Here is a 121484-nt window from a genome sequence, read left to right as displayed (position 1 = left end):
GGTCAAGCCAACATATTCATGTTTCAACCAATGTCCACCTATAGGACTTTTGTTTTAACATAGATTTGGGCAGAACTTAACTGTAGGGCTACTCCCGAGAAATCTTTTGGAGGGACTTGTGTGCAGCGGAGATAACAGGAAACTGTTAGTATATAAGAAGGGAAGAGGATGTATCAGCATGTAACATGTTCCTGTATGAAAGTTAAGCCCATGTTTTATTTTTGGTACTTTTTTGGAAAGATTTATTTATTAATTTGAAAGGTAAAGTTACAGAGAGGAAGAGGCAGAGAGAGAGAGAGAGAGAGAGAGAGAGAGAGAACCTTCCATCCACTGATTCACTTCCCAGGTGGTCGCAAAGGCCAGAGCTGAGCCGATCTGAAGCCAGGAGCCAGGAGCTTCTTCCAGGTCTCCCACACAGGTGCAAGGGCCCAAGAACTTGGGCCATCTTCTACTGCTTCCCAGGCCATAGCAGAGAGCTGGATCAGAAGTGGAGCAGCCGGGACTCTAACCAGCACCTATATGGAATGCTGGCACTGCAGGCGGCAGCTTTACCCACTATGCCTCAGTGCCGGGCCTTTTTGGTACATTTTGCTCTTTGGTTTCATATCTTTTAATATCTGAAGTAATCTAACAACAATCTAAACCAATTGTTACAGTTTCAATATGTCCTCCAAACAGCTTGTGTTGGAAAATTAATACCTAATACAACAATGTTGGGTGGTGGGGCTTAACAGACAGTATTTTGGCCCTGAAGCCTCCATTCTGATGCCTGGATGAATGCCAGTTGTGAAAGGGCTGGAGGCTTCAAGTTTCGTCTTTGTCTTGTGCCCTCTCTCACCTTCACACTTTCCTGCATGGGATGAAGGTGATGAAGAGGTGATGGCCTGATGATGTTGGACTCCTCAACTTTGAGAACTGTGAGAGATGAATTTCTTTTCTTGATAAATGACCTAACCAGCATCAGTCTATTATAGAAAAAGAAAACTGGCTAAGATCCCAATTTCCTGTTGATTCTTAATAGAGAAGAACACGGTTGGTTTATGTCTTTTATAAAATTGAAAATAATTAAACTGGGCAAGTGCTGTGGCGTAGAAGGTTGAGCTGCCTCCTGCAGTGCCAGCATCCCATATGGGCGCTGGTTCAAGTCCTGGCTGCTCCACTTCCCATCCAGTTCCTTGCTAATGCTCCTGGCATAGCTGTGGAGGATGGCCCAAGTCCTTGGGCCCCTGCCACCCATGTGGGAGACCCGGAAGAAGTTTGTGGCTCCTGTGTTTGGCTTAACTCAGCCCAGGCCATTGAGGCCATTTGGGGAGTGAACTAGCAGATGGAAGATCTCTCTCTCTCCTTTCTCTGTGTATGTCTGCCTTTCAAATAAATAAATAAATCTTAAAGAAAAAGAAAAAGAGGGGCAGGCACTGCGGCATAGTGGGTAAAACCTCTGCCTGCAGTGCAACATCCCTTATGGGCACCAGTTCGAGTTGTGGCTGCTCCACTTTTTTTTTTTTTTTTTTTTTTTTTAAGATTTATTTGAAAGTCAGAGTTATACAGACATAGACTGAAAGGCAGAGAGAGGTTCTTCATCTGCTGGTTAACTCCCCAGTTGGCCACAACGGCCGGAGCTGTGCCAATCCGAAGCCAGGAGCCAGGAGTTTCTGCCAGGTCTCCCACACAGGTTTCTCTTCTTCAAACAAATTTGACTTCCTTCCAGTTTCCAAGTGCTATTCCATTCTATTGAGATACAGCTCATCTTCCGTTGATGGTGCTTTCTTTTGGGCCTTAAGTTTACTACATTTTCTTCCCTACTAAATCATAATTGTTTGAATTGAAATACAGTAATTTCATCCTATACTTTTGTGCATTTATTTCTTTCACTAGTAAGAGTAAAGCCCAGTGGTTGGTGTTTTTTCAGCTTCTCTTTTGTTCTCCTGTTTTTAATCAACAGGATGGGTATTTTCTACTTACTCTTTATTTTTAAAGAATAGTCACTTGAATCACAAACACTGCTAGTAAAAATAATAAAACACATAGGACAGCTGGGAAAACATATACAAAAAAGTAGATAAATGAAGGATGTGTAGAACTTGAGGCTATTGCATAGAGTCCTTAGGGTATAATATAGTGACTGACATGATCTCATCCAAAAGCAGGCTTTGGCAGGAGAATGGCTTTAAAGGTTGGAAGGAAATTCTTCATTTTTCAGGCAAAGACACCAAGGCCCCAGGAAGTAAATGGCTTTCCCAAGGGTTTCAACCCTGGCATCCCGGCATGCAGCTAGTTTGAGTAATTCTATTTGGATCATGCCAACTTTTGTCTGGAAAAGTGCTATGTTAAAAAGTCAACTATGAAATAATATGTACACTATTGCTATTTTAGGAGGAAAATGTATATAATATAAATATATAAAATACTGGAAGGAATGACACTATTAATATGTCAACACTAGTTATTTTTACATGGCAAGATTAAGAGTTTTTTTCCTCTTTTGTGCATTTCTGGGTTTCCCAAGCTCTCTCTATTAAAATTATATTATTTATATTATTAGAAAAAGCATTTAAAATATGCACAGTTGCACATTACCATACCACAAATGGAAGAGGTGGAGAAGAGTTGGGTTTTGGCTGTTCTGAAGGATGGCAATGAATGCATTCCAATATCAAACCATTGATAGGTCTGTCTGGGACAGTACGAGGCTGAGGGGATGAAGGACACAGTGGAGAGTGCATAGGACCTCCGTTTCCCAAGATCTTTTCCTGAGCTGTTTCATGAGAAGACCCCTTCCTGGATTAGTTTTTAGAAAAGTGTGGGATTCTGACTTTATTACCCAGTAAGCTGCACTGGGCTCTAGACAGCTTTATAACCAACTCCAAGGTCACGTGAGTTCAGATATGAAGGGACTGGCTATTGGCTCCCATATGAGACAGGTTCAACCCCAACTGGCAGCAAATTCAAATCCTTATTTTATATTTTATGATTTAATTATTTGGACTACAAGTTTAGTGCTGTGGTGGGAATTCTTGAAAGAGGCTTTACCTTTTTTTTTTTTTTAAAGATTTATTTATTTATTTGAAAGTCAGAATTACACAGAGAGAGAAGGAGAGGCAGAGAGAGAGAGAAAGAGGTCTTGCATCCGCTGGTTCACTCTCCAATTGGCTGCAATGGCCAGAGCTGTGCCAATCCAAAGCCAGGAGCTTCCTCCGGTTCTCTCAGGTGGGTACAGGGTCCCAAGAACACGGGCCATCGTCTACTGCTTTCCCAGGCCCTAGCAGAGAGCTGGATTGGAAGTGGAGCAGCCGGGTCTCGAACTGGCGCCCATATGGGATGCTGGCACTACAGGCGGCAGCTTTACCCACTATGCCACAGCGCTGGCCCCAAGGCTTTACTTGTTTTAAAGATTAGGGCTGGGCAGGCCTGTGGTACAGTGGTTTGAGCCACTGCTTGGATACCCACATTCCTTTCATAGTGGAGGCCTGGGGTAGGTCCTGCTAACGTGTCTGGGAGGCAGCACATGGTGGCCCATGTACTTGGAGCCCTGCCATGTAGGTGGGAGACCTGGATGCAATTCCTGGCTCCTAGCTTTGGCCAGGTCCAGACCCACTGTTGAGGGCATTTGGAGAGTGAATCAGTAGATGGAAGATGCCTCTGTCTCTGTGTCTTGTCTTGTCTTTTCATTTCTTTTCTTTTTTTGACAGTCAGCGTTAGACAGTGAGAGAGAGAGAGACAGACAGAGAGAAAGGTCTTCCTTCCATTGGTTCACCCCACAAATGGCCACTATGGCCGGTGCTGCACTGATCTGAAGCCAGGAGCCAGGTGCTTCCTCCTGGTCTCCCATGTGGGTGCAGGGCCCAAGCACTTGGGCCATCCTCCACTGCACTCCGTGTGTCTTTCAAATAAATAAATATAATATATATAGTTTATATATATAGTTTAGAAATTAGGGCCAACAAATTATACACTAGAGGGAAAATATTTGCAAAAGACAAATCTGATGAAGGACTATTATCTAAAATAGAGAACTCTTAAAACTTAACAATAAGGTAACAATCTGATTACAAAAATAGGCACAAGGAACAAGTGTTGTGGTGCAGTGAGTTAAGCTGCTGCTAGTATCTAATATCAGAGCTCAAGTTCAAGTCCCAGCTGCTCCGCTTCCCATCCAGCCTCCTGCTGATGCACCTGAGAAGGCAGCAGAGGATGGCCCATGGACTTGGGCGCCTGCCACACATGTGAGAGACCAGAACGGAGTTCCTGGCTCCTGGGTTTGGCCTCGTCCAGCCCAAGCTGTCACAGCCATTTGGAAAGTGAACCAGTGAATGGAAGATCTCTCTGCCTTTTAAAAAAATAAATAATTTTTTTAAATGGGCAAAGACCTAAACAGACACCTCACCAAAGAAGATACAGTGATGGCAAGTGAGCAGGTAGAAAGCTGGTGAATGTCCTGTCATTAGGGAATTGCAAATTTAGACTACAATGAGATGCCACTGCACATGTACTAGAACAACCAAAACCCAGGCCTCCAACACCAAGTGCTAGGGAAGAGGTAGAGCCCCAGGGACTCTCGTTCATTCCTGGTGAGAATACAAAATGGCACAGCCACTTTGGAAGACAGTTTGGCAGTGTCTTACAAAACTAAATATACACTTCCCATATGATCCAGTAGTCGCACTCTTTGGTATTTACCCAAATGAGTTGAAAACTTATGTCTGCACAAAAACCTGCACATGGATGTTTATAGTCGCGTTGCTCATAATTACCGAAACTTTAAAGCAACCAAGATGTCCGGGTAGGTAAGTGGATAAATAAACTGAGGTACCTGCAGACAATGGAATCATTCAACACTTCAATGTGTATCACCAAAAGAAAGAAGCCGACCTGGAAAGGCTTCATACTATGTGACTGTGCCTCTGTGACCTTCGACAAAGGCAGAATGATCAGTAGTCACAGAGGTTGTGTGCGGGCTGTGGCATGAGCAGGCAGAGCACAGGTTGGAGGGCAGTGCGAACACCGTGCGGTGCTGTAACGGAGGATAGCTGTCGTTACACATTTGTGAGAACCCACACAATGCATAACACCTGGAGTGAGCCCCAACGTGCACTACGGACTCGGGTGATCAGGATGTGCCGGCGCAGGCTCACTGATTGCAGCAAAGGTTCCGCTGTGCTGAGGGATGTGCAAGGTGCGGGAGGAAGTGCTCCTGTGTGACTCAGGCTGTATGGGAAGTCTCTGTGCCTTCCTCTCAGTTCTGCTTCGAACCTGAAACTTGTCTTTAAAAAGATCAGGGACAGGGGAAGACGTGGAACGGTGGGTTAAGCCACCACGTGGGATGGTCGGGTCCCTTATCCTAGTGCTGGTTTGTTTCCTGGCTACTCTGCTTTTGATCCTGCTGATGAACCTGGGAAGCAGCTTGTGACAGTTGAAGTATTTCAGTCTCTGCCACCCACATAGGAGACCTGGATGGAGTTCCTGGCTCTTGGTTTCAGCCTAGCCCAGCTTTGGCTGTTGTGGGCATTTGGGGAATAAACCAGTAGATTTAAGATCTCTCTCTTCCTCTCACTCTCTCTGTTACTCTGCCTTTCAAATAAATAAGCAAAGAAACCTTAATATATATTAATATATAATATATATTAAATCTTAATGTATATAATATATATTATATATATCATATATATTAACCTACTACACCACAGTGCCAGCCCCCTGCACTATATATATATAGGTTTTATATATATATAGGTTTTATATATATATATAGGTTAAATCTCCACCTGCCACACGGGCATGCCATGGGGGCGCCGGTTCGTGTCCTGGCTACTCCTCTGGAAAAGGAGTCTGGAAAAGTAGTGGAAGATGGCCCCTGCACCCACGTGGGAGACCTGGAACAACCTCCTGGCTCCTGGCTTTGGATCAGCCCAGCTCTGGCTGTTGAGGCCATTTGAGGAATAACAAGCAGGTGGAAGAACTTTCTCTCTGCATCTCCCCCCGCCCCTCTGTAACTCTACCTCTCAAATAAATAAATAAACCTTTTAAAAATTTAGATTTTCAGATACAAAACTGTCAGATATTTTAAAAATGTGTGTAGAGTCTAGATTTTGGAAATGTAGATGAGCGTTGTTACTTGTTTTTCTTCCTTTTTTAAAAAAAGACATTTATTTATTTGAAACTCAGAGCTGTTACACAGAGGGAGAGACAGACCTTACATCTGCTGGATCACTCCCTAGATGGCCGCAATAGCCAGAGCTGGGCCAGGCTGAAGTCAGGAGCTTCTTCCAGGTCTCCCATGTGGTTGGCCTGGACCCAAACTCTTGGACCACCTTCTGGTGCTTTTCCCAGGCACTGTAGCAGAGAGCTGGATTAGAAGTGGAACAGCTGGGACACAAACCTGTGCCCATATTGTATGCCGGCACCACAGGCGGTGGCCTAACCCACTATGCCACAATACTGGCCTCTACTTGTCTTTTCAAAGCACAAGAATTAAATATTTCAGAAGTCTTTAAAAATAATGTAAACTATCTTTTTCTATTTTATTAAATATTTCTTCTCAGATCTTGTGAGTGTAACACTAAAGTCAATTATTTAAGCGAATTCTGTGCTAGTAGATTTGGCAGTTCAGTCACTGCCAAATGCTAGACAAATGAAAAACACTCCCATGTGGGAAAAACAGCTGGACAATTAATTTCCAGATGGTCAAAGTTCAGGCTTGATTCAATTGGAATATTTTACAAATTGAAAACATTGAAACTTGGAAAACTCAGAAAACTATAATTCTTATTAATGGACTGAAATTACTAAGTAAACAAGCCACATTGTCAAAGGGACTAACCCCTCACGGAACAGAACTCATTTCCAAGCAGAAATGTGTGCTGTAATTATTCCAGCAGGTGGCAGCAGAGGGCTGTATAAGATTTAATGTGTTTTCTCAAATGGGGAAATCCTGAAGGTAGAAAACTCAAGCGTTTTAGCTTTTCACAAAACACCCCCAGTTGGGTCAGGTGTTGGGTACAGTGACTAAGATGCTGCTTGGGACGCCGGCATCCCATATCCCTGCTGGTGTATAACCTGGGAGGCAGCAGATGATCACCCAAGTGCTTGGGTCCCTGCCAGGAACTCCATCCAGGTCTCCCACACAGGTGGCAGGCAGACCCGGGTTGAGTTCCAGGCCCCTGGCTCACAGCATACCCGCCACTGTGGGCATTACGAAAGTGAACCAGTGGATGGAAGATCTCTATCTTTCTACCTTTCAGGAAATGTAGTAACAAAACACCCCAAACACCCCCAATTTACAGATGAGGGAACCGGAGAGCTCTGAAGAGATTACCGGACTTTCCTAAGACAGAACTCTTTGTTAAAAATAACTTCCTTGAAACATATCAGGCTGTTATGTTGTGTTATGAAAGAAAAGTATGTGGAGTGTTACCAGAACTATTAGAGAGCCAGACACAGAGATCTTCCATCTGCTCGTTCACTCCCAGGATGGGCCAGGCTGAAGCCAGGAGCCCCAGACTCCATCCAGCTCTCCCATTTGGGTAGCAGAGACCCAAGCACTTGAGCCGTCACTGCTGTCTTCCCTTTTGGATTAACAAAATCTTTAAAAACCCATCTGAGTGCTTTCTACTGGGAAGTACACAGGGAACGAGTACAGATTTGGAAAGCAAATTTGAATTTGACTCCTCATTCATCTGATGCCTGTTGTCTTGACTTGAATAATTATTCAAGCTTTATGTTGACTTAGAGTAGGGCAATAACACAAGCACGTACCCCAGAGTTGTTGCAAGGTTTAAATGAGATCACACTTGAAGCCGGTGCTGCAGCTCAACAGGCTAATCCTCCTCCTGCGGCATCGGCACCCTGGGTTCTAGTCTTGGTCGGGGCGCCGGATTCTGTCCCGGTTGCCCCTCTTCCAAGTCAGCTCTCTGCTGTGGCCAGGGAGTGCAGTGGAGGATGGCGCAAGTGCTTGGCCCTGCACCCCATGGGAGACCAGGAGAAGCACCTGGCTCCTGGCTTCGGATCAGCGCGGTGCGCCAGCCACAGCACACTGGTCGCGGCGGCCATTGGAGGGTGAACCAATGGCAAAGGAAGACCTTTCTGTCTCTCTCTCTCTCTCACTGTCTACTCTGCCTGTAAAAAAAAAAAAAAAAAAAAAAAAAAAGAGATCACACTTGAAGTACACTTGGCTCATGCACAGCAGACGATCAACACTACTTCCTTTCTCCTCCTACTCCAGGAGGTGCAGAAGCCGGGTGCTTCCATTTCTAACAGAACATTTCAATCCAGTTCTCTTCTTGGGTGACAGGGACCTGACTACTTGAGCCATTATCGCTGCCTCTTGGGGTGCCCATTAGCAGGAAACTGGAGTTGGGAATCAGGAATTGAATTGGGGCACTCTGGTGTGGGCCCCAGGCATCTGAACCAGCATCTTAGCCAATGTCTTAATTGCTAAGCCAAACACCCTCCCTGATCCTGTGTTTTTGTTTGCTAAATCTAGCAAACCTAATATTTTTTAAAGAATTTTTATTTATTTATTTGACAGGTAGAGTTACAGTGAGAGAGAGAGACAGAGAGAAAGGCCTTCCATTTGATGGTTCACCCCCTAAATGGCTGCAACAGCCGGAGCTACACTGATCCGAAGCCAGGAGCCAGGTGCTTCCTCCTGGTCTCCCATGCAGGTGCAGGGCCCAAGCACTTGGGCCATCCTCCACTGCCCTCCTGGGCCACAGCAGAGAGCTGGACTGGAAGAGGAGCAGCCGGGACTAGAACCTGGCGCCCATATGGGATGCCGGCACAGTAGGCAGAGGATTAACCAAGTGAGCCACGGCGCTGGCCCCGCAAACCTAATTTTTAAAACTTCCTGATTAATAGGAAATGTAGAAACACCAAAGTAGTATTATAAAATCTTGGTAATGGTTAAATATTTGCATTTGATAAGTTAGAGTTCCAAACCAAGAAATGCATTTGCAATGTCTGCTGATGCCAAGATAGGGACCTACAACAAATGTTAATTCACAGAAGTGTGTGGTCTGGTATTGAGGCAGAGACTCGATGCTGTAGAACAAATGTCTTCATTTAATCTTGGCCATGTGGGCGTCTTTGTGACTGTGCTATAATCTCACTTGAAGACGAGGTCACAGATCTGAATTTGAGGTCCTTGGTGACCAAGAGGGCCCTGCACTCCAGGTGACAAGCCCCCTCCTTTTCTGTGAGAGTAGATATACTGGATACTTTATCACAGAAAAAAAATGTTTTAACCAAATATATATATTAAAGATTTTATTTATTTATTTGAGAGATAGAGTTACAGACAGAGAGAGGGAGAGACACACACAGAGAGAAAGAGAGGTCTTCCTTCCACTGGTTCACTCCGCAAATGGCCACAACACCCGGAGCTGCGCCGATCTGAAGCCAGGAGCCAGGAGCTTCTTCCAGGTCTCCCACACAGGTGCAGGGGCCCAAGTGCTTGTGCCCTATTCTGCTTTCCAGGCCATAGCAGAGAGCTGGATTGGAAGAGGAGTGGCCTGGGCTAGAACTGGCATCCATATGGGATGCCGTTGCCACAGATGGAGGATTAATCTACTGCGCCTCAGCACAGGCCCCTAGAAAAATGTTTTCCTTGTCAGATGTGACAGGATGTTTCATGTAGCTGTATTTTATGTGCCGTGCCTTTGTTCAAGCTGGAAAAGAGGCAGACGAAGGGAATGGGCTGAAATCAGCCAAAGGACCGAGTGGCCGGGTTTCTACCCTTCCAGGTACTCAAGGAGCCCCTGAAGGAGGAGGGCATTTTCTCCTTTTAACCACCTGTGCGAGGCAGAATTTCAGTTTGTGAGGCACTGAAGTTGTCCATGTTTTCACAAGAACCTTTCCGGGCTCGCACGATCGCAGGCACTGCAAGGGACGGGGAAGCCAGGGTAAGTGCAGTTAGGTATGTGGCCTCAGTGCATTGTGCTGTTTTGTAAAGAAGGCCAGAATTGTAAAAATCTGTGTGGTTAGGATTTTTGAAAGCTGTGTTTATTAGATATTGAGTATGTAAAAAGGATATTTGCAAAATCCACATGAGAAGGAAAAGTCATAAGGTAATGGACCCTGTGTGTCCCCTGCTACTTGATTTAAGAAACAGAAAATCAAGGCCAGCGCTGTGACGTAGCAAGTAAAGCCACCACCTGCAATACTAGCATCGCATGTGGGTGCCGATTCAAGTCCTGGCTGCTCCACTTCCGATCCAGCTCTCTGCTGTGGCCTGGGAAAGCAATGGAAGATGGCCCAAGTACTTGGGTCTCTGCACTCGCGTGGGGGACCCAGAGGAAGCTCCTGGCTCCTGGCTTCAGATTGGTGCAGCTCTGGCCTTTGCGGCCATCTGAGGAGTGAACCAGAAAATGGAAGACATCTCTCTCTCTCTCTCTCTTTCTGCCTCTGCCTCTCCGCAACTCTGCCTTTCAAATAAATAAATAAATAAATAAATCTTAAAAAAAAAAGAAAGAAAGAAAGAAACAGAAAAATCACCAGGACCTCTGACGGCCCCCGGAGGCCCTCTCATGTCCCCTCCTGATGATTTCCTTTCCCCAAGAGGACACTGCTATTCTGAAATTTGTGTTTATAAATTCCCTTGTTTGTCATTGTTTTTTGTTTTTTTTTTTTTTTTTTTTTTTTTTTGCCGTGTATTTTTGTATTTTTTTTTTTTTCTGACAGGCAGAGTGGACAGTGAGAGAGAGAGACAGAGAGAAAGGTCTTCCTTTTGTTGTTGGTTCACCCTCCAATGGCCGCCGCGGCCGGTGCGCAGCGGTTGGCGCACCACGCTGATCCGATGGCAGGAGCCAGGTACTTCTCCTGGTCTCCCATGGGGTGCAGGGCCCAAGCACTTGGGCCATCCTCCACTGCACTCCCTGGCCACAGCAGAGAGCTGACCTGGAAGAGGGGCAACCGGGACAGAATCCGGCGCCCCGACCGGGACTAGAACCCAGGGTGCCGGCGCCACAAGGCGGAGGATTAGCCTAGTGAGCCGCGGCGCTGGCGTATTTTTGTAATTTTTAAAGATTTATTTATTTGGATAATCCTCTGCTGCTTTCCCAGTGGTGTTAGCAGAGAGCTGGATCAGAAGTGGAGCAACTGAGACTCAAACTGACTCTCCAATATTGGGTGCTGGCATTGCAAGTGGTGGTTTAACCCACTGTGCCACAACACTAGCTCCTGGATTTCATTTTAAAAAAAGATTTATTTATTTATTTGAAAAGGTGGCAGAGAGGGAGAGAGGGTGAGATCTTCCATCTGCTGGTTCACTCCCTGGATGTCTCCAATGGCTATTTTATTTAGGGGCTGGCATGGTGGCATAGAAGGTAAAGCTCCTGCCAATGATGCCGGCATCCCATATGGATACCAGTTTGAGTCTCGGCTGCCCCAGTTCCTATCCAGATCCCTGCTGATGTGCCTGGGAATGCAGTGGAGGATGGCTCAAGCCCTTGGGCCCTGCACCCATGTGGGAGACCCAGAAGAAGCTCCTGTCTTCAGACCTGCCCAGTTCTGGCCATTGTGGCCATTTGGAGAGTGAACCAGCAGATGGAAGTCTTCTCTCTCTCTCTCTCTCTCTCTCTGACTTTCAAATAAATAAATAAATCTTTAAACATTTATTTAGTCATTTTATTTTGAATGACAGAAAGACAGAGATCCCCCATCTGCTAGTTTAGTCCCCAAAAGCCTGCAACAGCTGGGGTTGTACCAGGCCAAAGCTAGAAGCCAGGAACTAAATCTGGGTTTCCCACATGGGTGGCAGAGACCAAAGTACTTGAGCCGTCACCTGCTGCCTTCCCAGGTGCACATTAGCAGGAACCTGGAATCAGCTCAGTCAGGGTGTGGACCCAGGCACTTCAGTCTGGGATGTGGGTGTCTTCTTGCCACCCCAAAAGCCTGCCCCTGTGGACTTCACTTCTAGAAGGAACACCTGGAGTCTTGAACTTGAGTATCCTTTCATTTCCCATTCCTTTTCTCACTGTGCTGTCACCTGAGTCACTTCTTCAGCTTTGTCTCCTTGATTCAGTTGTGGCTAATCTACTGTTAAACCTATCCAGTGAGTTTTACATTTTAATTATTATACTTTTCGCTTTCAGAATTCTATTTCTTTTAAGCATGTTCATTTTTGTAGTCTGTGTTGTCTACTGCATTGTTAATTCCTCTTTTCCTTCGAAGCTTTAAAACAGTTATTTTATGTCATGTCTGATAATTCCTACATCTGAGGCCTGTGTGGGCTGGATTTTGCTGTCGATGTTTCGCTTCTCTTGCTCGCGGTGCCTAGCTTCCTCGGGTTTGCTGAGTTTTGACTGTGAGCTTTTATTTCTCAAAACTTGAACTGTGGCAATGTTTTTGAGGTCTGAGATAAAGGTGGGTTCCTGCAGAGAGGATTGCATTTGGTTCTCCCAGCCCTTCAGGCACTTAGGGCCACTTTAAATTAAACTCTCTGCTGGAGGCTTCCCGGATCATGCCACCAATACTGATCTGCGCTGCAGCCTCCTGTGGGATCTGCCTCTCATCACACAGTTTCAGGAGTTTCTTTGTCCCCACTTTCATGCAGTGCAAAGAATCAAGGCAGTTCATTTTGGTTGCTACGCCTCCAGGTGGAGGTATTAGATTAATTCTAGTTTAGCTTGATATTCAGGCTCTGGCTTAAGGTTCTAACTTGTGTTGGAGGTTATCCATCAGAACTTGTCTTGGACAAACACTGGCTTCCAGCCCCGTCCCTGGAGCTCCATAAGTTCTGGAACACTGAGAACTGATTTGTCACTTGCTCTGCTTATCACTCAGAGTTTCCACCATCACTTAGCTTTGACTGAATATTTCTTACTTTGGTTCATATGTTCAGAACAAGACATTTTCGGTATTTTATGCAGGATTTTTAGTTGTTCTTAACAGGAAGGTAAGCATTAAGGTACCTGCGTTAATTATACCATTGGAACCAGAAGCAGGCTTCCAGATTCCTGCTAATGCACACTCTGGGAGGTGGCAGAAGATGGCCCATGTACTTGAGTCCCTACCACTCATAAGGGAGCCCTGGATGGAGTTCTCAGCTTCTGGCTTCAGTGTGGTCCAGACCACACTGTTGTGGGCATTTGGGGGAGTACTGAACCAGCGAATGGAAGAGCTCTCTGTCTTTCAAATGAAATGAAAATAAGGATTTAATTATAAAAATGTAATTGAAGGGGCCAGCTCTTTGGCGTAGAAGGCTAAGCGTCCGCCTGCAGCACTGGCATCTCATAAGGGCACCTGTTCTAGTCCCAGCTGCACCTCTTCTGATCCAGCTCCCTGCTATGGCCTGGGAAAGCAGCAGAGGATGGCCCAAGCCCTTGGGCTCCTGCACACCCATGGGAGACCCAGAAGAAGCTCCTGACTCCTGGCTCCTGTCTTCAGATGGGCTCAGCTCTGGCCCTTGCGGCCTTGTGGGGAGTGAACCAGCAGACGGAAGACCTTTCCCTCTGTCTCTCCCACTCTCTGTCCATAACTCTACTTCTCAGATAAATAAATAGAATCTAAAAAAAAATGTAAGTAGGCATCAGTTATTTTTCAATAATATCCTGGAGATTCTCTAGAAAGTTCTCAGGACTATATGTTCATTGATTCCGAAGCCTTTAAAAAAATCATTTGAGAGGCAGAGAGACAGACAGAGGTTCACTTCCTTCCCAGATACCCATAACAGTGGAGGCTGGGCCAGACCAAAGCCAAGGGTCAGAAACACAATCTGGGTCTCCCATATGGGTGGAAGAGAGCCAAGCCATGACCTGTAACCTCCCAGGGTGCACATTAGGGAGAAACTGGAATCAGAAGCAGAGCTGGGAGTTGACCCAAGCACTCAGATATGGGATATGCGTGTCCCAAGTGGTGTCTTACCTGCTGCACCAAACGCCTGCCCCCCACCTCTTTGTATCTCTTGATGCGTACCTGCTTCTTTAAGCGTGAAACATGCACAGCCTGTGAGACTGCTACCTTTGGCTGGTGAAGAACTATGTCATGCTTGGCAGAGAAAAAGAAGTCAAGGGCAGCTGGGGTCTGCAGTGTCCATGCAGTTCTGAATTGTGTGTTTTGCCTCTTGCTTTCTCATATGGCTTCAACTTCAATTTTGAAATACTCCTAAATAGCCCTGTTGTTTATTTTCCTCGCCAACATTTCTGGTAAACAGAACAGTTTAATGTTTATCAAAGGAACATTTTTAAGGACAGCATAATCCCACTGGCTGCTCTCCATTTTCAGCATGTCTGGTTCCGAAGCACATAATAGAAACATTTGGAACGTCTGATTCTGCACATTGCATGCAATACCACGCTTTATTTTCTGTGAATGCAGCATTATTGCAGCAAGCCTCAAGAAAACACGATGAAGAGGAGAGCAAGGGGACTCGAACCTTTGTCCTCTGTCTCTAGCTTGTAGGGCCTTTCTTTCTCTCTCCCCGCCTGGGGGTGGGAGCCATTTCCTAGGCCCCTGAAGGCAACAGAGGCAGAGCGTGTCTCTTCTCACACTCACTAGCACCCTCCCACGGGACCCCCTTAGTCTCTAAAGCACCCCCTTTTCCTTGATTTCTTTCCTGTATCTCCAGCCTCTCCTTCTCAGGGCTGCTGGGTGTCAGAGCCCCTCATGGCTGGGTGGGGAGCCCACACTGTCATCCACTGGGGGCCCCAGCCATGACGTTGTCGGCAGATCTCCTGGCTCCTCCGCCCCTCCCCCACCACTCTGTCCAGCTGCCTCCCAGACACCTCCACCTGGGTGCCCAACAGGCCTCTCAGTCCAGTATGTCTCAATTCCTTTTCTACCCAGCTCCCCCACCCCAGTGTCTGCTTCTCTTCCTGCCTGCGATCCAGTGGGAACCTGGGAGTCATCCCCCACCCTCTGTTTCCTTCTGTCCTCAGTTTCCTATCTTCTGCCCCTGGGGCTGGCCAATTCTTTCTCTGGCCCCTTACTGATGCCACCGCCCAGCTGCAGGCTCTCATCCTTTCCTGTCCAGGCCACTATATTTGTATCAGAACCTGTCACTCAGCATTCTCCTCTGCTCCATCCCCTGCTGCCTCCCCGGTACCTCCAGGGTGAGTGTTCCAGAATGTAACTCTGATGCTATCTCTCCCTTGTATCAGGGTTTGAAAACCTTTCTCTGGATTAAGGAGAGAAAACTAGAATTCCTCCAGGTGCTATGTTCCCCCTCGCCCTCTTGGCCTGCCCTGTCCTGGGCCTAGCCACACACACACACACACACACACACACACACACACACCATGTCCCTGCACAATGAGTTGCTCTGTCGCAGAGTTCCAGGACTCTCGCACACCAAGCTCCTTTGCTGGGACTCTTGTCTTCCACCTCTTAGCCAGTTCTTCCTGTTTGTACTTCCTGACCCAGCCCAAACACGGCCGCCTCCTGCTAGCCTGCTCGAATCCTCTCCTGTCTTGGCCTGAATCTTGTCCTCAGAGCGCATGAGTGCCTGGGGGCGCGTTTGTCAGTGGGAGCTCCTGGAGGTCAGGCGCATTTCCAGTTCCCTTCGCAGGGCTGGCGCCTAACACAGCGCTGTCATGGCAGATGCTTCATCTTGACTGCCTTTGTGACCCCAAGTTCTACCGCTAAGCTGTGTGATCTTAAGTAAGTCCTTGAACCTCTCTGCATCTTAGTAGCGGTAATGTGCCCCTCACAGGAGTCAGGGAGGTAAAGGACATAAGGACAGGGGCAAATTGCACCGGTTTTTAGATGTGAGGACTTACTGTTTTCACCATTTAGCTGCTGCTCTGATTTGTATGCGTATTTTGATTATTTATTTCATAGACACATAGAGAGACCTCTCATCTGCTGGTTCCCTCCCCAAATTCTTACAATGTTTGGTGCTGATCCAGGGCCAAAGCCAGGAGCTGGGACCCCAATCCAGGTCTCTCATGTGGATGGCAGGGACCCAATTATTTAAGCCATCTCTGCTGCCTCCCAGGGTCTACCTTAGCAGGAGGCAAGAGTCAGGGGCTGGAGCTGAGTCCAGAGGCCAGGCATTCTGATGTGAGATGTGGGTACCTCAGCCACCAGGATAAATGTCTGCCCCCTATGCTTTAAAAAAAAATATTTACTTGAAAGGCAGAGAGAGAGAGAGAGAGAGAGAGTCTCTATCCACTGATTCACTCCCCAAGATGGCCACATTTCGCTGATCCGAAAACAGGAGCCAGGAGATTCTTCCAGGTCTCCCACGCGGATGCAGGGGCCCAAGGACTTGGGCCATCTTCTACTGCTTTCCCAGGCCATAGCAGCGAGCTGGATCGGAAGAGGAGCAGCCAGGACACAAACTGGCACCCATATGGGATGCCGGCGCTGCAGGCGGTGGCTTTACCCACGACAACACAGCACTTTTGATTGTTGTGATTTCCCCTCCTTCTCTGAGACCTTCTCAGCGCCACCGAGCGTCCTGTCTCCTCCCTGTTCTACTTCGCTGTTTCCGTCTCTGGCACACTGCCTACAAATTTGTTCTTATTTCAGCCCTTTAAAGACATCTCTTCCTCCCCCTGGAGCCACGGGTCCTGTCTTCTCCGTCACTGCCAGAGCCCTTCCAAGAGTGCTTTAGTTGATGTCTTAGCTCTCACCACCCACTTCCTTTGTGATCGGCACGATGGGGCCCCGCCCTCCACAGTCCCAGGGCTGGTGGTGGACCTGCTGCTGTGGGACTGCCGGCTCTTTGCGAGGTGCTGCCCACTGGCCCAGGCTCCCTGCTCCAGACGCCCACCCTGGGCTGTCGGGACTCGGCGCTGGGCTCATCTTCCCTTCCTCACTGCTCGCTGGCTCTCTTCTCTTGCTGGTTCAGTGTTGCCAGTCCTCCAAGCTCTGCCCTGGGGCCTCTTGTTTGCCTTCTTCCCCGCGTGGTGGGTGTATCACTCCCACAACTGGCACCAGAACCAGCTGACACCGGCAAATGCCTCCCTGGTCGGAGCCTCCCTGAGCTTCAGGTGGCCAGCTGCTGGCTGGACCGCTCCCTTTATTGGCCCTGTCCCGGGTGAGAAGCATCCTCCTCTGCTTTTCCCACAGACCCACTTCCACTCCCATTTGTCTTATTTCCTCTCGGCGGCCCCACTGCCTTCCAGTGTCCAGATTCCAGGCTCTGCTTTCCTCCCCTTCTGGTGCCTTGCCAAGCCCTGTGGATCCTCTCACTGAAGTGCCCGTGGCTCCCCACCTTGGTGTGTCCACGGCCCTCCACAGAGGCCTTCGATGCCTCACCCCTAAACCTTCTGTGCTTCAGAACCGAGCCAGAGTCCTGAGACCAAGAACCGAAGGAAGCACCGTGTAAGAAGAATGAGAGGCTTTATTAAGCCAACTGACGGACGCGGATGGGACTGCAGCCTGGGGCAGCAGGGGGCAGAAGAGGCGAGGGTTTATACGCGTTCGCAGGAGCAGGAGCTGACAACATTCCTGTACTGTTTTTAGCGGGTAGCCCCCCAGGAGTCGTGCTGAGCTGTCCTCCCCGATCAGACACTGTGACAGCACTTAAACTTCACGGCTTGAGAGTGACAGCAGTAAGGCTGACAGGTGGTCAGCATCCTTCTGAGAGAGAGAGAGAGAGGGAGGGAGGGGGAGAGATGGGGGGCAGGGCTGAGGGTGGCATTACTGTAGTTTGCTGTCATACACCATCTCCACAGCTCTCACAGGTTTGCCTGGCTTTATTTTTTTGCTCCTTCCATGTCTTTCACTCTTCTTTCCCCCCTCTCCTTCTTCGCTCTTTCTTCAATGAGTATTTATTGAGCACCTACTAGGTACCAGGTACTGGAAAAATAAAAAGGGAATGCAGGCAGGCCATTTCCACATGCTGAGGGCCAACAGGGGCTTTATTTCAGGAGGCTCGGGTTGCACTGTGGGGCCCGGAGCAGGAAGCGCTAATTAGCAGTGTGCCCGTGCCGGGCCTTCCAGCAGGACCCTGGCCTCCGTGGGCTCCTCCACTCCAATCTGCGGGATTTGCTGAGCCAGATGAGCATTCCTCAGGCCCAGCGATGATTCTGCCAGGCTCCGCCCAGGCTGCGCGTGGCTGGCTAAGTCCACGTGTGCCTCTGGAGGTTCTCACAAGTCCCCTCCAAGGCGCTGCCCTGCTGCCCCAGCCCCGGCCCATCCTCCACTTGGAGTTTTCCAGAAATACCGTGTCCCTGGCCGTGTGCCTTTCTGAAAGTTCCCTCTCTCATCTCCCCTGCCCGTGGCTGTTCCAGCCTTGACTCCTGCAGGGCTGCCAACCCCTTTGTCGTCCTCAGAGCAGTGGACAGCTGACGAGTCCGCGAGCAGAGCACCTGCGGGAGGTGCAGAGCGCAGCGGCAGCTTTCCAGGTGCGAGGCAGCAACAAGCGTCCCACCCTCGGGGGCACACGGCTCAGAGCAGCCAGAGAACACCTTGAACCCATCGAGGAACAGAGGAAGGATGCCTAGGAAGGCTGTCACCAGCGTCTCTGTGAGCAGGAACCGAGGGCAGAGCCCAGCGAGTGGCCCTGAGTCCACCGTGCACGGCTGGCTGGAGAGAGTCTGAAGGCCGCGTCCCCACCTCCCGCTCCGCTGCACGCCCGTGCCTCCCCTGCCGGGCTGCTTTTGCATCTGCTGTGAAATGTGGCGGGCTCTGCCTTGCAGTTACTTCTTGGTGAACGGTCGTCATCCTTCTGTATCTGTGAGTTCTCATCCTAGGTTTGACCAACAGTGGGTTGGAAATAGTTTTTTTTTTTTTTTAAGATTTATTTATTTATTTGAAAGTCAGAGTTACACAGAGAGAGGAGAGGCAGAAAGTGAGAGAGGTCTTCTGTCTGATGGTTCACTCTCCAAATGGCCACAATGGCTGGAGCTGTGCCAATCTGAAGTCAGGAGCCAGGAGCTTCTTCCGGGTCTCCCGTGCGGGTGTGGGGCCCAAGGACTTGGGCCATCTTCTGCTTTCCTGGATCGGAAGTGGAGCAGCCTGGACTAGAACCGGCGCCCATATGGGATGCCGGCACTTCAGACCAGGACGTTAACTCGCTGCGCCATAGCACAGGCAGAGTGGACAGTGAGAGAGAGCGACAGAGAGAAAGGTCTTCCTTTTCTGTTGGTTCACCCCCCAGTGGCCGCTGGGGCCAGCGTGCTGCAGCCGGCGCACCACGCTGATCCAAAGCCAGGAGCCAGGTGCTTATCCTGATCTCCCATGGGGTGCAGGGCCCAAGCACTTGGGCCATCCTCCACTGCACTCCCTGGCCACAGCAGAGAGCTGGACAGGAAGAGGAGTGACCTGGACAGAATCTGGCACCCTGACTGGGACTAGAACCCTGTGTGCCGGTGCCACAGGCGGAAGATTAGCCTATTGAGCCACAGCACCGGCCATGGAAATAGTTTTTTAAAATGGCATCTGTACTGAACTTATATAGACTTTTTTGGTCATTCCCATATTGAACTACCTGGATTGCAGTCCCAGCTCTGCTCCTGATCCAGCTTCCTGCTAATGTGCGCCCTAGGAGGCAGCAGGTGAGGGCTCAGGTACTTGGGTCCTGCCTCTCGCATAGGAGACCCTGTTGGAGTCTCTAACTCTTGACTTCAGCTTGGCCCAGCCAAGCCATTGTAGGTATTTGAGAAGTGAACCAGAAGGTAGGGGAGTTCTCTCTCTCTCTCTCTCTCTCTCTCTCTCTCTCTCTCTCTCTCCCTGCTTCTCAAATAATAATAATAATAATAAACCCAATGAGGGAGAATGGGTGGGGGTAGAGGTGCAGCATGAGTGAACTGATGTTGATGGTTTTTGTCACTTGATGATGGATATCTGGTGATTTATGGCATTGTCTGTGGTGCTTTTGTGATGTTAGAAATTTTCCATAATAAAATTTCTATTTTGTTTTGTTTTTGAAAGCCCAGATGTTACAGCAGGACAGAATTAGGTTCAAATTCCCTGTCTGTTGCTTCTTGTCTGGGTGACAAAGTTGTTTACATTTTTGAACTCACTTTCCACATTTGTAAACTATTCATAATTCCTGCCCCACAGATGGGCTCCCCAGACGCAAAGCACTCAGGGCAAGGCCTGGGCCGAGGCAGGCTGTCCCACGTCTCCTGTGGCTTTCCCGGGGCCTGACCATGCTGCATGTACACACCGCCCGCGGCGAGCCTCAACTTGACGTCCAGGCCTCAGTCTTGAGCAAGGGAAGGGCCTGCCACGGCTTTGGTAGACGAAATGGAGCAGGGGAACAATAGACTCCAGACCCTTTCCTAAGACTCCTCGAGGCCACTTTCTTTATCATTTGACGTGGAAATGAAAGGGAAGAAGGTGGGGCTGGCGCTGGACATAGTGAGCCACAGTGCCTCGGCCTGTGACACCCACATCCCCAGTGGGCGCTGGTTTGTGTCCCGGCTGCTCCACTTCTCCAGCTCCCTGCTAACAGCTTGGGAAAAGATGGCCCAAGTGTTTGGGCCCCTGCCACCCATGGGAGGGACCTGATGAAGCTCTGGCTCCTAGCTTCAGCCTGGCCCAGTCCTGTTACGGTCATCTGGGGAGTGAACTAGTGGATGGAAGACCTCTTTCTCTCTCTGTAACTTTGACTTTCAAATAAATAAATAAATCTTAAAAAAAAAAAGGTGGGGGTGGGGAGAGCAGGGCTTGCCTGTGCCCCATGTTCTCTGGGCTGTAGGCGTTCCTGGGTTCATGACTGCTGTCCCTGTGAAGGAGTGGAGCCTCCAAGTACAGCATCAAGGGGTGGTCTCTGCTGTGCCCCAAACACTCACTCACTGGCAGCTGGCATTTCTTTTTCTTTCTGTGTTTTTGAAAATTTATTTATTTATTTGAAAGGTAGAATTCCAGAGAGAAGGGAAAAGAGAGAGAGAAAGGTCTTCCATCCTCTGGTTCACTCCCCAAATGGCTGCAATGGCTGAAGCTGAGCCGATTTGAAGCCAGGAGCCAGGTGCTTCTTCCAGGTCTCCCATGCAGGTGCAGGGGCCCAAGGACTTGGGCCATCTTCCAGTGCTTTCCCAAGCACAGTAGCAGGGAGCTGGATCAGAAGTGGAGCAGCCAGGAATTGAACCGGTGCCCGGATAGGATGCCGGCACTGCAGTCAGTGGCTTGACCTGCTATGCCATGGTGCTGGCCGGCAGCTGGCATTCCACAGGCAGTCCTAGTACTTGGGCTTCTGTCCACTTGAACATATTTTGAGGCTCCCGCTGGCAGCCCCACTGTCTCTGCAGAGGAGCGTGTGCTGCTGGAATAAGGGCGTGAGATCACAAAGGGCTCATTAGCATCCCAGGTTCATCCTCTACTTCCCAGGCTTTCTCTCCTCCACACCCGACACCCACATCAGCATCTCCCTGCTTTAGAGTAACTGAGGGAATGGTCCTAGGCAGGCTGAGACCTGCCTCTTGGGGTGTCTTCTGAAGACACAGCATTCAGCCCCCACCCATGGGAGCTGTCAGCCCAGCAGGGGGGTCATGAGCGTGCAGCTGCAGGAGGCCTCGCTGTTGCTGCTGCCGTGGCCCCAAAACCACATCATGGCATCCGTGCACGCCAAGCAGGCAAGATTCACCTGGTCCAGTCCATGGGGGTGCGGGGTGGATTAGGGCTTCCTTTCCCACAGAGCTCCCTTTCCCATCAAACCTCTGGACGTGCACCCCACGTCTCTCCCTCCTGCCTGACAGCTGAGCCACCTCTGGAATGCAGAGCCCTTCTTGGCATGGACAGACGTCTCACTCAGTGGGGCAGGCAGCCCACAGTGGGGCACGGCACCTCCCAAGGTCATGAACTCCCCACTACTGGGATTATTCAAGCAGAGGCTAGCTGTCTGCCTCCTAGGGAAACTGCAGAAAAGACCTGACATGGGGAGGCTGGTGTCAGGGTACTGGTTCAAGTCCCAGCTGCTCCGCGTCCGATCCAGCTTCCTGCTAATGCACCTGGGAAGGCAGTGGAGGATGGGCCGAGTGCTTGAGCTTCTGCCACCCATTGAGAGACCCAGATGGAGTTCCTGACTGCTGGCTTTGGCCTGGCTCAGCCCTGGCTGTTGCAGATGTTTGGGGAGTGAACCAGTAAATGGAAGTTCTCTTTCTCTCTCTCTCTCTCCCTCTCTCTCTCTCTCTCTCTCTGTCATTCTGCCTTTCAAATAAATATTTTTTTTTAAAAAATGAAAGACTTGATGTGGGTAAGTTTGCCTCCCATGTCTTCCAAGGCCTCTTTACCTCTGTGGGTTTTCGTCGTAGACCAGGGTTCAAGTTCTGGCTCCACAGCAAGCTGGCAAGATGGTCTTGGGCAAGTCATTTAATGCTTTTATTTAAAATAAGTTATGAATTTCATTTTCCCCAATAATGAGGGGTCGTTGCCAAAAAAGAAAACGCCACAAATGATTGTGGAACTTTCTATGCCAATATGTGGTATTTTCATGTCTCCTCTAATAGCTACATCCATTCCTTTAAACCATGGCTTCCTCATCTGTAAAAGAGAACAAGGTGATAGTTTGGAGACGGTGCAAGGATGAAATAAGAGACTGTATATGAAGCATGTGATCAGTGTTCAAAACCAGCACTGCCCCATAGAAACTGAATGCAAATCTCGTGCGTAATTTATAACTTTCAGTAGCCTCATGAAAAAGGTAACAGTGAACAAAATGAATCTTTTAAAATTTTATTTATTTGACAGAGTGGCACAGAGAGGCGGGGAGGGAGGGAGAGAGAGAGACAGAGAGGGAGAGAGAGAGAGAGCACGCGCTTCCACCTACTGGTTTACTCCTCAAACGGCTGTAGTGGCTGAGGTTGGGCCAGGCTGCATAATGGAACTCCTCCCACGTGGGTAGCAGGTGCATGAGCACTTGGGTCATCAGCCACTGCCTCCCCAGGCACATTATCAGGGAGCTGAATTGGAAGTGGAGCAGCCGGGACTTGAACTGGAGCTCTGATGTGGAATGCTGGTATCACAAGCAGCAGCTTCACCTGTTTTGCCACAATACCAGCCCCCCAAATTAATTTTAATTATTTAATCCAACACATTCAAAACATTAGTTTCAACATGTAATCAATATAAAAGCTATAATCATTTTTGTACTAGACTCTTTTTTTGAAAGATTTATTTTATTTATTTGAAAGAGTTTACAGAGATTAGTAGAGTGCAGGTTCACTCCCCAAATGGACACAATGGCCAGAGCTAAGCTGATCTGAAGCCAGGAGCCAGGAGCTTCTTCGGGGTCTCTCATGTGGGTGCAGGGTCCAAAGGACTTGGGCTGTCCTCCACTGCTTCCCCAGGTGCATTATTAGGGAGCTGGATTGGAAGTGGAGCAGCCAGGACTTTAACCAGTGCCCATATGGGATGCTGGTGCTGCAGGCCGAGGCTTTAACCCGCCACTCCACAGCACCGGCCCAAAGGCTTTTTTTTTTTTTTTTTTTTTTTTTTTTTTTTTTTTTTTTTAGATTTTACTTATTTGAGAGATAGAATTACAGAGAGAGGGGAAGACAGAGAGAAAGTTCTTTCATCTGCTGGTTCATTGCCCAAATGCCCACAATGGCCAGAGCTGGGCTGATTTGAAGCCAGGAGCCAGGAACATTTTCCGGATCCCCCACATAGGTGCAGAGGCCCAGGACTTGGGCCATCTTCCACTGCTTTTCCAGGGCATAGCAGAGAGCTGGATTGGAAGAGGAGCAGTCAGGACATGAATTGGCACCCATATGGGATGCCAGCACCCCAGGTGGAGGGTTAGCTTACTATGCCACAGTGCCAGCCCCTGTACTAGGCGTTCCACTGGGTTCCTGTAACTGCTGGTTGTCAAACCCACACACTTGCTTGGAAAGAAGAAACTGTGGGGAAATTAGGCACAGGTGGCAATTCAAAGATGGCGCCCAAAGGAAGTAAGGTGGGCCGTACCCAAAGTCGTTTACCACCAAAGCTGATTGGCCATGCAGCATCAGGGGAGGTGACGACAACTGATGACGAGTGTACAGACATATGGCTGGTCCTGTAAAAAGTTGCCCGTAAAATGACCTTTTAAGTAATTGGTTGGTCCTTATGCCCTGCCCCAGTAACCCTGCGGTCTTGTGCTTTAAAAGGCTTTGCTACGCATGCAATAAAGGAGTTCTTGCTTACTTGTCTTGACTCCCCGCTGTGTCTGACTGTCCCCGGGATGGGGGAGGGGGCTGGGGAACGGGTGAGCGGCCCACTTACCTTTCTTCGGACCCAGTCCATCCTCGTTCAGGTGGACTAACACCCTGCAGAAACTGGTGGCAGAAACGAGCCACCGGCGTGCTGTGCCGGCCATTTCTGTCACCGTCAGACCCAGGTGGGAAAACTGGGAGGATCTCTGGAGGAGGGCCTGCGGGAACTTTCCACGGCCTCAAGGCATGGTGACTTCCTCAGAGGGTCTTCTTGGAAAATATTCATCAACAGAGGAAAGGAGAAATCCCCGATCGCTTTGGTGCTGGGCCACAGTCCTCGCCCCCACACTCCTGGGTGTTCACATCACAGCAAGTGATGTTCCCTGGAAACTGAGACTCTGGATTGCAAAGACCTGGCCAGGGAGGGATCTGTCGCGGAAACACTCGCAGCGCCTCCGGCACTTGGCACCCTCTGTCCAGCGGGGCCGCCTATGAGCCATTGGATGTTTGGGTGCTGAGGACTGAGAGTTCGTTGTGGTTTTTTTTTTTTTTTTTTTTTTTCCCCAAATAACTGGAAATCCAGAAGCTGCAGCCCTGGGCCCCTGTGTGCAGGCCGCGCATCGCGTCCAAGCTCCTGTGCCCCAGTTCTGGGGACGGCAGGGACATCGTCGCTCCCTTCCCATGCAGGAGAGGAAGTGGGCTCGGGGAGAACTGCGGATTCTAACTCTGGGTTTCTGGTGATGGTAGTTTTAGGGGCCAGCAGCTCCTTCCTCAGTCCGGCGCCAAGGCCTTCTCTGGCCCTCACGCAGGGCTGCCCAGCCCGTCCAGCTGCACAGCCCGTGAGAAGGCCAAGTCCAGGCTGGCCTTGGTCTTCCATGCCTTTAAAAGAACATGAATGCTTTTTACCTTGTTTCTTCCCATTAAATTATCCACGGGAGGGATTGCTCAGGCCAGGAAAAGAGATTCTGGATGGGCTCAGCTGCAGGCCTCTTGTCCTCTCATCCTTCCTGTAAACCTGCATTGCGCACCTGCTACACACCAGAGCTCCCTCTAGGGGCTGTCGGTGGTGTAACCTGTTTTGAAAATGCAACAACTAGTATTAACTGAAGTTTCAAAGGAAGTGGAAAGAATAAGCCCAGAGCCTTATCTGGTCTACCTGCCAATCAGCCTGGGTTCTGAGATCCTCCTCCAGGACGGGAAGTTCCCAGGATTTGCCTTCTTAAAGATGAACTCGGTAGTATCCCTTTCTCAGATCTTTTTTTTTTCCTCCTTAGAATGTAAGAATGAGGGGCTGGCACCGTGGCACACTGGGTTAATCTTCTGCCTGCGGCGCCAGCATCCCATATGGGTGTCGGTTTTAGTCCCAGTTGCTCCTCTTCCAGGCCAGCTCTCTGCTGTGGCCTGGGAGTGCAGTAGAAGATGGCTCAAGTCCTTGGGCCCCTGCACCCACGTGGGAGACTCGGAAGAAGCTCCTGACTCCTGGCTTCGGATCGGCACAGCTCCAGCCATTGCAGCATCACAGTGCACCCCCTCCCACGCGCTCTGAGAACCAGCAGCCAGGGCTCCCCTAATTTCCACATGGTCCTGGACAAGTCATCCTTGGCCTTCAAGGGACTTGGATTCCCTCTGTAAAGCTGCAGGACTGAAGGAGTGGACAAGGGAGCCATCCCTGTAGACTGGGCTCATATAGACTGGAAAACAGCAGGTGCCAGACTCAAGGAGCACCCAGGCAAGTTTATGCCTAGAGGCTAAAGCCTACGGAACTGGGGGCCAGGCTGGCTGGGGGGCTTTGGAGAGTCAAGACTTCTCGAGGGGCGGGTGTTTGGTGCAGTGGTTAAGATGCTATTTGGGATCCCTGAGTTCCATACTGGAGTGCCTGATTCCAGCTTCCTACTTGTCGCTCCCCCTCTTCGTGGAGGAACGACACTAAGCCCTGCCTAGGCTTCATATCCGAGTCACGGCACCATTATGTCGCTCCCCCTCTTCGTGGAGGAACGACACAGGACCCTGTGCTGTTCTTTTGTCTGCTCGGCCATCCCCGGGTTTGTTGCTGGTTCTTCCCGGGTTGGCTGTCGTCCCTTCCACCTCCGTGGAAGGGCGGTTCCCCCTGGCCACTTTCCCCACTTCCGCGGGGGAGCGGCACACCGCCGGCCGGCTCTCTCGGGGGCTGCACAGGTGTTCCTTCAGATAGATGTTCCTGGTGCATGTTGTCTCTCTCCTCCTTTATAGTCCTCTTCCACCAATCCCAACTCTGCTACCCACACGCCGAGTATGCTGCTCTCCTCCAATCAGGAGCAAGATCAGCTCCTGCAGCTCAGTCAGTCAAATTGGCGAGAGGCAGCTGCGTAGAAGTTGTTACTCCCTTCTCAGCGCCATATTGTGGGAGAGCAGATGCATAGAATAAGTCTTAATTCCAGTAACTTAGTCTAGTCCGAGTTGCTCCCCACACTACTAATGCACACCCTCAAGTAGTTTGGTCCCTGCCACTCATGTGGGAGACCTGGGTTGAGTTCCTGACTCCTGGCCTGTGGCCCAGCTATTGCGGGCATTTGAGGGTGACCCAGCCGATATCTGTCTCTCTGCCTTTCAAGCAAATTAAATAAAAATTAAAAACAAAACATTCCCCTTGAACCTGAGGCAGTGGCGCCTCTTCCCACCCAGTTCGTGTCCTGCCTGGGCAGTGCAACTCCTGCAGAGGGGGGAACAAAGCTAAGGCCAGAGGTCAACTGACTTGTGGCTGCCATTGGCTTGCCTGAGTGATGACGTAGCCAGGGACTGAGCAAGTTCCCACGTACTCTGCATCTCCCTTCATGGAGCAGTGCCCGGTCCACAGTCAGCACTCTGTGAACGTGGCCACCGCCGCCGCCACTGCTGCCAAGGGACAGTCAATGGTAACAGGGCCTTGGGCAACAGGACAGCTTCACTGCTGCCCACGAAATCCTTCCACAATGAAAGACAATTCAAAATGGGACCGACACTGCGGGGAGTGTAGCCTAAGTCAGTGGAGGGGAAATGGGATTGAATTTTTTTGGGGGGGGGCAGGATTTTCTGGCTTTGCTGAGCTTCACTGGCGGCAATGAGTCCTCCTATGCCTTTTGGACTCTCCATTGGACTGCATAGTGATTACAGCCAATTTCTAAGTTAAAGACCTTCAAAGACTGACCTGGAAGGGAAGGTTCTAACCTGAGAATCTGGGAACATGTGGTGATATGTGTGCGATGTTTCTTTTTCAGAGCTTTTAACTTTGTGGAAAACAGTGGGTACGATCTAGCTCTCTCTAGGGACTGGATGTAAATGAAAAAAAAATTAGTTATTTATTTGAAAGGCAGAGTCGTTGAGAGAGAGAGAGAGAGAGAGAGAGAGAGAGGGAGAGAGATCTTCCATCAGCTGGTTTACTCCCCCAAATGGCTGCAACAGCTGGAGCTGGGCCAATCTGAAGCCAGGATCCAGGAGCTTCCTCTGGTCTCCCACATGGGTGCAGGGGCCCAAGCACTCAGGCCATGCCCCACTGCTTTCCCAGGTGCACCCGCAGGGAGCTGGATTGGAAGCAGAGCAGCTGGGACTCAAACTGGCACCCACATGGGATGCTGGCATCACAGGCAGCAACTTTACCTGCTGTACCCCAGCACTGGCCCCCTGAAAATGTTTTATAAACATCAGAAAAATCACCCCCTGTCCCCCAGTTTCTCTTTGGTGTCAGCAGTTCAAGTGGAAATTCGCCCTTCTCTTCCCACCTGTGCATCTCAGCTCCTCATGGAATGAAGTCAGCCACCTGTCCAGCATCCCAGAAGACACACAGGATGGGAGCATCGGCCTGGAGTCGGCTAAAGCGTGCCGAGGGCACGGATGGCCTCTCCCTCTCCTTCTGCCTGCGGGAGGACTGCTGGAGCCGAGCAGGGGATGGGAGGAGGCAGTGCAGTTAGGGCATCGTCAAGCTCCCGGGCTGCGTGAATCAGTCCACAAGCAGCTCACAGTTCCATGAGCCAAGAGGGAGGATCTGAAGTCATTGCTGTGCACCTTCCAAGGGTCTTCATAGGTCTGGAAGATGCTATCATAACCCACCTAACAAGCAGGTAATAATCTGCTTCCATATTAAACTGTGGCAGTGCGGTTGTGACACCACCCTGAGGTACACAGTGGGTAACCTAAGATGGGAAAGACCTGGGCTTGGGGACAGTCTTTGCTATTCAGTCTTTGCTATTTAGTAGCTGTGTGACCTTCAGCACGCCTCTTAAATTGGCACTTAATGAATGAGGATCAAATAAGCAAATAAACAAGCACACAAGTAAACAAGCCACCTGCCTGGATCTCTGTTTCTTCACCTGGGCAATACTAGCTCCCAGGGGCTGGCATTGTGGCCCAGCAGCCTGTTGTCTGTGACCCTGGCATCCCATATGGGTGCCAGTTCAACTCCCGGCTGCTCCACTTTTTTTTTTTTTTTTTTTGATAGGCAGAGTGGACAGTGAGAGAGAGACAGAGAGAAAGGTCTTCCTTTTGCCGTTGGTTCACCCTCCAATGGCTACCGCGGCTGGCGTGCTGCAGCCGGTGCACCACGCTGATCCGAAGGCAGGAGCCAGGTGCCCCTCCTGGTCTCCCATGAGGTGCAGGGCCCAAGCACTTGGGCCATCCTCCATGCCATCCTCTACTGCACTCCCTGGCCGCAGCAGAGAGCTGGCCTGGAAGAGGGGCAACCGGGACAGAATCCGGCGCCCCGACCGGGACTAGAACCTGGTGTGCTGGCGCCCGCTAGGTGGAGGATTAGCCTATTGAGCCGCGGTGCCGGCCAAAATATATCTTCTTAAAAAAAGAAATAATGCCTCCCAACAGGCTATGCTCCTGTAGGTAGGGCAGTTTCCTGGACACTGCTTCCTCTAGCTGGGCTCAGAGCTGCCCTGATGCAGAGTCTCGGGTGGGCGGGTCTGAGGTCTAACTCCACCCAGCTAACCCCAGAGGGAGTGGCCACTGCTTTCTGCCTGGAGCTCTGGACTCCAGAGTGTCAGCCAGTGCAGTGGGAGGAGCTCCCTGGCTGGAGTGACTGACTGATCGCCCCAGGGTGCCTGGGATAGAGGAGCTTCCTGGGTTGAAGGACTCTCAGCCTCTCAGCCTTAGAAGCAAAAAGGTCCCGGACAAACTAGAACTGTTTGTTCACCCCATCAGGAAAATGGAGGAGACAGGGATGCTTCGATCTGAATTGCTGTGTGAACTGAAAGAAGAAGAAGAAGAAGAAGAAGAAGAAGAAGGAGGAGGAGGAGGAGGAGGAGGAGGAGGAGGAGGAGGAGGAGGAGGAGGAGGAGGAGGAGGAGGAGGAGGAGGAGAAGGAGAAGGAGAATGTCGGGGACCACGCAGCATGTGACCTCTTAGTTGAGAGACAGGGCTGGACAGGCCAGACCTGATAGTACTGATAACGCAATCTTGTGTGACCTTGTGCCTTAAGGCCTTGTAACCTTTCCCCTACTTGCATTAGCATTGCAGCTACAAGATAAGCCCCTCCTCCTTCCCCCTCCCGATACCCTGCCTCGATGATATATAAGTGTGTGGTTGAAAAATAAAGTCGCAGCTTGATCGGCACCTGTCTTGCTGCCATCCTTGTGTCTCCTGTCCCTTTCATTTCTCCTTCTAGGTGTTCGGCCCCAGTTGCTGTCCCGCGGGACGGGACAACTGGCGCCCAACGTGGGGCTCGAGTGCGGCCCTTGGGGTTCGAGTGCCTGTAAGATTGGAGGAACGCCGCCTTCCAGGAGGAAAACTTGGATCCAAGTGATTGTGCGACCGGCTCGGAACTGCCCACCCGAGATCATTAGCATCGGTCGACGCTGCGGAGTGAAGACGGCGCAAGGTAAGTGACAGCCATGGGACAGGCATTATCGTCACGGGAAATGTTCATTTCGGGTCTCAGGGAGGCCCTCAAGACACGAGGAGTTCGGGTTAAAAATAAGGATCTAAAGGCATTTTTTGAGTACCAGGGTCACTCTCAGAAGGTAATGCCCAGGCAGATGCTGCTACAAGGCTTACCTTCCCCACAACTGTGGGATCAGTGCAGGAAGCTCAGAACTCAGAAGGTAATGCCCAGAGAGATGCTGCTACAAGGCTTACCTTCCCCACAACTGTGGGATCAGTGCAGAAAGCTCAGAACTCAGAAGGTAATGCCCAGACAGATGCTGCTACAAGGCTTACCTTCCCCATAATTGTGGGATCAGTACAGGAAGCTCAAAACTTGCATAGGTTGCATCACTTAAATGCTCAATCTCTCCGTTTGTTTTGTAAAATTTCACGAGAACAGGCTCGTGAAATAGTCAAAAAATGCCCCTCATGTGTTACAAGCCAACCTGTACCGCATTTGGGAGTCAATCCGCGTGGTCTTCTCCCTAATCAACTGTGGCAAATGGATGTCACACACTTCCCAAAATTTGGCAAACTAAAGTATCTCCATGTCTCTATAGACACCTATAGTGGCTTTGTCTTTGCCTCCCCCCACACAGGAGAAGCTGCTAAGGATGTTATCTCGCACCTTATCACAGCTCTTTCTGTACTGGGAAAACCTGTCGCTCCCCCTCTTCGTGGAGGAACGACACTAAGCCCTGCCTAGGCTTCATATCCGAGTCACGGCACCATTAGGTCGCTCCCCCTCTTCGTGGGGGAACGACACTGAACCCTGCGCTGTTCTTTTCGTCTGCTCGGCCCTCCCCGGGTTTGCTGCTGGTTCTTCCCGGGTTGGCTACTATCCCTTCCACCTCCGTGGAAGGGCAGTTCCCCCTGGCCGCATTCCCCACTTCCGCAGGGGAGCGGCACACCGCCGGCCGGCTTTCTCGGGGGCTGCACGGGTTCCCTTAGATGTTCCCCATAGATGTTCCCGGTGCATGCCGTCTCTCTCCTCCTTTATAGTCCTCCTCCGCCAATCCCAACTCGGCTGCCCACACGCCGAGTACGCTGCTCTCCTCCAATCAGGAGCAAGTCCTACAGTTTATTAGTTGAACTGGAGGCAGCTGTGCGGAAGCTGTTTACTTCTCTCCCAGGGCCATATTGTGGGAGAGCAGATGCATAGAATAAGTCCTAATTCGAGTAACTTAGTCTAGTCCGGATTGCTCCCCACAAAACCTGTTAAGATTAAGACAGACAATGGTCCTGCTTATGTCAGCACTAAGTTTAAACAATTTTGTGAGGCGCTCCATATTAACCACATTACAGGAATTCCCTACAATCCACAGGGACAGGGAATCGTTGAAAGAGCCCATCAAACACTAAAAACTTGGCTCACTCGGCTTGAAGCCACTTCCTTGTCTTTTGCCTCTCCCCGCGACCGATTGAATCATGCGCTCTTTGTGCTAAACTTCCTGACCTTGGATAATAATAATCATTCAGCTGCGGACCGTCATTGGCACCCTTCCCCTGATACGGCTCCGCCTATGGTAATGTGGCGAGACCCCCTCACCAATAGCTGGCACGGCCCAGATCCAGTACTCATTTGGGGACGTGGCTCAGCCTGCATCCTGGACCAAAAACAATCGGCACCAAGATGGCTACCTGAAAGATTAATTAAACAAGTTAATCCACCAATTCCTACAAATAATGATGTTGTTCCAGAGCCTGTACTTGGCCCTGAGAACGCCTTTTCTTTATACCCACAAGAATGAAACGACCTGGCTGGACGCTACTGGGACTCATTACAGGACTCCTTATTATTGCTGGAATTGTTGCCATTGTTGCTATTTGTGTATCTTATCTTCTCTCTATTCTCTCCTCCCCTGCTACATTTCCTGAGGGCTCACTGATTAACCCCTCCAAAGGGCCCTAATACAATGGCCCTCAGCCTTGCTCTCCTGATGATGGCAATCTACACCATCCATTGGGCTCCACCAGTCTTTGCAGGGCTTGACAACCCTCAGGGCATTCAAAAATACCTTCAACAGCATCACCCTTGTACCTGCTCAGGGGGCATAATAGTATCCTTCCCACGAACCCGTGGCCGTGGCCGTGCTCAAAAGCCGCATTTTACACAAGACTGCGGAGATAAAACTGCTTATCTGACCGTCCCGGGTTCCCGATGGTTCTGTGTTCCCAAACCTAAGCTAGACTCTTACCGCACTGGGGATCAGTGCCCATCAGAGTGCAATAAAACTATCCATTACTCCGTGCACTCCTCCTGTTATACACAGTATCAAACCTGTAATAAGGGAAATCAGCGTTTACTGTTTGCTGTTATATCAGGAGATTATGAGGGAACGTTCGGAGGAGAGTTGTCCTCTTCACGCTTCAGCTCCCCCTCCTGCCCCACTAAGGGACAAGTAGCCTGCTGGTACCCTATAGCCCCTGTGGGAGTGTCTGACGGTGGAGGCCCTCAGGATACCCTTACTAAATTAAAAACACAAAAGGTACTCGAAACTGTATTTGAAAGCCTTTACCCTTCCCTCCAATACCACCCCCTGGCTAAAGTTCATTCCAGAGGAAATAAAGACTTGGATGTCAATACCATCGATATCCTTACCAACACCCATAAACTGCTTAATCTCTCTGCCCCAAACCTTGCAAGAGACTGCTGGCTCTGTTTACGCCAGGGACCCCCCCTTCCTCTTGCCATTTTTCTACCGCTTAATAATACCCTTGAGTTCAATAGTTTCTTGGGCCACCCCCCTATGCAGCCCTTTCCTGTTCTTCCTGTCCCAAGGGAAAATATCACTTGCCTTTATAAACCTCCCAACAACAATCCCTTCGATATCAATGTAGGCCTTGCTCCTTTCTGTACAAATAATGTAACAGTAAACTACCCTCTTTATGCCCCTAATTCCACCGTTTTTGTATGTAGGGATAATTTAGCTTATACCATTTTACCAACAAATTGGACCGGTAATTGCATGCATGCTATACTTTTTCCTGATATAGAGATTATCAATGGAGATACCCCTGTTCCTATCCCCTCCCTTGATTATATTGCAGGGAGACAAAAACGAGCTATTCAATTTATTCCTTTATTAGCCACATTGGGAATTTCCTCAGCTATGGTTACAGGATCCACAGGACTAGGAATCGCGGTCCACAAATATAGAGAATTGTCCCAACAACTTATTAATGATGTGCAGACCCTATCCACCACCATTCAGGACCCTCAAGATCAAATTGATTCCCTAGCGGAAGTGGTTCTACAAAATCGTAGAGGCTTAGACTTGCTTACTGCTGAACGGGGAGGTATTTGCTTGGCTTTACAGGAAAAATGCTGTTTTTATGCTAACAAGTCCGGCATTGTTCGTAATAAAATCAAGACACTTCAAGAAGATCTGGAGCGTCGTCGACGTGCCATGGCTGAAAATCCCTTTTGGACTGGATGGAATGGACTGCTTCCCTATTTGCTACCGCTTTTAGGCCCCATTGTTGGGTTGCTTGTTGTGCTATCTATAGGTCCTTGTCTCCTCAATAGGCTGATGACCTTTATCAGACAACAAGTAGATAATTTAGCAGCCAGACCAATTCAAATACATTACCAAAGTCTGGCCATGGAAGATCCCATGGAAAACGTTATCTCTCTCTCCGGCCGGTGAAGTCTGGCCAGTGAGGTCACAGTCCCTCCAACAACTGACTCTCCCCTTCGGTCTGCTGCTGCCCCAGTCGGGAGCCCAGGAAGGGCCCCAGGCCTATCAATAAAATGAGCAGTAAGCCAATGACGGGCACCTTCCCGGAACCTCACCCACCTAAGACAGGAGTCCTTGGGGACTGGCAAGGATATCCAATGACGGGTAAGAGGTGATGGAGCCCCGGGTCGATTCCTAAGACAGGCACTGCTCGCTCATCATGCTTGGCCTAACCGGTAGCCATTTCTGTTTAATTGATAAGAAAGGGGGATATGTCGGGGACCACGCAGCATGTGACCTCTTAGTTGAGAGACAGGGCTGGACAGGCCAGACCTGATAGTACTGATAACGCAATCTTGTGTGACCTTGTGCCTTAAGGCCTTGTAACCTTTCCCCTACTTGCATTAGCATTGCAGCTACAAGATAAGCCCCTCCTCCTTCCCCCTCCCGATACCCTGCCTCGATGATATATAAGTGTGTGGTTGAAAAATAAAGTCGCAGCTTGATCGGCACCTGTCTTGCTGCCATCCTTGTGTCTCCTGTCCCTTTCATTTCTCCTTCTAGGTGTTCGGCCCCAGTTGCTGTCCCGCGGGACGGGACAGGAGAAGGAGAAGGAGAAGGAGAAGGAGAAGGAGAAGGAGAAGGAGAAAAGAAAAAAGCAGGCGAGGCGAGGCTGCTTGCTGAAATGCCACCGAGGACCATGGACCCATTGTCTAGCACCTTCTGGAGAAGGCTGTGGCTTGGCCCACGTCACACAGCGACTCGGGGGCGGGGCCTGGAACCAAAGCTCCGCTTCCTGATGCCCCCTGTAGCTCAGCACCTTCTCCACCAGTCCACACTGCCTTTTCTAACACATTCCTCTTTATTTGGCTAACACGGCATGTTTATTTATAAACTGGCTTGTTCAGAGCCTGAAATTTGGCATGGTTGGTTTTGGCTGTGGGGAGCTCAAAATTTTCCTTTGTTTGGGTTTGCTAACATCATGTTTTGTGAGCAAAAAGCACAATGTAATAAAAACACAATGAGGCTGTAAAGTTGCTTGAATGCAAAGCCTCCAGAACTGTGGCAGCATCAACCTACTCAGATTCGTTTTCTAGCACTGGATAGCAGATTCAAACGCAGGAGGTTGACTTCCAGGGATGCACAAGCCCAATCTACACGGCCCTGATGTTTCCCTGGGAGGTGGGGAAAAGCACCCTGGGTCGGCCAGGAGCCTGAGGCCGCTCCTCCCTGTCCAAAGGCAGGTCCCCAGCTAGGCGCCAGAGCCAGCAGCAGCCATCAGGACTAGGGTGGGCGATTTGCAGAATGCCACCCAAATCTTTAGTACTTTATTTTGTGCACAGAAAAAGTGGACCGAAAGACTGCTATTGACATCGAGTGAGAATCTACGGAGAGAACCTGGGCTAAATACAAGGATGCAACGCAGTCAGCAGAGCTGGGGCCCTCCGCCCACAGAGCTTTCCAACTACAGAAATTCAGGTGGGTTTTTGGAGAGAGAGAGAGAGAGAGAGAGAGAGAGAGAGAGAGAGAGAGACTGCATTGTTTCTTTCTCACAGGAGTGCGGGTTCTCATGGCCAGGGAGTCTGGGAGCAGCCCGTGAGCTCCACAAAGTGCCAGCCGAGTCTGTTCCAGGACTCAGAGGAGGGAGTCTCCGCCCCGCCCACGACCGGAAGAGTGAGCGGTCAGCCCTAGTGGTGGTGGCCACCCTGCCTTTGGCACACGTTGTCTTCATTCAGCAAACCCAGCTAAGGGCCAAGCACAGCTGCAGCCTTTGGAGCTGTAACTCCATATTTTTAGCAACAAAACCGGAGTGTGTGCCCCTGTGTACATGTGTGCACGCACACGGGGATCTATTACACAGGGAGCTCTGGTAGACTGTGCAGAAGTAAACATTGTTCTTCAGAGGTTCATCAGGAACCTGTAACAGTGACTGAAGTATCTTGTCAGCCTCGGGCTCTTGGCCGAGACCTGAACAAGTGGCCTCCAGAGTCATGGGCCTGCTTGGGGAGGTGGAGGTGGGGGGCAATTACCGCCGGAGGGAAGCGGCCATCTGCAAGGTGGCCCAAACCTGGGGAACTCCTGGGCATTGAGGCTGATGCTGAGCTCACGTGCACTTGTGTTCTGGAATCAGAAACCTGGGGGTCTTACTGGACAAGGCTACACATCTAGGCGTGGTTGGATGAAGGTGACAGCTTGCGCTTTCAGCCTGATCCTGGGGCCCTGTTGTACCTGATGGAACAAAGACATAGCTCAGCCATTCTCCTCCAACTCTTCCTAACAGTGCCAGCCTCTGCTTGCTTCCTCATACTCAGGCTTTTTGTTAGTTCCCTCAGAGTTCTGCTACAGGGACTGGCCACAGTTGCACATCAGGTTAAGCCACCACTTGCAACACTGTTGCAATCCCATGTTGGAGCGCTGATTCTAAATCCTGACTGCTCTGCTTCCAATGCAGCTCCTGCTGATGTGCCTGGGAAAGCAGCTGATGATGGCCCAAGTACCTAGGGCCCTGCCACCCATGTGGGAGACCTGGATGGAGTTCCACCTTCCTGGAGTCTGCCTGGCCCAGCCCTAGCTGTTGTGGCCATTTGGGGAATAAACCAGCACATGAAGATTCTTTCTCTCTCTCTCTGTCTTTCTCCCTCTGTCACTCTGCCTTTCAAATAAATCTTTTTTAAAAAAAAAAAGATTTTATTTATTTATCTGAGAGGTAGAGTGACAGAGAGGAAGAGACAGAGAGAAAGGTTTACTATCCACTGGTTCACCCCCTAAATGGCTGCAATGGCTGCAGCTGGGCCAATCCAAAGCCAGGAGCCAGGAGCTTCTTCCAGGTCTCCCACGTGGATGCAGGGGCCCAGGACTTGGGCCATCTTCTACTGCTTTCCCAGGCCATAGCAGAGAGCTGGATCCAAAGAGGAGCAGCTGGGACTTGAACTGGTGCCCATATGGGATGCTGGCACTGCAGGAGGCGGTTTTACCCACTACACCACAGTGCTGGCCTCAAGACAGCCTACTACACCACAGCATGGGTCCCTCAATTAAATAAATAAATCTTTTTAAAAAACAGAGCTCCAGGACAAACAGCCCTTCTCAGACCTTGTGATCTCTGTGTACAACATGGAAGGCCCCTGGGGTCTGCGCTTCATTTCTATTGAGTGACACATTCACAGACCCCACCCCCAGGGTTCCCAAAGACACTGCCCGGGGAAGGCACCTGCCAATGACTTGCTTTCCCTGGAGACCGTACGTGTGTGGCAGTGGTGAGGAGGCCTGGGAGCCCACATATGTGAAGTGCCACATGGCCCGGCGAGACTGCCAGCGACTCTCAGAGGAACCGGAGGCTGGCATGTGTCTCAGTGGCACATCTTTGGTTCTTCTGGCTGTAAAGAAGCGGCTGCGTGCTGCCCAGCAGCTCCGCTCCCCTCACTGTGCCACGCCAGGGCTCAGCTGGCCTTGCTCTGACCGTCACCGGGGCCAGAGTGGGGAGCGGCCATCACTGCCCCCATCCGCACTCAGTGTTCCTTCCCGCCCGCTCGGTTGCCGGAGCTCCGACAGGGGTGAGGTGTGCAGCAGTGTGGGCGTGTGTGGGTGCCTGGCGGCTGGTGCTGTCCACTGCTCAGGAATTGTCCCCCTGACCATTTTAGACACATGAAGGTCATGGACACTTTGTCCATCCACCAAGAGCAAAAGACACCCTGCAAGTGGTGGGGCGGCCGGGAGCCCAGACCATTTCCATGAGGGTTCCGCTGCAGACCTGTGTGTCCTGCCGAAGCCAGGAAAGAACCCCACTCGCGGTCTTCCCCACGCTCCCCCAGCTCCGCCCCTCTCCCAGCCCTTCCTCATCTGGTTTCCGACTCTGACTGTCATCAGTGTCCTCACGGAGGGAGAGGAGGCACGGAGTGGCTGGGAATCCTGCGCTCAGTGTCCAGCCGTGTCTGGCTGTGCGGGCTGCCTACCACCGGCCCCACCACGCACAGCAGACCGCCCTGGACACAAACTTCCGTCTTCCTTCTCTGTGTCCTCTGTGACACGCACAAAAGGCTGTGACTCGGTGAGTACTGTGATTTAACCTTTATTTCTGCTGATATTTTTTGCTCTGAACGAGGGTGAGCCATAGATGTGAGTGACAAATGCCCTCAGAAGCATTCATTGCTGGGACGAGACTCCCTCCAAACCAGGGCAAGCCTGGGAGCCCGAACTCCCCACCTCCAGGACTTTCTGTGGAACCAGGGAGATGGAGGCCGCTTCTAGGTCAAGGTCGTGCGTGGAAAGCCCCACCCTCCTGTGCCAGCTCCCTCCATCCCCATCCTGCTGGCAGCTTCGCCTCTCAACAGCACTCAGCCAAGTGCCCTGCTGGGGACATCTCCCGGGGCCCTCTCGCCACCCTGTTTGCCTTCAGCGGCCACAAAAGTCTAGTTCAGAGAGGAGAAATAGAAATCAGGTAAGCCTGCCGTTGGGCGTGCTTCCCACCACTGCCAGCAGGACAGGCCGAGGAGTACCACGGGCCCAGATGTGTCATCCAGTGAGGCGCACGCGGCCGGCACGGCACAGCACGCCAGGCCCAGGGCTGGCACAGGCCATGCACATCTGAGGCGGAAGGGGCGATGGAAGGGAGCCAAGCCCGAGCGTGCAATCCCGACCTGCACATGTTTTCCTCCAGGGATGGACACCAGGGCTGAGGGCAGCCGGCCCCGTGTGTGGCAGCCGGGGCAAAATCCTTCTCAGGGTGTCAGAGCCTTGGAAGCTGGGGCCAAGGTCATGACTCCATAGCCAGGAGGACCAGCTCTTGAGTCTATGGGCCCTGGAATGCATCAGCCCCAGTCTAGGCTTTCGGTAGCGCTGTCAGACACAGGGGCTCCAGGTAACTGGGGGCAGGGCATCCAGGTTGGAGGGGCTCTGGGACAGTGACCACTGACAGACCCAGAGGGAAGGACCCGAGCATCAGACAGGATGAACTTGGGTTATTGTCCCTTTAAAAACTCACACGGTTGCTTTTCTGTGCCCTCAGCAAACCGCAGCTCAGGCACCAGGAGCCACTGCCTCTCTCCAGCCCAGGGCACACTGGGAGGAGGCGGTGTGTGTGTGTGTGTGTGTGTGTGTGTGTGTGTGTGTCATGGCTCCCCTCTGCTTTGACCTGTCTTTGTGGGAGTTCCTGGGTCCTGTTTGCTGGGGCTCTCAGCACTGCTCTGCCTCCACGAAGCCCTCCTTCTCGTGGCCTGCAGGCTCCACCTCCGTGTAGGTGGAGTGGTTGGGGTGGTTGCGGAACTTCATGGCCGGCCAGTGGTGCGGTCTCCGCTGTGGGGGGTGCAGAGGCAGAGTCAGCGGGTCTGGCCTTCCCAGGGAAGACCCCACCCCCAGTGTAAGGCACCAAGACTCTCCCAGGGGCCACAGGGTGTTGGGAGCCGGGTGACATTCAGGGCCCCTCTCCCCAAAGGATTCCCTGCTGTGATCCCTGGATCACCGGGAAACCTGCTGGGAGCCAGAGTCTGAAGGGAGGACATTGTAGCCCCCACTGCGTGGTCTGCAGAACTCACAGCCAGAAGCTACAGCAGTAATCGGGCAGAGGCCTGAGACTGCGGAAGGCAAGGCAGTAGATCAGAAATGGCTGGAATGATCTGGAAGGCTCTGGAACTGCCAAGAGAACCTTCTAGGCAGCACAGGTCCTGTGTCATGGTCCAGGAGGGTGGTGTCCAGGACTTATTCAAATTCAGATTCCTAGGCCCCCCAGACCTGCTGCATCTGATCTCTGAGGCGTGTGGTGTCTGCAGCTTGCAGGAGATCCCTGGCTGCTAAAGATCTCAGAACGGCTGAGTGGGGTTCATTGTTTTGCAGGAGAAAGGGGATGGGGTGGATATTTGACACAGCAGTTAGGACACACTTGGGATGCCCACAGTCCATATTGGAGGGCCTGGGTTTGAGTCCTGGCTCTGCTTCCAATCCCAGCTTCCTGTTGGGCACATCCTGAGAAACAGCAGGTGACGGCTCAAGTGCTTGGGTTCCTGCCACCCACAAGGGAGACCTGGACTGAGTTCCAGGCTCCTGGCCTCAGCCTTAACCAGCCTGGAGCATCGCAGGCACTTGAGGGAGAGAACCAGTGAGTGGAAGGTCTTTCTATCTCTGTGTCTCCACCTTTCAAATAAATGAATGACAAATTTAAAAAGGAAAAGAAATCCAGTCATCTAAGCAGAGAGGCTGGGACCACCCAGGCTTCCAGGGAGAGAGGTCAGCTGGCTCCTGACCCCAACAGAGGAGACTGAGGTCCCGGAGGGGCTGTACCATGGTCAGGTGGGGAGGTTGGCGGCAGAGCCACTGAGCCTCATGGCCCAGGGTGACAGGGCTGAGCCGCACTCCCCGCGCTGCGCCTCACTGTGTCATCACACTTTGGGACACCCCAAAACTGCAGCGTCCCAGAGAATGCTCCCAGAGAGGACAGCCTCCATTCTTCCGGCTCGTCCCCTTTAACCCAGAACGCCCACCGGAGCAGACCAAAGAGGCAGAGGTCTTGGTCCCCTACAGCCTTGACTTCAGTTCAGAGCCCAGAACGTGGGCGTGAGAGGCCACGATTCCTTGGGGATGGACTGCCAGGCCCTCTCCCTCCCTCCCTCCCTCCCTCCCTCCCTCCCTCCCTCCCCCCCTCATCCCTCCCTCCCTTCCTCCTCCCTCCCTCCCTCCCTCCCTCCCTCCAACAGAGGGGTTGCACCCAAGAGCATGAGGGCTGAGGACGATGGACAGAAGGGGCTCTGGGGGCTGAGCCTGGGAGGAGCTGACGGCTCGGGTTTCTCGGGGCGTGCCGGAGGGGTGAGATGGGGAGTAGCAGGCTCAGGATGGGCCGGTGCAGGATTCTGCACTGACCTCGATGAAGAACAGGGCGGCATTGGAGGTAGGGTGACCGCTGATGTAAATCCCAGCCAGGATGATGGCCGCCACGAGAAGGACTGCCAGCGCCACGCCCACGGTGGTGCCCAGGGGCACCAGGGTGTCCTGTGACTTGGGGGACAGGTTGTTCTGGAGGCCTGAGGAGAGACCATGAGGGCAGGGAGCAGGGAAGAGCAGGCTAAAGAGTCAGGCTCCAACACAGCCCCAGGGGTGACGGCCGCTCAGGCCTGTGAGTCCCCTTGTCAAATCCAGGGCCGGGGAGGGGAGGCGGGCGTTGCAGGATGCATCAGGCGAGGGGCAGTGATGTTGGCTTGGTGCCTCTCAGGGGGTCCCCAATATCAGTTACAAGTTGCCCCGATGTCTAGGGAGGCTCCTAAGAGAAGAGCCCTGTGATACCCGGGCCTCCTAAGTGCTGTCAGAGAATTCACTAAGGGCAGCTAGTGGTTAAGAGCTGGAGATCTAGAAGCTGGGGGTGGCGCTGTGACGTGGTGGGTTAAGCTGCACTCCCAACACCAGCATCCCATATAAGCGCCGTCACGGGTTCAAGTCCTGGCTGCTCTGCTTCTGATCCAGCTCCCTGCCAATGCACCTGGGAAAGCAGTGGGAGATGGCTCAAGTATTTGGGCTCCTGCACCCATGTGGGAGACCTGGACGAAGCTCTGGGCTCCTGGCTTCGGCCTGGCCCAGATCTGGCTGTTGTCATTTGGAGAGCAAGCCAGGTGACCCAGCAGATAGAAGACATTCTCTCGTCTCTCTGCCTTTCAAATAAATAAATCAGTTTTTAAAAGATTTATTTATTTATTTATTTATTTGAAATTCAGAGTTACACAGAGAGGAGAGAGGAAGAGAAAGAGGTCTTCCATCCGCTGGTTCACTCCCCAACTGGCCACAACAGCCAGAGCTGCACCAATCCGAAGCCAGGAGTCAGAAGATTCTTCTGGGTCTCCCACGCGGGTGCAGGGGCCCAGGGACTTGGGCCATCCTCCACTGCTTTCCCAGGCCGTAGCAGAGCTGGATCGGAAGTGGAGCAGCTGGGACTTGAAATGGCGCTCATATGGGATGCCAGTGCTTCAGGCTGGGGCATTAACCCGCTGTGCCACAGTGCTGGCCCCAATAAATCTGAGTATGGGGGGCGGCGCTATGGCATAGTGCGTAAAGCTGCCGCCTGCAGCGCCAACACTTCGAGACCCGGCTGCTCCACTTCCTATCTAGCTCACTGCTAATTCGTCTGGGAGAGAAGCAGAAGATGGCCCAAGTCCTTAGGCCTCTGCACCCACATGGGAGACCCGGATGGAGCTCCAGGCTCCTGGCTTTCACCAGGCTTGTGGCTTCAACCTGACCCAACCCCAGCCATTGTGGCCATCTGGAGAGTGAACCAGCAGATGAAAGTTCTGTCTGTCTGTAACTCTATCTTTCAAATATATAAAACTATTTTTAAAGATTTATTTATTTTACTTGAAAATCAGAATTGCATAGAGAGAGAAGGAGAGAGAGAGAGAGAGAGAAAGAGAGAGAGAGAGGGAAAGTCTTCCAGCCACTGGTTCACTCCCCAATTGGCTGCAATGGCTGGAGCTGTGCTGATCTGAAGCGGGGATCCAGGAGCTTTTTCCAGGTCTCCCATGCAGGTGCAGGGGCCCAAGGACTTGGCCATCTTCCACTGCTTTCCCAGGCCATAGCAGAGAGCTGGATTGGAAGTAGAGCAGCTGGGATTTGAACTGGCACCCATATGGGATGCCAGCACTGCAGGTGGCAGCTTTACCTGATACACCACAGTGCCAGCCCCAAATAAAATATTTTTTTAAAAAATGAAATCTGGGCCGGTGCCACAGCTCAATAGGCTAATCCTCCGCCTGCAGTGCCAGCACCCCAGGTTCTAGTCCCGGTCGGGGCACCGGATTCTGTCCCAGCTGCTCTTCTTCCACTCCAGCTCTCTGCTGTGGCCTGGGAGTGCAGTGGAGGATGGCCCAAGTGCTTGGGCCCTGCACCTGCATGGGAGACCAGGAGAAACACTCAGCTCCTGGCTTTGGATCAGCACAGTGCACTGGCCACAGCGTGCTAGCTGCAGTGGCCATTGGGGGGTGAACCAATGGAAAAAGGAAGACCTTTCTCTCTGTCTCTCCCTCTCACTGTCCACTCTGCCTGTCAAAAAAAAAATGAAATCTGGGGGGCTGGCACTGTGGTGTAGCGGGTAAATCCGCCACCTGCAGTGCTGGCATCCCATGTGGGCGTGGGTTTATGTCCCAGCTGCTCTACTTCTGATCCAGCTCTCCGCTATGCCCTGGGAAAGCAGTGGAAGATGGCCCAAGGCCTTGGGCCCCTGCACTCATGTGGAAGACCTGGAGGAAGCTCCTGGCTCCTGCCTTTGGATTGGTGGAGCTCCGGCCATTGTGGCCAATTGGGGAGTGAACCAGCAGATGGAAGATCGATCTCTCTCTCTCTCTCTCTCTGCCTCTCTGTAACTCTGACTTTCAAATAACTAAATAAATCTTTTAAAAAAATGGAATCTGGAACCTGGCACTTGGGTTCTCATTGCCACTCTCCCACTCACTAGCTGTATAACTTGGGTAATGTATTTAACCTCCCGGTGTCTGTGACCACTGCTATAGACCAAGAACAGCAATAGCCACCATGTGGTGGGGGGGTCACTGTGAAGGTTAAACAAGGTCATTCACGTTCGGCACCAAGGGCCAAGCACAGCATCTCGGAGGACCTCAGTAGTTGTTGGCCAGTATGGAAGCAAATGCCCAGGATTTTCCTTGTCGCTGTCCACCACCAGATTATACTTCCTGGAGGGCAGGGACACTGTCTTATTCATCTCAGCTCTTAGAATAAGTGGAGCATGGGGCCAGCGCTGTGGGGCAGCAGGTTAAAGCCCCGGTCTGCAGCATCGGCATCCCATATGGGTGCTGGTTTGAGTCCCTGCTGCTCCTCTTCCAATCCAGCTCTCTGCTGTGGCCTGGGAAAGCACTAGAAGGTGATCCAAGTGCTTGGGCCCCTGCACCTGTGTGGGAGACCAGGAAGAAGCTCCTGGCTCCTGGCTTTGGATTGGTGCAGCTCCGGCCATTGCAGCCATCTGGGGAGTGGACAAGCAGATGGAAGACCTCTCTCTCTCTCTCTCTCTCTCTCTCTCTCTGTGTGTGTGTGTGTGTGTGTCTCTACCCCCCTCTGACTTTTTTTTTAATATTATTTATTTATTTATTTGAAAGTCAGAGTTACAGAGAGTGAGAAGGGGAGAGAGAGAGAAAGAGAGAGAGAGAGAGAGAGGTCTTCCATCTGCTGGTTCACTCCCCAGTTGGCCTCAATGGCTGGAGCTGTGCCAATCTGAAGCCAGGAGCCAGGAGATTCTTCCGGGTCTCCCATGTGGGTGCAGGAGCCCAAGGACTTGGGCCATCCTGTACTGCTTTCCCAGGCCCCGGCAGAGAGCTGGATTGGAAGTGGAGCAGCCAGGGACGTGAACCGGCACCCATATGGGATGCCGGCACTGCAGGTGGCAGCTTTACTGTTACACCACAGTGTCGGCCCCCTTCTCTGTAACTTTCAAATAAATAAAATAAATCTTTTCTAAAAGAAGAAGAGGAGGAGGAGGAAGAAATGGACTGGTACAAGGTCTCCAGGACGAACTCTGTCCTGTGTGAGTTTAGAAAGCGGCAGGCACTCAGCACCTCCCTCCCAGAGCAGGAGAGCGAGGGCTGTGCACGGACAGTAGGGCTGGAAGTGCTCCCAGCCCCCCCCCCCCAGGTGAGGAAATGGAAATGCAGAGAGGGTAAGTGATTCACCCAAGGACTCGCAGCTCCAGGGACAGCTGCCGGGAAGCCGGGCTCCCTGCCCTGACCCAGGCTGGCTATTTGCTTCCTCACCCCACCCTGAAGGGCCGTGGGGATAGGGAGGCAGCAATCGGAAGTGAGCGTGTGGGAGGCAACAGAGGGCGGGATGTCCCCCCTGTTCAAAATCAGTGTCCTCACACCTTTTTCTCTGTGAGCAGAGAAAGCCCAGGAAAGAAATATTCCCAGATTTCGGCGCGCGGCCCATGCCTCAACCTGCCAACAGGGGGCGCAGCTGAGCGACAGGCCCCAACCTAGACCCCACATCAGACCTGGCTGCCAATCAGCACGCAGACAGCCAGGGATTCAGCTGCTGAGCGCGGATGGAGAGCCAGGGGCCTGGGGCCCAGCCAGCACGCAGCGTCCACACAGACCCAAAGAGCCATGGCTGCAGCTTGGTAAGAAATGCAGTCACACTGTGCAGTGTTAATAACCGCTCCTCTCGCAGGCACCCCAGGTAGCATGCAGCCCCGGAGCCAGCACGTTTCCATTCCCACTCTCAGGGTGTCTGCAGCAAGGGCTCGGCCAGGGGAGACGGCCACTCGCCATCCGGGTAATCCCGGGGCGGTGGGGTGGGTGTGTGTGTGTGTGTGTGTGTGTGTGCTGGGCCAATCCCACATTCTGGCACCTTCTGTTTTGGACAATTTCTATGTATTCTCTGCTAACCCAAGCTGGGACCCGAAGGGAACTTGATGTGAACAGAGTGATGGCCACAAGCCCCACCAGCCATCGGCTCAGCCCTTCCTCTTCCTCCCACACCTTTCACGGCAGCCAATGTGGATGGGCAGAGGGGCTGGGAAGGGGCCTGTGCCCACCAGGCAGGAGGTCTGGCACGCTCAGGCTGTGTCCCTCCTTCCTCTCCATCACAAAGAAAGGCCCACCAGCTGCGGCGCCCTCTGGTGGCAGGAGAGTGTCCCCAGAGGCAGCAGGTCTGCACTCACCGTCTCCTGCTGCGTAGGGATTCAGCTTGGTGTCATCTTCAAAGAGAAAGGACGGAGGGGCGAGTTAGTGGGGTCCGCGGCAGCATCTTAACCCCTGCACAGAAGCCTGCATCCTATATCAGGGCTCCTGGGCTTGAGTCCGGTTCTGTTTCCTACTTCAGCCTCCCGTCAGTGTGCACCCTGGGCGGCAGCAGACTGGCTCCTGTCTCTGAGCCCCAGCCCCTCACCTGTCTCGCAGACCACGGCAGCGAGGGGCAGGTAGGGCCTGGGCAGTCTCTCCCCAGGGCTCGCCCACTCTCACCCAGGCTCAGGCCTTACCTTCTGGAGTGAGGCTGTCCACAGACAGGGAGGAGGTGGTGGTGAGGTCTCCGTCCAAGGGGCCAGAGGAGCCAGCGGGGGAAGCCGAGTAGTGATCCTCATCCTGGAAGTCCTCGCATGTCCTGCCCTCGGCCTGCAAGAGAGGCCCGGGATGCTTCCTGAACCAGTGCAGTCCCTGCACGTGTTCGACCGACCTCCCGCTTCAGCCTGGAAGCCTCCTGGCTGGCAGGGCCGCTGACCAATGGGCTGCTTCAAACCCTGCCTGGAGGAGGGAGCTGAGGCACTGGTGACCAATAAACAGAGCAGCTCTGGACCTTCATCGACAGCCAATGGGCAGATGCTAGCCAGCAAAAGCCAGCTCACGGGGTGAGCAAAGCAGGCTGGGGTGAGTATGTGGGAAAGGCGGGAAAAGCCTGGGAGGTTTGCGGTCAAACACCGGGCCTGGCCCAGTCCAGCAGTGAGATGCCGGCCAAGTCGTTCAACTATTCTGAGCCTCAGTTTCCCCTCTGATGAAAGGGGACAGAGGGTTCCGCTTCTGGGGTCATGTTAAACAAGAGTGAGTGTAGGGCCGCCCACAGCAAGGAGCTTGGCACATGCGCACTGGCATAGCAAGAAAAGACCCAGAGGAAGGCAGGGAAAACGTAGCCATGGATGAATGGAAGTGGCTATGCCGCCATAAGGGGTGAGCACTGGATGTACCCCACCCAGAATCCCAGCGCTGGGTGTTCTGGAAAATTCTAGCAGTGAGAAGGACCTTACGTGGGAGTCTAAATGGCAGGTGCCACCTCACTTCCAGGATGATTGTTTCCTGGAAAGCCAGAGGGCTGGAGCCTGGGCAGGTGCATCCTCACTGTCACAGAGGGCTAAGGGCAGCTTGAGGAGAGGGGCCGCTGGCAGCCCGCCTGGCCCTGCTCCAGCCTCTCACCTCCTGGGCACAGCCGTAGGCCAGCCACTCCTGGCGGTAGCGGTCAAAGCCACTGGAGCATCTGCGGGGACCAAAAGATCAGAGGTGTGAGGGGACAGACAGAAGCCGCCCCCTTCCTTCCCCTGCTCTGTAAGGAGAGGGGCTGAGCTGCTGGCGGCAGGGTGTCCACGGGCAGGTGTCCTGGGCACTGAGCAGCCGTGGGACCAGCAGTCAGACCTTCCTGCCCCTCTCCTCCTTCCCCAGCAGGAGTGGATGGTGTCTGGGGCTTCCTTGCCCTCCTGAGCCCACTCCCCAGCCCGAGGCCACTGCCTAGAGGTGTGCACAGGACACTGGCTGCACTGCCTCACCTGTGAGGCCAGTACAGCCCCCTGCCTGTGTGTTGAGTCAGCAGGGAACCACGCTGTGGTCCCAGCGGGAAGAAGCCCAGCTCGCTCACACGGCTGGCTCCCTCCCTTGTAGTTGCTGGGGGGGTGGGGTGCGAACTTGTGAGGGAGGGGCTTGGTCGAGGTGGGTGTCCACAATCTCAGCTACCTGTCCCTGTGCAATGGCTGAAGGGTGGAGACCAGGGTCCCCCCAGGGTCTGGCAGGGACCAGGCTGACCAGGGTCTCCAGATTGGGTGGTGGTGGGGATGCTGAGCAGCTCAGTGGGGCTGGAAGACACCACGCGCTTCCCCAGGGAAGAGGTGGCGTGGGGATGAAGAGAGGGTGTTCTCTGCTCCTCACTGGCGCCAGGGGTCTCGGCCCAGCCCCCTGCGAGCTCAGGGACGAGGGTGCGGGAAGAACGACGTGGAGCCACACAGGCTGAAGCAGTGCTGAGTTAGCCCGGCACCGCCACGCCTGCCCGGGGCTGAGCTCCCGGGGGACTGCCTGCCAGGCCTTCCCCCTGAAGGTGCCTCCAGGGGCGCCTGTGGCTGCTGCGGTGGCCAAAGGCACCCAGCCACACGCATCTCCTCGGCCGTGACTTTGGGGGATGGCGACGGCGACTGCTGGAGCTGAGAACTCCCGTTTCTCACAGATCAGGTGGATCCTTTCACGGACAGAGCTTTGCTGTAGATTTAAGCAGCTCATCCTAAGCCCTGATTCAAACAAGGGCGTGAGAAATGACCGCTTAACTAAGCGTCTCCCGAATGCCAGCTGCACTGCCCCAGGCCACCTCCTGGGACCCTCACCACGACCCTACTTTCTGGAGCTGATGCTGGGTTGAGGTTGCCCTGGGACTCCAGGCTGGGTCTGAGGGGTGCAGTGTTAGATGACTGACCGGAAGACGCGTGTCCAAATCAGCCCCAGCCCCAGCAGGGAGGGGGAGCCCTCGGAGGGCTGGGGTGGGGGCAGGGCGGGGAGGGGCGGGGAGCAGGGAGCCAAGGATTGAAAGCAGCTGTGGGCCAGCGCTGCGGCTCACTAGGCTAATCCTCCACCTGCGGCGCCCTGGGTTCTAGTCTCGGTTGGGGTGCTGGTTCTGTCCCGGCTGCTCCTCTTCCAGTCCAGCTCTCTGCTGTGGCCCGGAAAGGCAGTGGAGGATGGCCCAAGTGCTTGGGCCATGCACCCACATGGGAGACCAGGAGAAGCATCTGGCTCCGGATCAGTGCAGTGCCGGCCGTTGCGGCCAATAGGGGAGTGAACCAATGGAAGGAAAACCTTTCTCTCTGTCTCTCTCTCTCTCACTGTCTAACTCTGCCTGTCAAATAAATAAATAAATAAATAGCAGCTGTGGGTGGAAGCGACCACATCAGCCAACCCCACAGACCCGGCCTTGCTCTCTATTTTTTAAAAATTTTTATTTATTTTATTTGGAAGGCAGGGAGAGAGAGAGAGAGAGAGAGAGAGATCTTCCATTTGCCAGGTCACTTCAACAGCTGGGGCTGGGTCAGGCTGAAGCCAGGAGCCTGGAACTCCATCCAGGTCTCCCATGCGGGTGGCAGGGACCCGAGGACTTGAGACATCACTGCTGTCTTCCAGGGTGTGCGTCAACAGTAAGTTTGAATCTGAAGTGGAGCTAGAACTTGAACCCAGGCTCTCTGACGTGGGGTGCTGTGTCCCCCACCCCCAGCTTACCCACGTGCCAAATGCCTGCCCCGCCCCTTGCTTTGAGGGACCTGGTTTTAGCTCTCAATTGGAGCTGAGACCCTGGAGAGCTGGCAAGGAGGGGCCCTGGGCCAGGCCTCCAGCGGTGGCCCCTCTGACGGTGCGTCTGCACTGTGGTTGGCCACGGCTGACGTAACCACAGCAAAGGCACAGGCCCCGCCTCCCCAGCCCTGACCAAGTCACGTGGTCTCTGAGCCCGGCGAGCGCAGTACACGGGCATCACGTGGCTTTGCACTTTTTGCTTTCCCCTGACCCATTCTGCAGTTTGCCGTGGCTCAGCTCCGCTGGGGCCTGAGTCAGGCAGTGGCAGCCGGCCCCAGGATCCCAGGGCTCCTAGCTCATCCTGGTTACCTCCTGTCGCTAAGGCCCAGGTCCCACATTTGAAAGTGCACGTGATGGACAGCTCCAGAAACCAGGTCCCGGGGACCTGGGTGCCGGAGGGTCATGTTCAGCGGGTTGAGGTGGGCACCAGGGATCTGCATTTAACAAGCCCCCTACAGGTGACTTTGTGCCTTTCACACGAAGATCCCTGAGAGCTCTGTAGAAATGCTGTGTGCTATTGGAGGGGTTTAAGTAAAGGTGCATTGGGGGCCGACATTGTGGCACAGCAGGTTAAAGCCCCGGCCTGCAGTGCCAGCATCCCTTATGGGTGCCAGTTCGAGTCCCAGCTGCTCCATCTCCAGTCCAGCTCTCTGCTATGACCTGGGGAAGCAGTAAAAGATGGTCCAAGTCCTTGGGTTCTTGTGCCAGTGTGGGAAACCTGGAAGGAGCTCCTGGCTCCTGGCTTCAGATCAGCTCAGCTCTGGCCATTGTGACCATATGGGGAGTGAACCAGCAGATAGAAGACCTCTCTCTCTCTGTCTCTACCTCTTTCTGTAACTCTGTGTCTCATATATTAAAAAAAATCTTTAAGGGAAAATATCTCATTTTAAAAAAATAATGGTGCATTCCTTAGTCACATCTCCCTCAGTGACATAGCCTCAGCCCATTCCGCAGGGCAAACAAACTGAGGCTCAGGAGAGTGAACAAAGGCCCAGCTGGTGGAAGAGCACCTAGAAGGCCTGCCGAGCGCCCGCCCCTCTCCTCCAAGCCCTGTGCGGGGCGGGCTGCCTGTCAGGACGAGAGCTATTTCTGCCCCAGATGTTGGCAAGGAGCAAAGGGAACGCTGACGGGTGCACGACAGCTGCCTGGGAGCTCAGAGACTGTCATTTTGCAATTTGCAGGATCACCTTAAGGGCTCTGGTAATTCCTAAGGTTTTCCACTCTCATGAGAACACTGGTCCCCAAAGCAATCGTTTTATTTGCTCCCCTCCCGCCATTTATTTATCTTGGACAGAGGAACAGAGCTTGGAGCAGGAGCCCAGTCTGTGAGGAAATGATTCAAAGCAAGGAGTGGAAGAGCAGTTGCATTTAAGAACTTTATCCTTGAAATCAAATCTCACTCAGAGTTTCCAAAACCGGGCCAAGACAGCTGAGAGTGCCCCGCCCCCCACCCCGGCCCCAACTTGCACCATGCCTGCAGCGCCCACGCCTGGTTTCCAGGAAACACTGCCTCAGCCCAAGAAAGACCTCAAGGTGCTGTTCGGGGGCCACTCCGTCCTTAAGCTGGCAGTTGTCACGCTTGTTGGCAGACGGGCACCATGGTAAAATGCAGATTCCTGGGCTCTCTCCCTGAGAGCTTGATACAGAGGGGCTGGGGTGGATCTGCCCGCTGACCAGAGGTTCTCAGGGACTCCGGGACTCCGAGTAGCGCTGGCTCCAATAAACCCTGCCCTCCCCAGGTGTGAGGAGGGAGCTGCAACAGCTGGAACCGCTGCATGGTCTTTCCATCACCAAGGCCACGCCCTGCCACACCGACACCTCGACCAGGCACAAGCCTCAGGGAGAAGCTCTCCTCCGCGCCCTTCTCGCCCCAAGGTCCGGGCCACCCTCATGTGGGCAGATTGTGGGCAACGGGGTCTGAGGCCAGAGTGGGCCGTGTCACCCACGCCTGCCCTGGGCACAAACCTCTGTAGGACGTGGCACCAGCTGCAGTTGAAGTTCAGGTCCGAGGCCATGCAGGCGTCACAGCTCTGATGCTGCAGGCAGGCTGCAAGAGAGAAGGCAGGCAGTGGCCGCTCGGCGCGCGACTCCCGCGCACCCCAGGGGTGCAGCTCCTGGGCCCTCGCGCCTCTGATTTCGCAGGACCTTTGAGCTCATTCGCGCGGCCCCCACTGAGTCTGCCCTATTCCTCCCTTCCTTCATCACCAGGGGCACAGGCCTTGAGCTGGAGCCGGGACCCCGCAGCAGGGCCTGACCTGCACCCTCATGGGGCACAGAGCCGCACAGGAGACAGACGCTCAGCGAGTATCAGACAAGGTAACCACAGGCCTCTGCTGAGGTCTCCGGAGGGAGGTCCCAGAGTGCTAGAAGTGGGTGCGGGGCGGCTCCCCCAACGGCCGGTGGTGAGGTTTCCTACAGCCACAGGGTTGAAAGCAACTTTTACAGGTCAGAGGGTTAAGGGAGCAGAGAGGTAGGAAGAACAAGTCTGGAGCTGGGGTGCCCAACACGGGGACCGTATCTGGGATTTGTGCTGCCTGGTAGACTGGCTGCGAGGATGAAATGACACCCAGGGAGGCCCAGTCACGCGCCTTGCTGTGACCACTCATGTACTCATTCCTCTCAAGGAACCCATGAGGCAGCGGGGGGCCGGCTCTCGGTGAGCAGCGGAGAGGCTGTCGTGGGCCCTGTGGCCACCTCAGGCCCTCTGTGGGCACCCCGTCCTGTGTCTGCCATGGTGTTGCAGGCCTTGGCAGGGGGCATGGGAAGCCATGGGTGGGAATAAGCAGCCAGATAGATCCCTCATGCCCTGGGCCTGGGGATGACCGCTCTCCAGCCGCACGGCCCCTGACATGCAGGGCGGGGCTCAGGGTGGCACCTGGCAGTGGCTGCTGACCCCAGGTGCTCTTGGCGTCCCCACGTACCAGAAAAGGGACACGAGGCTTGGAGACAGTCGTGGCTCTAAGAAGGGGCAGGAATGGGTTTGAATCAGGATCTGCCGGAGCCTAGAGCTCAGCCTTGAGGTTCCCCTGTGACCTCCCCCTGCCGCTGCCCCCACCGTCGCCCCAGGCCTCTCTGTGCACCCTGGGAAACAGCAGGTGAGGGCTCAAGAACTTGAGTCCCCAGTCCCTATGGGAGATCCAGATGGAGTTCCAGTTTCCTGGCTTCAGCCTGGCGCAGCCTGTCTCAGCTGCAGGCATGGGGGGGAGCAAACCACCAGATGGAAGATCTCTCTGTGTTGCTGTGCCTTTTATTTTTAATTTTTTTAAAAAAGATTTGTTTATTCATTTGAAAGGCAGAGTTACAGAGAGAAAGAGAGAGAGAGAAGAGAGAGCTCTTCCATCTGCTGGTTCACTCCCCGAATAGCTGGGGCTAGGCTGGGCCAAAGCCGGGAGCCAGGGACTTCCTCCAGGTCTCCCACATGACTGGCAGGGGCCAAGATACTTGGGCCATCTTTCACTGCTTTCCCATGTGCTCCAGCAGGGAGCTGGATTGGAAGTGGAGCAGCCGAGACTCGAACTCGTGCCCATATGGGATGTCTGCATCACAGGCAGTGTCACAATGCGGGCCCCTTGCTCTGCCTTTTAGATAAATAAAATCAACAAGTGTCAAAACAATGCTGCTAGCGATGTCTGCATCCCTTATCAGAGTGCCTGGGCCAGGTTCCAGTTCTGCGCTCAGTTCCAGCTTCCCGCTAACGGGCGCCTGGGAAGCAGCAGGTGATGGCCCAGGACTGGGAACATCCAGACATCCACAGGGAAGATCTGGATGGAGTTCCTGGCTCCTGGCTTCAGCCTGGCCCAACCCTGGTATTTGGGGAGTGAATGAGGGGAAAAGAGGCCTTTTGTCTGTCTGTATGCCTCTCTCTCTGTCTTTCAAATAAGTCAACAATTTTTTTTAAACTTAACAAGCACAGAGGCCCTGAGCAGCCCGAACATCTGCTGACCTTTACTCGTCTGTCCTCTGACGTCCTTCATGGCGCTGAATACACACAAAGGGGGAGGGGAGGGGAGAAGAGGGGAGGGGAGGGCAGGGGAGGGGAACGGAGGCTCCAACGCCCAGCCCATGTCCCAGAAACGCACTCCCAGGGCGGCTCACTGCTTCCGCCCCAGCCCCAGCCCTGTCCTCAGACGTCCTTGCTCCTAAATGAGGCTGTGTCCACGTGCTGGGACTGGCGTCCACGTTCACCAGTGCTCTCAGGCGTCCAGCCTCGATGCAGGCGGCCCCTCCTCCTCTTCTCCCGGCCACCCCCGCCCCCGCCCCGGGGAAGAGAGGAGAGAGGCGAGAAGCCCCACAGAAAGCAGGCAGAGGAAGCCAGGAGGTACCCTGAACCAGGCCGAGACATCCCAACCCTCTGAAAGATGCGAGTGGGGGTGCTGTCCTCCCCTCACTGCCCCCACTGTCCTGCCGCACCTCAGTGGTGACAGTGACGATGACAGACTTGGGATCACTTCCGTCCCAGTGGCCGCCCCCGGGGGCTCGGGCTGAGTGACCTCAAGCCCCCTCCTTCCCGGCTTTCAGTTCTGAGTTAATACCCAGAGTGTCGTCCTATCTCAGGCACACACCACACCCAGGCCCGGACCCACCGCTCAGTGTCACAGCTCAACCCTGCCTGCACGCGTCTGGCCCCTCTGCCAGCTCTGGGAGGGGGCCCCATGTGACATATGCAAAGTGAGGTGGCTGTGCCCCACTGGGTCAGTGACGAGCCTGGGACCTGCACCCGCACGGCCCCTACTCACTGGGCAATGGGGTGAACTCCACAGCCGACGTGCTGGTGATCTTGCTGGGGTCCAGCTCCACGCGGTGGTATTCAAAGATGGTTCTTCGCTGAGATTCTGAAAGGCAAGCACAGCCCGACGTCACAGCCTGACACAGCCACAGGCCCCTGAGGCCTGGACTTGGTGCCTGGCGGGGGGTTAGGACGAAGCTGTGGAGGGCAGGAAGCAAGCCCAGCACCCTGGGGTGATGATGCTGGCTTTGCAGAGACAGGAGGGTGGGGTGGACCTTGAGGAGGGCGCACTGCTCAGTGCAGGGGCATGGCTGCCCCTGGGGCCAGGACACAGGAGACCCCATGCTTCCCCACGCCACTGTGCCTTCACAGCTGCTGTTCCCTTCACCCATCATGCTCTTCCAGCCCATCTCCCCTCGTCTGCCCACCCTCACAGATCCAGCACAAGGGCTACTTCCTCTGAACAGCCTCCTTGCCCAGCACTCAGACCAGGGCCCTCCTCCCCTGCACTCACTACACCATGTGGACATGAGGCTCTATGTGGAGGGTGGGGGTGTGACACTGTGAGTCTCTGGTCCTGAACGTGACCCGCAGTGAGCGCTCTGCACATGTGCAGCTGGACAGGCTGACCTTTGCACCTGTTGACCACATGCCCCACCACCCCCTCCCAGGTGGAGACTTGAGCAAGGGTCAGGCCGAGAGCCAGGCCTGAACCCTGCCCAGGTCCCCGCAGAAACTTCCTACAGGATCTGAGTCAAGAGACCTGAGTTCAGGGTCTGCTTTTGGCTCGCTGGATGCCCGGAGGCAAGTCATTTGGGCCTCAGGTCCTTGTCTGTGGAGTGGGAAGACAGAAACACCTGCCATAGCCCCTTTCGAGGAAAAAACTGGAATTGCAGATGAAAAGGCGCTTCCCAAAACAGCAGCCGGGGTGCTCTGGCACCTCCCACTGCGCCACCACACCAGCCGGACTGGGGCTGCTGTCCTTCCGCTCTGGAAGGCACACAGCCAGCGGTCACAGAGCCTAGCAGTTTGGTTTCTCCTGGGGAAAGGGCCACGCCGTGTGTGGCTTGCCCAGCGGCCCGCCCACCACATGCACATCTGGAAACAGCATTCCCTTTGGGGAACTGTGCCCAGCCCAGTCCCAGTCCCCCTGGGACTACATCAGAGCCAAATCTTTTTTCAGGATCCCGCCTCCCTGGCCAAACAGCGATTGGTCCGGGGTTGGGCATCAGATGTGATCTGCACCAATCAGAGAGCTTCCCTGGGACTTTTCCGCTCTCTGATAGGGAAGCTGAGAAGATGCAGAAAGAGAGAGAGAGAAGCAGGAAGTGCTGCTGGGATGGGGTGGGGTGCTGACGGTGTTCCAGGTTCCGGAGTCCCGGGACCTGGCCTGGTGCCCACTTCCCGGTTATTCAGCTGGCTCTTTTTTTGGTAATGGGGCCACTTCAGTGTTCCCCAGCGGGCCCCCTTCCTGGGTAAGCCGGTTTGAATCGGCTTTTCTCAGAGCGGGTGGGGGCAGTAAGTCTTTCACTCAGCTGGTTTGCAGCAAAAGCTTCAAGGGGGCGGGGCTTCCACGGAAGGGCGGGTCCTGAGCCGGCCTGGACCCCACCCCCTGCCCCCCCTCCGGTGTGAAGAATCTAGGAGAGCGTTCAGCACTGAGCAGGCTCTCAGCTGCATCCCATCATTTCTTCATCCTCAGTCTTGGAATTGCGCCCTCCTACTGAACTCAGGATTGAACCCAGCTGGCCTGGCGCCAAAGCGAGTTTTCCTCCGCCACACGGTGGTGCCCAGCTGCAGGTTCACGGCGGACCCTTGGGCCCCAAAAACCTTGGGCCATCATCCTGAGCAGTGAAAAGCTGCTCTGGCTTTGGGGGCCTGTGAAGACCCCCAGGAACTAAACAGGAGTCAGCATCGGGGAGCCTGTGCCTGCAAGGCCAGCACCACCCATGGCCCTGTCCCCAGGAGCCTCCATCTGCCACCCTCGGGTCACACGATGCTCCCGGCCGAGTGAGAGGAGCAGGAGATGGGGAGACTGAGGAGACCATGCTCCTGATCAGAGCTGGATCTTTTGTAATAAGCTTTTCTCTCTCTTCCTTCCATCCCAGGAAGGATCAAGAAACAGGCCACACCTTAGGACAATAGTGAGAAAGAGCGGGCGGGATGAGGGGTGCCCAGGTAGGCGCCCACCAGGTGAGCACTGCCAGGCACCAGCTTTCTGAGAGATGGGGCGGGGCACGGCTTCGCCAGGTGGAGAGCTGTCAGGGAATGAAGTCGAATTTCAAGGGCTGGTGCTGTGACACAGTGGGTTAAGCCACCACCTGTGCTGGCATCCCATAGGAGCCCTGGTTCAAGTCCCAGCTTATGATCCGGCACCCTGCTAATGGAGTTCCAGGCTCCTAGTTTTGGCCTGGTCTAGCCCTGGCTGTTGTGGCCATTTAGGTAGTGAACCAACAGATGGAAGACCTTTCTCTCTGTGTCTCTCTCTCCCTCCCCCCTCCCTCTGTAACTCTGCCTTTCAAACAAATAAATAATTAATTAAAAAATCAAATTTCACTGCCATTCACTTCACAAGTGGAGAAGCTGAGATTCAGAAAAATTAACCCACGGGCTGATAATATTCTAAATAACACATTATAATTTACCAAGACTGGGGCCTGTGCTGTGGCGTAGTGGGTAAAGCCACTGCTGGTGGTGCAGGCATCCCATATGGGCGCCGGTTCAAGTCCCGGCTACTCCACTTCTGCTCCAGCTGTCTGCTATTACCTGGGAAAGCAGTAGGAGATGGCTCAAGTGCTTGGGCCCCTGCACCCACGTGGGAAATCCAGAGGAAACTCCTGGCTCCCGGCTTCAGATCGGTGCAGCTCTGGCCATTGTGGTCATTTAGGGAATGAACCAGCAGAATAAAGGTGTCTCTCTCTCTCTCTCTCTCTCTGCCTCTGCCTCTCTGTAACTCTGCCTTTCAAATAAATAAATAAATCTTTAAAAAAAAAAAAAAAAAGGAAAAGAAAAGAAAACGCAAGTCACAGCAAGAACTAGGTGAGCCCCCCACGCCAGGCTGGGAGCAGAGCTGGGTGGGGCCCCAGGCACAGAGCAGTGAGCTGGGCTCTGCCAGCAGGGCCAGGAGAGCGGTGGCAGGAAGGGGCCAGGGTGGGCGTGTGGAAACGTCTCTAATTGAAAACATGGGCTCCCAACAACTGCCAAGTGTTTGAGGGTACAGCTGTGGGCCTGTTTTAATTTCTTAATACACAGTCCTCCTGGCCCGCTGGAGACGGTCGCCTGGTGGATTCCTTTGCCAACATCTGGGGCTCGGCCGCTGATGACGCCCGTCCCCGTGACTAACAGATCCTCCCAGGGACAAGACGGGGGCAGCCCCCAGGCCGCACTGCTGGCGGTTTGAGACTTCTGTTTTATCTCTGTCTCTAGTCTACAACTCGGTAGTACCAAGGCCAGACGCCGAAAGCCCTGCCGCCCACCTGCCCAGCCAGGAGATGGCGCTGGCTTGAACTTAATTCAATGCCAGCTGCCCCTGGGAGAGCCTCCAGTTTGACCAGAAGTCCGGAGACAGAAAGGCCCAGCCACAGACTCCCTCCAGGCACAGATGACAATGGCATTAAAAACGTCCCTGGGCCGACGCTGTGGCGTAGCGGGTTAAGCCACCACCTGCGACACCAGCATCCCGGTTCACGTCCCAGCTGCTCCACTTCTGATCCAGCTCCCTGCTAATGCACCTGGGAAAGCAGCAGAGGATGGCCTAGGTGTCTGGGCCCCTGCATCCTCATGGGAGGCCTAGATGAAGCTCCTGGCTTCAGTCTAGCACAGCCCCAGCCTATGTGACCACTTGGGGAGTGAACCAGCAGGCGGAAGATCTCTCTGTCTCTCCACTCTCTCTGTAACTCTGATTTCCAAATAAATAAATAATCTACAAAAAAAAAAAAAAAAAAAAAGTCCAGGGGGCCATACTGTGGCGTAGCGGGTAAAGCCATCACCTGCAGTGCCAGCATCTCATATGTGTGCCAGTTCGAGTCTCGGCTGCTCTTCTTCTGAACCAACTCTGCTATGGCCTGGGAAAGCAGAAGAAGATGGCCCAAGTCCTCGGGCCCCTGCACGCGCGTGGGAGACCCAGAAGAAGCTCCTGGCTTCAGATCAGCGTAGCTGCCAACTGGGGAGTGAACCAGCAGATGGAAGACCTCTCTCTCTCTCTCTCTCTCTCTCTCTCTCTCTCTCTCACATCTCTCTGTGTAACTCTGCCTTTCAAGTAAATAAATAAATCTTTTTTTTTAAGTCCAGAAGATGGCTAGGGGAGCAGTCTCCACGCATTTGTTCATTGCTTTGCTCTTTTGGTCACGCATTCAGTCAGTCATCTGCAGCCCCAGAGGGACCCCATGGCGCTCTCAGCTCAGAGGCAGAGGCAGGGGGATGGCTCCCAGCATTAAAGCCAGGTAGAAAAAAGGGCAGAGGAAGAAGAAAAGGCGAGAGGGAGCAAAGCAGCAGCAAAACAGAACAGGAAGCGAGGGAAGCCCCACGGGGATCCAAACCCTCCAATTTTAGAGTCCTGTCTCAGGGCAGGCAGGTGCAGGGAACGGCAGAGCCGCTCCTCCCCGGCACGGCACGGCACGGCACGGCTGCCCCCGGCAGGGCACTGGGACCTCCGCCCCGCAGCCGACACAGAGGACGCAGAGGCCTCTGGCACCATCTGGACTCAAGTGGGCCTGAGAAAGGCAGGCTCTAGCCTTCGTCATAAAGCCGCTAACCAGACCTCCAGCGCTCCTCATGCCGCCGTGCTGCTGTGGCTCTGGTGCCGGGCAGGAGGTGCAGACTTACTCAAGCAAATGACAGAGGAAATGGCGCTGACTTCTGCCTGTCCCTGCAGCCAGAGAGACCGCCGTGCAGGGCCCCAGCGCTCTGCTCACAGGTGCACCCAGGGCAGGCAGCTCTGCGGACCCCCTCCCGGCCCAGGGAAGAGCGAGGCCAGCTCTCCTGAGTCCCCTTCCCTCGGCTCCAGGAGGGAAACTGAGAGTGTGGGTGGGGGTGGGGGCGAAGCCTTTGGAGCTGGGGGCGGGGGAGGGGATTCAGTAGCTGGGGGAAGTCCTTGCCAGCGGGGAGTCAGGCTCCAGGCCTCACAGCACCCCAGGCAGGGAGGGGGCCGGGTACGAGGACAGCGACGCCACCTTCTCTGTGCAACTAAGCTGGCTTGCAAGACGGGGACATCCGTGGGGATTACAGGCTCTGCGGGCCAGGGGCTCTCCCGGAACTGTCTTGCTCAAGCCCTGGTTATTTGGGGCCTCTTGTTATCTGCAGCTCAACTTAATCCAAACAAATCCCTACCTGCTGGGCTGAGTATCAGACCCATCTAACCGCTTAGCTGCGTCAAATGATGCTGGCATTAAAAACGTCCCTGTCTGGGCCGGCGCCGCGGCTCACTAGGCTAATCTTCCGCCTAGCGGCGCCGGCACCCCCGGGTTCTAGTCCCGGTCGGGGCGCCGGATTCTGTCCCGGTTGCCCCTCTTCCAGGCCAGCCCTCTGCTGTGGCCAGTGCAGTGGAGGATGGCCCAGGTGCTTGGGCCCTGCACCCCATGGGAGACCAGGAAAAGCACCTGGCTCCTGGCTCCTGCCATCGGATCAGCGCGGTGCGCCGGCCACAGCGCACCGGCTGCGGTGGCCATTGGAGGGTGAACCAACGGCAAAAGGAAGACCTTTCTCTCTGTCTCTCTCTCTCACTGTCCACTCTGCCTGTCAAAAAATAAAAATAAAAAAAAAAAATAAAAAACGTCCCTGTCACCTCCAAAAGCATGGACGGGCATGGACGGACTGGGCCCATCTGCAGCCCCGCAGGCCGCCCGGCTACTGTCCCAGGGAGACACGGGCGTGGGAACGGGCTCCGCTCCCGGACCTCCTGAAGTCCACGCCTGAGCATCCACGCTCACAACCTCAGACAACAGGGATGCAATTTCCGGAACACTTCCACCCAAACTCAGGTGGGAGCAGGCCCTTGTTCCCAGGATCACACAGAGGTGAGGGCAGGGCAGGGCCTGCTCCCGCTTCCCCGCGGCTGGATCCCCAGACAGCATCAGTCATCTCGGAGGGGGCTGTGTCACCGAGCGAAGACACCAACTGCCACAGAAGCCACGGGACAACGCCGTGGCTGTGGCGTCTGACCTGTGACCCACCAGCGTCGGGGTGTCACCGGCTCCTAGACCTGCCCTGTTTGCTACAATTCCCAGTGTCTCGCTGGAATGTAAAATTCTGAGTTGTAAATGATAGCATGGGAAGAACTTTTGCTTTTTGTTTATTGTAATTTGAGAGGCAGAGAGACAGAGACAGCAGACGGAGCGCTCCATCCACTGGTTCACTCCCCAAATGCCCACCGTGGTCAGGGCTGGGCTGGGCTGAAGCCAGGAGCCCAGAACTCAATTCAGATCTCTGATGCGGGTGGCAGGAAGCCATCACTGCCGGGTTAGAATCCGAAACGGAGGTGAGACTCGAACCCGGCACTCTGATAAGGGCTCTGCACTGGCATCTTCACTGCTAGGCTGGTTGCCTGCCCCGGGAAGCTATTCTCATACAGGACCACAGGGCCAGCGTGGCAGGCACAGGGCCAAACCCTCTATATGCAGGATTGCGTTCATCTTCATAGTAACTCTGGGAGGCAAAGTATCACTCTTCTGCCCACTTCACAGATAAAGAAATAAACCGCAGGGCCAGCGCTGTGGCGTAGTAGGTTAAGCCTCCACCTGTGGCACCAGCCTCCCACATGGGCTCCGGTTTGAGTCCCCACTGCTCTACTTCTGATCCAGCTCTCTGCTGATGGCCTGGGAAAGGAGTGGAGGATGGTCCAAGTGCTTGGGCCCCTGCACCTGCATGGGAAGCCAGGAAAAAGCTCCTGGCTCCTTGCTTCAGCGTGGCCCAGCTCTGGCCATTACAGCCATTTGGGGAGTGAAGCAGTGGATGGTAGACCTCTCTCACAGTGTCTCCCTCTTTATATATAACTCTGCCTTCCAAATAAACAAAATAAATCTTTTAAAATGAATAAATAAACCCAGACCACGGTGGCCTGGTACACAGCAGGGGATCAGAAGGCAAGTACTGGCTGTACGCCACCAACACACGCAAGCATCCCGGCTCCCCCAGCCGTCACAGCGCGGTGCTGCCTCGCCCCTCCACAAGAGGGCGTCCTGGTGGCTCCCGCGCACCTCCCTTCTCCCAGCCTGGCACGGCCAGGGTCGAGTTCAGAAGGTTCCCAGCCCCATCTAGCACAGAGGAGAAGATCAGACAGGAGCCCCTCCCCAGAGCCGCCTGGGGTCTGCGGCCGGTGGAACGCTGCACTCACAGCTCGGCAGCTCTGAGCCTAGTGTCTGCCTAGCCCTGTCAGTGGAGGAGGCAGAGCTGGGGGAAGACGCACCCCCCTAGCTACTGCCCCATTTGACAGACGAGGCAAGTGAGGCTAGAGAGGGGCTGTGGTTTGCCAAAGGACAGAGGTAGCGGCCTGGCTGGGACTGGATTCCTGCCCCGACACCTTGTGATATTCCTTTTATCTGCTGGGGTGGGGAGCCGCTGTGACCTGGGAGGACTCAAAACCCGCTCTTGAAGGTCTTTGGAGGTTTTCCAAGTGGAGCAGGTGCTGAGAGGGACTCTGCCTCCCTCCCCCTCACCAACCAGAGCAGCGCCTCCTACTGGCGATTTTGCAGAAAAAACACTCCTCGTGCTGCGCCAAAGAAACGGGGCCTGGTTGCGCCTCCTTTCCTCCCCTGACCCTGCCGTCTCCCCCCCCCCCCCACACCTGGCTGGGTGCCACCGACTGAGGGGACTCACCTGGCACACCAGGGGCCGGGTTGAGGATCATGAAGGCATCTGACAGGCCCGCTTTCACGGGGTGCTGGGAGGAGCTGATTTCCAGGACAGACATAGGGATCTGCGGTGGGGAGAAGCAGCTCCGTCCACCCCAAAGACACCGGCCAGCCCTGCCTTCCCCTCCCCACCCAGCCCCGGTGCCGGCCTGCTCAGTCAGCCCTGGGAGGACCCAAAGACATCTCCATGCCGGTGTCCCATCCAAAACCAAGGTTTCCCGCACGTCCACGCAGGCCACAGCCGGGGGTCAGCCTGGATCCCGATCCCACCCTTTCATTCATCTCCCTCCCCTATCCGCAGATCCGGCTAAGTCATTGCTAGGTGGCTCTCAAATCCGTCTCCCTGCTCTAAGCTGCGGGCGTCTTGACCCCAGATCATCTCCCAGCAACTCCTCCAGGCCCCCAACAATCTGTTCTCCGCTCCAAAGCTACAGTGGCCTTGTTTCTAAAGCAATTCTGCACCTCCTCACTTTCCCCTCCAGCCACGCACGGTCCTGCCACAGGGCCTTTGTGCACACCCTCCTCTCTGCTGGAACACACCCACTCTCCTCTTTGCTTCCTTACCTCCTATTCATCTTGCACATTTCAGGTCTTTTCCCCAGAGAAGTTCCCCTACCCCTCCGCCCCAGTCTCTGGCAAGGCGAAGAGCCCCGTGCCAGGCTCGACCAGCACCTGGTAGCTCCTCTTAGGAGCACTTGTCTCAGTGGTGAGCCTCCATTAGTCCCCATCATTTCTGTCGCTCCCAGAGGACAGGGCCCACAGGTCACCAGCTGCACCCTCGGCACCAAACCCTGGACCTGGTACCCCGTAGCTTCTCTCCAGACACCTGCTGCAGGCAAGCCCCCGCCAGCCCTGCAGCCAGCCCGCTCACCTCTTTGTAGCCGAAGACAATGCGGCCGTCCCGGTGCAGGGCTGCCTGGAAGGTGAAGCTGCCCCGGTCCTCACGGCCTTGGAGGTAGACGTGGTCCCACTGAACCACAAAGACTGTCCCTGCAGAGCGGAGTGGAGGAGACCTGGCTGCACGGGGAGAGCCCCGCCCAAGGCAGCCACAGCGCAGTGGCCACCGGACAGTTCCCTTTGAGGTTGCAAATCTAAGGGAGCAGGAAATGGGCACCCCCTCAAACACCAGCCTGGCCCCCAAGCGGTGGAGGACCCCGTGTCAGCCGCTGGACAGCAGACCTGATGGTTTTTTACCCAACACACACCCTTCCTGTTTGCCCGCCTGGACCCCTGGAGTCAAAAAGGAGAAAGAGGAGAAATAACACTTCTCCCGGGACAGGTGGTACTCGAGGAACCACCTGGTGAGGATAAGGGATAGTACAGACCCTGCCACGTATGTTACCCCACTACGCACCAGGCACTGCCATGTTATCCCATGAGATCCTGGAGGCAGCAGGCATTTTGTGCCCATTTTACAGATGAGTCAACTGAGCCCAGAAAGGTGGAACAGCTGCCTGGCTTCGGGACTTCAGGCAAGTCCCTTGCCCACCCTGAGCCTCAGACCCCTCCAAGGGGCCTGACCAAAGGGATTGCTGGAGCTGAGTGATTTAAACTCTGAGATCTCATCTCACCATTGTCCAGGTAGGCAACTGTGGAATTGTCGGAGTAGCCGGGGTTGAAGTTGGCCATCAGGGGGGCCACGTACTGCGTGGCTGTGAGCATGCGGTGGGTCACATCTCCCACGAAGATGAAGCCTAGGGTGCGAGAGGTGCAGCGAGTCCCCAGAGATGGCCCCGGGGGAACTGCTTCTGGGGGTCTCTTGTCCGAGGGCAGCAGGGCCTGTCCCGATGGGGCTGGAGGCGGCTGGGACCCCTGGTCTGGCACGTATGGGGCCAAGTACCCAGAGCAGAGACGGCTCTCCCACCCCTCCTGTCCCTGGGGAAGTGGCAGGTGCAGCTGGCGTGTACAGGAATTGATGGGTCCTCCTGCCAATGGGGAGCCCGTTCCCAGGAGCCAAGGTTCTCAGCACTGGTCCCCCTCTCTCCCTCATTCATGCACTCAGAATTACAGGGACCCCAGGGCTGCCCACACTGGCCCGGCACACACACACACACATATGCATGCACACACGGGTCAGCAGAGGTGAGGGGGATGTCTGACATCCCCCAAGCTCCCTCTCGAGAATGGGGCTCCCGACAGAGCCATGCACCCAATCCTGTCTCCAATGGGCCCCAGAGTTCAGGCCAAGATCGCCGACCCTCCCCCAGGCCCCATGGGGCAGCCTCACCTCCAGTTGCTATGGTGATCTGCCGCAGAGGATGCCCGTAGAAAGGGAAGTCGAAGGACAAGACAACTCTCTGCGGGGGACGGGAGGAGTCAGCGCGGCCCCACGCTTGTCTGGACACGGTGGGGGCAAGTACATCCCAGGCAGGTCCCTAGGGCCACAGGCAGGCACCCCCACTCTGGCCAAGCCCCTGGGCATCTCTTGGGGAGTCTGCCCCTAAGCGCAGCCCTCAGGCCACAGCCATGGCCGCTGCCCAGGTCGGGTGGGCTAGCAGCAGCCTCCCAGCCCGGGGCTTCCCGCGGGGGCCCGGGGCACTCACGGACGCCTGCCGGTGGGTGTTGGAGAGGACTCTGTGGACCTTCACGTAGCTCCGATTCGCCTGGGCCACATCTACCCACAGTTCCCGGCTGCGGGGCTCGCTGGGGCCGTACAGACGGGACACATAGTAGCTGTGGTTGTCCTCCTACCGGCACCCAAGACAAACCCCAGGGGCCATGAGCAGCCAGGCGTGCAGGGACTACCTGGCACCTCCCCGCTCAGATTTCCTGTGAGAGACTGTACCTGGGGCAGAGAGGGCAGTGTAGGCCTGGGAGCCCCTGGGGCTCAGCTGGGCCCGGGACTGCTCATAGTCCTAGCCCTAGCCGTAACCCCAGCCAAACGCACACCCTCCACGCCCAGGCCTGGCCCAGCTATTCCCAGACAAACGCCCAAGGCCGAGCCCGGCTTAGAGCACAAGGGAACAGCAGGATGGACCCCGCAGAGCGGCCACCTTCGGGGATGTCCCTGACCAACAGGAAGACATCGTCCATGCCCTTGAGAGAAGAAACCAGGATCGTTGAATGTGCCTGTCTAACGGTGGAGGCTGGCCCTTGATCTTGGTGAGTTGCTAGTCTGAGGGAAGAGGTTGGGCTTCTGAAAGCAGGGCTCGCCTGTGGGCAGCTGGGTTGAGAAGGGGGGGCTGGGCAGCAAGGAAGCGTTGGGAGCTTATTTTTGAGCCACTACTGTGGGCCTGAGCAGGGAAAATCAACAAGTCTGGCCCAGGGGCTGGGGACTAGGTGCCCCTGCAGAGGCCCACTCAGGCCAGGGTTTGGAGGGGGCCGGGAGACGGCTGGCAGAAAGGGCGATGGCATCGCATTCCCTGGCTGCGGGAGGCACAGAGCCGGTGCCGCCGCCCCTGCAGAGTCCTGGGCGCTGCGGGTCACTGGTCAGCCTGCTGGCAGCAGCAGAACAGAGCGTGCCGTCCCTGCCAAGCTGCCAGCTGCCCAGCCAGCCCTTGCCCTGGGCCCAGCAGGGACGCGGGCTCCTGCCCTCCCCACCCACTGGGAGGCAGATGCTCTTCTGATAATTGAGACACTCTGGGGACCTGGGGGCCGGCGCCCCGCTGAAGATGAGTGAAGAGTGGGGAGGGGTGGGGGGGCGGTCATTCCCCCTGCCGCAGCCTGGCTCCCTCCCTCCACACCGTCCCAGGCATGCACACACACACACACACACACACACACACACACACACACGCTTAAAGTAGAGTGAAGCCCCAGGCTGGCCCCGCCTCCCCCTGTGCAGGCTTCCACCACAGAGCGCCTGAGCCTGGGCGGCCGAGCAGCAGCAGAAACCCCGCTCACAGTCCTGGAGGCTGGCGAGGCCCAGACCAAGGGGCCAGCAGACTTCGCAGGGGACCGCACACAGCTCCCCAGAGACTGCGGGACGACGCCCCGGCCAAGCTGGGACTAACACCCACCAAGGGGGAGCCCCAGAGGCTGATGGGCTTCAGACACCGACTGAGGGCTGGGCTACCCCACAGCCTAAACCCCACTCCTGTTGGGCAGGTGGTAAGGTGCAGTACACAGGGCATTTCAAAAGTTCCTAGAAAATGGAACCTAGAAAATGGCCCCGGGCTGCAGTGTCAGCATCCCCTATGGGCACTGGTTCAAGTCCTGGCTGCTCCACTTCCAATCCAGCTCCCTGCTAATGTGCCTGGGAACGTGGGAGACCCAGAGGAAGCCGGACAGACTCAAGTTCAAGAACTGGCTCCGTTCCATGATCATCAGTGCCCTCATCAGTCACCTGTCTCATGGGATTCTTGAAAAGATATGGCCAAGTTTACCACCACGAAGCTCTGAGTGCACAGGGCCCATCCCCCCACGGGCATCTGGTGAGCGGAGCCTTTACAACGATTGCACTGGACCTGTCCCAGCAAGGCGTTGCGGGCAGAGCTGCCAGCCCCATCCTAAGTGCCCGCCACGACAGTGTCACTTCTGCCTCTCTCACTGACGCCCGGAGGCCCGCCAGGCACTTCATTTCTGACAGCGGGGCTGCATTTACCTTGGCTGAGCTCAAGACCTGTCTGGACAGGAACTCTGGCTAAATTGTCACAATCGGCTGTCACCTGCCAGCCAACTGGCAGGTGGAAATGTTGGGGCAGACAACCAAGGGTGCCCTGCAGGGCCTGCCGGAGAGGCCTGGCCAGCGCTCAGCTGGGTCCCGTCCAGGAGGCGCTGCCGGCGCTGCTGGGGGCGGGCCCCCACCGGGGCTCAGGAGACCAGCAGGGATTGTTCAGGCTCCCTGCTGCTCAGAGTGTGCCCCAGGACCAGCAACCCTGGCAGCGCGCACGGGAGCGCGTCAGAGATGCAGGCTCAAGCTCAAGGCCCCACCCAAAGCCTCTGAATCCACATTGGCGACAGCTTCCCAAGGGGTTCTGCGCAGAGCAAAATTTAAGCTGCACCCGAATTCGGATGTTGCCCCCAGCGGCACATTAAGCCACTACTCAGGAGGCCCACGTCCCATCCTGGAGTCCCTGGGATCAAGTTAGGCCCCCTCTTCCCATCTGATTTCCTGTTAAATAGCCTAGGAGGCAGCAGACAATGGCCCAATGACTTGGGAACCTGCCACCTCTGTGGGAGACCCGGATGGAGCTGCAGGCTCCCAGCTTCGGCCTGACCCAGCCTTAGCTGTGGGAAGTGAACCAGAGGATGGAAGAGCTTTCTCTGTAACTCTCTCTCCCTCTCTGTCATTCTGCCTTTCAAATAAAAAAAATAAATTAAAAAAAAAAAAAAAAACAGACGTCACTCAGTTTTGATCCCAAGGAGATGATAATTAAGAGCTCACACTGCAATGGCAGATGCTGTGGGTTCTTGTGCTGGTCATGCCACTCACCAGCTGTGTGACCCTGGCAGGTGACGTCACCTCTCTGTTCCCAGGAAGGAAACGCCTGCCTCACGGCTGTGTGGACTAACCATGGAATGAGCCTCCACTGTGTCACCTGCCGTCAGGACTGCCCTCGCCTCAGGCCTCCAAGTGCGATGGCTTGACCATGGTTTGTCTTCTCCAAAGCTCGTGTTGAAATCTGGCCCGGGTGTAGCCGTGCTGGGAGGTGGTGGAACCCACAGGAGGTGAGCAGATCCTGGAGAGATTACTGCCATCCCCGCAGGATGGCACGAGATGCGGCAAGAGACCCCGGGTGTTCTGTCTCCCACACACGGCCACTCGCCCTTCATTCTCCAGCGGTGTTACGAGGCAGCCCGAGGCTCTTCCAGGTACAGCCCCCTGATCTTGGGCTTCCAACCTCCAGAACCACGAGCTACGTCACTTCTGTTCTTTATAAATCGCCCAACATCCACGTGGGTGCTGGGCCACTTGGGACACCCACATCCCATACTGGAGAGTGTGGTTGGAGGCTCAGTTCCACCTCCAGGTCCAGCTCACCTGCTCATTGTCACCTGGGGAGGCAGCAGGTAGTGGCTCAAGTACTTAGGTCCCCGCCACCCACGTGAGAGACCTGCATGAGTTCTGGGCTCCTGGCTACAGCCTGGCCCAGGCCCAGTTACTATAGGCATTTGGGGAGAGAACCAGCAGATGGGAGATCTCTCTGTGTCTGCCTCTGTCTCTTTATCTTCTAAAGAAATAGAAATAATAAACAAATACATTTTAAACAATGACTCCGTCTCAAGTATTCTGTTACAGCAACAGAAAATGGAGTCAGATGCCACCCAGCAGCCCCAGCCATGTTCACAAGGCCCACACGGCACACGTGTCATCATGCAGGCACAGTGAGGAGACAACCTCGCAAGGGAACCCAGATTAGACCAAGGCATCCTGGCCTCTGCGTGCAGCGGGTAAGGAGGTGTCAGAGTGGGGAGGCTGCCCGGAGCAAGCCTGGGAAACGCACGTCTGGATTAGCTTGGAGGGCAGGGTGTGGCCTGGCTTTCCAGCCGAGATTTCCCGCTGACCCAACACTGGCAATGGAAGACTCATCCCATCCTGGCACCGACTCCACCCGTGCAGGCCGCTGGAGGAAGCTGGCCTGCCTGAGGGTCTGTGCGGCATCAGTGTGTCTCATAGAGCCCCGGCCACACAGGACAGCAGGAAAAGAGAAACTGGCCTCCCCTCACTCACGGGGTCCTAAACGGCCCGCTCCCCGCTGACGGCTTTCCTGCCTGTGTGTATAATCTCCCAGAGTCGTCATCCGGGCGATCAGCCAGTTTTGCGGGCTGCTTCTGCTACATTTCCGGAGATCCGAAGCAGTTTTGGTGTGAACAGTGTGTGTCCCACTGTCGCTTACAATGGCTTCGCATCAGTCCACTCAGAAGAAACCCACACTTCTCCCAACGGTTTCCCGGTTACCGGCGCTCAGCAGCCCTGGGACGAACTCACCGATGCACTCTCCGTGTCCTGGGTGAGTTCCCTGCTTCAAAGCCCCTGGGAGGGGCACGGCTCCCCTGACCCAGGGTGGGGGCACGTTCCCCTGGCACTCAGGCTCGCCGTGGGGGTCGGACGGGCTCAGATCCGAGGCCAGGAAGCCCTCTCTCTCCCTGAGTCCCTACTCTCGCCTGCGATGCTTTGGGGTCTTTGGGGTTAACGTTGCATCAGTGATGCTCTGAGCCGTCTGTGCAGGCTTCCACCACAGAGCGCCTGAGCCTGGGCGGCCGAGCAGCAGCAGAAACCCCACTCACAGTCCTGGAGGCTGGCGAGGCCCAGACCAAGCGCCAGCGGACTCCGTAAGGAAGGCTTCGCAGAGGGCGCCCTGTTGCTGCACCTGCGCGATGGGAGGGCCGCGTGGGGCCCCCCGGAGCTCCTCCCTGAGGGCACTGATGCCACTCGTGAGGGCTCCACTGTCACGAGCGGGGCCGTCCAGAAGAGCTCGCCTCTCCACCCTGCACTGCCGTGGGCAATGCCTCTCCGACACACTCAGACTGTAGCAGACACGGTGGCTGTCTGAGCTGACCCACAGGATGGGGACCGGCCGTCCCAGTTTGCCTGGCACTGAGGGGTTTCCCAGGGTGCTGGTATTCAGCGCCCAGACCAAGCCCGTCCTAGGTACACCGGCTGGTCCGTCCCGGGGCCGGAGCCGATCCAGAGCCCATCCAGCGTTCACCACTTCTAACCCTGTGCGAGGCCCGTCACCTCCCGCGGTACCTCTGTGCCAACAGTGTTCCCAGAAGACGGGGACGGCACAACCTCAGAGCGGGAAGAGGTTTTCCCAAGACAGACAGCCCAGCTGGAAACCAGGCAAAGGGAAAAAACGGGTAAAGGACTTCAACCAGTATTTCTCCAAAGATATACAAATGACTAACAAGCACAGGAAAAGTTTCTTAAAAAAAAAAAAAAAAAAAGATTTATCTATTCCCTGGTTCACTCCCCAAATGGCCACAACAGCCAGAGCTGGGCCGGGCTGAAGCCAGGAGCCAGGAGCTTCATCTGGGTCTCCCACGTGGGTAGCAGGGGCCTGTTAGGAAAAGAGTTGCAGATTGGTGCCTCTTCCATGGGGCACCAAATGTTAGGAAAAGAGGCACAGAACAGAGAGGAGGCAGCGCACGAATTTACCAGACCCCAGAAGGTGGCAGTGATGGCTCAAGACACTGGGTTCCTGCCACCCATGTGGGACAGCCAGACTGCGCTCGCGACTTCCAGCTTCAGCCTGGCTCAGCCTGGCCATTGCAGACATTTGAGGGAATGAACCAGTGGGTGAAGACCTCTCTCTCTCTCTCTCTCTCTCTCTCTCTTTTTCTCTTTCTCTCTGCTCTCTCTGTCCACTTGTTTCTACCTCTGACTCTCAAATAAACAACATTTTTAAAAAGAAAATGGATGATCATTTTCTTAAAAATAAATAAATACATACAGGGGCCAGCATTGTGGTGTAGCATGTTAGGCCACTGCCTAAGATGCCAGCAGCCCATGTGGGCACCAGTTCGAATCTCGGTTGCTCCACTTCCAATTCGGCTCCCTGCTAATGTGCCTGGGGAGAAGAGTGGAAGATGGCCCCAATGCTTGGGTCCCTGCGCTCATGTGGGAGACCCAGAAGAAGCTCCTGGTTCCTTCAGCAGATGGAAGCTCACTCTCTGTGTCTCTCCCTCTCTCTCTCTGTAACTCAGCCTTTCAAATACATTTACAAAATAAATCTTAAAAAAAAAATCAGGCGGTAACACATGTTGGCAATGAGGAGGAGAAACTGGAAGAACCGTGACACGCAGCTGGGGTGAATGTGAACCGGCTTACTCACTCTGGAAAACAAGGCGGCGGCAGGATGCTCACACGCCCCCGAGGCGGGCCTCCAGAAGCCCGCAGAGTTGACAGCAGGCTCTCAAACCAGTCGGTTCACACCGTGTTCACAGCCACCAGGAAAGGAACAGGGAATCCGTGGGAATCGATTCAGCCACAAACACCGCAGGGGGAAGACCAGCCAGGGAGGGCCTGGCTACAGCTGTATGATTCCAGTGACCTTTCCTAGGACAGGTGACACTGGAGCACTGGGAATGTGGTTTCGGTACACGCACGCGGGGACGCATTCAGAGCCGGGATCGAGCGCCCAGGGGTGTGCATCGCCCTCCGGGGCTCGCGGTGGCGCCCCTTTCCTCCGTGGCCTTCCACTCCACCATCCCACCCCAGCTGTCCTGCTCCTCAGTCCTCCAGGATGGGGAAGACAGAGCCAAACGGGATGCGAGTGGGCAGGCTCCCTGCAGGGCCACCCCAGGGCTTGGACCAGGGTGAGGTGGGGGCGGCAGGCACTTCATTCACAACAGGTACAGCGGAGCCAAAACACGGAGGAAGGCACCAAGAAGTTGTAATGCAACATTTTAAAGGCAAATTTGAAATGACTGTCAAAAATGTGATACGTTGATAAACAAAATGCCGACGTTTTAAATAAAGAAAGGAGCAGGGCCAGTGCGTGGTGCAGCAAGCCGGGCTGCTGCTTGCAATGCAGCGAGCCACATCCACGTGCGCGGCTTCGAGTCCTGCCTCCATTTCCCATCCACGTTCCTGCAAATGCAGACCCTGGGAGGCAGCTGGAGATGGCTCCGGTGTTTGGGAAGCGAACCAGCAGATAGAAGGTGTCTCTCTGCCTCTCCCGCTTGCTATCACTGATTTTTCAAATAAAATCAGAGTTACAAACAGAGAGAGAGAGAGAGAGAGAGAGAGAGAGAGAGGTCTTCCATATGCTGGTTCACTCCCCAATTGGCCACAACGGCCAAAGCTGTGCCAATCCGAAGCCAGGAGTCAGGAGCTTCTTCTGGGTCTCCCACGCGGGTACTGGAGCCCAGGGACTTGGGCCATTTTCCACTGCTTTCCCAGGCCAAAGCAGAGAGCTGGATCAGAAGTGGAGCAGCTGGGGCCGGCACCACAGCTCACTAGGCTAATCCTCCACCTGCGGTGCTGGCACCCCGGGTTCTAGTCCTGGTTGGGGCACCGGATTCTGTCCCAGTTGCTCCTCTTCCAGTCCAGCTCTCTGCTGTGGCCCAAGTCCTTGGGCTCCTGCACCTGCATGGGAGACCAGGAGGAAGCACCTGGCTCCTGGCTTCGGATCGGCGCAGCACGAGCAGCCATTTGGAGGGTAAACCAACAGAAAAAGGAAGCCCTTTCTCTCTGTCTCTCTCTCTCTGTCTAACTCTGCCTGCCAAAAAAAAAAAAGTGGAGCAGCTGGGACTCGAACCGGAGCCCATATGGGATGCTGGCACTGCGCTGCCACAGTGCAAAGTCATTTCAGAGCTTGAGGTACAAGGAAAAATCAGTAACAAAGATGAAGAGGGCAAAAACAAATTGAAAATCTTTGGCTATCCTCAGAGAGAGATCTTTCACTCACAACACAAGAACAGGAGGATTAAAAAAGAAAATAATCAGAATAATAGAGGTCTTTAAAATGAACAATACAGTAGTAGAAATAGAAAGTGGAACAATAATAACAAACTAATAAATAAGCAAAAAAAGGAAAAAAATATGGATGATGGAAGCGAGAAGAAAATTCAAGGATAATTGCAGACACAGTGTTTCTCGGAGAGAAATCGTAGGAAGGAAAGGCAATGGGAGGCAGAAAAGCATCATAGAAATCAAACAGGGGCCAGTGTGGTGCCGCAGGCTTGAGTCCCGGCTGCTCGGCTTCCGATCCAGCTCCCTGCTGATGCGCCCGGGTGGGCAGGCAGAGAATTTCTCGGGTACATGGGCTCCTGCCACTCATGTGAGAGTGGCAGTCCAGCCCAGCCCAGCCTCAGCAGTTGAGGCCATTCAGGGAACGCACCAGTGGATGGAAGCTCTCTCTCTCTTTCTATAATTTTGCCTTCCAAATAAATAAAATAAATCTTAAAAAAAAAAAAAAAAGAAAAGAATTTCCAGAACCAGTGGAGGTGTGTCTCCAGACTGAAACACAGTCCTTGGATACCCAGTACGGGCAAAGGCATGGAGCCAGCGTGAGTTAAGAGCACAGGGAAGGGGAAGGGGGGACAGGAAGCACCTTGAACGCTTCCAGAAGGTGGCGGAGGGTGGAGGGGTGGGGGTGGGGGGTACAAAGGTCAGGAACAAGAACACCAAACCTCTACACGATGACACCGGAAGAGAATGGCAAGACTTCAAACTTCTGAAGGAAGCTTATTTTTAACCTCGAGTTCTATATTCAGCCAAACCATCAATCAAGTGAGATGACAGAACAAAGGCATCTTCAGAGGCGCAGGTACCCAAGAGACTCGGCCTCCTGTGCGCACTGTCTCAGGAGGCCACACAAACAAAGGGTGCGGCTGGACACAGAAGACTCAAGGTCAAGGGAACAAGGCAGCCCGCAAGGGAGAGAGAGGACAGACAGACCGAGGTTCCAAGGACGAAGGGGAAGGGAGGGCAGGCGGCTCAGGCTGGAGGAGAGGCTAGGTGGGAAGAAAGAGAACTGACCCAGAGCACACGGGAACCTCAACTGGAAGGCAGCGGATGATGTGCAAGACAACGGACAACGCAGCCATGTAAGGCGGCCAATTAAGTGCGTGGGGGTGGGGTGGGCTGGGGGAGTGGCAAGGGAAAACAAAAATTATCCCAGACACAGTGACACCCGCTTGTGGTGCACGGGACTTGTGTGGCAGAAAGTGGATTGTGCGGACTGAGCGCAAAGATGAGAGCCCAGGGAAAGCCTCGGGGGCTCGGGGCCCAGCAGAGCGGCCAGAGCTCCACCCGCCGTGACAGGGGGTCCCCAGACAACCCTACACCCCACAACCACGATCACGAGGCAGGGGGCAGGCAAATTACTTGGAAATGAGGAAGTGAGCCCGAGAGAACCTCTCAAGGGCGCCGGCTGCGGCAGGAGCAGGGGTCGGAAGGGGGGCGGGACTGCTGTCCTTGTACTCGGTCAGCACTGTTTGGTCTTTTATTTTCCTTTTCCGATTTGCTTACTTAAAAGGCAGAGTCACAGAGACTGGAGGGAGGGGATATCTTCCATCCTCTGGGTACCTCCCCAAATGCCCAAAACAGCTGGGGCTGAAGCCAGGAGCCAGGACTCCATCCGGTTCTCCCGCAGGTGTGGCAGGAATGCAAGCACTCATCCTCCACTGCCTCCCAGGGTTGCATTAGCAGAAGCTGGACTGGAAACAGATTAGCTGAGTCTCGAGGTTGGCACTCGGATATGGGATGTGGGTGTCCCAAGTGGGAGCTTAATACCCACCCACTGTGTGACCTCATTGACCTTTGGCATGGACTTTTTAAAGAAAACGCTCATGGAAACAAAGAGATAGGGGGCCAGTGTTGTGGCAGAGCAAGAAAAGCTTCCGCCTGTGATGCCAGCATCCCATATTGGTGCCAGTTTGTGTCCCAGCTGCTCCGCTTCTGATCCAGCTCCTTGCTAATGCACCCGGGAAAGCATCGGAGGATGGCCCAAGTGCTTGGGCCTCTGCCACCCACATGGAAGACCTGGATGAAGCTCCTGGCTCCCCACTGTGACCATGTGGGGAGTAAACCAATGGATGGAAGATCTCTCTCTGTCTCTACCTCTTTGCCCCAGGCACCTCCCCCACGCCCAGGGACACACTATACACCACCCCCCATCACAGAAGCTCTGAAACGTTCACAGAGACAGGCACACATGCAACACACGCAAACACCCAGACACACGTGCACACACAGGCACGCACACAACACAAGAAAACACCCGGACACTCGTGCACACACAGGCACGCACCAACACAAGAAAACATTCAGACACTCGTGCATGCACATCCTGGCTGATGCGCACACTTCCCAGAAAAGCACACTCTTGGATTTACCCCTAGACACCCCGGGGACCCAGCCTCCCAGGACAGCACCTCCTCCAGGCTCCGAGCTGCCTACTCCCTACACCCCCAGCCCCACGTCAGCCCTGGGCACAGAAGGTCTTTCCAGAAGCTGCACCCTAATTGCTCTCTCCACCTGGCCTGTGCCTCTGCAGCCTCTGCCCCTTTGGGGTCCCCCAGTCTGTGGGTGGAGCAGACTCGAGGCGGGGGAGGGCTCAAGCTGGCGGTGGGGATGTGACTGATGCCACTTGCAGCTTTGTCTCCCCTAGGTGGCAGGAGTCCAGTGTCAGGAACCACGTGTCCAAGCTGTGCACTCACCCTCCTGGGTCCAGGAGGACATAGGCAGCCCCAGAAGCTCTGAGGGGCTATGACCTGATGACCCAATCTGGGCCCTGCTTCCATGCCTTCCCCTGGGATCCCTCTCTACTCTGACCACCAGGGCCAGCTCCAAAGCATGCATGACTTGCTGGCAGGACAGGTGCACACTGGGTACCTGGCATACACCCCCCACCCCATGGTGCTTGGAACTCACCACCACCCTGGTGCTGTTGTCTGGCAGTGTGTCAATGGCCAGGGTACCCCCACCCAGGTCCTGGCTCAGCTGGGTCCTGTGTGACCCTGACACCTGTCCAGGGCTCTCTCGGGTTCTCTGATTCCAGCCCTGCGTGGTCTCCTTGGCAGCCCATCCGGAGCCTTGACCTTCACTGTGACCTGGGGGAAGAGAACAGAAAACTGAGCGCCGGATGTGCAGAGTGGAGATCTGGGAGGGGGAGCCAGCCCACTTACTCTGCAGAGACCGGGACACGTGCCCTCACCACCCTGGGGACGCCCGGGGCACCGGGGCAGGAGACGGCCCACATATGCTGAGAGCAGGAGACCGGCCTCAGAGCAGAGTCAGCCACGGCGGGGGAGGGAGGGAGCAGGTCTTAAGGCCAGAGTGGTCTCCTCCACGGTGATCACTGTCAACCTCAGCACTGGAATCGCCCAGAGCTTTAGAGGCCCTGACACATGGACCCCACACACGGAGAAGTGATGTAATCACTCTATGGTATGGCCTGGGCGGTTCATAAGACCCAAAAGACCCCCAGGGGAGACTTGAGAAGGCCTGGACTCAGTGAGCTCTGCGACTGAGAGACGCTGCTCTAGAACCTTCCAAACCAGTTCCTTATTTCTCTGCCAGAAATGGCAGCAGCCCTGTTCTTCTGGGTCTCCCACGCGGGTGCAGGGGCCCAAGCACCGGGGCCATCTTCTGCTGCCTTCCCATAGCAGGGAGCTGGGGCAGAAGGGAAGAAGCCGGGGCTGGAACCGGGGCTCGCGCAGGATGCTGACGTCATGTCACAGTGGCTCATTGCCATTTTGGACAGGATAATTCTCCACCCCCTGCCCCAAATTTTTAAAATGGTGGCAAAATACACATAAAATTTACCCTTAACCATTTACGAGTGTACAGTTCAGCGGTGTTAACTGCACTCATCTAAGTGGACTCACACAGGACTGGTCTTTTTGTGACTGTCTAGTTTACGTGAGATATGTCTTCAAGGTTCACCCCTGCGGTAGGCAATGGTAGAGTCCCCTTCCTTTTCAAGGCTGAATAGTATTCCTTCGTGGACACGCCACATTTTGCTTATCCATTCATCATTTCACCCACTGTGAACAACACAATGAAAAGCACAGGTGGACAAATATCTCCCTGAGGGCTCTGTTTTCAGTCCTTTTGAATGGATACCCAGAAGTGGAACTGCTGTCACAGGGTCGTTCTGTGCTTAACTTTGAGGTGAACTGACTGCTGCATTAGTTCACACCCCCACTGACAGTGCACAAAAGTTGGAGTTGTTCCACATCCTCACCAACACTGGTTATTTTGCTTTTCTTTTTTTTTAGGATTGATTTATTGACTTGAAAGGCAGAATGACAGAGAGAGAAAGAGAGAGAGAGAGAGAGCCAGATCTTGCATCCATTGGTTCATTCCCTCAAGGGCTGGGCCAGGCAGAAGCTAAGAGCCAGGAACTCCATCCTGGTCTCCCACACCTTAGGGTGGACTTGGGCCATCCTAGATTGTTTTCCCAGGCACGTCAGCAGGGAGCCGGATCAGAAGAGGAACAGCCGGGACTGGAATGGGCAGTCCGCCATGGGCTGCCAGCATTGCAGGCGGCGGCTCGCCCGCTGAGCCACACGCCAGTCTTCATTTGCACTCCTTAGCTATCAGTGATGGGAGCATGTCTCCAGGGTTTAACACACATCTCTTTGGAGAAATGTCTACCTCAGCCTTTTGCCTGTCTTTCACCTGGGTGGTTCTTGTTGGATCATCATCTGTCGGGGCTGGGGTGCTACCCTGCACACTTAGCATCCTGGGGCTGTACCCACGACAGAGGCCAGGAGCACTTATCCCTGACCCGCACGCCGCAGTGGAGTCCTGGTCCCAGCCCCGGGGCTGCTCCAGTTGAAAAATGCCCCAGATGGGGCCAGCGCTGTGGCGCAGTGGGTTACAGACCTGGCCTGAAGCCCTGGCATCCCATATAGGTGCCGGTTCAAGACCCGGCTGCTCTTCTTCTGATCCAGCTCTCTGCTATGGCCTGGGAGAGCAGTGGATGGGAGAGCAGTGGAGGATGGCCCAAGTCCTTGGGCCCCTGCACCTGCCTGGGAGACCCGGAAGAAGCTCCTGGCTCCTGGTTAGCTCCAGCCGTTGTAGCCATCTGGGAAGTGAACCAGCGGATAGAAGACCTCTCTCTCTCTCTCTCTCTCTCTCTCTCTCTCTCTCTGCCTCTCCTCTCTCTGTGTAACTCTTTCAAATAAAATAAATCTTAAAAAAAAAAAAAAAAGCATGTCTCCGAGGGTGTTTGGTGCCTGGTGTGGGGGTTAAGCCAATGCCTAGGACACCCACATCGCATCCCGTGTCAGAGTGCCTGAGCCTGGGTCCCTCCTGCTGACGCGCTCCCTGGGGGAGGGTCCCTGCTGTCCACGGGGAAGGCCTGCACTGAGTGTGGCCTGGCCAAGCCCTCGCTGTTGTGAGAGGAAAGTGTCTCCAAACACTGCCAAATAAATCCTAGGAACAAAGCTGCTCCCTCCCTGAGCCCACCGGGAAGCCCTGTTTGAGTCCCACTGCCACCTTCGAACACCCCGAGCGAGTCCCTTTCCCCACCGGACAAGGGGCCCAGCTGTCCTCCAGGACAACAGGCAGGTTTCATCTCAAACGCCGTCTCCAGTCGGCAAGCGGCAGCCAGGACTACGCTCACTGAGAAGAATCCTAAGCCCCCATGTCCGTTTAGCAGGAAAGACTGGCGTGGTCAGCGCCTGCCACAGACACAGGACGGCAACGTGGTCCCACAGGAGCCGTGCAGCAGCCAGCCCCAGACGCCACTTCCTCCAGGCTGCTGATTGAATGCTAAGCGACTCGGGCACTGTCCTTTTCCATCTCAGAAAGATTCACGTCCCCAGAGCCGTGCCCTGGATTGTCGTTCTGATTGCCACACTTTCTGGGCACGCGGAGCTTCTCCGTGGGACACAGACCACGAGATGGGTGGATCAGACAGTCCCCACTTGGACTTTTTTTTTTTTTTTTTTTGATAGGCAGAGTGGATAGTGAGAGAGAGAGACAGGGAGAAAGGTCTTCCTTTTGCCGTTGGTTCACCCTCCAATGGCCGCCGCAGCCGGCGCACCGCGCTGATCCGAAGGCAGGAGCCAGGTGCTTCTCCTGGTCTCCCATGGGGTGCAGGGCCCAAGCACTTGGGCCATCCTCCACTGCACTCCCGGGCCACAGCAGAGGGCTGGCCTGGAAGAGGGGCAACCGGGACAGAATCCGGCGCCCCAACTGGGACTAGAACCCGGTGTGCCGGTGCCGCTAGGTGGAGGATTAGCCTAGTGAGCCACGGCGCCGGCCCCCACTTGGACTTTCATCAGATTTTGGGCCCACTCTGTCACGATCCTCCTCGGCCTCTGCCTGGGCCCAGCCCAGTCCCCGGAGCCGCTGGACGTGCACCCACAGGTACCACTGTGTGCCCGTGTCCCGGCCAGACTTGAGTTCCCCCGGGATTCTCCACTCCCTTCAAACGTGCAGTGCCTGGCGAACAACAGGCTCTAATCAGCGCACGGTGACAGAGCACCCGGTGCTGGGTGACTCTCGGGAGGCAGCAAGGACAGAGGTTGGGACGAGGCTTGTCCAGGACAGGCCCAGGGCTCCGCCTCGTCATTAGACATTCTATCCAATTAAGTCATCCTTGGCAGCTGGCGCCTCTTGCGCCTCTGCCCCTAATTGCAACCAGATGCTCCTGGAGAACACGGGAGAGGGCAGTCTCCAAGCCCCTCCCCAGGGTGCCTACCGGCCGCCCACCAATGGCCCCGAGCCCCGAGCCGGGAAGGCAGCCTACCTACACCAGAGCTGGCATGCGCTCTGGGGCTGGGACCATGGCTGCCTGGGAGACAGCACTGTTTGTGCTGGGTGCCCCTGCAAGCAGCCCAGGGCCTGGCAGGAGCCCGAGCAGGGAAGCGGCGGCTGTGGAAAAGGCTCAGCCAGCTCAGACTGGGGTGCTGCAGGTGTGTAGCCATCACAGACCGGACCCTGAGGCCACCGGGCTGCCTGCGGGAAGCCCTAAGGCGCCGGCAGCGGGCAGGAGGGGAGCCCAGGGCTGGGGTGATGGAGGAGGAGACACCGGGGTTTGCCTGCCACCCAGAAGCTGTGAGACACGGGACCCATCCGCTTACCTCCCTAAGCCCCAACTTCCTCATGACCACAATGGGGCTGCAATCACGGCTGCCCACGGCACAGGCTGCCATGAGCATCGAGTGAGAACCCAAAGGAGGTTTTAAGAACCTTGGGCTCAGCCGGCGCCGCGGCTCACTGGGCTAATCCTCCGCCTAGCGGCGCCGGCACACCGGGTTCTAGTCCCAGTCAGGGTGCCGGATTCTGTCCCTGGTTGCCCCTCTTCCAGGCCAGCTCTCTGCTGTGGCCAGGGAGTGCAGTGGAGGATGGCCCAAGTGCTTGGGCCCTGCACCCCATGGGAGACCAGGAGAAGCACCTGGCTCCTGCCATCGGATCAGCGTGGTGCGCCGGCCGCAGCGCGCTGGCCGTGGTGGCCATTGGAGGGTGAACCAACGGCAAAAAGGAAGACCTTTCTCTCTCTCTCTCACTGTCCACTCTGCCTGCCCAAAAAAAAAAAAAAACCACCCGGGGCTCAGCGCCAGCATCAGACACAGGGAGTTCAGGAAAGAGGGCAGGGGGAGAGACAGAGGGAGGCCGTAGAGGAACAGGCCCCACCCTGGCCCGGCCCTGACTCTCGCCCTCCAGCCTAGGCCATATCTGCTTCCACCTGCCCTGCCCGGCAGAGTGCCCAGTGCCTGTGCGGGGCTCCTGAAAGCCTGGCCCTCCCCCCGTGTGCCACACTCACCTGCCCCCTCCGCCTCCCACTGGAGGGCTCCATGCTCCTAGCACACCTGGACACTCAAGAGTGTCCACCTGTCTGTGACACAAGAGGCTTCCAGAACACAGACTGATGGTTCACGCATTCATTCGGTCAATCATGGCTCTCAGTAGGGGACAGTGCAGTGGGCAGTCATATACCAATAGTGGTAATGAACATGAGGGCTAAGTCGCTGTACCCACAACAACCGATTTAATCCTGATGGCATCCTTCCTAGTTTTAGATCCCCATCACAAACTGAGGCATAAAGACACAAAGGCACCGGCTAAAGTCCCATGACCAGTCCATGGCAGGACTCGACTTCAGGTGAGCTGAACCACACAGGCACTTGGGGGTGACCAGCAGTGCCCAGCCCCAGGTATCTATAAATGGGGATGACGAAACCGCCACTTGGTTTGAGTCCTTAGCCAAAGAAGGTATACTGAGCATGCGCAAGGTCACCTGGCCCCGCCGTGGACTGACGTTCCAGGGGGCCCCGGGAAGGCTCCAGCTGAAGCCCTGCCTCCTAATTACAGGGCAGGCTCCCACGCAGGACCCTAGCCTGGGGCACGAGGAGGCAGGGCGGGGAGGGGAGAAGAAGTCGGCAGGGAGAAGTCGGTTGTCTGTGTTTTCCCTCTGAAGGGACAGTCTGGGGTCTGGGACCCCTCTGAGTCCCTCAGTTGCTCACTCATTCATTCATTGAGAACCCGCCAGTGTGCCGGGCCCTGGGTGCTGGGTCGGGGAGAGCACCCAGAGCAGGCGTGCCAGCCCAGTCGGCTCGGTGGCACACACAGGGCAAGCAAGGCGCAAGCAGGGTCCTGTGCGATGGTGCCGAGCGCTCTGAAGCATGTAGGACACACCCAAGGGCTGGGGCTGGGGCTGCTCGGGACAGAGCCATCAGGCTGGCTTCTCGGAGGAGGTGACCCTCGAGCTGACCCTTGTGAACTCGAGGGGCTGGCTGCAGGGTGGGGAGGGGCCGTCTGGTGACCAGGGAGAGGAGTGCGAATTTTAGGGTCAGCCTGTTAAGAGGTCCCCGCCGGGCAAGGAGAAAGCAGGAAGCGGGCAGGGGCACTGGCCTCTCCCACGACTCCCCTGCAGGACACCTCCGGCTGCCTCTTGCTTCTACCTCTGTTCCAGGGGCCTCCAGTTCCCCCAGGCCAGACCCTCGGTGCCCCCCGCCCAAAGGCCATCTTCCTGTCTGTCTGTCCATCTCTCTCTCTGCTGCCTATCTTTGGGGCGCGCACCTCTCCGGCTCCCATTCTAATGATGGATGAAGGCTCAAGGCTCTGCCAGACAAGCCCACGTGCCTCAAGGCAAGGGAGGTCCCAGCTACCTCCCAGGTCCCCACCAGCCCGGAGGACCCCTGGCCACCGTCTTCCAGCCCCTCCTTGCTACCAATGACCCCCCCCTTCCCAACCTTCTCATGGTTCACCCACCCGTCAGCTCACACCCCTCCCTCAACCCAGTCATGCCCACCAGTCAATCATGCCCACCACATGGGGCTGCCAAGAACCTCAGAAATCAGCCTGGCCAATCCCTTCTTATTTACATTGATTTTTAATGATTAACAGAAAAAAAACTCTCATAATTTCATGACCAAAAATCTCAAATGTTACTAACAGTCTCACTTTAGAAATGCAGAAATAAGCCCAGAGAGGGAAAGTAACTTGCCCGAGGTCACACAGCAGCTGAGACGGTAGGACCAGAAGCCAAGGCTGCATCAGCAGCTTCCACTGCTCTCCGCCCTCACCTCCACCATCAGCCCCTTCCCCTCCCACCCCCCACACACTTCTCAACAGGAAGCCCGGCCTGTCTCACCTACCCTGAGCCCGACGCCCGCACACCCTGGAGACACAGCAGCCCCTAACCACTGCCTCCTTCGACCATTGGAGGAGCGCCCGGGGCAGCCGGCCCGGGTTTCTGTCTCTCCAGTTCTCTCTGCCAAGGGCCTGGCTGCTAAGTGCCCCTCTCCCTGACTCCAGAGAAAGTCTGGCTGCAGAGAACTTGGTGTTAAAAAGGGTCCTCCTTCTACAACACGAGGGATTCGGGGCCGGTCCCAGAGAAGGCTCCCAGCTGGAAGGCTGGTTTTGGAGAGCTGCCGGAAGGGCAGGGGGTACGCCGAATCCGCATCTCCAGGCTCAGGGGCTCAAGACCAAAGGCCCCCAGGGCAGAGCAGAAGGGACGGATGGACGGCGGGTCCCAGCGGCGGCGGCGGGAGGAGGGGCAAGTCGCTGCCTCCTGGGCCCACAGCCTCTCCACGGCGAGGCGGACCCTACTGCCCTTGCCAGGGAGACACGCGGGGTCTGCACCACCCCCCTGGCTGCTCCCACTCAGCCCCCAAATCTGACTCAGAAGCGGCCCGGGTCCTCCGCGGGGAGGGGGGGGGGGAGGAAGCAGGGAAGAGGCAGAAAGAGTCTAAAGCCGCCACCTTCAAGGGCAGCGCGGGGTCCCTGCCCACGCACCCGCAGCGCCCTGGCCTCCCACCGGCCAGCCTGCTCCCTTACGCTCAAGCCCATACCTGCCGGCCTGCCCCTTCCCGCCCCCTGGCCCACCTCGGCCAACTTCAGCCGGTCCTACCTGCTCCGGGCTGGGGGCTCAGCGCCCGGGCAGCCCCCCTGAGCACCAGCACAAGGAGCCAGAGGTCGCCCCGCATGGTGGGTGCCAGGACCCGCCCCCGGCCCGCTCGCTGCCCCGGCCCTGGCTCGCGCGGTGCGGCCCCCGGGACGGGAGGGCGGAGGGGAGCGAGGCGATGGGCGGCGGAGCGCGGGGCCCGACGAGCGGGCGGCGGCGGCGAGCGTGAAGCGCGCGGCGAGCGGGCGAGGTGCGGCGGCGGCGGCCGCCGGGAAGGGCTGGGGGGCGGGGGCGGGGGCGGGGCGGGGCAGGGGGCGCGGCGCTGCGGGAGCTCCCCCCCACACCCGCGAGCCGGAGGCGCTCCTTACGCGGGGCAGGAGGCGGAGTAGGAGACAGGACAGGCGTGGGCTGAAGACCCCCTCAACAGCATCAGCCGCCCCTGCCCCGCACTTAGCCCTGGCCTCATTCCCTTCCCCCCGCACCTTCCGGAGGTGGTGGGGGGGAGCCGGGGACCCCGGCCGCGGGAAGGCACCGGCGCCCCTTGCCTGGGCCGTGGGCTCCCGCCGTCCCCGCTCGTCCACGCCACGCGACTTTCTGGGCCGTCCCTCGCAGTTCTGCCGTTTCGCTCCCCCTGCGCAGCAGGAATCTCCCCTTGCACCCCAGGACCCCAGCGCCTCTTCCCAGCAGAGGCCCGCCCCCTCCCGCGGCTGCCCCCCACTTCGTGCCCCTGCGTGTCCGTCTAACTCGCCTTCCTCTATCTCTGCGGCGCTCGCCTAGGCAGGGGCCCGGGTCTCCCCGACTCTGAAGTGACCCGGAGCCCCCGCAAAGTAGTCGAAGCACCCTCCCCCCTGGGGACCCCAGGCCACCCCGGAGCGAGGACGTCCTCGCCCCACCTGCCACCGCCTATAACAAGCTCTGGGGAGACAGCATCTCTTTTTCCGAAACTTCCAGGACAGAATAAAAATACCCAAAATGTAAGCGATTTAATAGACAGCAGGGAATCAGGTCAGGACGCGAAGGCGCCTCTTCCCCGCCCTGGCCTACTTCGGCGAAGGTGAGGAGCTGGGGCGCAGGGCGCTGGGCGCTGGCAGAGGGGCGCCGGGCGCCCTGGCTTCCGCGGGACTGGGGTCTCGGGTTAGGAAAGTCGCCCCGGGAGAGCAACCAGAAGGAGGCACCGGGGTGGGCACGGGGTGGGCGCCGCGGGGGCTGGAAGAGGCCGGTTCCCGGGCGCAGCGGTCAAAAAGGGGACTAAGAACGGGGGGCGCCCCGACCTCGCGGAGCCCCAGGGCCCGCCTCCTCCAGCGCTCAAGCCTCCACCCTCGCCCCGCCCGCAGGACCAGGCGAGGCCTGCCCGCGAAGTTCCCCAAGTCCGGCTTCTGCCCCAGCCCGGCGGAGCCGGGAACGGGCTGCTGACGGCGGCGGCGGCCTCCTGCTGCCCTCCAGCGGCCGCGTGGCGAAGCTGCAGCGCCCGCGTTCGGCCGTTTCCCTCGCTTGTCCCGGCCCGCACCCGCTGTGCTGTCTCCCCTACCAAGTCTTGGCGTCCTCCTTCCCGAAGGTCAAGGTAAAAGAGGTCGCAGGCTGGAACTCCACGCCAGTGCCGCGCGGGTTGTCTCACAGGGTCTCTTAATCAGGGCTCAGGCTGGAGCAGCAGCTACTTGGAAACGCTAGAAGTAAATGACGTGCGGGTGCGTTTGTTAAAAAAGGCCAGCCTCTGGAACGTGAGCGCCCCGAGAATCGCCTGGAGGGGCTTGTTTAAAGAGTTCCGAGCCCCCCGCCCCGCGTTTCTAGGGCGCTAGGCCGGAGCGGGGAATTTGCATCTGTACCGCGTGCCCAGGCCACTCTGCGGACCAGGGCCACATTTTTCTGCACGGCCACATCGCATCTCTTCTGCCCAGGCAGGCGACGAAAGACATGTTAAAGCGTAGAGGAAGAAAAAGAGACCACTCTAAGAAACTGTTCGGGATGAGAAGGGGGGAACCACAGGTTTAAAAAAGAAAAACGCGTGTTTCAAAACGCTCAGCAGGGGGCACCCGGATTTGAACCGGGGACCTCTTGATCTGCAGTCAAATGCTCTACCACTGAGCTATACCCCCTCTGCTGGTGAGCTTGCGCAGGTGGCCTCTTAGTGTGTCTCAGGCAGGCGCGGAGCCGAGCTCGGAAAAGATGAGGCTTGGGCGCCCCAGGAATGGAAGCTTACAAACCCCACGTTTCCGACTTGGAGGCGGTTATTTCTGCATTTCTGCAGCCGTGAGCAACAGACGGGTAGGGTAGGAAGAACGTCATGCGGGTTGCACGAGGGAAACCGCTTGGATCCAGCCTTCCGGGGGACTTGCTCCGCTCTGCTCACTCTTGGACACACTCGAGTGAACCCGCCTGCAAAACGCTGGGGAAGGGGCTCCAGCTCCGGCAGTGCTCAGGAGAGCACCAGGGCAGTAAAACAGGAGACCCGAGTCAGAGAGGGGGCACCCGGATTTGAACCGGGGACCTCTTGATCTGCAGTCAAATGCTCTACCACTGAGCTATACCCCCATGGCGGTTCCCGAGCCTCATTACAATTCCTTTCCATGGTGGAAGGGCGGGGGCGGCTTCTTCCCCGAGCGTTTCTGGTCAGAAGGTTCCATCTGGATCAGCGAAGAGAAAGAGCACGCGGTGGGGACGACCGCGGGCCGAGCTGCTCCGCCATCACCACAGCTCAGGAGAACCGCACGGCTAAGGAACCCTTCCGTATCTTATGCCCAGACTCCCCCGTACGTTCACGCCTGGCGTGGGAAGGGGCGAGACCTCTCGTGCCCGGGCCATTCCGGATCCTGACGGCGAATAGTACTGCTTCCCTTGCGCAGGTGAGCGGCCCGGCCTCCGGCTCTAAGCAGATCAGACTGATTTCCATGCCCTGGACCCCTCCCCTTCTCCACGGGTTCGTATCAGATCAGCAGCTCCTGGCCGCAGCTGGCGCCAACCAGTGCCCTCCAGGGTGGCAGAGGACTTGCATCCCCTAGCCGGATGGAGCCTGGAGGAAGCTCCATTTCCAAGATGGGTTTTTCCAAGAACTTTACACAAAACCCAAAAGCTAGTCTCAGAAACAGACCAAGACGAGAGCTGAATGGTTTTCATTGGCATTTATTACACTTTTGTAAAAGTCCAAATGCAATTCTATAAAAGAAAAAATCATTACGAGAAGACAAAAGCAGCAGGCCCTATCGGGATTGTATACCTGCAAGGAGTGGGATTCCCCGGGAAGGACCCTGGGGGTGAGGGGGCTGCACCAGGGTGGCCCGAAGCCCGGAAGCTGCACTCAGAGTGCGCATCTACAAGGGACCCGGAACGGACAGCGCCAAGGACCACCCGGTCTGGGGCCTCCTGCTTTTCTGCGCAGAAAGAAGTGCACCGGGGGCTGTGCCAAGCCCTGCGCAGTCATGGCTGCCTGCAGGCTCAGGGAGAGCCCGGAGCAGCAGCCCGGATGCTGGCCTCGTGGTACGAGGAGACTGCGGCTCGGCCAAGGCTGGGGAAAGGCTGTGCTGGAATCCCGGCCCAGCTCCATCTCACCCCTCACTCAGCCGCCTCTGAGACAGGCGGGCCCTGGAGCCAGACGGCCTTCCGCACCCGCGCATCCTACAGAAAGCGGCCAGCAGGAGTCAGCGCCACCAGGAAGTCTTCTAGAATTGCCATCAGCAGGGCCCTGTGCCCAGCACTGGCTATGGTTTTATGGCGTCGTGTTCACAACAGCCCAGGGAGGTGATTAATTTTTTAAAAGATTTATTTATGTGAAAGGCAGAATTACAGAGAGATAGAAAACGAGCTTCCATCCTCTGGTTCACTCTCCATGTGGCCGCGGTGGCCAGGGCTGAGCCAGGCTGAAGCCAGGAGCCAGGAGCTTCATCTGGGTCTCCTACGTGAGTGCAGGGGCCCAAGGACTTGAGCCATCTTCTGCTGCTTTCCCAGGCCATAGCAGGGAGCTGGACTGGAAATGGAGCAGCAGGGACTCGAACTGGTGCCCATATGGGGCGCTGGCCCCAAAGGAGGTCATTCTTATGCCCCACCTCCCAATTTCACAAGTGGAGGAACCCAGGCTCAGAGAGGTGCAGTGACCGGCTCACACCACACAGCGGCCCTTGCAACCCCCGCAGCCCTGGCGCCCTCCTCACCTGTCCCAGGTGCAGCTCAGCACCCCCTGAGTGCCTGTTTCCCACATGAGGAAGTGAGTCTCCCACAGAATCAAGTCCTCTGCATTGCTACCAATGGTGGGACGCTCATGGGTCAGGCTGTGGAGGTGGCAGAAGGTGCAGAGAGCTCAGCCCAGCCCCCTCCTGACTCTGGTCGCCCCACCCCCAAGTCCGGCTGAATTGCACTTAGAACCACACTGCACGGGTTGACCGAAAACCTGTAGTGGGAGGGAAGGGGTGAGCTTGCACCACAGGGAAGGGAGGGAGGGAGGGAAGGGAAGGGGAGGCGTATTAGAGTCGTCTCCCCAGGTACATGCAGTCGGGTGGGCTGGGAGCCCTGTCAAAGTGCAGATCTGGGGCAGCGGTCTGCGCTGGGACTCAAGGGTCCCCATTTCCCACAAGCTCCTGCCTGGTGCCCTGGCTGCCATGCTGTAGGCCACACTTGGAGTCCTGAGGGTGAGAGAAGGGAGATGCACAGCCAGGGCCATCGGGGAGGTGTGGGCAGCCACAGGTAGTCACTCCCTTTGTTTACACTTAAACATATGAATGGAGACTTCCCGGCACAGACAATTAGGCTAGGGGAGATTCCGGGAAGAGGCAGGAGGAACCTAAACCTTTCACAGGAGATGATACAAATAATCAGTCACACCTGTAACCTTCATTTATCACCTAAGTGTTTTTATTGTAACCTTAAGAGCCGTTTTGATATGTAAATCTTTTGTGCTCCTCCTTGTAAACAACTGGTCATGTTTAAATACTACTGCATTTATTCAATAAACGAGCCTTGATCAGGACTTGTCTTGGCTCCATTCTTTGCATCCTTGTCCCCGCATTCCCACTCTCTGTTTCAGGAAGACCCAGTTCATTGTGCCGCAGGCCGGCACAGGGAGGTGCTTTGTCTCAAGTGGCACAGGAAAGGCACACACGGCTTGTTTGTGGATGGAAGGAAAGCCCCCGAAAGGTGGCCAGAGGTGATGGCCTCTGAGGCGGGAGCAAGGGAGATCGGTGGGTGAAAGTGGAACTTGACCAACTGCACCAGGGCACCTCAAACAGATTAGTGGGAAAGTAGAATTAAGTGATTACAGGTGCACGTGTGAGATGTGGGACATCTGCAGCCCACATCAGAGGGTCTGGGCTGGAGTCCCTGCCCCTACTCCTGTTAATGCCCACCCCAGAGGGCCTTGCCATCCCAGTGGGAGACCGTATGGGGTTCCACAATCTTGGCATCTGTCTCTGTCTTCTCTCTGCTGAAAACTTTTTTAAAGAAGATTTTATTTATTTGAGAGGCACAATTACAGAAAGAGAAGCAGAGAGAGAAGTCTTCCATCCACTGGTTCACTCCCCAGGAGGCCCCAACTGCAGAGCTGGGCCAATCCGAAGCCAAGAGCCAGTAGCTTCTTCCGAGTCTCCCACAGAGGTGTGGGGGTGTGGTGGAATGAGAGGCCATGCCAAGATGGCCACTAGCAACGAAAACTGCCTGGCAACAGGCTGTGATTGGTTAGGGCATAGACTGCCCCTTGACTGGATTGGCTGCCTTGGCTATTTAAGCTGCTGTACCAACAGAAGTAAATGAGTCTGTGGGCTGCTTGCCTCTGGCCCACTTCCATCTGACTCCCAGGGTCTGTGTGGTGACTCCGCACCTCTTGCCCCCACCATGCTCCTCCTGTCAGAACAAATCAACCTCAACATCTGGCGTGCCAACATGACTGAGAGACAGCATGTCGGACTCGGTGAGGTCCCCCCTTGATTTCAGCAAGTAGGCCCCTTGGTGTTTTGTGTGCTGTTCGGTTCTGTGAGGGTGAGCACAGAACTCCCTCCTATGCCCCCTTCCTTGTCCTTGTCTTTGTCCTTGTCCTCAAAGTGACCCCAGGTTAGGCACACACCACCCAGAAGCATAATGTCGCTTCTTGGCTCTTCCTTTTACTTTCCGTTTGCCTGGCAAATTTACATAAGGGACCGATCATCCCAGAATTCAGAACCAAGTCATCTTCCCTCACGCGAGAGAGGTGATGCCCCAGAGACACTGTGTGGGCATACGGCCTTGAGACCCCTGGAAGTCCCCTACTAAGCACAGGACATACTTATGATCTGATACACCACTGTCTGTTCGTCTAAGGTAGAGAACCCCTGCAGAATGCCATCAGCCACTGAGGTGCTAGGAATTTGCTTTGTTATGGCAGCAGTGCTGTGTGTGTCTTTCCTTTGGCTAGAGTTGGCGTGGCGTGCCGCTCTTAGACACTCAAACATGGGAAAGATACCCCCTCTCAAACACAGTGAATCTGTGAGTGATAAGGGCCTGTCACTCCAGGCCTATTCCTCACAGACAACAGTTGATGACTTAGGGAGAGAGAGCTCTGACAGCGAAAATGACATGACAGCAGACAACACAGCAATGCCTAGTCAGCCAGCCCCCAAATACCCGTGGCATGAACTTAGATGACCTGGAGGCAATAACCCATGCGAAGTCATCCCATCCGCACCCAGTGAGGATCCCCACATTTGTGGCAGTCCCCAGGCACCCCAGGCTCTCAGGGCAGCTACTAGACCCCATTCCACCCGTATGTTTGCCATTAATGTCGGAGCAGATGCAGAGTTCAGGCCCTGGATTCCAACGCCTGTATAAAGGCTTCTGCTAACCAAGGGCCGAGGATATGCTTGTGTCTTTCCAGAGAATGCAGCACAGCCCATTTGGGTACCAGCCAGAAACATCAAGCCTGCAACTGACAGTCAACCAGAACCAGCTGACCAAGACTGAGCCCGCCTTGTTAGCGAATGCACCTGCCCTATCATCCTACCCTGAGGAACTGCCCATAGCCACATCCACTACTGCTTTATACCCCACTAGCTCCAGTCAGCCACTCGAATGGCCCACAGCCTGCGTGCGGTCATGCCATTCCTGATTCCCATTGTTCCTCATTCCCATCTGAGCAAGCACTCCTGTGGTCTCCATTTTGAGGGCAGGTTAGTCAACGATGGGTAAGATCCCCTGGGGGACAACCTAAGACCTAAGACAGGCACAGCCACATACGGAGACCACATGGAAACGGGGTCAACAATGGTGTGGCCAAGAACCATGCCTCCTGTTACTCAAAAATAAACGAAAAGGAGGAAATGTGGTGGAATAAGGCCATGCCAAGATGGCTACTAGCAACGAAAACTGCCTGGCAACAGGCTGTGATTGGTTAGGGCATAGACCGCCCCTTGACTGGATTGGCTGCCTTGGCTATTTAAGCTGCTGTACCAACTGCAGGTTGCTTGCCTCTGGCCTGCTTTCACCAAGCTCCTGAGGTCTGTGTGGTGACTCCGCGCCTCCTGCCCCCACCACGCTCCTCCTCTCAGAACGAATCCACAGCAACATGGGGGCCCTAGGACTTGGGCCATCTTCTACTGCATTCCAGGCCATCACAGAGAGCTGAATCAGAAGAGGAGCAGCGGGGACTAGAACCGGCGGGCATTAACCGGCTATGCCACAGCGCCGGCCCCCTTCTTTTCTAATCTTTTTTTTTTTTTTTTTTTTTTTTTTTTGACAGGCAGAGTGGACAGTGAGAGAGAGAGACAGAGAGAAAGGTCTTCCTTTGCCGTTGGTTCACCCTCCAATGGCCGCCGCGGCCCGCACGCTGCGGCCGGCGCACCGCGCTGATCCGATGGCAGGAGCCAGGTGCTTTTCCTGGTCTCCCATGGGGTGCAGGGCCCAAGCACCTGGGCCATCCTCCACTGCACTCCCTGGCCACAGCAGAGAGCTGGCCTGGAAGAGGGGCAACTGGGACAGAATCCGGTGCCCCGAACGGGACTAGAACCCGGTGTGCCGGCGCCTTTTCTAATCTTTAAAAACCATTTTTATATATTATCTTTTCAGGGAAAAACTTATTCTAAATAAATAAAGTCCTGTGGGGGCTCCAGAGCGGGAAGAGTGGAGAAAGCGCCGACGGCCTGCCTCCTGCGGGCCCCGCAGCTGCAGAGACCCCCACACCCTGGGCTCAGGGCTCAGAAGGTGCAAGGGCTCCGGCAACGGGGTGCGGAAGGAGGGACCTGCTGCCGGGGCCAGCGAGACAGGGAGACAGGAGAGGGCAGACGGGTTCCGATGGCTGCCAAGCTTGCAGCCGGCTGTGGAGCGGCCGGGAGGAGACGGCGGGCGGCCCTGGGAACTGGGGCTTTCCGCGCGCGGCGCAGGACACGAGCGTCAAGCCGGATGCCACTCGACCCGCGAGATCAAGCCGCCGACCCCCTCCACGCCTGCGGGTGACCCGGGAGCGCAGGGAAGAGCTGCGGTGATTGGTCCAGTCGCCTGTCAGTCTGGTAGGAGACCCAGCTCTGCCTCAAACCCCGTGAAGGGTTGCGTTGCCGGCTTTGTCTACTTCCACGACCACAGCCAGGTGCTGTGGGGGCAGCCGGGGAAAGTAGGGTCAGGGCCAAACCCGATGGCCACGGAGGGACTGCGGGCTCCCGGGGGTCCTCTAGGAGGGTGACTGTGGCCCCTCAGTGCGGCTACTGCTCCCCCCCTCCCCGGTCGCCAAGACCCGCGCGGCTCTCGCATCGTGGGAAAGAGTTGAGCCCCACCTCCCTTCACATTTCTAGAAAAGTGCTTGTCTGAAAGGCCGAGGGAAAAGGTCTGGGGGAAAAAAGCAACTCGAAGTTAGGGTCTAAGGAAACCTGCCACGGCCGCCACCACGCCGCGCACACCCTACGCCCGGGAGCGCACAAAAGTGCGGGGGCCGGGGGAGGAGGCGGCGCGGCGAGGAACGCCCTCGCAGAACCCTTGGAGTCCGAGGTCGCCGGCGTCCTAGATGGAGAGGACCCCAGGAGAGAACCGGATCAAAGTGATGGCTTGGGCGCCCTGGCTCCTGCAGCCAACCATCAGCTTGGCGACCGACTGTCCCATGGCACGTTCTGCGCTGCGGAGGCGCAGAACTCCGCGGGCTCCGGTTCTCCAAGCCCTGCACCCCAGGAAGGGCCCAGCCGGCTTCATCCATGTTAAGTCCGGGAAGCGCTCCCCCAGTCAGCAGAAACTGGGAGTCGCCTGGACCATTGGCCTCTCCCGGACGCTGGGGGACATTCAGCAGCTGCAAGCTGTCTGTGCAGAGCCCTGGAGGTGCTAGAAAACCGGAGTCTCAGACTCCTCACCCTCTCACAAAGAGTTCCCCGCATGGGCTGCTCCGTGTTCCAAATCGAAGACGATTCAGCACAGTGCCCCAGTCGGATCTGAGCTCTCCCTCCCCTGAGCGCCATGTGGATGGGGGGCACTAGACGGAAGCGGAGCCCCAAGGGACTCCCCTTCTGCAGGAGCAGCTGTGTGGGACAGACAGGGCTCACGGATCCTCTCTCAGCTGGGAGAATACTCCAGCCCTCAGCACGCCTGCGACCGGTTCACTGGTGTGGGTGGGGCCGCGGGGAGCAGCAAGCGCTCCCTTACTTAGCAGGTGCCTTGGTGCTAGGCAAATCCTGAGGGTAAACCAGTGCTGCTGTACAATTCACCGACGAGCCAAGCGCTTGGCGGCAGTTCCCTGGTCCCCAACGGTGGTGTCTGAAAACACAGTTTGGGCCCGAAGAGAGATCCCTGGGCCGGAGATGGGGGTTGGGGGGGTGAGGGTCCAGATACGGGAACCCAGCAGAAGGACAGGGGTATGGAGCAAACCAGGAGGCCAGGCAGGAGGAGAGGAGCCCAGAGCCCTTGTGTGTGAGTTTCCGACTTTGCATTAAAAAAAAAAAAAAAAAAAAAGTGGGAAAGGCAAATCAACCCCAGGCTGCAGGGATGGTCAGAGGGGACTCTGCTTATCCCCCTGGATGGGCTCAGTCCAGCCAGGGCCACAGCCCTCCTGTTGGGCTCCCTCCACTGAGGCAAGGCCCTTTAGCTGGTCTCCCTGCCTCTACCTCTCCCTTACCCAGAGCGTCCTCCTCATGGCTCTGTTCACCTTCCTAAACCACTGCACAGTGGCTGCCCCTCCCCAGCTCATGCGTCCTCAATGGTTCCCTGCTGCCTGGGGATTGAGATCATTCAGGAGTCTCAAGGAACAGCCTGCACCTGCTGTGGCAGGTTCAGCTCCCAGGTTCTACAGCCAACGGTCCTTGCCCACATGTGCCCAGATCTTTCTATTTTCTTTCCCATAATTTAAAAAATGTATTTATTTCCCATCCACTGATTCATTCACCAAATCCCTGCAACAGCTGGTTTAGGCCAAAGCCAGGAGCCCAGAACCCAATGCAGGTCCCCCACATGGATGGCAGGGACCCAGGCCCTTGGTCCATCACCTGCTGCCTCCCAGGGTGTGCATCAGCAGGAAGCTGGAACTGGAAGCAGAGCTGGGACTCGGGCCCAGGCACTCCAACACCAAGCGATGTCATGACAAGCGTGCCAAATGCCTGCCCTCTGCCCGGCGCTTTCTGAGTGTGCCTTTGCTTCTGCACTTGCTCCTTGTGAGCGTCTTTCCCTGCTCAGCAAGGAGAATGCAGAGCCCCTTCCGCTGCTTTGCTACGGAAGTCCCACCTCCAAGCCCTGGCCAGGTTCCCCAGGGAGCTGGGGCTTCTTTCCGCACTGGGATTGTGGACTAGTTCTCTCCAGTCGCCCGCGAGAACTGGAGGGTGGGCTGCAGATCTGGCTCACCAGGTAAGCCCTCCTCAGCCTGGCCCAGTGCCTGGCCACGGCAGGAAATGTGTCCCAAGTGAACTGACACAGAAAGAGTTCGACTACAGCCTGAGAATAGTAGAAGAGGAAGGCGAGCACACAGTTAAGAGGCTGGCGAAGGCTTGGAAGTTTGGGGGAAGAAGAGAGAGAAGTCACTACGTCCAGAATTTCTTTCCCCACAGTGTGGTGTCCAGAGCTAGGATGGGAAATTGACAGCCAGAGCCCATCTAGCTGATGCTATGTTAGCCCTGGGAAGGAAGGGGCTGGGGCACAGAACAGTGCTGGGGAGAGCAGCCACGTCTTAGGCATTTTCATCATCTATTTCTGGGGTGGGGTGGGTGCGATCTCTTAGCGCACCCTTCCCCCTAAATGTGACACTCTGCAAGCTGGGAACACAAGACAAGAGGCGGCAACTGCCCTGTGTGGTCCCAAGCCTGGATCTTGGGGGTGGGCATTTATTTCTTCACTTGACAAATGTGAGCCAGAAAACACACCAGACAGACAAAATAGATCCATCCAGGTCGTCGGGAAGCTTCTGGTCTAGAGTGAGGCCAACACACATGTGCAAACACACCCACCCAGGGAGAGAGTCAGCGAGAAGGCCTGATTCCCTCTCTCTCCCCTGGCCCCTTTCTCTAAGGTAGAGAGACACACAGACACAAGAGAGACCTTCCATCTGCTGATTCATTCCCCAAATGCCTGCAACAGCCAGGACTGGATCAGGCTGAAGCCAGGAGCACAGAACTTCATCTGGTGTCCCACGTGAGTGACAGAGACCCAAGCAATTGAGCCACCACCTGCTGCCTCACAGGGTGTGTTTTGCAGGACGCGGATCAGAGGTGGAGGAGCTGGGACTTGAAGCAGGCATTCTGAGAGGGGCATCCCAAGTGGCGACGACCACTGTGCCAAACGCCAACCCAGAAGGGCTGCTTTAGAAGGGAGGTGGGCACCCTTCTCCAAAGAAGTGACTATTGGAGCCAAGCAAGGTTTCTTCAAGGTGGTGGCCTGGGACACCCTTGTGCTGGGCCTTGGTGACCTCAGCTCTGCTCATTTCATTCTAGAATGGTGGAGCTTTAGTTGAAATCCTCACGTGAACAACCACCAATTCGCTGACTGCGCGGAGCTGGAGTGAGCGGAAGGTTTGTGGTTCCTGAGAACCAAGAGTCACTCCCCAGCTCTCAGCATCTCCACGCCAGCCAGACGTGCCCGCGCTGCACAATTCTGGACAGACGGAACTTCAGGCAGGAGGCCCAGGAAGGGGAGACTGAACCTATTCAGGAGCCAGCTTCTTCCCACCTCCCTCCCCTGCAGAAGCTGGGGCGCCCTGGGGCAGAGGGATTAGCACTGGACTTGGCACCACAGAGCTTGAAATCCAAATATCTGGGCATCAGCTCCGCTTGAGGGCTGTGTAAGTGTGGTCAGGTAACATCACGTCTCTGAGCTCCCTATGTAAACTTAGTTAATAATAATCCCTGCTTGTGGCTCAAAGTACCAAACTCACCCGCAGGCCACTCTGCAGAGCCCCCAGACCACGCATCCAGCTCTCCCTGGCTTTTTTGTGGACATCCCACAGGCACCTCCAATCTGCACACTGCCAAAGCTGGACTGATGAGCTTTGCCTCTGACCTGGACTCCTCACCTGCTTTCTCTGTCTGCGACCATCGCCCACAGTGACCCCAAACACCTCCCCCTCTCACTGGCCACCTTCCTCACTCCCTAAGAGCTCTCCATTGTGACCACCTCCCTTCCCATCCTGCTGCTGCGGCCCAAGGCAGACCCTTGTGCTCACGTGGGGGTACTGCATCTGTCTCCTGGCGAGGCCTCCGATCGATGCCCCAAATGGCAACCCAGGCACCTTTGCCACAGCTGCTCACGCTGCATCAGCTTCTGCACGCCAGCTTGGGAACAAATCCAAACTCCTCAACACAACTCAAGGCCTACTCCTGCCGGCGCCTCCAGGCCACTGCCTCGAAAATACATTTTACTTGTGAGGTATCAAGACCAGGCCACACGTGTTCCCTCTCCCTGAACACTTTGTCCACCTGTCCACCCAGGTTAACTCATGCCAAGCTTCTGGACTCTGCTCAAGCCTCCCCTCCTGCAGGCAGCCCTTCCTCAACACCCCAGGTGAAGGGAGGGACCCCGGTTCTGGACCGCCACGGCACCCCGGTTCTGGATTGCCATGGCACCCAGCGTGGCCCGCACCAGAGTTCATTGTGCTGCAACAAAATTGCCTTTGGCTCCTGCTCAGACTTGTGCCTGCTACAGAGAAGGTGCTTAATAAATGTTCATTCAAAGAAAAAAGCGTAGGAATGAGGGGTTGGTGTAATGGCAATGCAGGTTAAGCCACTGCCTGCAGTGCCAGCATCCTGTATAGGCACCGGTTCAAATCCCGGCTGTTCCACTTACAGTCCAGCTCCCTGCTAACATGCCTGGGGAAGGAGATGGCAGCTCAAGTGCTTAGGTACCTGCACCCATGTAGGAGACCTGGAGGAAGCTCCTGGGCTATGGTCATCTGGGGAGTGAACCAGCACATGGAAGACCTCTCTCTCTGCCTCTCCCTCTCTAACTCTGCCTTTCAAATAAATAATCTTTAAAGCACACACGTGCGTGCACACACGCAGAGGAACGCATGACTGATTCCAACCAAAGGCAGGGGGAGAGCTCTGTGCGGGAGGCACCCATCAGGTTCTTGTCAACTTTGCCACCACTCCCGGGGGAGCCTAGGTCAGCTACTCAATCAGGACAGGCCCGCCCTGTTCCTGGTCTTGATACCTCGCTCTGTAGCTCCTCATGTGGAGGGTCTTGGTGTCTATTGTCTTCCGCACAGCCCCTGGCCCAGAGCATCCCTGCGATGGACTCCGGAGCTCTGGTCCCCCAGGGCCACCACCCCATGTGCAAGAACCAGGAGGCTGCAGCCTTGGCTGTGGTGCTGTGTGAGGCAGGATAACTGTCGCCAGACCACGTCCTGCCGGCTGGGGATGGAGACGGGCTCAGCCACCTGCTGACTTGCCTGCTTGTTCTCTCAGGCTGGCTCTGGCAGACTCTCACCCCTCCAACCAAAGGCAGGGGAAGAGCGCTGTGCTGGGAGGCACACACCTGCGCCCCCCCCCCCCAGCTGGTCAGCGGGGACGTGAGAAGCATCTGTGGAGGCGGCACTCAGTCCCTCCTTCTCCTGAGTTGGTACCCAGCAAGGCCACAGGAGCAGAAAAACAAGCATGTGCCTTTAAGTATTGTCCCAGTGAGCTTGGGCTTGTACCCTACATGAGGACAGTAGCTTCCATGTCTGTGGCCCTGCTTGTGGGAAATAGGTAGGGTCCGGGGCCACACAGGGAGCTGAAGCTTGCCCCGCAGCACCAAAGGCCTGGAGGAGCTGCAGAAACAAAGAACCAGCTCTCCTCTGAGTCGGCGACTCCCGGCTGCACCTGCAACCTACCTTGCCCCACCCCCCAACATGGCTGCAGCCTCCGCGTTTCTAGGCTGACAACAAAGATGCAGGCTTGGGAGGTGGCCGCAGAGGACAGGACGGCGATTTTATGTGTGGCAAAATACTCCTGGAGTACAGACAGACAGACAGACGGGGGCACAGGACACCAGACTGGGAGGAGGAAAGGTTGGGCAGTGGTGTCTTGTCTTCTAACTGGTGAGTGAAAGCTCACCCCACCCCCGGGGCGGGGAGTGGGACAACATTGGCACAGGAGGTGGCGAGACAGGCATGAGTGCCTATCCCTGAGGTGGGCAGCCGGGCAGGGCCCAGTCCTCGTTGGCACATTCGGCTCTCTCTGGCCCAGCCGGGCTGCTGGGCTGCTGGGCAGGTGCGTGCGGCACAAGAACCCCAGTGGGGCGGGTACAGAGGCCCGGGCAGGGATTGGGGGGGTGGACATAAGCAGACAACAGGGTCAGAGCAGCAGCAGCCAAGCCCCTCAGAGGAGGCCGAAGGTCCTGAGGTGGTGGTCACCTCCTGGGCACCAGCCCTGGGACCCCAAGATGTGGGTGAACGAGCAGATTTTTTTTTTTTGGTTTAAAATGAGAGGGACCAGAATGTTCTATGGGCACCATACCCAGGTGGCACAGGGAGAGGGGTGGGGAGCTCAGATGCAGAGGGGCCCCCTCTTCTGATGGCAGCAGGCGGGAGATGTTGAAGGCAAAGCTCATTCCAGGGGTGGGCGAAGGCTGGGGCAGGGAGGTGGGGGTGGGGGGCACTGCCAAGGCCGCGCAGGGCAGAGGGTGCCTTATCTGACGGCCACTCACCTTCCCTCCAACCCTCCCAGGAGACACGCTCCTCCTCCGCGGCTTTCACCTACCAGGCAGCGCTGCCAGGAAGCTGGGGCAAGGGCATGTGGTGGGCGTGATGAGGGACCAGGCTGCGGGGCTTGAGGAGGAGGGCCTCCATGGGAGAGAATCTGCGGCCTCTCTCTCCAGGAAACTCGGCCACCTCTTCCCCGGTACCCCAGGTGGGGAAAAGCAGGGCCACCCTCTGAGGCCCCTCCCTCAGAGCCCGGCATAAAGTCAGCAAGCGCACCTTTCCTCTGGGCGAAGGGAAGCGCCCGAAGACAAGATGGGGGGGAGGGACCACGTGAGAATGGTGGGCATCCCCGCCTTCCGCGCACCGGGGACGTGGGCACACCGTCAGCGGGTGCCTACGGGCCTGCCGGGGGCTGGAGTGACACCTCCCCCCTAAAGAAACCCTCACCACCGAGCAAGGGCATCGGCCAGGAGAGCCACGGCGCCCCCTGCAGGCAGGACACAGCCCCGGGGGCGCCCCTGCGGGCCCCTCCCTGGGCTGCGAGCCCTTCTGCCCACTGCGGGACTCCTGGTTCTCAGCGGATGTAGACGCCTCGCCCCCAGCCCTCCAGCTCGTTCTTGTTGCGCCCCAGAACCGGACCCCCACCCTCTGCGCAGTAGCGGGCCTTATTCCGGGCCCGGTTCCGGTTGTCGGTCAGCTCCTCCTCATAGTCTTCCTCCTCCTCCTCCCAGGAGCCCTGCCGCGCTGGCGGGGTGCCGCCCCCTGCGGGGTCTCCAGGCCCCGGCCCCTCCGAGGGGTCAGTCTCCATGTCCACACACGAGTCGCCCAGCTCCGTGTAGGCAGAGTTTCGGCTGCCGGGGGTGTCGGCATCGAACGTGTCTTGGCGGGACAGTGCCCGCAGGGTGCCTGCCCGGCCCGGCGGGTGGCTGCTGGGGTAAAGGCCCGGGGGCTGGCCCAGCTCCCCCGGGTACTCGTGCACGCCGGCGTGCTCCCCGGCGGCCCGTTCCAGCGGCTGGTCCCCGGGAGCAAGGTAGGGTCCCTGGTTAGCAGACAGACGTCACACACCATGCAGGTCAGGCAGAGGCGAGAAAAACACAACAAAGCAAGGCAGGTTAGTGATGGCACCAGCACCGAGAACCCCAGTCTGGCTGGGGGTGGAGGGCGCTGGCTCTAGGGGGGGGCACCGGGGCAAATAGCAACCCTGCAGGGACCCCCGTGCATTCGCTCCTCTGAGAGGACAGGGGGCGCCCAACCTCCTGAGCCCTGAAGACGCACGCGCTCTGACGGTAGCCAAGGCGAGCGCCCATGGACACCGCCACCACGTCGTCTTCTGTGGTGTCATTAATGCCGCCACAGGGCAGATCATTGTTACCAGCTCATTAGTCCGTTAGTGGTTGCCTGGGTTAGTCACTGTCTCCAGTTTTCCAAATACATTAAGGGCATTTCAATTCAGACTGACCCTGGCTTCTGTGGCCTGCATCAGAACCCAACCATGGGCTTCTCCCCTCCTCCCCGCCCTGGTCTGATGACAGCCCCCAGGGTTGATGCAACTCCTCCACTGCCCCCATCAAGGCCTCCGAACAGCAAACCAACCAGGCAGGCCCAGGGTCTCCCACGCCCACAGGAGACCACCAGCTGGCTCAAAGCCCTCAACACCACATGCTGGTGAAAGGCAGGGGTGGCCACTGCCACCACAGAGGCCACCACATGGGGTTCAGTGGGAGGCCTGCATTCTAGTGTCCCTGCCACCTGCGGCTGTGTGGCCCTGAGCAAATGACTCCCGTGTCTGTGGCCCCGTTGCAGTGTGACGGATCAGACGGGGAGACCTGGGTGAGGCCAAGCCCCAGCTCCCTCTGAGCGGGGTCCGGGTGCCCTCTATGCATACAACACTTCCACCTGAGATCCAGGGAGCAGACAGGCACATTGGAAGAGCCACAGTGTGGAGCGATTTCCTGGGCTTCTCCTGAAACCATGCACGTAGTGGTGTGGCCTCAGAGCTGGGCTGTGGCTCCCACAGGAGGGCCTTTCCTGGATTCTGCTTCATGAGGGTGGGGGTGCGACCTGAACCCCCAGGCTATTCTACAAGGGGGGTCTCTCCTAAGGGCCGCTGGGGTTAGGGGAGCACCTCTCGGAGGTGAACGGCCCCTGCTCTGTGGAGTCCAGCGAATGAGTCCATTGGTCTTGCTCACGAGTTCCTCCCGGCCCGGTCTTCTCTGGGCCCCCAGCAGGCCTCAGGGGCCACAGGCAGCAGATGGAGTCCCAGGGAAGCCGGCCCGGGGAGGCAGCACCAGCCAGCCCCAGTCCCACCAAAGACCACAGACACCGGAAGCTGCCGCTCACCACGTTTTTTACAAAATAAAGCTCTTCCCTTCCTTGCCCATGTTCCCTGCACTCCAGTTCCACGCCCTGGGCGGAGGGAAGACGGGTGGTCCCCCGCTACATGGCGTGCTCCTGCTGTTGGGGCACCGCACCGCCGCCCCGCTGGGAGGTCTCCAGCCCGCCCCAGAAGCTGAGGTTTCTCCTGAGCGAGGTGAGCACCTGTACCTGGAGGTTGGAGACAGGGGCAGGGCTGGCGGCCAGGGCTGCGGTGGCCATGGTGCGGTTCAGCAGCGGATTGGGCGGTGTGCTGCTGGGCGGGTGTGTGGCCTTCCAGTAGGCTTCCAAGTACTCGGCCAGGTGCTCGCAGGCATCCTCCAATTGGTTCTCGTCCAGGATGATGTCAAACATTTCCTGTGGAGGCGGGGTTAGGGGCGGGGCTGGGATGAGCAGGGGCGTAACCAAGGGGTTGAGGGTGTGGCCTGGGTGCAGTGGGTGGAGTCAAGGGGTTGAAGGACAAGGTTAAAAAGAAGCCTCTGGCAGCCCAGAAAGGGAAGGCTCTAGAGTTCTATAGAGGTCTTGGCGCTTGGTCCAACTCCCTCCTGTAGTAAGACCACCACAGGCCTGACTCCCCACAAAGAAGGGATGCTTCTGGGGCTCAAACCCCCCACGATTGCCTGGCCAGAGCTCTTCCCTGAAGACCACTCTGCACTCAGGGTCCTGGCCCAGGCGTTGCTGGTGACTCTGTCCCCTGTGCAGGCCACGGGAAACCAAAGGAACCCAACTGTGCTCCCTCGTCCTCTTCCCCCGGGGCCCAGCACTCACGGGCGGACACTGCGCCAGCTTCTCCGAGGCTGCTATCTGGACGTTGAGGTGTTTGGACTGAGACTTCCCCCGGGACTTGATGAGCCTCTGAAGTACCTGTTTTGGAGGGGAGAAGAGGAGGAGCAGTGGAGGGATGCAGAGTGTGTGCTGAGTCAGCATCAGGGCCCCGCGACGTCTGAGCACGCTCAGCTCTGGCCACCTCTGCAGGAATGACCCTTCCAGGGCTGGGCACTTGGCCAGCTGCTGAGGCTCCAGTTCAGACACTTGGGGAATCCCAAATTGGTGTGCCTGGGTCCGAGCTCCAGCTCTGCTCCTGATTCCAGTTTCCTGCTAATGCACACCTGGGCGGTAACAAATGATGGCTCGAGCAGTTGGGTCCCTGACATTGGTGTGGGAGAATTGGCTTGAGTTCCAGGCTTCAGCCTGACTCTGCCCTGACCATTGTGGGTATTTGGGGGAAGAACCAGCAAATGGGAGCCCTCTTTCTCAGTCTCTCAAATAAGTAAATAAATATTTTCAACAATTCTGTGTTCTGGGGCTGGTATTGTGGCACAGCAGGTTCAGCTGCTGCCTGCAATGCCAGCATCCCGCGTGAGCTCATTTGTGTCCCGGCTGCTCTACTTCCAATCCAGCTCCCTGCTAATGCACCTGGGAAAACAGCAGATGATGCGCCAAGTATTTGAGCCTCTGCCACCCACATGGGAGACCTGAATGAAGCACCTGGCTCCTGGCTTTGGCCTGGGCCCTCCCTGGCTGTTGCAGCCATTTGGAGAGTGAACCAAGGATGCAAGATCTCTTCCTCTCTGTCTCACCCTCTCTCTATAAATCTGCCTTTCAAGTAAATAAAGAGATATTAAAATTAAATAGTAAATCCAAAAAATTTGACTGTATATTTTTAAAAATTAATTTTCATTTTTATTTGAGAGATATAGACCCACTGACAGAGATATTCCATTCACTGGTTTACTCCTGAAATGCCTGCAACACCTGGTCTGGACCACCCTGAAGCCAGGAGCTCCATCTAGGTGACCCACACAGGTGGCAGGGACCCAAGTACTTGGGTCTCATCGGCTGCCTCCTGAATTGCACATTAGCAGGAAGCCGGATCAGAAGTGGAGCCAGGACTTGAATCTAAGCTCTCTGCTGCAAGATGTGGGTATCCCACACAGCATCCTCGGTGTTGTGCCAAACACCCACTCCAGTCTGTATGTTTTTCATGGCTGAGTTAAATAATATGTGAGTTCTATCTCAATAAAGATGTTTTCAAATATCAGTGAGTCTGAGGTTGATATTTAGTCTAGTGGTTAAGATGCTGGTCAGGATGCCCATGTCCCATACCAGAGCACCTGGGTTCAGTACCCGGCTCTGGCTTCCTAGCAGTGCAGACTCCGGGAAGCAGCAGTGATGGTCAGCTATTTGGGTTCCTGCAACCCATGTTGGAGACTTGGATTCAGTTCCTGACTCCCAGCATCCCTGGTTCACTCTCCTGGTTCCTGTGTCTGTGTCTGTCTCTGCCTTTTTTTTTTTTTTTTTATATTTATTTACTTGAAAGGCAGAGTTACAGAGTTACAGAGGCAAAGACAGATAGGTCTTCCATCCGCTGGTTCACTCCCCAAATGGCCACAATGGCTGGAGCTGCGCCAATCCAAAGCCAGGAGCCAGGAGCTTCTTCTGGGTCTCCCACGCAGGTGCAGGGGCCCAAGGACTTGGGCCATCTTCTACTGCTTTCCCAGGCCACAGCAGAAAGCTGGATCGGAAGTGGAGCAGCTGGGACTCAAACCGGTGCCCATATGGGATGCTGGCACTGCAGGTGGTGGCTTTACCTGCTGCGCCACAACACCAGCCCTATGCCTTTCAAAAACAAAGATAAACATAAAACAAAATTTTATATTGGTGAATCAGAGGCCAGCACTGTGGCATAGCCTGTGGTGCCAGCATCCCATATGGGCACTGATTCGAGTCCCACCTGCTCTATTTCTGATCCAGTCCCCTGCTAATGGCCTGGGAAAGGCAATGGAAGATGGCCTAAGTACTTGGGCCCTTGCATCCACATGGGAGACCCAGATGAAGCTCCTGTTCCTGGCTTTGGCCTGGCTCAGCCATGGCTGCTGTGGCCACTTGGGGAGTGAACAAGCAGATGGAAACTTGCTCTCTCTGTATAGCTCTTTCAAATAAATAAATAAATCTTTTTTTTATTTTTATTTTTTTAAGTAGTGACTCTGAGAGACAGGCATTTAAAGAACAGGAGTTCTTTGTACTATTCTTTTTTTTTTTTTTTTTTTTTGACAGGCAGAGTGGACAGTGAGAGAGAGACAGAGAGAAAGGTCTTCCTTTTGCCGTTGGTTCACCCTCCAATGGCTACCGCGGCTGGTGCGCTGCAGCGGGCGCACCGCGCTGATCCGATGGCAGGAGCCAGGTGCTTATCCTGGTCTCCCATGGGGTGCAGGGCCCAAGGACTTGGGCCATCCTCCACTGCACTCCCTGGCCACAGCAGAGAGCTGGCCTGGAAGAGGGGTAACTGGGACAGAATCCGGCACCCCGACCGGGACTAGAACCCGGTGTGCCGGCGCCGCAAGGCGGAGGATTAGCCTATTGAGCCGCGGCACCGGCTTGTACTATTCTTCTAACACTTTTGTAAATTTATTTGAAAATAAAATCTTCTTTTTTAAATCAGATATGATGCTAAGTAGGTATGAGGCATTTTGCATAGTTAACCCATTTAGTTAACCCTCGCTATAACCAGCTGGGCATGCCTATGTGGCAAACAAGGAAACCAGGGCATTTGCCAGAGAACACAGAACTGGCAAGTTGCAGCCCCGGGATGCGAAGCCAGAGTCCCCACCCTTCACCTCCGTGTGGAAATGGAAGCATTTGCTACTTCCCAGCCCAGTGTTTCTGCATCCATGATCTCACTGGCTCCTTTCCACGGCCCAGCAGCACTTTGATCTCATCACCCTCTTATCTCCTGAGAAGCTCAGGACTTAGGGGCAAGGCCTTGCGCAACAGCAGGTGAAGCACTGCCTGGGACGCTGGGACGCTGCATCCCAGTCAGAGCGCTGCCTAGAGGCCCAGCTACTCCGCTTCAGACCCAGCTTCCTGCTGTGTGCCTGCAAAGACAGCAGATGAGCACCCAGGCACTTGGGTGCCTGCCACCCATGTGAGAGACCTGGATGGAGTTTCTGGCTCCTGGCTTTGGCCTGGCCCAGCCCTGGCTGTTGTGGGCAGTTGGGGACCAGTGAATAGACGATTTCTCTGTCTCTCCCATTCTCTGTCACTCTGTCTATCAAATAAATACATCTTTAGGAAAGAAGAAAGGAAAGGAGGGAGAGAGGGACTTAGACCTCAGAAAAGTGAAGTGGGGGCCAGCACTGTAGCTTAGCAGGTAAAGCTGCCGTCTGCAGTGCCGGCATCCCAAATGAGCACCGGTTCGAGTCTCGGCTGCTCCACTTCCGATCCAGCTCTCTGCTATGGCCTAGGAAAGCAGTAGAGGATGGCCCAGGTCCTTGGGCCCCTGTACCCGTGTGGGAGACCCAGAGGAAGCTCCTGGCTCCTGGCTTCGGATGACGCAGCTCCAGCCATGGTGGCCATTTGGGGAGTGAACCAGTGGATGGAAGACCTCCCCTCCCCCCTGCTCTCTCTCTCAGCCTTTCCTCTCTCTGTGTAACTCTTTCAAATAAATAAATAAATCTTAAAAAAAAAAAAAAGAAAAGAAAAGTGAAGTAACAGGCACACAGCGTTCAGCTCACAAGATGTTACTATGAGATAAGTCACCACTGTTGGCAGCCGTCATTCGTCAGACAGTGTACTGGGTTTTTATATCTGTTACCTCCAGTCCTCTCCACATTAACACAAGAGGGATTATAATCCCATTTTACAGGTGAAGAAATTGAGGCTCAGAGCCTAATAGTTCCCCCAAGCTCAATAAAAACAGCAAATCAACAATAAATAAACAAATCAACCAGAGCATGATTCAAACCCCGTGCTGTCTTCTGATTTCAAAACCTCTGCCTCAACCCCTCCTCCAAGTTTCTCAGGGCCCCACCAACATTCAGACGGGAGTGGAGCCCTACCAGGAGCAGCTTGCCAGCCTCCTGCCGACTTCCTCTCCGGCAGGGTCCGCAGAGGGACCCCTCCCCTCACAGTGCAAAGGGCAGCCAGCAGAAGACAAGGAAGACCTCCCAACTGCCAAGAAGCTGGGTGACGCAGGGGCAAAAGGAAGCGAATTTTCTCAGGTTTCCGGCCCAAGGATGGGAAGTCAACCGGAGTGGGGACAGAGTCCCGGCCTGCATGACCTTAGTCACACTGACAAAGCTGAAGCAGGCTTTTGCTAGGTGCCATGCGCTGGTGTCGGGCTCTCTTCACAGAGGAGAAAATGAAGGCACGGGGGATTCAGGGACCCCCTCAGTGAGCAGCAGAGCTGTGACGCACACCCCGGCAGCCACCTCCAGCACACGCCTTCTAAACCATGCGAGCCCCACCAGGGTCCAGCCCCCGCACCCACCTTGGGGGAGGTGATCTTGATGTAAACAATGATGGGCGCCAGTGAGGTCTTGGAGAGCTGGGCAGGGTGGTTGATGGTGTCCGCGTCCAGAGCGACCAGCTGGAGGGTCCGGGCCAGCTCGAAGATTCGTTCAATCTCACTCTGCACCTCAGCTGGGCGGGGCGGTGGGGGGGACACGGGGAGGGGAGAATGTAAGGGCGCCTCCTCCCAGGAGGCAGGGAGCGGCGGGGGCGCTGCGGGAGCTGGTCCCGCCCACCCTGGCCACGCCTCCCGCGGCAGGCGGTGCGGGCTCACCCAGGCTGGAGCGTGTGTTGGAGCGCTCGATGATGATGTGCTTGCTGGGGTTGTTGAGGACTGAGCGCTTAGCCAGGGAGATGTCGGCTGTCACCCGCGTGATGGAGATCCTGGCGGCGGCGCGAGGGGCAGTCGGGCTCAGGGCGGCCAGCACGCCCCGCACACTCCCCAGGCTCCCTCAGTCCCAGGCTCCCCGGGCGCCAGCCCCCAGGGTCTCACCTGCCATCAAACCGATGCTTCAGGAAGTCAAACAAAGCTTTCTGCATCATGTCTGTCACCTGGGGGGGCGGGGCGTCAGGGGGAAGTCAGGCACTCAGAGCCACTCAGGAGCCAGCGCGGCGGAGGGGTGTCTGCACCCCACATTCCACTTCCCTCTGAAACCCCGCAGAGAAAGGGGCCTCTCCAGGGGCGGGGTGGGTTCCCTCCTGGGTCTGAGGGGCCACCAAGACACACTCTGGCTCCCGAGGCCTTCCAGGTGGCCTGTCTGGGAGGGCTCTTCTGGGTATCGCTTGGGGACTTGGGCTTCTCTGAGGGGGTCCTCCACGAGATAGGCCCCTTGAGGGTCTCCCTATAAGGTCTGCAGTCCCCCTGGGGGATGCTTGAGGTGGGGGGGGGGTCTCTCTGAGGTCTGAAGACCTTTCCAGGGAGGCTCTCTGGAGGTCTGGGCTCCAGCGGGCCCACCCCCGCTCCAGGGGCTCCTACCTCATAGCCCTTGAGCGACGGTCCCACCAGGATGATGGGCCTCATGGAAGGCACCACGTCATAGGGGGGCACGTGCTCTGTCTGGGGAAAGCAGGGTGGGGAGACCCCAGGGTGGAGACGGTGTTAGCCCCTCTCCCCCCAACTCCAGGCTCCCCCATGCATCCTTTCCTCCTTCTGGCCCCAAAGCCCAGATGTAGGGGTCAGGCGGGAGGGGGGGCCAGGGAGAACCAGGAAGAGTAGGGAAATGGCAGATGTGGGAACGGGTGTTAGAAGGTTCCCCCCCCGGCTCATCCTGGGGGCAAGGAGGGGACACAGAGAGCTGTGATACTCACCGACTTCTGCTTCTGTTTGGCTGGGTCCAGAGATTGCCAAGAGAGGGGAGGGGGAGGGGACCCAGGCAGGGGCAGAGGGCAAGAAGGAGCCGGGACAAGAGAGCGGGCAGACGAGGAGAGATAACAGGGCATGCGTGTTAGTGACAGACGGAGCCAGAGAGAGGGGACGGGACCCCATGCCACGCGGGAGCCAGAGATGGCGCTGGACCAGGGCTGGGAGCAGGACTGCCAGTCCGGCGGCCTTGGGAACATTCAGACACACCCTAACCCCTCTGGGTCTTGGACAAGACCTGGTGAGGGCGGCAGCCCCTAAATTGGTACCCACCTCCTGCCCCAAGGGTATGCCAACCTGCTTATTTAAGGGCTGCCTTAGTTGTCTTGCCCTGCAGCCAACAGACACCCTCCCCTATGTGCCCACTCATGGGGTCAGAACAGGACGAATAAAGAATGCCAGGGTAGGGCACACACAGGGAGGCTCCACTGGGAGTGAGGGCAAGGGCAGGTGTCACTACCACCAGACCCTGCTTTCCAGGGTGGGGCAGTTCGCCAAGGGCAGGAGCCATCCCTTCCTGGGGAGTAGCCCAGGGAGGGCTGTGTGTGCACGTGGACGTGCCCGTCTACCCCTCCCTCTGCCTCGGCGGGAGGCCCTGGACGAGGCTGTGCCACATCGGAACCCCTTCCACCCACCTCTGCCCCCCAGAGCTGGGCCCTGACCCCCTCCCGTCTTGCAAGAACTCAGCAGCGAGAATTACCTTCTTAAAGAAGGGGATGCGTGTGCCGTGGGGTGGCGGGGTGGTGACACTGCTAACGCTAGTCTTGGCAGAGCCGCTCTGCTCACCGAGCTCTGCCTCGTCCTCCTCTAAGTCTAAGGGCTCTAGTTCAAAGGCTAAGTTAGTCATCTCGTTACCTGGACCGGCGAGTCAGGAGAGAGGGGGGAGGGAGGCGAGGTGGGGAGGAGGGAGGTGGACGTGGAGACACAGAACGCAGGGATGGGGATGGGGAGAAGAAAGAAGAAGAGGTGAATGGAGTGGGGCTGGGGGAAATGGATGGGGGGTGGGGTGCAGGGAGGGCAGGCAGAGATGGAGCTACCAAAGACAGGGGGGAGCAGAGACACACAGGCCCAGCTTGTGGGGAGCCCACTCTTCACGGAGGGGGTGCCACTACACGTGTCTGGGGAACTAGGGTAGGGCTGACTCCTACTGCAGGGAGAGGGGGGTCAGGCGGTGGGAAGACCAACCCATCCAGGAACCCCTCCTCACCCCCTGGGGTCGCAGCAGCTCTTACCACTGGCAGGGGGTGTGGGGCGGCGCGTGCCAGTCACTACGTCACCCAGACTGGAGCTGGAGTTGTCGCCTGATTTGCTGTGTGGGCAGAGGCAAACGGAGCCCGTGAGCGAAGGGGTGGGCATGGGGGTTGGGGGGAGCTCGGCCTCCCACATACTGCTGGGGGGAGGGGCGCTCTGTGCCCTCAGGGGCGGGGGCAGCCCATCCCTTCGGGCCTAGCCCTGGCAGGCTGGGCCCTGCTGGGGCCAGGCGCGCCCACGCCCACCAGGCACCTGGAGCTGAGGCGGCTCTGACGCAGCTTCTGTTCCTGCAGCAGGCGCAGGCTGTCCAGTTTGACGGGGCTGGGGATGAAGCCAACCTCGCAGCCCTCCTTCACCAGCCGCCCAATCCACCAGTCATTGTTGTATTTCTGCAGGCAGCACAGTGGGCGGGCAGGAGAGAGCAAACAGAAACTGGAGGTGCAGGCAGCAGCCCCCCTCCCAGGGAAGCCACCCCAGACGTGCCCACCCCAGTTTCCAAGTGTGGCCGCCCATTCTCAGGATGATTCCGGGACCAGCATCCTCTCTGGCCATGGACTGCCTCTCCCTTAGCGCAGCCCCTAGGTGTTACCACCTCATTTACCAAGGAAAACTTAGAGGCTCAGAGAGGTGAGAGATTTATTTATCAAAAGTCACACAGCAGACTCTGCCCTGCTCTGCTTGGCTGAGAGGCCCTTCCCCCTGGAGCTCTAGCTGCCCCCTACCCATCCGCCCTCCTGATGCCAGTGACCTCCCCACCTCCTTGATGTGCAGGAAGTCCTTGGGCTCAAAGGTGATGGCCACTCCCTCCACAGGCACCTCATCCCCTGGAGATGGATTGTAGCCGACATTTGTCCGCACGGCAAATGCTACTGGCTTGGTCTGGAGGAGGCATGCGGGGAAGAATGGAACCAGGGGTTAAACCACGCGGGAATGGGATCACGCAGCGGTCTGCCTCGGCAAAGTGCACGCTGAGTGGGCTGTGCGTTTTTCCGTACAAAGGTGAATTTTTACAGCACAAAAGGAAGCAAAACTGGCATTCTGTCCTCTCGGTGTGGGGGAGGGCCCTGGGGGATGACACCGTGGGTGGCTTGGGAGCCTAGAGGGCCACCCAGAAGGAATGAGGGTGATGACAATCAGGGCAGTGGCTCCTGTTCAGCGTGCCAGGGACCCCCTGACACGTTTCGCACGCACCACCTCACCGCTTCATCACAAAGGCTCCATGACCGCTCCCTTCATCTTAATGAATAAGGAGGCTGAAGAGAAGAGTGAAGTGATTGCCTAAAATCACATAGTATCAAGAACCGAGGTGTGGTGGGCGGGCATTGGGCACAACGAGGAAGACACGGCTCGGGATGGCCGCATCCTGTACCAGAGCGCCGGGGCTCAAGTCTCAGCTCCACTCCCCTCTCCAGCTTCCTACGGGTGCACATCCTGGGTGGCAGCAGGGATGGTGCACGTGGTTGGGTCCTTGCCACCCACGTGGGAGACCCGGATTGAGTTCTAGGCACCCGGTTTTGGCCTGATCCAGCCCCAGCTATTATTGATATTTGGGAAGTGAACCAGCTGATGGGAGATCTCTCTCTCTCTCTCTCTCTCCTTCTGCCCCCCTTCCACCTATTTCTTTCTCTCTGGTTTTGAAATAAATAAATATTACAAAGAAGTCAGGGCCTGGATTCCAGCCCAGTAAGTTTGACTCCAAGAAGAAGTGGCAATGTTGAGCACTTTTCAAGTTCCTGTGATGTGTGGGGACTGTATTAGGCACTTCTTACCCTGGGCAAGCAGGGAGGGATGTCAGCCCACATCTGACAGGTGAGCAGGGGCATACTGAGGTCCAGGGACACACAGCTAGGAAGTGGCTGAGCCAAGACTTGACTCTGGTCCAGGCCCCCGCTCGGGCCTGAGATTGGGAGAGAGAACGCCAGCACGTCCCTCCCCCCAGTTCTCACCTTGGCTTTCTCAAGCTGGGCTAATGCCTGGCGCTCTGCTTCCTTCCTTAAGGCTTCCCGGTCCTCCTCCAGGGAGACATCAGAGTCCGACGGACGGCTGGTGTAGGACTCGGCAGAGCCCTGAAAGCAGACACAGCCAGCTCAGGGCCAGCACTGCCTCCCCCAGTCCTGGGCCTGGGAAGACATGGAGGTGTCACCCATCACGGATGACTCAAGCCCCAGCTGGCCCAAGATGACACCACAGGGCTGGGAGAAAATGGTGTTAGGTGGAAGGGTCCAGGGGCTGAGCTTGACAGGGCCCCGGGGAGGAGTACGGCCCTTGGAAGGGTGAAAGCAGTAAGCAGGGGGTTAAGGCAGGTCCCAGGACAGCTGCTTGGGGCCCAGGGAGGGGTGGGAACCTGATAGGGGCACCGCGTAAGGGAGGAGTGCCAGGGGACGAGTCTCCACTCCCCGCGCCTCCTTCCCTCCCCTGCCCAGCACGGGCTGAGATACACTCAGCAGAAGCCCAGTGGTGCTGCTCCCACCCGCTGAGCTCCAAGCTCTCTGCACCACTGGCCACCAAAAACGCTGCCATCTCCTGCTTGACAGGGGAAAGAGATCAATCCCTACCTCCCTCGCTTCTCTAGTTGGTACCCAGGACACCCCACTCAGAGCCCCAGACCCCAGCTCTTGGAAGATACAAAAGAACCCAAGAGTCTCAGTGGGGTGCAGGCAGAAGAGGCAAGCTAAGAGCAGAATACAAGGCAGCCTTTTCTCAACACCGTGGCTGCCAGGTGCCAGGGTTGAAGCAGGGTCAAGAGCCTGCTGTGCCAGGAAGTTGGCCTTGACCACACTGGCCAGACTGGAGCACAGGGAACTCCGGTACGGATGCACAAGTGCATGTGAGACACACACGGCCTGTGCAGACCTACTAGAACAGAGCACGGACGCCCGATTCACATGCATGCTTGGTGTATGACGGCAAGTGTGTGAGAGTATGGCTGTGCGTGACTAAGCATGTGCAGCTATGTGTGAGTGCGGGCCACAGGGCACCCCAGGGGTCTGCGTCCCTGAGGGAGAGAGGCATGCTAAGGAAGGAGCCGCGAGGTGTGGATTCATGGGTGACTGTGCAGGCAGGGGTGGTGCTGGGCACAGGTGGGAGGGAATGTGGGGGAAGGACAGGCCCTCAGGGCCATGGGGATCCTTTCCTGAGGGTCACCTGGCCAGGAATGCCCATTAGGAAAGGAAGAAGACCGAGCCCCACCTCCCCCAGAGGCTCCTGGCCATTAGCTGGTGCAGTCGCCCATCCTTCTCGCTGCCAAATAGTGAAAGTGGGAGACATGCAGGGGAAGGAGTGGGGGTCACTATGAGAAGCTGGTAAAGGGACGCATTGGGGGGAGTGGGAACCAGCGCTCTGATCCTTCTCCACCCCTCTGAGCAGGCAAACAGACACCGCTGAGCCAGAGAAGCAAGACACAGACAGACAGGCAGACCCCAACACAGAGCGGGCACACACGCGCACGCATGTACACACGCACACACCAGAAACAGCAGGAGACGGGAAACCACGAGGCGCACAGGAGACAGCTGCAGGGGAGGCCCCTCCGCCAGCTCTCCTGAGGGGCTGGCGTACCACCCTCACCCCATCCCCAGCTCACCACCGCCAGGGTCCGGCTGGGAGCCTCCATCCCAGCGCCCTCAGTGCCTGGCCCTGCTGGCCTAGGGGGTGGCCCAAACTGCCCGTCCCCCCAGGGGGCTCAGGTTACAAGCAGAGTTGCTACATGTGCAAACTGCTGGGGTATATTTAGCTCAGAGATGTGGCAAGGACTGCCCCCCCACTCCCCACCACCTACTGGGGGTCAGAATCGGGAGCTGAGAGGAGAACCGGAGACTGGGGGTCCGACCTCCTGGGTTGGCAAACACGGAAGGAACCAAGGCCATTTTCTGCCAAGAGGGGCAACAAAACACAGCGATAGTCTTCCTGGCCCTGGCCCATTCCTGCTGGGACGGGATGAGGGAGTGATGGAAGGGAGGATTTCCTGGCTGCTTGTATACTTAGGAGACGCAGCACGAGGTCCCCTTCCTGAATCTCAGAAGTCAGGCCTGGGCTCAGGGTGCCACGTGTTGCAGAGACAGAAGAACCAACAAGAAGGACCTCATCCCCATCTGCAGTAGACGCGCCTGCACCCTCCTCTTCCTCCTGGACCAAGGGGCTCACCTCGCTTCCGGAGTCTCCTGGCCTCATCTATGGACCTTGCCCATCTCCTCCCCAACACATCCGTGCCCTTATCTGATCCCAAGCCCCTCTTGCCTTTTCGGGTACCAGGCTTTATTGTGATGCTCAGTAGCCATAGCAACCACATGTCTGCCTCACTGCCTCTCCCTGAGCCCAAGAGAGCCTGGGGTTCAGATTCAAAACAGAGATGAGAGCGGCAGCACGCTAGCTCAGCCATCCCCCAGCAGTCAGGGGGTGCCGGGCTGCAGTGCTCTCTATCTCAAACCCTTCCTGTCCCCTCACTACACCTTCTCTCTATGCATTAGACAGTCACATCTGGGCACAAGGTCCCTCCAGGAACGCAAACGTCCCCGCTCCTCATCCCCTAGGATATGCCTCCACCCTACCCCATCACAGATCCTGGGGGAGGACATGGAAGCAGCCAGCCGGCAGGGGGAGTGGGTGACAGCCCGAGGCAAGCTAGGAGGAGGCAGGCCAGGCTGTCCCTGAATGAGATGACGCAGGCAGCAGAGGCTGGTGCCTGGTGCTGGGGGAGGGGCTGGGCGGGGGCGGGAGCTGAGGCAGTGGGTGCAGCTGACAGTACATCCAGGAGCGGTCATGGGGTGTCAGGATGATGGGGTGGTTCCAAGCAGGTGACAAACGACAGGGGAAAGGATGCCTGGAGGAAGCAGTAGACCCAGCTCCCCGTGGCCGCCCCCCACCAACAGCGGCCTCCCGGCTCTCCCCGGGCCTCCCCGGTACCTGGCGCACAAAGCTGTTGGATGTTGTATCTGAGGAGGTGCTCCCGTCGGACCGTTTGAAGCGCCCTTTTCTCTTGCTGTATTTGCCCTGCGGAAGCCAGGGGGGAACACGCGTGGAATCAGAAAGGACCTCTCCCAAGCCTCATCCCATCCGACCCAGAGCTACAGCCAGACCTGGGCAACATCACTCCCAGAGGGGAGCACCCCCCTGCATCTTCTTCCTGAGGTGGTACAGCCCAAGGAGAGGGAGGGTCCTCAGCTTCGCGTAGGGCCCAGACTGTGGCCAGGCCAGAGAGCCCCAGCAGGCACACACACAAACCCCCAAACCAAGCCAGAGAGGCTGGAAGGCGGAGGCACTGGGAAGCCAAAGGCTCATTAGGCAGTGAAGCTAATTACGATGCTGAGTAGGCTGTAGAGGCCTCTGGGGAAGGGAGAGGCTGCCTGCAGTGCCGGGGTGCAGAGAGAGCGGGGAAAGCCCCCCTCTGCCTCCCGGGGAGCTGTGTGCCTGCCCCGACCCGGGAGAGAGGACTCACCAGCCCAGCTCTGCTTCCCCCGAGCCCACTCTTCCCTTCGCTTTCACACAGTGGGGAGGGGATGGCGGCTCTGAGCTCTTGGAGACCCAGGGCTACATTTCTGGGAAGCAGGGAGGGGGCGTGGAACTGTATTTGGAAAGTAAACATCCAACCACCCCCCCAGCCCAGGGCCCTGCAGTCTTCTCAGCCCCCTCCTGACAGTCACAGTGGCCACACCCCTCCCCAAGGGACAAGCTGGAGCAAGCCCCCACCCTCCACCTTTCAGCTGCCACTGCCCACGCCCCATTCCCATGGTACCCACCAGGCCACGTCAATTTAAACTTGGCTCCACCCCGAGCCTGGCCTCAGACACAGGCCACAGGTCTCTGGGGTAGGTAAGCTCGAGTGGAGTGGACACTGTCTGACCACTCCTATGGCCACACGCTCAGACTCAGGGCTTGGGGGACTCCCAGGCCTCCCTAAGGGAGCTGCTTTTTCACCCTGCCCAATTCACATCCCCACACTTGGCTCCAGCGCAGTCTAGAACAGGGAGGATGACTGAGGGTCCAGGCCTCCAAACCCTGGCCCCAACCAAAGAGCCTCACGAGCCGGACCCGACTGAGGGCCCTTGCTCCTGGGGAGAAGGAGGGAGAACTGGAGAGAAGAGCACCCAGGGGCCATTCCGGGCTCCAACTCCTTGCCCCTTCCCCCAAAGCAGACTGATACCCAAACTCTAGCTCTGAGGCTCCCAGCAAACCCAAGAGAACCCCCCAACCACGAATCCCGGACACCACCACCACCCCCAGGCCTGGCAAAGGGAGTGGCGCTCAGAGAGACAGGGGACAGCTGAGAGGAAGGCCCCAGTCAGCTGCCTCCCAGGCTCCAAGGGGCCTGGGGTGGCTGGAGGAGGTATTTTTAGGTCTGACCTGACCCCCTACACACCCATCAACCACATTATGGTGCTTGCAGCTGCTCCCCGCTGGCCCCAGCACCAGAAGAGTTAATGCTATCCTTGGAGAAGGACACATCCCAGAGAAATGCCCTGGCATGACCACCGCAGACGCCGCCGCCCGGCACCTTATGGGAACCCACCGCCATGCCCAAGAGGAACGCTCCTTCCTGGGGGTAGCCCAGGGGCCCAGTCGCGGTCCCTGAGCAGCAGCCCCCTCCCCCAGGTGAAACAGCTCTTCCCCTCCAGCACTGCCAGTTGGCACCCACCCAACTTTCCAAACTTTGGAGGCGGCTTGCTGCGGGGGGTGGGGGCGGAGGGAAGGCAACGTGGGTGTGGGGGGAGGGGAGCTAGCCCAAGACAGGGATGGAAGCGAGGTGGCTGGGAGAGGGGCCTGGCCAGGGGCTGGCACCTTCCCCACCCTCGAGGGCCAGTGTCTGCGGCTTCGAAGGCCTGTTGGCACCGCCCTCTGACCACCGCCTCGGCCATCTCCCCGTGCCACCCCCGCCCCACCCACCCCCGCCCGGCGCCCTAAAACGTGCTCGTCGTCGCCCCCTTGCCTGGCTGGCTCTCTAGCTCCCCTCAATATCTCCTCCTCAAGGCTCGGGTCTCCCCAACAGCACCCCGGCTCTCAGCCCACTGGAGCCGGTATCCGAGCAGCAGCGACCCTGACGCGGGTGGGGAGACCAGGAGGCGACGGTGACAAGCGGCCCACCGCCCCCTCCCCGCGCCGCAGCACCGCAGCCCAACTCCGGGCCAAGCGCCCATCAATCATTAACCTGGAGGACGAGGGGCGCTCAGGCTTCTCTCTGCCCTCCGCGCCCGGCACGGAACCCGTCCCTCGCCGGCGCCCCTCGAGCCAACCCCAGCGAGGTCCGCGCGGGCGGCCCCCTTCCCTCGGGCCCGGCAGCCACGCCTCACCTGCGGGCTGGGGTCGAAGACCTCCATGGGGATCTCCTGGGAGGGTGGGTAAGGACCCCGGGACATGCTGGTCTTCTGGACCATGGAGGGGAGCCTCTCCTCCGGCCGCCAGCCCGGCCCCGCCGGGCGCCCTCAGCGCATGGGAGAAGCCCGTCGGAGCCGAGGGCGGCGCAGCGCAGCCAGCACCGGGTCCAGCCACCCAGCCCGGCCTCCGGCTGCCCCCTTCCTGCCTGGCCTCTCTCCTCGCGCTGTCTCCACTGCCGCCGCCGCCTCCTCCGCCCCGAAGGCTCAGCATCTCCCCCGCCCCCTCCGCTCCCACCCGCCCCTCCCGAGCTCCCTCCCTCCCTCCGCCCGCCCCGGCCCCGCCCCTCGCAGCCCCTCCGCCGGCTGCGCTCAGACAATGGGAGGGCGGCGCGTCCCTCGGTCTCTGGACGCTGCCGGCCGCTGGCCTCTGACCGGCCCGGGGTGAGGGAGGACAGCTGCGGGGGGGGGGGGGGAGGGAAGGCCGGCTATGGGGCTCGGGGGGGGGGGCGGCTTTTAACAGTGAATTCTCGGCACCGCCCCCCTTTCGGATCCAACACACTCCTTCCTGCCTGGGCCACCAGAACGTACCGGTCCCGGTGATGCTGGGACCGGCTTTGACTCCTTTCTCCCCAGTGTGCGGCGCAGGCCAGGTCCCTCCCTTTCCAACATGGCTCTGCGATGGGATGGGGTGGGCGTCCTAGGGGGGGATTCCAACGGAGACAGCAACAGGAAATCCCAAAGAACCAGAAGTCCTTCTGCCCCAATTAGTTACCAGGATCCCCCAGGCTCCTCCAAAAGGCCAGCCTAGGGCGGGCTGAGGTCCCTGATCCTTGGAAGAGAGACAGGAGGAGGAAATAGGCGCTGAGACCCTAAAATCAGATCACATGACCTTTGACCTAGAACTGTTCCTTTATTCTTACATGCAAAGCCTGGCCCACCAGAGGAGACATGCGCTGAGCTAGTGGGCGGACGCACAGTGGGTTTTGGAAAGAGCCCTTGGGACAAATCACCACACTTCCCCGAGCCTCAGTTCTCCTCTCATATAAAATGGGGTTGCAGGCACTATGGTGTCTTTGTCACCTGGGATCACTGGGAGGATGAGGGAGAATTAAACAACAGATGGCTGGGCTTGGAGATGCTGTAGGGGACGATACCACTCCTCTGCATTCCACTCCTTCCCTTGCTGCACATAAATGGGACGCAGACTTAACCCTGGTTAAGTAACCCTAAAATGCCAGACCCAGCTGGCTGTGTTCTGCTGGAGGAGACGGTGGGAGACCAAGAGGACCCCTCCCCAGCCTGGATGTCTGGATGCTGCTAACAAGTGAATGGCCAGCCACACCTCTGATCGCATCACCTCGGGGAAAGGGGAGTAGGGAATGAGGATGAATTCCAATCACACTGCTCCCTGAACAGCTCCAACCCTGAGCAGGGTCCCCACCGGCCCCTGGGGACAGAGCGCCTGGCAGGACAGGGAAGGCATGGGCTTTGCCACCAGGAAGACCTGCATGGGCAATCTGTTACCTCAGCAGCAGAGCCAGGATGACAGCCATCGTGGGGGTGTTAGGCAGGGACACAAACGTTGCTTGCTCTTCTCTCTGACCTCTCTGCTGCTCTCTGCTGCTTAGCAGCCAGGGCAGTTCAGGTGAGAGGGGAGGAGTGGCTCAAAGTAAAGCAAGAGTCGGAGCCAGAACTCGAGATTTTGGGTTTCTGGAATCCCAGAAGGCTCCCCTTGCTTTTCTACATCGGGTTGCCCAAGGCAGGAGGAAAGAACTAAGGGTGGTCCCGCCGTTCGTATTTCGCATTCACTCTCACCAATGCAGAATTCCCAGCGAGCACTGCTTGCCAGGCTGCGTGTCCACTGCAGCAGTCGAGCCCAGCAAGACTGGCTCCCGCCCTCTTAAAGCCTGCCATTGCACGTGTTAGTGCATCTGATTTTCACAACTGAATGACGCAAACATTAGGAACAGCTCCACTTCACAGAGGAGGATACGGAGGGACCAAGAAATCAAGGGCCTGCAGTGGAGCAAAAACATTCAACTAAGGTCTTCTGGCGACATATTTTGTGCCCTAGAGGTTCCAGCTTGCTTCAAGAGTGAATAAGAGGCTTTCATTATTATCTCTCGCCTCGTTCACTAATTTCGTTCCCCGCTAATAAAACATCCTTGCACGGAATGCCGGGCGCGTGCAAACAGGTCGCTTCAGCAAAACCCACCCCCCTCAGCCTGCGCTACCCAACGTGACTTCCGGCCACCCAATCCCACGTGACCGAGTTAGCGTTACTGCGCATGTCTCGTAGGAAGTAGGACTATACCACTTTGCTCTACGGGAGGGGCATATTTTCTATGTTTCTTAGTTTAAAACCCATTCCAGGCATTAGGCTTCCACTATCTCAGGTCTTTAAGAAGGAGTTATGTGATTTGGGGGTGTCATAACTTGAAACTACCTGGTGGGAATACGGATGAAAGCGGGGCAAGGTTTGGGCTCTCCCCTTCGCAGATAATGGGAGAAGCCAGGGCAGAGCGAGTCCTTTCCTTTCGCCGCCTCGGCCGCAGCCATGAGGTAAGGGCTCGCGCGTCTCGGATCTGGGCTGAACCGGGCTAGCGGGGGACGTGGGGCCCGGTACCGGCCCCCCGAGTCCAGGAGGTAGGATAGAGCCACCCTGGTGCGGCCGGCCCTGGAGCTTGCGGGAGAACGGAGCCCACGAGGCCCCGGCCTCTGGGGCATGGCGCGGGGAGCGAGGAGGATGGCGTCGCGGGGAACCGAGACCAGGAAGGGCTGCCCCAGCGGGTACCGCGCCCCACGCTTCTGGGGCGATCCAGGCAGGCAGGGCAAAGGTAGTAGCGGCGAGCGGGCCCTGGGTTCCGTGGGCCCTGGGAGCGCCGGGAGCCACGCCGCTGTGCTCCCGTGTGACGTGGGACAGGCTGGGTAGGCCCTGGGCCTCGCGACCGCCGAGGGGAGGGCGAGCCGAGCCGCAGCGCCTTAACGGCTCTACACGTTCTATCGCTCGTAAAAAAAAAAAAAAAAAAAAACCACTCACACAAACCTCTGACGATGGGTGGGCGTGAGTTAGCAACATGCTAAAATGAAGAAAGCAAAGGAGCGTTGTCTGCATCCCCCGGACCGGTGGGCTCGGGGTACTTAGCAGTTTTTTTTTTTTTTTTTTAATAGTATTGTCTTAATCTCATTTTCCAAAAGGGCACATTGAGGCACAGAGAGGGTAAGGCTTAGCTTGGACTTGGACTTCAGGGTGGTGGCCTAGAGCTGTAACAATCATCTTGGTGTAGGAAGATGGGGCAGGTGGCGGAGAGCGGGGGCTGGGTGAGCAGGTTTGCCCATCAGGGGTCTCACCCAGCTATATTAGGGTTCAGGGTAAAGGGCTAGAGCCGGCAGGTCGGCCTGGGGAGGCTCCTCCCCGCCCAGCGGTGGCTCCCAGGGCCTGATGTGTTTTGTGTGTGTCCCAGCATGCTCAGGCTTCAGAAGAGGCTCGCCTCCAGCGTCCTCCGCTGTGGCAAGAAGAAGGTCTGGTTGGACCCCAATGAGACCAACGAAATCGCCAATGCCAACTCCCGTGAGTACTTGGGACCGCTGTCCTTTCCCTCCCTTTGTCTCAGGTGAACATAACAATGTGTTAGTTCTTTGCAAACCTAGGAACGGGTATGATGCAAGGGACCTCAAAAGTAGAAGAGCCGAAGAAATGGAAATGAGATGCCAGTTTAGCTTTTCCTGCTATTTGTCCAAAGGACAGGACTCAGGCTCTTTTTTTTTTTTTTTAAAGATTATTTGAGAGGCCAGCATTATGGTAAGTAATTACCATGATGGTAAGCAGTTAAAGTTGCTGCCTGTGATGCCGGCATCCCATTTCATTTCCTGGCTGCTCCACTTCCAATCCACCTGTCTGTTACTGGCCTGGGAAAAGCAGTGGAAGATGGCCCAAGGATTTGGGCCCCTGCCACCCACTTGGGAGGCCTGGATGAAGCTCCTGGCCTGGCCACTGAAGTCATTTGGGGTAAAGTGGGGGGAGAGAATATCTGTTTGAAAGGTAGAGTTAGAGGTGGGGAAAGACAGAGATCTTCATCCACTGGTTAGCTCCCCAAATGGCTGTAACAGCCAGGGCGGGAGGGCTGGGCCAGGCTAAGGCCAGGAACCCAGAACTCCTTCCAGGTCTCCACCCTGAGGGACAGGGGCTCGAGCTTGGACTTCTTTTGCATTCCCAGGTACGTCATCGGGGAGCAGGATGGGTAGTGGAGCAGCCAGGACTTGAACCAGCTCTCATGGGATGCTAGCATTGCAGGCAGAGGCTTAACCTGTCATGCCACAACACTGGCCCCCTCTGAGGCCTGTTGACCAAAGATTGTTCCAGGCAGTTAATAGATAGACACCAGTTCAGCAAGTAACACCTTATGTACCTGAATTATTTCCACATTATATTGGAGATGTTCTTTTAAACATTCAAGAGGTAGAAAAATTTTTTTAAGGCATGAAGTAAGTAGCAGTTGCATTATCTACATTTTTAAATATTTTGACTTAAATTTATTTGAAAGGCTGAGAGATCTTCCATTTACTGGTTCACTCCCCAAATCCCACAACAGCTGCGACTGAACCAGACCAAATTCAGGAAGTCAATCCGGGTTCCTCACATGGGTGGGAAACACATACTTGAGCAGCCACCTCCCGCCTCCCAAGGCGCCCATTAACTGCAAGGTAGATGGGAAATGCGGCTGAGACTGGAGCCAGGCACTGGTGTGGACTGTGCACATCCCAAGTGGCATCTTGGCTGCTGTGCCCAATACCTGGCCTCCCCCACCCCCCGCTTTATGTAGTTGATCTGTTGGCCCAGGGATATGAGCAGTGCCTGGGCGGTCCTATTAGGACTGCAGCCAGCTGACCAAGTACATTATGTTTTCCAGGTCAGCAGATCCGGAAGCTGATCAAAGATGGGCTGATCATCCGCAAACCTGTGACGGTCCATTCCCGGGCTCGGTGCCGGAAAAACACCTTGGCCCGCCGGAAGGGCAGGCACATGGGCATAGGTGAGTGTGGGCTCCTCTCTTCTCTGAAGTAATGTGACTGAGGTGAGGCGTATTCCGGATCTTTTTCTTTATATCTGATGTGCTTTGTGTCTGGGTGCGAGTCAGGAATTTGGCACTAGGATTGGACTTGAAGGAATTCTTGGTCGTATTTCTTGAGCCACTACCACCTCCTAGCATCAGAATGATTTGAAAATGTGGAAGTCACACCGAAACGCGGGCCTGTCCAGCGGCCCACACCGCCACGGCGTGCGTCCTTCCATAGCCACACTCCATGAAGTGGATGGGCAGTGCTTGCCGTGGAGAGTGGAAGGAATGCCACTCGCTGGAATTGTGCCGTAAAGGGCGGCTCTGGTGACTGACTGGAGACGTGGCTGATGCTTGCTCTGTTCCGTGCAGGTAAGCGAAAGGGTACAGCCAACGCCCGGATGCCGGAGAAGGTGACCTGGATGAGGAGGATGCGGATTTTGCGCCGGCTGCTCAGGAGATACCGTGAATCTAAGAAGATTGACCGCCACATGTACATACTCCCTTTTCCTTGGCCCAGGACCCATTTGCTGCTTGGATGGCTTGTTTGCAGAGCCAGCTCTGGCCTTGCGAAGGGAGGCTTTCTAAGAAAGCTTTTCCATTCGACTCTGTTTTCTCCCCCGTGTGGTTAGGCTAGCCTCAGAATTCCGTTTATCTGCCAGGCTCATTCTCGGCACAGCCTCAGAAGTCCTAGCTTAGAAAGTCCCTACACGGTGCCACGACTCACTAGACTAATCCTCCACCTAGCAGCGCTGGCACACCAGGTTCTAGTCCCGGTTGCCCCTCTTCCAGGCCAGCTCTCTGCTGTGGCCAGGGAGTGCAGTGGAGGATGGCCCAGGTGCTTGGGCCCTGCACCCCATGGGAGACCAGGATTAAGTACCTGGCTCCTGCCTTCGGATCAGCGCGGTGCGCCGGCCGCAGCGCACCAGCCGTGGCGGCCATTGGAGGGTGAACCAACAGCAAAAGGAAGATCTTTCTCTCTGTCTCTCACTATCCACTCTGTAAAAAAAAAAAAAAAAAGTCCCTACAGCCCAGGGGCCAGCTTAAAGGACAGCTCCCGGGGCTGCCCCGCTGCTGACCAGGACTCTCCCTTGCTGCCTGCAGGTACCACAGCCTGTACCTGAAGGTGAAGGGGAACGTGTTCAAGAACAAGCGCATCCTCATGGAGCACATCCACAAGCTGAAGGCCGACAAGGCCCGCAAGAAGCTGCTGGCGTAAGTGGCTTCGGGAGCCGCCCTGCTCTCACGGGGGCTCGCCCTCCATCAGGAGAGTTCCTGGGTTTCCTAATGGGGCACACGCTCTGCCAGAAGCAGAGCTGTTAGGGTAGAGGCGCATGCTGCTGTCCTATCCCCCCCCCCCCCCCCCCGCCAGCTGCCCGTCTCTCAGGGTTGGGACTGTGGGTGAGTTCAGCGGCTCCTCATTCCCAGCTCTGACTGATCCCCCCCCACCCCCACCCCAGTGACCAGGCCGAGGCCCGCAGGTCGAAGACCAAGGAGGCCCGCAAGCGCCGAGAGGAGCGCCTTCAGGCCAAGAAGGAGGAGATCATCAAGACTCTGTCCAAGGAGGAGGAGACCAAGAAATGAAGAGAAACGACGCCCCCTTCTGTCTGTACATAGCGGCCTTGGGGAAGCCGTGGGTCGATCATCAAAATAAAACACGTCTTTATCCGCTTTGGCTCTGCTTCTTGGAGTTTGAGGCTGCTCAGAGCGGCTTCAGGAATTGGCCACACTGAGCCCTGGGTTGCAGGTCCTTTCCTCGGGGCCCTGTACTTCTCTCATTCCACTAAGGCCATTTGCTCAGGTCAGGCTCACGGCCCAGGTGTGAGAGGGGTGTTTTGCCTTGTGGTAGTGGGCCATGTGGCCAGCTTAGAAGGAAGCCTGCTCAGCTCCTCCCCGAGCCCAGAGTACTGAGCTGTGCCCTGCCCTCTGTGGCAGGGCTTGAGCGGCATAGAGGAGGTGACCTCAAGTTGTTGACAGGGA

General features: G+C 56.2%; 3 protein-coding genes, 2 long non-coding RNA genes and 2 other non-coding genes across 19 annotated transcripts; 3 read left to right on the top strand and 4 right to left on the bottom strand.

Annotated features, from left to right (window-relative positions):
- Positions 1-37627: 37627 nt before the first annotated feature.
- PLXDC1 (plexin domain containing 1) lies at positions 37628-82096 on the bottom strand. Of its 2 annotated transcripts, none has more exons than XM_070060762.1 (14): positions 81849-82096; positions 74411-74589; positions 63690-63833; positions 63374-63443; positions 62718-62840; positions 62018-62136; positions 61112-61211; positions 53313-53408; positions 50542-50623; positions 46453-46513; positions 45528-45660; positions 45210-45245; positions 40424-40584; positions 37628-38866 (listed from the first exon to the last, which is right to left on the bottom strand). In XM_070060762.1, the coding sequence occupies exons 1-14, from the start codon at positions 81922-81924 to the stop codon at positions 38747-38749; spliced, it is 1500 nt and encodes a 499-aa protein (XP_069916863.1). In that variant the 5' UTR covers positions 81925-82096; the 3' UTR covers positions 37628-38746. The 2 variants fall into 2 exon arrangements, with proteins under 2 accessions (XP_069916863.1, XP_008269616.2); XM_008271394.4 differs by lacking the exon at positions 81849-82096 and adding an exon at positions 75425-75512.
- A 1767-nt stretch (positions 82097-83863) lies between these two features.
- Positions 83864-83935, bottom strand: TRNAC-GCA (transfer RNA cysteine (anticodon GCA)). The gene has a single exon. It is a non-coding gene; the product is annotated as a tRNA-Cys (tRNA).
- A 364-nt stretch (positions 83936-84299) lies between these two features.
- On the bottom strand, positions 84300-84371 carry TRNAC-GCA (transfer RNA cysteine (anticodon GCA)). Its single transcript has one exon. It is a non-coding gene; the product is annotated as a tRNA-Cys (tRNA).
- A 44-nt stretch (positions 84372-84415) lies between these two features.
- On the top strand, positions 84416-89281 carry LOC108178556 (uncharacterized). The gene is made up of 3 exons (XR_001795298.3): positions 84416-84682; positions 87673-87732; positions 88672-89281. It is a non-coding gene; the product is annotated as an uncharacterized lncRNA (long non-coding RNA).
- Positions 86328-87095, top strand: LOC138846098 (uncharacterized). The gene is made up of 2 exons (XR_011383485.1): positions 86328-86497; positions 86893-87095. It is a non-coding gene; the product is annotated as an uncharacterized lncRNA (long non-coding RNA).
- A 6840-nt stretch (positions 89282-96121) lies between the features above and the next one.
- On the bottom strand, positions 96122-114735 carry CACNB1 (calcium voltage-gated channel auxiliary subunit beta 1). 10 transcript variants are annotated; one of them, XM_008271096.4, is made up of 14 exons: positions 114424-114735; positions 112043-112129; positions 109087-109206; positions 107897-108019; positions 107393-107529; positions 107122-107198; positions 106590-106744; positions 105506-105586; positions 105023-105081; positions 104804-104913; positions 104510-104661; positions 100009-100104; positions 99412-99597; positions 96122-97906 (listed from the first exon to the last, which is right to left on the bottom strand). In XM_008271096.4, exons 1-14 carry the CDS (start codon positions 114505-114507, stop codon positions 97442-97444), a joined length of 1932 nt encoding a protein of 643 aa, XP_008269318.1. In that variant the 5' UTR covers positions 114508-114735; the 3' UTR covers positions 96122-97441.
- Positions 114736-116717: 1982 nt separating this feature from the next.
- On the top strand, positions 116718-121175 carry RPL19 (ribosomal protein L19). 3 transcript variants are annotated; one of them, XM_051824908.2, is made up of 6 exons: positions 116718-117009; positions 117912-118018; positions 119358-119480; positions 119877-119997; positions 120609-120719; positions 120965-121175. In XM_051824908.2, exons 1-6 carry the CDS (start codon positions 117005-117007, stop codon positions 121086-121088), a joined length of 591 nt encoding a protein of 196 aa, XP_051680868.1. In that variant the 5' UTR covers positions 116718-117004; the 3' UTR covers positions 121089-121175. The 3 variants fall into 3 exon arrangements, with proteins under 3 accessions (XP_051680868.1, XP_051680869.1, XP_069916864.1); XM_051824909.2 differs by having other exon boundaries at positions 116972-117093; XM_070060763.1 differs by lacking the exon at positions 116718-117009 and adding an exon at positions 117649-117667.
- Positions 121176-121484: the final 309 nt, after the last annotated feature.

The sequence above is a fragment of the Oryctolagus cuniculus genome, chromosome 17, assembly GCF_964237555.1.
Source record: "Oryctolagus cuniculus chromosome 17, mOryCun1.1, whole genome shotgun sequence".
NCBI lineage: Eukaryota > Metazoa > Chordata > Mammalia > Lagomorpha > Leporidae > Oryctolagus > Oryctolagus cuniculus.
The sequence above is the reverse complement of the archived record's forward strand: the minus strand, read 5'-3'. Positions and strand labels throughout refer to the sequence as shown.

Bases quoted from the DNA above. Each gene is read 5' to 3' on its own strand.
- PLXDC1 (XM_070060762.1), bottom strand. From the start codon at position 81,924: ATGCGGGGCGACCTCTGGCTCCTTGTGCTGGTGCTCAGGGGGGCTGCC. The intron at 63,444-63,689 runs GTGAGTGCCCCG...CGTCCCCCGCAG, and splicing joins ACACCCACCGGCAGGCGTCC to AGAGTTGTCTTGTCCTTCGA. The intron at 50,624-53,312 runs GTGAGTAGGGGC...TCTCTCTTGCAG, and splicing joins GGAGTTCACCCCATTGCCCA to CCTGCCTGCAGCATCAGAGC.
- CACNB1 (XM_051824385.2), bottom strand. From the start codon at position 111,518: ATGGCTGAGCTAGCGTGCTGCCGCTCTCATCTCTGTTTTGAATCTGAA. The intron at 108,020-109,086 runs GTGAGAACTGGG...TGCCTCCTCCAG, and splicing joins CCCAGCTTGAGAAAGCCAAG to ACCAAGCCAGTAGCATTTGC. The intron at 107,530-107,896 runs GTGGGGAGGTCA...TGCTGCCTGCAG, and splicing joins ACTTCCTGCACATCAAGGAG to AAATACAACAATGACTGGTG.
- RPL19 (XM_051824908.2), top strand. The intron at 119,998-120,608 runs GTACATACTCCC...TGCTGCCTGCAG, and splicing joins AAGAAGATTGACCGCCACAT to GTACCACAGCCTGTACCTGA. The intron at 120,720-120,964 runs GTAAGTGGCTTC...CCCCCACCCCAG, and splicing joins GCCCGCAAGAAGCTGCTGGC to TGACCAGGCCGAGGCCCGCA.